The 139277-nt window shown below is 40.5% G+C and overlaps 17 protein-coding genes across 21 annotated transcripts; 6 read left to right on the top strand and 11 right to left on the bottom strand.

Annotated features, from left to right (window-relative positions):
- Positions 1–39242: 39242 nt before the first annotated feature.
- Positions 39243–43461, bottom strand: Prat2 (Phosphoribosylamidotransferase 2). Its single transcript, XM_017155165.3, has 3 exons — positions 42200–43461; positions 41968–42137; positions 39243–40777 (listed from the first exon to the last, which is right to left on the bottom strand). The coding sequence occupies exons 1-3, from the start codon at positions 42243–42245 to the stop codon at positions 39350–39352; spliced, it is 1644 nt and encodes a 547-aa protein (XP_017010654.2). The 5' UTR covers positions 42246–43461; the 3' UTR covers positions 39243–39349.
- A 16698-nt stretch (positions 43462–60159) lies between these two features.
- On the bottom strand, positions 60160–61037 carry LOC108066521 (uncharacterized). The gene has a single exon (XM_017155055.3). It carries the CDS (start codon positions 60949–60951, stop codon positions 60448–60450), a length of 504 nt encoding a protein of 167 aa, XP_017010544.3. The 5' UTR covers positions 60952–61037; the 3' UTR covers positions 60160–60447.
- A 961-nt stretch (positions 61038–61998) lies between these two features.
- Positions 61999–64068, top strand: LOC108066493 (zinc carboxypeptidase). Its single transcript, XM_017155027.3, has 5 exons — positions 61999–62342; positions 62624–63139; positions 63336–63429; positions 63520–63816; positions 63875–64068. Exons 1-5 carry the CDS (start codon positions 62193–62195, stop codon positions 64066–64068), a joined length of 1251 nt encoding a protein of 416 aa, XP_017010516.3. The 5' UTR covers positions 61999–62192.
- An 8519-nt stretch (positions 64069–72587) lies between these two features.
- tow (target of wingless) lies at positions 72588–80521 on the top strand. Of its 4 annotated transcripts, none has more exons than XM_017155106.3 (6): positions 72588–72837; positions 74386–74680; positions 76228–76411; positions 76464–76521; positions 77434–78375; positions 79374–80521. In XM_017155106.3, the coding sequence occupies exons 2-6, from the start codon at positions 74602–74604 to the stop codon at positions 79599–79601; spliced, it is 1491 nt and encodes a 496-aa protein (XP_017010595.3). In that variant the 5' UTR covers positions 72588–72837; positions 74386–74601; the 3' UTR covers positions 79602–80521. The 4 variants fall into 4 exon arrangements, with proteins under 4 accessions (XP_017010595.3, XP_017010592.3, XP_017010596.3 ...); XM_017155103.3 differs by having other exon boundaries at positions 74358–74680; XM_017155107.3 differs by lacking the exon at positions 72588–72837 and having other exon boundaries at positions 74133–74680; positions 76479–76521.
- LOC108066547 (uncharacterized) lies at positions 80498–87516 on the bottom strand. 2 transcript variants are annotated; one of them, XM_017155101.3, is made up of 4 exons: positions 87366–87516; positions 85731–87121; positions 82686–82864; positions 80498–82199 (listed from the first exon to the last, which is right to left on the bottom strand). In XM_017155101.3, exons 1-4 carry the CDS (start codon positions 87371–87373, stop codon positions 81339–81341), a joined length of 2439 nt encoding a protein of 812 aa, XP_017010590.3. In that variant the 5' UTR covers positions 87374–87516; the 3' UTR covers positions 80498–81338. The 2 variants fall into 2 exon arrangements, with proteins under 2 accessions (XP_017010590.3, XP_070071835.1); XM_070215734.1 differs by lacking the exon at positions 87366–87516 and having other exon boundaries at positions 85731–87282.
- A 364-nt stretch (positions 87517–87880) lies between these two features.
- On the top strand, positions 87881–88721 carry LOC108066573 (uncharacterized). The gene is made up of 2 exons (XM_017155146.3): positions 87881–88129; positions 88183–88721. The coding sequence occupies exons 1-2, from the start codon at positions 87967–87969 to the stop codon at positions 88677–88679; spliced, it is 660 nt and encodes a 219-aa protein (XP_017010635.3). The 5' UTR covers positions 87881–87966; the 3' UTR covers positions 88680–88721.
- Positions 88677–90390, bottom strand: Uqcc1 (Ubiquinol-cytochrome c reductase complex assembly factor 1). The gene is made up of 4 exons (XM_017155145.3): positions 90242–90390; positions 89938–90126; positions 89627–89878; positions 88677–89003 (listed from the first exon to the last, which is right to left on the bottom strand). The coding sequence occupies exons 1-4, from the start codon at positions 90296–90298 to the stop codon at positions 88722–88724; spliced, it is 780 nt and encodes a 259-aa protein (XP_017010634.2). The 5' UTR covers positions 90299–90390; the 3' UTR covers positions 88677–88721.
- Positions 90391–90598: 208 nt separating this feature from the next.
- Surf1 (surfeit locus protein 1) lies at positions 90599–92839 on the top strand. The gene is made up of 4 exons (XM_017155144.3): positions 90599–90908; positions 90967–91088; positions 91145–91339; positions 91402–92839. The coding sequence occupies exons 1-4, from the start codon at positions 90705–90707 to the stop codon at positions 91781–91783; spliced, it is 903 nt and encodes a 300-aa protein (XP_017010633.3). The 5' UTR covers positions 90599–90704; the 3' UTR covers positions 91784–92839.
- Positions 91805–97339, bottom strand: sgl (UDP-glucose 6-dehydrogenase sgl). Its single transcript, XM_017155143.3, has 3 exons — positions 97006–97339; positions 94270–94408; positions 91805–93580 (listed from the first exon to the last, which is right to left on the bottom strand). The coding sequence occupies exons 1-3, from the start codon at positions 97153–97155 to the stop codon at positions 92439–92441; spliced, it is 1431 nt and encodes a 476-aa protein (XP_017010632.3). The 5' UTR covers positions 97156–97339; the 3' UTR covers positions 91805–92438.
- A 1147-nt stretch (positions 97340–98486) lies between these two features.
- Positions 98487–101082, bottom strand: LOC108066605 (cilia- and flagella-associated protein 52). The gene is made up of 5 exons (XM_017155184.3): positions 100552–101082; positions 99788–100492; positions 99501–99730; positions 99225–99441; positions 98487–99163 (listed from the first exon to the last, which is right to left on the bottom strand). The coding sequence occupies exons 1-5, from the start codon at positions 100974–100976 to the stop codon at positions 98512–98514; spliced, it is 2229 nt and encodes a 742-aa protein (XP_017010673.3). The 5' UTR covers positions 100977–101082; the 3' UTR covers positions 98487–98511.
- A 121-nt stretch (positions 101083–101203) lies between these two features.
- Positions 101204–102190, bottom strand: Mis12. Its single transcript, XM_017155185.3, has 3 exons — positions 102039–102190; positions 101686–101978; positions 101204–101555 (listed from the first exon to the last, which is right to left on the bottom strand). Exons 1-3 carry the CDS (start codon positions 102106–102108, stop codon positions 101367–101369), a joined length of 552 nt encoding a protein of 183 aa, XP_017010674.3. The 5' UTR covers positions 102109–102190; the 3' UTR covers positions 101204–101366.
- Positions 102191–102440: 250 nt separating this feature from the next.
- On the top strand, positions 102441–104462 carry LOC108066565 (putative serine protease K12H4.7). Its single transcript, XM_017155133.3, has 4 exons — positions 102441–103418; positions 103475–103613; positions 103673–104144; positions 104208–104462. The coding sequence occupies exons 1-4, from the start codon at positions 102631–102633 to the stop codon at positions 104333–104335; spliced, it is 1527 nt and encodes a 508-aa protein (XP_017010622.3). The 5' UTR covers positions 102441–102630; the 3' UTR covers positions 104336–104462.
- On the bottom strand, positions 104454–105261 carry LOC108066567 (uncharacterized). Its single transcript, XM_017155136.3, has 2 exons — positions 105082–105261; positions 104454–105019 (listed from the first exon to the last, which is right to left on the bottom strand). Exons 1-2 carry the CDS (start codon positions 105146–105148, stop codon positions 104454–104456), a joined length of 633 nt encoding a protein of 210 aa, XP_017010625.3. The 5' UTR covers positions 105149–105261.
- Positions 105262–105513: 252 nt separating this feature from the next.
- Positions 105514–115676, bottom strand: Galphai (G protein alpha i subunit). The gene is made up of 5 exons (XM_017155135.3): positions 115123–115676; positions 107011–107482; positions 106855–106949; positions 106365–106553; positions 105514–106303 (listed from the first exon to the last, which is right to left on the bottom strand). The coding sequence occupies exons 1-5, from the start codon at positions 115241–115243 to the stop codon at positions 106113–106115; spliced, it is 1068 nt and encodes a 355-aa protein (XP_017010624.1). The 5' UTR covers positions 115244–115676; the 3' UTR covers positions 105514–106112.
- Positions 115677–119074: 3398 nt separating this feature from the next.
- LOC108066502 (uncharacterized) lies at positions 119075–119669 on the bottom strand. Its single transcript, XM_017155037.3, has 2 exons — positions 119505–119669; positions 119075–119436 (listed from the first exon to the last, which is right to left on the bottom strand). The coding sequence occupies exon 1, from the start codon at positions 119667–119669 to the stop codon at positions 119505–119507; it is 165 nt and encodes a 54-aa protein (XP_017010526.3). The 3' UTR covers positions 119075–119436.
- A 92-nt stretch (positions 119670–119761) lies between these two features.
- Positions 119762–120128, bottom strand: LOC123002342 (uncharacterized). The gene is made up of 2 exons (XM_017155036.3): positions 119960–120128; positions 119762–119903 (listed from the first exon to the last, which is right to left on the bottom strand). Exons 1-2 carry the CDS (start codon positions 120126–120128, stop codon positions 119821–119823), a joined length of 252 nt encoding a protein of 83 aa, XP_017010525.3. The 3' UTR covers positions 119762–119820.
- A 7149-nt stretch (positions 120129–127277) lies between these two features.
- bin (biniou) lies at positions 127278–131690 on the top strand. The gene is made up of 4 exons (XM_017155021.3): positions 127278–128491; positions 129704–129980; positions 130089–130479; positions 131170–131690. Exons 1-4 carry the CDS (start codon positions 127443–127445, stop codon positions 131472–131474), a joined length of 2022 nt encoding a protein of 673 aa, XP_017010510.3. The 5' UTR covers positions 127278–127442; the 3' UTR covers positions 131475–131690.
- Positions 131691–139277: the final 7587 nt, after the last annotated feature.

Below are 139277 nucleotides of genomic sequence, written 5' to 3'. Positions count from 1 at the left end.
CGAAACTCAAAACTCAAAACTCGAGACATGAGACACTTCTGGCTGCCGTTTTGGTTGTTTGGGCTGTTTGCTCAGCCACTACAGAACCGAAACCTGGAGCCAAAAGCCAAAGTCCCGAGATTGGGACCGCGAAGTGGCGCAGACAATTCCCGGCTCCACCGGCACTCAAGTGCAGCAAGATGACCAAGTTAATTTCGAGACGGGTACGGGTGAGGTTATCAATGGGGTCTGGAGCCGAGGAGCCCAACTGGTAGCCCTCTAATTGATATGGCTAAATGGCCGTCTATGTTGCAGGTTGCAGGTTGCTTGCTGTCGGTTGCAGCTTGTGCTCCATCGCATAAGACGGAGGTTGAGAATGAGAATGAGGCCTAGAGACATGTTTCATGTCGCCAGCGTGTACGTGGCAATGCGTAGAATTCCATATAAAATAATTAATGAATGTCACAGCAAAATGTTTCGAGCGAGTCTTCAGCTTCAGTTGCTGCTCCTACTGCTCCTGCTACTGGCCTCATCCTCGACTGATGCCGTTCTTGCTGATGACGATGATGAGGCCTCCATCTCCATCGCCTTCTGGTGGACGAAGGAGGCTCCTGCTCCTCCTCCCATTCTCGTATCGTTTTGCCAGCATTGCGCGCATATTTGGCGTCAATATTAAGTGAAACTGATGGATGCTTGAAGGCCCTACAGGCCTCCTAAATGCACTTAAAGAAAATATGGGTGAAAGTCGTTAAAAATTAAATTAATAATATGTCATGTCAAACGGTAGTCTTAGAAAACTAATTAAAAAATCTATTTGACATTCTTTTGAGCTTGGAATGATCTTTCACTATATCTTTTTTACATATTAGAAAAATAGGATTGGCACAGGATTTTAAAAGAGTTTAACATTCCTTTATGATTCTGAAATCTAATCAAAAAATCTCCATCCGATTCACAATCCATTCGGTTTATGTAAATATTTTGTTTATGGGAAAAAGTTTATAAAAAAGTTACTTTAAACGTATCTTACATTTGTAAAAGTTCTGTTATTTTTCTACAAAAAAGTTGTGCTTCGGAACAAATATAAAATGGACATTCATACATCAGCTTTTTATCAAAGTACCTACACATGGACAATTACCAATCTCCATCTAGTTTCACTCATTTCGATTTAGTATCCTTTGTTCGCACTGTATCGCGTCTGGCAGTCGTCCAGGTAGGGCCCATCCACGTCTGCTGGCCCCTGGTAAAATGCGAAAAAATAATTTTGAAGCACACTGTGGCATGCAGCAAATGACAGAGAATGAAATCGTGAAAATATTTGCGTGTGTGTCGTATGGTTACTGTGACACTTGCACACACAAAACCCGGACACGGAGCCACTCTACGTGGATGTGGCTCCTTGGCTGCTTGGCTCTTTCGATTTGAGTCAGTCAGAGTTGGCTGGTTGGTTCGCCGTCTACAGGTAACCCGGCCCATTCAACATGCCCTAAATGGATGCAAAGGAGGTTGGTTGCACCGACCGAGAGAGCTGGATGAAAAAAATGCTTTACACTGCTTGTTGTCTGTTGTCTGCGTAGCAAATTTGTAAAATTAAACAGTCAACAGAATGACGGAGAGTGGGGGAAGGTGGCTGGCTTTACAGGGGAGACAATCAAGTGAGGGCGAAAGACCGAGCCATACTTCAATTAAACCAACTTCATTAAATTTCAGCTAACAAAGGCGTTGGCCAAAAGGGGGTGGCAATGGGGCAACCTGGAGCTGGAATCTGGAATCTGCAGCCTGGCAGAACTCGTCATCATCAAGGCTGTTGTTGCACGTATATATGGCGTAGACTGAATTCGCTTAGATTGGAGCCAAGAGCTTGGGGAGAGAGTGCTTGGAAATTGTCAGTAAATTGGCTCAAGCAACAGCAATAACAACAACTACAACAGCAACAAAGATGCCATCAGCCACAACAACTAGAACAACATGGAGCCCAGGACAAAAGGGAAATTCTCGTAGCAACATTTTACTTCGATTTCTGCATGTTTTGTGTTTTGTCAGCAGAAATTTGCTTAGCCGAAGAATGGAAAGGGCAAGATGTTGGGGATGCTGGCTAAGGTGAACCAACAATAGAAACAACACAAGTTCAGGATAGGTGAACGCACAGTGAGAAAGCTAAATTAAGGAGGAGAATCGAGGAATATCAAGGAAGAAGAAAGGAAGATTTCCCGTAAACAAAAGTAGACCATTAGGGGAAAACATATATGAGCTTATTATGCGAAATATATTCATGAGTTCTTCTTATAAATAACAAACAAACATTTGTAATAAGTCAATAAGTTAATTATATTATTAAAATTTGTAGTCATTTAATTTAAATAATTCCAAGTTATGTACATAAAATCAAAAATTTATGGTTTAATACTATAATATTAATTTGTAAATATTTTATATAAATTACTTAAACATCTTTCTTTTCGTTTTCCGTACTACAATGTTGATGATTTCTTTTTATGGCCCTTAGACTTCCCTTGAGGTCATTTGTTTCTGGTCACTATTATCAATTGCCTGCGAATTCCCCTCGAAAACAACAAGCAAACCCAACAAATTATCCCAGTTACTGCCCCATATCACTCACTTAACACCTAACAGCTTCCAGCTATCAAATGCCGACCAATGCCAATCGAAGAGACAAATCACATAAACGGGAAGCTACCCAAAAGAACCAATTTTCCCTGAACTCTGATTTTGTGATTTCCCCAAGAAGAGAAAAGGAAACTTTTCCGTTCCAAATTATGCTGTTATCTTCATTAGGCCGACATAAGTGCAGCACAAATGCTCTACCCAAAGGAATTGGCCCCGAAAACCCCCTCACCCCCAGAAAAACCATCGATAGGACAGTGAAAATTGTTTATAGAGCACGGTAGGCGGACAATGGTCAAGATGGGGTCACTTTTGTGTTGTTTTTTCCGGCCTTGTTTTTTGTGTCTCGATGCCATTCCTAACGCCTAAAATATCAAGAGTGTCAACGTCTTTATGTGGGGGGCGTTTGTCCTTCGATTCGGAGAAAGAAAATCTATGAGGGGGGGTTAGAATTTTCCCCTCCTTACATACTTACATATGTGCAGTGTCAGCATTTTCGGGCTTTGTGTGTGTGTGTGTTGCTTTGTTGACTCAAAGGAAATCACAGCAATGTTTTATTGGCTTCTACTGTTGTTGCCGCCGCCTTTGCTGGTGCTTTTAGCTGTAATGCGTATTTGACAAATAAACAGTTGATTTGCCCGGGCAACGATAGCAATCGATAGAGGATATAGAAGCAGGAGCCACCGAGTAGTTAAGTTGTTTGATGCTGGTAAACAAGTAATCGCCAGGAGCGGCGAACAAATCGCAGTCCGAGATCCGATCCGATGGCTGCTTAACTCCGGTTAAGCTCTCCCCGATGTGCAAACAGGTCAAAGTTGAGTTGTCCATGCATAGTTTTCCCGCATTTCGAGGCGGGGGTGCTGCCTCCGTTCGGCATCTCGGGCATTTTAAATTTACAAATTCCAGGCGTGCACATAAAATCAACAGACAACACTCAGGAATTGCCAGGAGGGAGTAACCGAGTGGATGTGTAGGGAATCTGGGCACAGAGAAAAAAGAATAATTAATTCTTGGAATATTATTAAATCTAAAACACCGAAAATAACATATGTCAAAAAGAATCCCGTTAAAATAATAAAAGCTGATCAAATTTTTTTTAAATAAATATGTTTTCTTTCTCTCATTAAAGTTTAGAAAATTCTTAAAGCCTTAAGACTCCTCCTTTCGATGACACTATTTAAAAAAGTAATCATAATTTTTACAAGAAATTTAAATATTGAAATATTCATATTCGGAGGATCAAATATTGGTTTAATAAATATTTGTATAGTATTTAAATTTATCGAATATTTTTTTAACTGCGCAATATTAGTTATTATTATTGGCTTTTTTATTTTTACATTATTTTATCTTTTCATATAGAAATATTTTTCTAACCAAATGCTTAATATTAATTAATTAATATTTTGATATTTGCGGAATATTTTTTTTCAGTTTGCAAAACAATTTCTTTCATTAATATTAGTTTTATTATTTCGGGTTTTTATTTTCAGTGCGTTTTCGGGACATCCCTACACATGACATGTCTGACCTAACCTACAACAAAGGGCAGGAATCCCGCAAGATCTGGGGGCACGAGGACTTTCCTTTTTGTCCTGGTCCAATATCGATTGGCTGCTAGATGCCGGGAGCCCTCCGACTTGGCTGATGGCCATTAGCATGCAGGTCGCATCCCGGGGAACGCAGCAACTTATTGATTGACACAACTTCCAGTGCGCTGGCATTTCATTTCGGGGTCTTCACATTTTTTCGCCGAACGCCGGAAGCGCTGCTTAAGTTTTTTCCTCCTTTTTTATTCTTTTTGTTATTTTCCTCTCTTATTCTTACGTATTTGTTGTTGTGCTTTTGGAGGGTTTTCGGGGTCCAGTGACCGAAAATCTTTTTTCAACTTTGGTCTGTTTCGGTTCTCTGATTGCGGGGCCAAAAACAATGAAGCTGCTTTGTTGCAAATTTAATGAGCATAACGGTAAAGGCTTTTGATGAAACAATACCAACTGAAGGCTGGAAAGGCTGAAAGGCTGCATTTAACAAGCAGTCGTAGATCTTATCGTCCCGTCGTCATATTTGCGGCGACAGTTGAGCCTCAGAACCCCAGAACCTCTCAACTTTTTGGCGACGCAGCCAGAAGATGTCAGCGAAAAAGGTGCAGACATCGCTCGTCGAAAAGATTGAGGACCCGGAGACTTCGGATCGGGGAGGAGGAGTACCTCCTCGATATACCTCAAGCACACATCCCCGGCAGGCACATAAATCGTCAGCTGTCAAATGGCGAAAAATGTCTGATCGGGCAATTCGAATGGCGTGCTGGTCAAGATCGGAAGTGCGTAACATCAGCAATTCCAAAGAGGTGAATGGTATGGGGGTACATTGGGTCTTAATAGGGGGAGGGAACAGGGGAGCGGGGAAGGCGAAAACACTTATCTTGGTCATATAATGCTTACACTTAGTCTTTGGTTCATGTGAGTACTAGAGATGGCAGTGTGATTATTATTAACAAATGTACAGCTGTGAAAAAAATAATAGCACCACTAACCCAAAAAAAATTTAACTAGTCACCCTACTCACATTTTTTAACTTTTTTAACTTTTCAAAACGGGTTTTAAATAGTAAGACTAAACATAATTTGAATATGAAAAAAAATGTTAGCTTTATAAAAGGTTTCTGGACTTATTTAAGAAAATCTAAGCAAAACTGGAAAAACGTACGAAAAAAATAATAGCACCACTTCTCTAAAAATAGAATAAAAGGTAGAAAAATGACAAATGGGTAACTTAATCTTTAGTTGGCGGTAGCTAACAAGTAAATCTAAGTTTAAAGTGTAAAAATCTTTTGCGATTTTTGGATATAATGACTTACTATCGATTAAACAAGTCAGGACCCTACCTATAAAGGTTTGGGGCCCAAAAGTCATGATATATTTTCAAATTTTGTTCGGAAATGATTTAAGACGTTTTAGATTAACTGTATAAACTGTCTTTAAAAAAAAAACTCGAAGATTTTTGGTTGTGTTATGGTCAAGCGAGTACACAAGTCACTGTATATTGCTGACTGAGTACTTTCGAACTCTTTCTTTGCTATCCTGACCGTGATCCTGGCCGGATTTTATTGGTCAAAGATTCATTTAAGAAGTATTTTGTATTCAGTTTAAGCTACGAATTACTACCGTATTACTATTTACATCATAGGATGATTCATGAACGATGTATTCATCCGTATTGATCTTACTTCAAGAAGGAAAAACAAGCTTATGTTAATACTAGGTCCATGCTCAATAAATGGATGTTTTGGCACCATGTTTTTGGTCAATTTAGGTGTTTAGAAGACACATGACTTATAAAAAGGATTTCTTCTTACCCAATTTAACTTTGCCTTCACACATTCTCATAAGTTTGCGGGCATTCATTTGTAAGTTTTTTTGACGAGCCCTATGCCCTTGTAAATGTGTTTCGCATTTCGGATAGGATTTTTTTTTTAAGTGCATGTTTTATAAATTTGTTTATTGAAACATTATACAACTATTAAAATATTCGCTGATATTTTAAGCACGTGTTTTAGTTTATTTTTGGCCCTGATAAGATTCTTTGTGCTTTGTGATATAACATTTTTGAAGGAAAAATGGGCCAGGACTCGGTTTTTCTGTGTTATCCTTCAAAGTTTAAGCCATTCTTAATGAAGATGATCTAAAACCTAACCAATCCAACCGGTTTTCATGACCGTTTTCCATCCAATATGTTTCTTTTTTAAATATTTTTCTTTTCCGACTTGGAAAATTTTCAACATGTCCTTGTATTGCCAAATGGTAATCAATTTGATGTCTGGATATCAGGAGAAGTTAGTTTTAGTCAAATCTCATAAAATATATCCTTTATACATAAGAATATTAGCGCATCGTAACGTTTTATTTAAAGAAAACGGAAGTGGTGCTATTATTTTTTTCGGCCTTTGTTTTGACTTTTTTTCTTAAAATCTGAAAAAATTATATGTAGACAATATTTTCGATATCCGTATCAATTTTTTCAAATAGGTGGAATACTAATCAAGATAATAAAAAACACTTCTTATATAAAAATCCCCGTTTTCCACTTTTTTCTTCAATATTAAGAACCTGTGACGAAGTGGTGCTATTATTTTTTTCGCAACTGTATAGTCATCGGTGGAACCATCAGAAAAAATGTTTAGGTATAGTATTTGCTATTGTATTGTTTTCTTTTTTTTTTAATTAGTTTTAAATAAACAAGGAAATCACATTTTACAATTTGGAATTTAAATGAAATCGACAAAATTTAAAGGTTTTAATTTTACCAACAATTTCTTTTGTCAGAAAGACAGTATTCTGTTGTATTTATAAATTATTTAAATACTTATCAACTGAATTATATTTAAAGCATTGGATTTAATTCCCCTCTTTTGGGACCTATGAAATTTTAATTCAAAGTATACAATTTTTAGTTAATAGTTTAAAGCCTCTGTGATGCTTTTAAGTCTACTCGAATATTGTTTTTAATTTTCTCTTAAATATTTTGTACTTTAAGATCGTGCTGGCCGTGAGTCTTTTGCATCACGACCCCATCCCCGAACTCGATTTAGTGCGACTCGGCGGCTTGGTGTCAAGACATGCGCCGCCGCTGGGAGTACTGCGCGTGATTTAGTCGAATTCACGAACTTAATGAAGCCCTTTAAATCACGCAAACTTTTGCGCCACTTAGAAGGCTGGAAAGGCCGGGCAAAGCGAGTCGAGTGTCCCGATTGAGCCACAACAACTAGTCAGAGTGCAGAGGGGATTTGTGGCCAAGAAGGGGAAGGAGGAGGAGGAGGAGGCCAAGATCTCATTAACACCACGCGGGCATAATTAAAGCCGACGGGGTCCCACAAAAGCCCAATCGCGATTGCAGTGCCAGCAGCAGGCGGCATGCAAAAGCCCAAAACCAAAGCGTGCACAAGGCCCAAAGAATCCCCCGAAAAAAACTAAAAAAAATAAACAGAAAAAAGGCCAAGAAAAAATTTCAAAGGAGATGCAATCGAGCCAACGACCAAGTTTCCAGCAGGCCAACTGGCGCTAAGTGTTGGCCGGGCTTATAATGAGCAGGATATGCTCGCCTCCAAATAGTCGTTTTCCCTTGTTTCGCTGCAATCTTAATAGCTTATATCCATGTTTGCCGGTTGGCTTCTGGGTTCTGTTTTCAGCTGATGATGATCTCTCGACGGGGAGAAGAACAATGAGCCCCACGAACCTCAAAAATATCCGCTGCTAACTTTTCAAACTTGCCAAGCAACTGCAGTTTCGAAACGAAACAAAACGAATCGAATCGTTCGATCCGCATTTGTGGCTGACATTTCTTGCCAGTTGACGTACGCATTGATTGATCGATGACTGGAAGGATTGCCGAGTTGGGGGAATTGGGCAGAAAGATTCTCTCCTCCGAGCCACCTTTTGTTTCTGGTCTTTCCTCAGAAAAATCAGAAAAAACCAAGGACAACATTTATGTGCAGTGCCTACTGTTATAAAGTTTAACCTAAAGAAATACCAAAAATATCTTACATGTTTTTAAGGAAATTCTTTATATTAAACTATAAATATAATAGATAATACTATTATAATTAATTAGTTGCACTTTAATTCTTAGCCCTCAAGAGCTGGTAATTTCTTTCAATTTGATAAGAAGGTGAAACAGAGCTCGCCCCTTACTAAACTAGAATCCCTTTGAGAAATCGCCTCGATAAGACAGTCACATAAACAAGAAATCTGTATCTTCCGAGCAAACCCCCACTTCCCATTTACCCCCGATAACCTGGCCGCCCCGAAGCCAAAGATTGCTTAACCAAAGCCAACTACTCGTTGTATCAGTTGGCCATTAATTTCGATTACCACGTGGCAAGACACACGACCTGGCGGAAGTGCTGCTCATCGCCTGGCAAACACCGAAGTCTGGATCGCAAGGATTCGAAATAGCAATAGCTAGGACCAGCCAGGACCTACTAATAAACGGACATTTGTAGCGCAATCAATTGTTTCGAAATTGTTGTACACCATTATGCTCATTGTGCCCGGGCTGCTAAATGGTTATAGCCTGTCATAAGTTGGCCAGGGGTGTTCTCCGGACTTCGGGCGCAGGACCTCAGGACTCACCCCCTATTTCCAGGGCAATTCCCAAATGAATATGCAAAAGCCGAGCAGGATATCTCATGGCCGTTTCCGTTTGCACAATTATGTTTATTAAGAGAAAAGCAAGCGGGGGGAAACGGAAGGCCATGGAAGGCAGAAGGCGAAAGCAGCGCCGGCAATCGTCAAAGATGATTTAGTTACTTCCGTTGGACCCAGGAGCGTGGGCACAGGCAATAAAAATATATTAGTGCAATTACAGCCAGCCAACTGGGCCAAGCACACATACCAAGCGGTCTTATTTAGGCGCCCTTTTCGACTCCTGGACCAGATAAGATAAATAAAATAATGGTATAGAATATATAGCATATTCGCTAGGCACACGAAAATATATTACAGGAAAATATTAATTCAACTAAGTGGATGTATACTCAGTTTTACCTTTGAAGAAGCGCCTTTGTGTTTACCATTTTATGTGATAAGTAAGAGAAAAAAATATATATAAAAAATCAATTTTTAACAATAAACAAGAACAAAACAAGAGAGAACGCTATAGTCGGGTGCCCCGACTATCAGATACCCGTTACTCAGCTAAAGAAAGTGCGAAGGAGATGGAGATAAAAACTTTAATCCGCCGTAACTTTTTAACGAATGTTTCGATTTAAAAAATTTGTTCTACATTTCGATAGGTATTGATAAACACCATAAAACTGCATTTTTATTTTTCGGAAATATTGAAATTTTTAAAATCGTATATAAGCGATTGTGGGCGTTAGAGGGGGCGTGGCACCCTTTTGAAACAAACTTGCGCTGCGTAGGAACTCCTAGAATCTGCATGCAAAATGTCAATCTTCTAGCTTTTACAGTTTCCGAGATCTCAGCGTTCATACAGACAGACAGACGGACAGACGGACAGACAGACGGACAGACGGACATGGCTAGATCGACTGGGCTAGTGATCCTGATCAAGAATATATATAGTTTATAGGGTCGGAAACGCTTCCTTCTACCTGTTACATACTTTTGCACGAATCTAGTATACCCTTTTACTCTACGAGTAACGGGTATAACTATTGTATATTATAACTTATTTTAAATATAAAATAACAGAAAAACAATTTACTATCTATAAAAAATACTTTTCATGAAATAAGTAAGCGCGAAACATATTTTATGTATTATTTTTCTTTTATAAAATTTGATTCTAGGTCTCATCTTTTTCCTAGTTTAAATTCCTGTACCAAAAAGTGTTCAAGGAGTATCGCAATTACCATTTCTTTGTTAGTATGTTTCATTTGTTTTTAAGCATTTCAATTTCTCTATGGGGATTTGCGAGCTCTGTGAGCCGGCTTTTGGCCTACAAATGCCTATTTATGCCGGCTAGGCCTGATTAGGCCAGAAATTTGGCTGTCGATTTACGAGACGTGCTGCTTACTACTACTTACTTAGTTTAGTTTACAAGTTTCGCTGGAAACTCGACGCCACGAAGACAAAACAAACAAAAGGAGCTTAGGTTTCAGTTCGCAGATGCCCGATGATGGCTGCCAAAGATAGACGAAGGCAGCCGTTCAATTTGCCTAAATTGGCTCGTGTTAATCAGAATCTGTGGAAAGGACACACAGGCGGCAGGACCTTAAAGCGGCTGGGTTTTAAATTGCTTGGAGAATTGGAGTCGGAGGAGGCAGTGACGGGGCACGCAATAACCCCGCCGAACTGCAGACAATCAATCTTACTTTGCGCTTTAATTCAATTTCGATTGTGACATCTGCCTTTGGTCCTTACGCAGGAGAGAATCGGGCGAATCGGGTGAATCGGCAGCGGCAAGGACACTGCAGCCTTGTGTGCTCTGCACTTTCGGCAATGCGCTCCGCTCAGGCGTGCCACTTGCAGGATTAACGACTGCGGCTGCAATCCGTTTGCCTTGTCCTTTGCTGTCCTTTCGCCCCCACCCACGGCTATCGCTTCTCTTCTAAGGACACTCTAAAAAAATGCCCCGAAGAATACAAATTCTACTTAGAATATTACTTTTTACTTTTACTATTCTAAAATTTGTATTCAGTCGCGGATCCAACTGAATAATAATAGATTTATAATACATTTTTGTTGGATATTTTTTTAATACCAATTTTATTTTTCTTTTTCATGCGAGTGGGAGGATTTATCATTTATATTTCCCCCGTGGATCCGGGCTTGTACATATTTTAGTATATTTTTCCATATGCTAACATAAATTTAAAGTGTTCATTTTTTCCATTAAAATAAAATGTTTAAATAATTTTTAAAAATTTATAAAAAAAATGTAATTCTTCCAAAAATGAATTCTATTATGCAGCATATATAACTTGTAATTGTTTAGTAAATCTCATTAATATTTTCTCCCAGTGCACTCAACTCCTCCTTTCGGTGACATTTTTTGCGTTGTTTTGTCCTGGATGTCCTCGGAGTCCTCGGTGTCATGCGTGAGGGCAGCGACTGCTACTCAATTTCGGCGTAGTAGCGGAGGCAGCAAAAAATTGACAGTCGCCCAAAGGATATTGTGACAGGCATGCTCGGCATTGCTCCGGTGACAGGCGCAGAACAGGACAAAAGGCGGAAAGGCCCGCCGAAAAAAGGGGTGGCCGGCGAAAGGATTTCAGCTGCGGGGGAGCCGCACATACTGTGTGTGTGTGTGTCAGTTATTAGAAAGTCCACTAAACGATTTTGCCAATCGAATTTCACCAATCTCACCAAGCTGCCAACGGGGAAACGGGGCAAGGATATATGTACGTCTGAGTCCCAAAAGGGGTTCACTTGACCGGAGCCAAAGTTAATCGGAAGTTAATACGCCCTGACTTGCCAGATTTGTTTGTGCCGACTCACAATCGAAACTATTCCAGATGGAATTTTCATTAAAATCAGCTCATGACCGGGACACTTTTGGGGGATTCGCGTAGGTGGTTGGGCAGAAATGTTTCTCGACTCGTCGAACTAATGAGAAATTCATAAGTTGTCCGCCAGCCACCCCGAGAGAAATGTCCCTCTGGCCACCCTCATCCTATCATCTAGCGCGCTTTGTGATCGATCACAATTTCTGTGTACTTAATAAATAATTGCAAAATAATTATGCGTGTTGAAGGCGACAGAGAATAGCCAAAAAAAAAATATATTCTAGTCCAAATCGAACGGGCACAAACATCTGTCGCAAAAAAGTTGGAAGAAAAAAGGAGGAAAGTTGAGGTTAGTTTGGAAGTATTCGAAGTTTTTGTACTCTGAGGCGACCAATTTTATGTGGAAGGGATTAGTTCAACATGAAATAAATATACAATTTTTGGGCAACCTTGAAATATATCTTTAAGCCATTTAGGGGTTTTTAACTAATTAAAAAAAACCAAATAAGACTATTTGTAAGATTTATTATAATTGCAAATTATTTATTTATTTTTATTGACTTCCTCTTGATGTTGTAAATACCAAACTAATAAATCCTTGTTGACTTTAGGCTGTATCCAAACAGATTTATCTGCTTTCCGGATGATCCCATCTCATCTGGCCGTCATGCAATTAGGATTCCGTATCGACTGAGCCATCTATACCATCCAAACCAGTCCATTGTCATAGTTATCATACCCTCTGGGTAGGGCATAATGAGCCAGCTCCTGATGCCGCTCTCCACTCGAGCACACACTCGGTAAGTTGCGCAAATTTATTTGATAGCCCGAGGCGGGGAACTGAGGAGTACCCAGGAACGCAGGACCTCGAGAGCCCAGGATCAGAGCTAGCCACTCCTGGTAATTGCCACACACAGAGACACACAGTTTGGTATGGAGTGGTGGCAATTGTGAGAGGATTGCCTGCATCTTGCGACGATTGCCGCAGTAGTTTGACAAAATTACCAACACTTTTGGGTTGCGATGTCAATGGGATGGCGATTGCCGAATTTCGATTCTCGTCAAGAGAGAGCATCTGTGCGGGATTCTTGGCCCGCGGCTAAATACAGCCAATGAGCCGTGTGTCTCTCCTGTTGACAAAAGCCCTTGATGGATTCCGATTCCATATTCCATATCCATGGCTAGTGGCCGGCATTCTCGCAATTATGGTCGCAGAAGTTTGAGTACGCCTCTCATTTCGATTCTGATTATGAGCCCCGGATTTGGGGACCCACAATTGAATATTTATGAATGGCCATGGCAGCCAGGAGATGGAGCTACAGCTGGCGCTGATTCTGTTCCCTGATCAAACGGCAAGTGTAATCAGTCGTTTTCTCTTTTTTTCGCCAGCTGTGGAACGTTGACTATTCCCTCCACCGTCGCACATTTTATTTGCTGCGAAATTCGATTGTCGCTGATCAAAGGCGAACGCACTTAAAAATGCTAAATTGAATTTGCCGCTACGACGCCTCCCACAGCAGGTCCTGTCCAACAATCATCATGTCCTGCTTTTGGCCTGCTCCGGCCAACTTTGCTATGAAATTCGACGAACATTTTCAAATTGGCCGCTGGTTTTCCTGGTTTTTTGTTTCCGCCTTTTTTTGGTTGGTGTGAAAAACACATTAAGACTCATTTGGGCGTCAAAATGTGTGAGGATATCGGGCCAAATCCCGCAGGATTTTAAAATTGAAAGTGCACACAAAATTTGTGATGAGTGACGGGACTGCACTGTCGATAAAATGGTTTAAATATCATTAAAGTATTCGATGTGATACCAAAAAAAATGTTAAATCATTAGCTTATTCCAGAAAGTAAAAAAAATATTATCGTGTTAGTAATATATTTTCAAATTAACCCGTTGCAAATTTTAACTTGTTAACATGATGTTCTTACGAATTTAATACAAAAAAAATCCAATTGAAAACAATATATCAAACAAAACCTTTCGCTATTTTTTTAGATTTCAAAAAAGTGTTGGTATTACCAATCACCTTTTCTCTCAGTGTCTCAATTTTTTATTTGACATACCGCTGACAATGGTTGATTTTTTAGTGCACTCGCTGTTGTGCAATTTGTGCTTTTTGAAGTGCCGCACACAAAACTGCGTAACTTATAGCCCCGGGTCAAATTACACACTCTCACTTGCTTCGAGTGCCCATTAACAGGTACTTCAGATTCAGAGTCCTGCCATAATGCAACCCTCTGCCTACAATATATACCGTGCTATACACACTCTCTGTGGAAAACCCTTTGCTGGTCCATGAATGGCAAATACCAGCATTTGGCATGGAACATCTACAAGATTTAACGCCGCCGTTTTCATTATTAATGATTAATGATAAGCACACCCAGAGCCAGAGTCACCGGGTTTATATGGAGCGAGAGTGGGAAAAGCAACCCTTCTGCACGCGCTGAAGCTTTTGGCAAACACTAAGCGCCGCTTTTCGCGCCTTTCCACGTGATTAAAGGCAAACGAGGTACAAGGATGCCAGGATCAGGATACACAGGGGATAGCGGGATGTTGGCGACATCAGAGGAAAGGAGTAACCAGGAACCAGGAACCCACTGCAACAAATATCGGCACTTTCACACGCAAATGTACTTCGGGCACAAAAGGGTTAAAGTTAACTCGCTCGCAAAAGGCGTTGCCCAAAATATTTTGCCCTGGTGGGTGGTTTTGGGTGGGCTTTGGCTTTACATTCGTACATTTGGCTGAGTTTCGGGTGGTTGGTTTGTTTCGGCTGATGTTGCGCTGAACGGAGCGTGCGTTTGGTCCGGTTTGGTTCATTAGAGCGCGATGATTGCCCTCATTTGGGTTAATCAAGTGTTGATATTAGTTTTATTGTATTACTGCAATTGAAAATGAAATGGGAAGAAAGCGGAAGTGCCGGATGGGAAACAACAGCAGCCAGTTGCGATAATCAAGAGCTTTGCAACGAAAACATTTTTATCGAACCAAATGCATCTGGTTTCTAAGCTTACAAAAATTAAGTGCTTAAAATGTTTTAGTGGGAAAGGTTTATTTTTATCATCTCTTTTTTTGTATCACATTTAATATTTTAAAACAACAAACCTTAAACCAACCAACCATTTTGAGAAAAATTGATTATATGATAGTACTTTTTTTAATATGGTGAACAAAATTAAGATAAATTAAGAAATTGTCCGAATGTTGAATGTCATACCGCGTTGTGTTGTTAAAAAAAATCGTAAATATCATAATTCGGTCTTCTACCACCTATTTTAACAGAATTAAAACCGAAAAACGAAGTCAAAAATTTATATTCTTGCAATTTTAATAAATCAAAAATCAGTGTCAAAATCATGGATCCAATACATGTATGTACAATTGTATTTCCTTCGAATTCAAGCATTCCTTTATATATTTTGTTCTTCAGAAATCCTTTCCATTGAGCCGCCGACATCATCGACGTTTGCCATTTGTAGCGCTTTTTGCCACTTACGCAGTTTCCATGCCATTAAGACCACCTTGGGCTCCCTTACCCCGTTTAACGCCCTGCCCCTCGACCCTTTTGTGTACCTACACCCATCCCTGCTCCCTCCCCTACTGCTACCCCTCTTTCACAACCAGCACGCGCTCCCCTGGCAATGCGAACTGATAAAAATTGATGCAAAATACGCAAAAAGTCGCGAAAATCCTCGTGGAAAAATTTCAAAATTTTCACAGCTGATTTCGCTATAGTGACAGATAGGTAGCGAGTGTGGGAATGGAAAGAGGATTCAGGCGGGTTGCTGCCTCATGCTTTTGCATATGCCTTAAAACCCCTGCCCCCCGAATGGCACTCAATGTGCACGGCATTATGTCCTCCGCTTTGTTTCACTCACTCCTTGCCTCCTCACGCCTCCTTGTTTGTTTGCATTTGCGTATCATCGACGCATGTCGCGACGCCATCCTTGGTCCTGCAATGATGTCCTGGTGCTCGCTTTTCGGTGCCCGCGTGTCCTGGGCTCGAACTCAGGAACTGGCCATCGCCATTGCCATCGCCAGCCCATCCCGATGCCCCTGGTTTTCCCGTTTCTGGTTGCTGGTTGTTGCTGCCTGGCTGCTGACAACAATAATTCAGGCGAATTGCGTGCTGGATGGGAAATGCCTTTAATCTGTTGGAGTTGCCAACTGTCACGAAGCGAAATGAAATGGAAATCAAACGCACTAATGGCAGAGATGCCCTCGCCGGGAGGAAGAGAGTCAGAGTCCTGTGGGTCCACCGAACCACTCCAATCCACTCCAATCCACCCAATGGCCCCTTGGTCCCGCTGTTTTACCCTTGTTAATGGCGGATTTTTTCGTTCTTTTTTTTTGGCTGTTACTGGCAAAGATGGGTGGAAAAACAAAAGCAGATTCCAAATGAGCACTAAAGTATGTGACCGACATTGTATATATAAAATATTCTTAATGGTATTTTCTTAACAAGTTCCTAAACTAAATCTAGACCAAGCATTGAAAATTTTGGTTAAAAATTATTTTTTTTAAATATGCATGGTAAAATACCTTAAAAAAGGTTTTGATTATTTAAACAAATTACTAATACTTAATGGTATTTTCTTATCAAGTTACTAATGCTAATACATTATTTATTTAATTGAATTAAAAAAAATATTTGGTATTATAAATATAAATTATAAAAAACACTAACAAAAAAGTTTTTAAGTAATTCAAAAAAATTAGGAAATGTGACAAAATCTTTTCGTATCCTTTCCGATCAAAGAGCCCGCAACACGAGTCCTGAAAACCATCCCCAGCTGGGCATGACATCAACTTCCACGCGATGTCTAATTCGATTTGTTCTACGCCAACACTTTCATAATTCTGCTGTCTATTACGGATACTAGCTTTGCAGCTCGACCTCATCCTCGTCCTCATCCTTATCCTGGACCTCATCCCGTCCTGTTCGCTGTCTTATCTGCCATCTTTTTACGCTGCTGGTAACCTCAAGCGCTAGGCTCACCCTCTTTCCATCAGCGGAGTGTTCCTCTTTTTTTCATACACTTGCCTGTCCGGGCTTTTGGCCTTTATCAGTCGCAATCAATCTGGCCCGGGCCGTTCGTATCTCAACTTTTGCGTTTTTCAATCTGAGCATTTTTACAGGGGCTAAGTAAGTTCCAGCGTTGGTCGCCGCCCTCAACTCTCAGTTTTCTGCTGGATGTCTTTTTGGCGTCCCTGTCACTTTCGCTGGCAACGAGCTTTAAAGGTGGTACATTGTGGAAAAATGTACTTCCCTATATGGGTATTTTTTGAAAAATTTTTGTATCTCGCTATTAAAATAGTAACCTTAAAACTTAGGTTATTACTTAAGGTTCTGTATGGAAATTATAACAATTCAATACATTTTTTAACAATATCCTTTAAATATTTGCCTATCTTTGAAATTTTTATGCGTTTTAAATATATATACAGTAAACATATTATAATTCATTAATTTAAATTTTAATAGTATCGATACTTCACTTATTTAATAAAAAACCTACTTATACATAATGATAAAAATGTTACTGCAAATGTACTTCATTTAATTTGTGTTTGTTTGCTTCTTTTTCTTTTTAAACCTTTTTAACAGATTTTATAAATTTCTTATCAAATTATTTAAAATATATTTTTAATTTACATATTATTAATATTTAATCTCCTTTATTTCCAAGTATTCTATCTTATATATATATTTTTACTCTGAGCCGTGGATTTAGTCTTCTTATTTTATTTAATCTCGCTTTCAAAATCAAATATTTGTTTGCTAAACCCTTTATTTTTCTCTGTGCAATGGCATCAGAACTCTGAGGTGAAAATATAGAAAAGGAGAGAGAGGAGTGACCCCAGAGCTGGCCCAGCGGGAGGCCTTTTTTCCCGATGTCACAAAAGGATTCACTTGATATTCATCAACATCAGTGTCTGTCAAACAGTCAGTCAGAGAGCAGTCATTCAATACCCACCGAACCACCGAACTCAGGCCGAATCCCAGTCGAAACCCATGCCAAAACTTGAATCCGCAGCCCAAACTACAACGTCCGTTACATACCGAAGTGTGCATGTCAAGTTTGACTGTGGGCTGTGGCTTTTCTGCCAGCTTTTCCTTTTCCCCCAGCCCCTCGAGCCACCACCCCCTCTTTTTGCTGAGTGTATCCGTGTGGGTGGCTTGCAATTTGATGCAACAAGAATAGAGGTACGGAACACAAGAATTATACGAGTACGTATGCATAATGCCATTGGCGTTGGCGATACTAATCTGATTAGTGTCAGAACGGAAAAAAGAAAAAGGAGAAAACTAGCAGACGGAACAGGCATTGACAGGCTTAGGCCAGTCGGATATATATTTATGAGCGATAGAGTTGCTCTGGTAGCTGTCACTGAGTGCTGCATAAATTTGTAGAACTAGTTCGCAGGGATATTGTTATTGCGGATGCGAGGGCGAATCAAAATATAGAGAATGGAAATAAAATACAAGTGGGTATTGAAAAAATGCTGGATTTTTTGAGCGAGTTTTGAAAAGTTTTTCATAGTAAATTATGGTCATTTTAATACTCACTTTTCATACACTTTAATCCAAGTGGTTAAATTAAAGTTCAATGTTTTTTTCCTATACATTTTTTAAAGAAACCTTTTTAAAGGTTAATTAATTTTTTTATATTCTGCGGTTTATTATTGCCTTAATTAGATTTCAAATTTTTTCTGTTTTTTTTTTTAATTAGAATAGTAAAATTTTAATTTATAAATTTCAGAAAAAGGTTTCAAGTTTAGTTGACTGCAAGTTGTATTTGCGAATGATAAAAAGTCTCATGCTGAGTTCAATTAAAAGGCATTTAAATCGGCCATTGGTTCCACCTTGGCCGAACCGAACCGAACCGTACCACCCCCACCTCTTCCTCCAAGGCCGCCGCCCCCCGCTGAGCTGCGCCACCCCTGCGGCAATCGTCTGGCCAACTCCCACAACTCATTTCGCTTTGAGCGTCGTTTTAATTTAAAGGTATTTAAGGCGATCCATCATACGTATCAGTGAGAGACAAGCAGGGTACGGTTGCAACCTGATATGAGTGCGGCAATCTGTTGTGCAATCGCTGAGGCTCGCAGCACCCCACTACCACCCACTACGGCCACCCCCTCTTTTTGGACAACCCATCACCCCGTGGCGCATTATATTGGCCTGTCACAAGGGAGCAATTCGACGTCTCTGATGGTAAGGACGCTGCTCCTTCTACCGCCGCCGCTGATCCTTACACTGCACTGCGATTTCCAGGATGTAGCAGGCAAAGTGGGAGAGTAGCAAAGCAGCAAAGAAGCTGAAGCGGACGCATTAGTGGCGGGTCGGTTGCGTTTGACTTCCAACACTTTTGGGCAATTGTCTCGCCCAGACGAAAAACGGGAAGTGAAACAGGAACAGAAGGCGGAACAAACGCCGGAACATAAAAATGACAGAAGAGGAAAAAGGGATGTTTAAAAACGCCGGCAAGCCAAGAGGGTGGGAGAGCAGTGCACGGCGAAAAATAAAGGGGGGATTTAAAGAACAATAAAGAACCATAACTAGTAAACGATTATGACCGATTTAAAATATAGTAAATTTCAATTAACTTACGCAACAATATTTTATCTATAAATAGTATTTATAGTATATTAAATACAATAAAATACTTTTAAAAAAACTTAAAAAAATTATATCTCATGAAAAATATAAATAAATAATAATCAAAATTTTAGGTGGTTCATTAATCATTTATTTTATACCATAGAAAAATGCTTTTCTTGTTCTCAGCTATGTTATCTTTTTATTCAAAAATTTAACAATATTTCCCTCAGTGTAGCGTTGACAAAAAGGCCTTTGCGATTCATTTAGCAGCGATGCAGTGCAGCCACCCAAAAGTGCGGCAGGATATGCCACCCTCGTGATTCGAATCTCGTGTCGCCTTTTTCTCGCGGTCTTAAAACGATGATTAGGTTGTTATTTTAATTTGCCCATTGATATAGCCTGCCTGACTTTGCCCTTTGTGGGGTGGCTGGTGGCTGAGTTTGTTGTTGCCTTTGTCTTTTGCGAGGGTGAGGGTGCAGCATTGTCAGCGTATTTAGCAGTCACGCCAAACCCAAACTCAAACCCATACCGAAACCCGGGGATCCGCAACGAGCTCAACTCGTCTTGGGCTCAACTACGCGTAACGTGTCCGCAATTTGTCATCGATTTTGTATTGCCGCATTTTAGGCGTTTTACTTTTATTTTCTGCCACAGGGGGTTGCTTTTGTTATTTGAAGGACAGAAGGGAGAGGAATGTTTAAATTATACTAATTAATAAATTGACTTGCCAGTCAAATCATTTGGCACAAATGGTTAAATTTTTTTCAACAACTTTTTGGCCAGGAACCTTAGAAATGTACTGCTTTTTAGGGCAACTTTTTTGTTAATATTGTTTAACGTACTTATTTTTAATAAATAAAAATATAAATTTATTAATTTACTTATTTTATGATTAACTTTATATTTATTCTATTTAACCTAAAATTTAGATTAAAATAACCCATTTCCTGAAAAATACTTCATAATAGATGTTGAAGAAGAAAACTTTCCAATTATACTAGTTATCAAATTGAGTAGCCAGTCATATCGTTTAAACAAATGCCGCAATTGTTTCACCAACTTTTCCGCCAGCGACCTTGAAGAAGTCCTTTCGTGTTGTGCTGCTTAAGCAAAAGTTTCCCGGTTTATGGCACTTTCATAATCAGCGTAGTTTATTTAAATTTATTTTAATGAAGCAACAACGGGGCGAAAGGAGCGTCGAGTGCTCCTTTTTGTGTGGGGGCTACGCACGCGGAAATTTCATGCCCGAACGAATTAAACACGGCAAAGACACGAAAGGGTTGCAAGGACACGTGAATGGGATTCACCGGGAAAACGAAAGGAGCAGGAGAAGGACAGCGGTGTTAATGCTCTTGCCGACAAGTGCCCCCGGGAGCGGAAAGCGGAAAGTCCTGCGGCCGTGCAATGTCTGCGCCGTGAAAAGGAGTAAATTAAATGATTAATACGCTTCGACTGTTGCCGGGACTGTTTAATTACCCCGTCTCCGGATTTTCTGGCCGAGCATTCGTTACGGTTTTACGCTTATCAAGCACAACTGTCAGCGCTCAGCTCTCACCGCTCATTAGAAGATTAAGGGACCTTCAGGACTATTCAAAAATCAGCCCGGATCATCTTTTCTCCCGTAGGATATAGGCAAACAAAAGAGAATTTTCCTAACTGCAAATCAAGAGGCATACTGGTTGGCCTGCACAAAAAAAGAACACACAAACGGACACACACAGGAACCGGAAGCCAACCAAGCTGGCCATCGAGTGGGAGTTTTTTGCGGATGACCAATGCAAACGTTGGGGCTGCCCAGCTGAAAAGAGGACTTTGTGTGTAATTTAGTGGAACAAGTTGTTTCCATTGAAATGGCAAAGAATCTGGCATTTGCAGACTATTTAAGAGAGCTAGTTCGAGAAAAATAGGTTACTTTAAATTAACATCTAAGCGACTTTTGGCAAACCCATGTTATAAGATTAGGTAGTAACATTTTTAAAGATTTATCAACTTCTAATTTTTGAAAACTATTAATATCTTATTATTATTATTATTATTATCTTACGTCTTGAATCAAATGTTAAAAACTTCCAATAAATCCTCAGAAATTTCGACACAAATTCAAGAGGTTTAAAAACTTAGTAATTCTATTTTTTATACAGAGCTTTTAATAAAAATGTGGGGAAAAACAAGTAAATAATTATATTTTTAAGTTCTTAGATTAATGAATTTAAATTTAATCTGCTATAGAACTAGTTCCCTTACAATCCCGTCCCAGCAAAACCAGACACCAAAATCAGGCAGCACAAAAAGCCGAAACACGAGGCAGGCACGAGCAAAAACAAATACTAAAAATAAGCGAACTTTGTGTCCTGCCCGGCAGCCAATCCATGTATGTGTGTGTGTTTTTTGTGGAGAGAGCAGATGTGTGTGTATGTGTATTACAACACTGACTGTCAATGGCGGATGCTGTGGACTGACGACTGCCGGCTACCAAATACCGCTGATGATGACGAGAAACGAGAAACAGGACGAAAACGAGAACGAGAATGAGAATGAGAACGGCAACGAGGACGAAAGCGATCCTCATTTGTATTCCAGACGCGTGTTGCAATGCGAGCGCAGCACGGAATGCTAACGAATCCTGGACCGACCAACAAACCACCCCCACCGACCCCCCCTCGTTGATGATGAAAGTGGGTGTTCCTGAGAGTGGGTGTGTGCGTGTGTAGGTCGGATATATAGAGGACGATGCTCGGCAAAGTTTTGTTTTTGTATACAAAATTAAAGTCTTAGCTAAAAACAGCTTTAAGTGGCAGCTGGGGAAAAGATAGAAAGATGCACCGGGAAAAATTACAACAAACGGATAAATATAGATAATTTAATTCAGAGACCTTATTTATTAATTTTAAAATTAAATAAAGTAATAGAAAATTTAAATCTATATTAAAGATTTTATAATACATTAATATTTTATTTAATATAAATAAAAACTAAGAAATATACCTTTTTAAATAACCGAGAACCATTCAAAATAATATATTTGCTAAATATTCTATGTTAAAAAATGTGTAAATATTTTTAACTTTTATGATCTGGTTTATATAGCTTTGGTTTAGCTTATTTATGCCCAATATAATCCCCAAACTTTTTCTCTGTAGAATTTGGGTTAGGACAAGGGACCGAGAGCAAAAAAAGACAGCGAGTCCTGGCCCCGAAGGACCTCTAGCTAATTGAAAACAGTTATGTGCGTCATATTTCTTGAAAACCAAAGAGCTCGTTGCCTGCTTTTGACAGCCAAAAGACTTTCGCCAAGTTTCAGCGTTTCTTTCTCATTTTTCGTGCACCCATTCTGGTTATTTGCCTTTTCCTTTGTTTTGCTACTTTATGGCCAAGACGGCCATTTTGTGCGGCTCTTTCTTTTTCTGGCTTCCGCTTAAAGACTTCGAGTCTTGGAGTCTGCGCAGAGCGGACGAATTTTTATGAGCCTTATCTGGGCGAATAGATCTCCTGAAGCTCGCGCCAAAACAAAAGTCAGCTGTTTCGCACACACACACACACACTCAGGAGCTCGTAACTCACATTCAAATGCAAAACTCGTGCGAAAATTCTGTGCCACTCGCTCTCTCGCGTTGTCCTTGCTGCTGCACATCCTTGCCGGGGTGAGGTGACGTCATGTCGATGTCGATTTGTAATTCAAAATTTGTTTTCGAATAGATTTGCGACGCGGGGCTTGTGTCGTTGCCCGTCGCCCGGAATTTCAAATTTGCTTTTAACCCATCTCTGTTGCGCACGCGGCGGATACTTGATATGTTTATCTCGCTTTGCCATTTTTATGCAGCCAGCAGCAGCAGTAAAAATTCAACAGTGTGCTTGGAAGTAAAAAGAAAAAATAAGAATAAAAAAGTTTTCTTTATTTTTTTTGCGGCGGAAGGGCAAGGTTACGCGACACGCGATGACGCCGCTCCTCCGGCTCATAAACTAATTTATGATTATTACACGAGAGCTGATTTTTTATGCCCCAGCGACGTACAGTGAATCCTCCGGAAGTGGGAGAAAAAGAGTTGCCTTCGCATCTCCAAAGGGACTTTTATCCTGCGTTGAGGTAGATCACGAAAAAGTTTTTATTACAGCAAATTCTTATACATTTATTTTTGCCTCAGCTCATTTGTTACTTTTTGTTTTCACACAGACACACATATGGTCTTTGTTTATTGTGCAATTTTATGAGCTGGATGCCATAATTTGTTGTTAATATCGGAACATCGGCGGAGGCTCGTCTGCCGGCGCCGTCTCCCTCAGTCGAGAGCTCATCAGTGATGCAGACGAGCATGTGACCCAGTGATACTGAAAGTTTTTATGCATTTTGCTGAATGAGGATGGGGATGCCGATGGAGTGGCGGAGTGGAGAGGAGAAGCGGAGGATATGCAGCCTTGCTCTTGACCTTAGACATTTGCATGAGGAGGGGCTGGGGAAAGGAGGCCTGACTTTGATTGTGGGAAAATTCAGGGGGTATTTGAATTTATGAAAATAGCTGGATAGAAGAGAAATATTTTTGAGGTCAAAATGAACACTTTTGCTTAAAAGCAAAATTTTATGACTTTATTTAGAGAGTAAATATAATGCTCTAACTTTTTCAAAAAGACAGCAAAGTAACCTTCAAATAATTTCTTAAAAATGTTTAAAATAAATTAATTTTAAAATTAATTATTTATATTAGCTTAGTTCTTTTCGTAAGCACAGTTTATTACTCTATATTTTTCCCCCTTTTCATGCTGAACAAAAAAAAAACAAAACCAAAGCAATGCAATCAGCAAACTTAACAAATTTTCCAACAAACCAGCGCATAACTTTTGGCCAACTATGAAGCGACTGCTGCTCGCAGGACCTCATCGATCATAATTTCCAACTGGCTGTGATTTGTACCAAGTCCTTGAAGGAAGATGGAGAGACCGGAGCGAAGGAATCGCAGATAGAAAGAGAAGGAGAGAAAGCGTGAAAAAGGCGACAGCCGCGGCAGCAGCAAAGCGGAAAATGTTAAAATAACGCGCTAACTTGGTTACCAAGTTTGCGCATTTTTCACTCGGTTCGCTTTTCCTGCGCTTTTCCCCACCACCCCGCTTTTCCTGCGCTTTCCCCGCTCTTACACTTCAGTTTCAGTGCCAGCGATTCGACTCGCATCTCACAAGCTGGAAATGGGAGGAAAATCCAAGGGGCGGCTGAATGGTTGGTTTTTCCTTGCCCGCCTTTTCCTTCTTGTTTTCTTTTTTTTTTGCTGTGCAATGTGAGCAAAAGTTTGCCGCTGCTGCCAGAGCGTTTATGCAAATTAGGTGCAAACGCATGCACACTTCAGCGGGCGGAAAAGAGATGACGATAGACAAACGGGCAGACATTATCCTGGCATAACTTTCACTGCAGACAAGGTCTGCCAGAACAACTCCTTCGGCGTGATTTGTACCACTAACTGTGCAGAGATCAGAAGGCCTCTGCGAATGGGATCAACTGCTGTCAAATCGCTGGGTATATCAAAGGAATCTATTACCCGTTCCCTATTATTTTAAGCTATTTCAATCAAAGCTAACCGCAAATCAGACACCCACATTTATGCACTTGGGGTTAAAATAATAGTAGTAGAAATATGCAAAGTCATATTTTTAATGCCTTTGACAAATAAATAATATTTAGTAAATTTACTAAAATACACAACGTTAAAACAATCAAGATCTTTTTGATATTATTACAATTTTTAATACAACTTAAATTTTAAATTTAAATAAATACCTTGCTCCCTAAACTTAAACTCCAGAAACGTTGTTTCATTATTAAAGTGTACATGACTTGGAACTTGTGTAAATTCTTTGCTATAAATAACATTTACAAAATGACCTAAATAGAATAGACTTAAATATCCTATTAGTTTTGTGAATAATACTAAGAAAACATATATTTCATTTGATTTTTTAGATCTATATTTTTTACTACTCTTTTCTCTAAAATGTTAATTATAGTAAAATAATATTGATTTTCTTTTAAATACTCACTATTATTTTGATTACAATTGTAAATACTTCGCTGTTTTTGTGTGGGTGACTCGATTGCATTTCGCTCACTTTATGTCGCATATCAATTCATCATAAAATGAGATTTATGGCAAAAACAAAGGCCTTATCGCAGACAGTATTTATGTAGACAGGTTGCAATGACCCCACCGCACGCCCCCTTCCACGACAAAGGAGACATCCTGACAGACAGGCACGCCATTCACCCGAAATGACAGAACCCCAGAGCACACATACACGAATACACATGGTGACAAGCTTTAAAGTAGGCACAAATCGATGTGGGTTTAAATTTTGCCAGCTATTTTGCCTAGCCATCGAGCATATCAAGCATACGCCCCGTGGTCGTCCAAAAGCTTTAATTAACTAATAGAAGAAGAGGAGGCAAATTATCAAAAGAAAGGTGAGTGGTGGAAAGGTGGTAAGGGGGTGGCTTTACATACCTCTGCACCTCAATGCCAACTAGCAATTATTTATTATTTCGGCGTTGCTTTTGTTTCCACCAAAAACGAACGTGCCACGGAGATGATGTTGGCAAAGGGGGAGAGGGGCGGAAAATGGAAAGGGGGTTTAACACAAACAAGAAAGAAAGGAAAAACTGTGGCAGGGGGGCAAAAGGAGCAATACGCATGCGTCCGATTTCCTGTTGCTGTGGCAACCCCCACATGGACACACACTTTTATCTATATATACATATCTACACACATATATAAGTAGAAAGCACCCAACGCAATATTTGAATATTCACGCATACCATAAACTAAATAGAAAGCGGGGGATGGGGCTCAAATACGCGATGGGAGCTCCCTTTTCTCTGCCAGGACTTCGGTTTGTATTTGTTTGTTATTTGTCGCTACCTACCGCAGTGTGCGTGTATCTCTACGTGAGTGTGTGCGTCTGTGCGATGTCCTTTCAACCCCCAAGCAGCCAACGCACGTTCGTCTGGGCCCCACTTTCAGCCCCATTCCCCCTGCGCTCCTCGTCGAAAAGGTTTATTTAGAGTCCCGGCAAGGTGGCTCTGATGTTGCCATTTTGTGCCGGATTCCTTGGACATTGTCGCCAAATAGAAAAAGCCTGTGCGTGTGAAGGATACACAAATACAGGGACACTGATTATAAATACACGGAGATTGAATATTTAGTACTTTGTACTTTTATTCAATCAATAAAATATATCTTTTATTTTAAATATCATCTTAACAGTTATATCTATCTTAATTAAATATTTTACAACAAAAAGATAAGTAAATAGTTTTTCTATTCCTATGAACGTCACGAACATTGCCCACATAAATAACAAATTTTATGCTATTAAAAAAGTAAAAATACAAATATTTCACCCCACCACTTTAAGTATCGAAAGAATATTTTTCTAATTGTGATTGAAAAGTATAAGGGAAAGCATTTTAAGAATGGGCTTAGTACAAAAAAATATTTGAATTTATTTTACTTAGATGACTATTAAATGACCTTCACTCAAAACGATAGCCACTTATTTGTTTTAAATTTTATTGAAGGCAACTTCTTTCTCCCCGTGCTTATATTGCAGTGATATATTTTAATCTGCCCTTTCAATTTCCGTTTCCATATGCAATTTCTATTAATTGCCGCTACATTGATTAGAGTATTTGATTTCTTCTTGTTTGTTGCCCATCAATCTGGCAATTGTAAATCATTATTTTTTATTCCTCGCTCGCCACGCATTTTTATCGATTTGTGCAAAAAATGAATCAGAAAACATGTAAATAAGTCGATAGATAGGCCACTGGGGAGATGGGCGAAAGGGTTAGGATTGACGGCATTTCCACACACGGACGTGGACGCACAGACACACTGACAGCGAGCGACACATGCAAACACAGACGGACACGGATAGGCCGAAATGTGTGCAGATTTCTATCTGCATATGTATATTCATATGCAGAGTTTGTGTGTGGGTGAGTGGGAGAGAAATGTGTGTTGGTTGGCAGGACGCAAAGGAGCAGAGGCTGCTGGAAGGGGGGGATTTTTAGCAAGTGATAAGGGCATGAAATAGGAGAGTTTATTTCAAAGTAGCTTTAATAATGGTATGTGATTATAAACGGTTTAAACAAGTGATATTATTATTTAGCTATTAAAGACTGTGAAACATTTATTAGGTAGTACTTATATTTCCCCAATAAATTAACAAAGAAGAAAGTGAATAAAAATAAAGTGAATAAGAAATAATACTTTGTTGAACATAAAAAATTCCTATTATGTAAAAGTTTCTAAAGATAAATGAAATACTTACAAATTAAGGATACCATGCAAGCTCATTAATCCCAAGCCTTATAACATTCCAGTCTTATCAAACCCCTTTGTTATTTTATTACCCCCACTACTTAGCAATGTCCCCGCCGTTGACTTTAACCAATCGCTTATAAACTCGCATATTTCAAGTGCCGGGCATGCATAACCACATCAGCACACACGCAATCCATAACCGTTTGCCACTAGCACACCCCTGGGCGCCCCTGGAATCCCCCCTCCCCCCCTGGAAATCCCAGGACCCGCCGCCCTTCGTGCTACCTTGTATTTCGTTATCAATAAAGCGAAATTTAGTTTTGATTTCGTGTTTGTTGTTGTTATTGAAATTCATTGAACCAATTTTAATATTTTATTTGTTGCAGCACGCACACTGGAGGGGGTGGAGGTGGGGAAAAGGGGTGATGGCGGTGTAGAAGGACACCAACTAACGGCATGTGCAACCCTTTATGTGTGGGTAAGCAAGTATTTGCATGCGTATGTTCATTTATTCGTATGCGAGGATATGTATGTGTGACTATTTCCGGTGGACGCCATTGTCGTTGTTCTTGTTCTTTTTTTCGGGGCCTCCGTTTCCCTCCTTTTTTGCCAGAGTGTGTGTGTTGTTTCTTGTGGCTTTTGTTTTTGCCCACTGTTCGTTGTTGTTTTTGCGCATCGTAACCAAATTTGAATATCTTTTTTTTTGCACCCTGCAAATGGATTTTTTTCCACAGATTTTCGATGCCTTTTTCCCTTCTCTCTTTCGGCGTTCTTTATCTTTTTGTGTGTATCGCTTTGTTCGCCTCGCTTATGATACCGTTATGATGTATTTTATTGCCACAACAAAACCAAAGCAACGCCACCCCCTCCCCCCTGCCACGCCCCCTCTCCGAAACGGAAACCGGCGACATTGTAAATTTTCTGTTGCCTTTTTTTCCATTCCTTTGGCCGCACTCCTTTTTTTTCGCCCGGTTTCGCCGAGGACCATTATAGAAATTCTGTTATTCCTATTCGGTTTTTGTATTTTTTCGGGTCCGAGGTAGAGCCTTTTTGTAATTGTTGTTGTCTTTGTGATTTGATTTAATGTTGATAACAATAACAGCAACAGCAAGCAAACAAATACATGTATAAATAACCCGAAAACTTTGGAAAAAAAAAGCAAAGAAGAAAAAAATACGGGAAAAGAAAACGGAAAATGGAAATGGAAAGGAGGAAACGCAAAACTTTCTTTCCAGTTCATTGGGGAAAGTTGCGGGCAAGGGTTGACTTTTATAGTTCTGTCCTGATTCACTTTGATGGCCCTAATAACCGAAGCTTAATGAGCATAACAAGTGGCTTGTCGGCAAGGATTAAGCCACGCAGGACATTTTCCCACTGACGTTCTGTGTGTTTTTCCTTTTACATTTCTTCGTTTTTTTTTTGTGTTGTGTGGTGCGTGTTGTACATTTTTATTATTTATTATTTGACATTCAGCGTTTTTTGTGCGCCGAGCTTAGGTTTCCCTGCTTTCCCGTAAACACGCAAATAGTTTGATTTACAAAAGTAAACAAACCCCTTGTTATGGGGCTAAATATGGGAAAGCTGACTTAATGTCTAACACAATAATTAGAGTACTTAATCAATGCCAAAAAACTTTACTTGATTTATTTAAAACTTATGGGAAATTATTGTTAAATTTTTTCCTTAAGATACTTTCTTTCTACATCTAACTATGAATTATTTCTTTTAAGTCTGTTATGAAATTTAAATAAAAATAATGAATTTCCGTAAATTTTTTATATTAAAAAAAAAAAGCTTGGACTTCTTATAAAAAACGAATGTAATCAGTTTATTTAAATAATTAAAGTCGCTTTAAAGCAGCCATATCCCGCTGCATTCTGCCAGCGAAGAGAGCCTGCTACATATACATGTTTATGACTGTGTCCTTGTTTCTGTGTGTGCAACAAAGCAGTAGACAATGCGTAAGGATGCCCAAAAAGGATATGCGAGACTTGCACAGACAGCCGAGAGACAGACACCAACAACAACAGCAACAACACGCGCACACATACATTTAAAATTATGCAAATTTTATTACGCAAACTGCTGCGTCCGTTGCCGCCCCCTCATCCCATCAGCGCCCCCCGCCCTTTGTCCTTCGTCCTTGCAACAGGAAGCCTGTCTTACACTCGCAGTTGGACGGCGCACAAAAAAGGACCTTACACCCAGAGTCAGAATGCAATAAGCAATTGCAGGACACTACAGCACGGAGCCGAAAAGGACGTATTTGCAGGATCAAGGCTGGGGACGGTCGGTGGGTGGGAAATGGGGTAGCGGGAGGACAACAAAGCCTGGTCCCGTTTTTTCTTTGCCTTTAAATGAAGAGCAAAGCTTTCATTACGGGCAACAATGTTAAAATTATTGAGCACAAGCCAGGGAGAAGAAGTTGAAGTGGAACAAGACGATTTTCCATATAGTACATTGGAAAAAATTTTACTTTAACTTTTTTGAAACTCTAACTTCTTTGCCAAATTTTTAAGAATTATCAAAATGTTTGAAAAGTTGTAAGAGTTCTAAAATCTGGATTCTTATACATTTGTTATGCTTTCAATAACATTTAATTACAATTTAATCACTTTTTAAGATTTAACATTCAACCATTTCTGGGTAAAAACAAGGATCTTAGATATTTGCAATATAAGAAGGTGATATTTTAAAATTACTATTGAGTTTTTTTTCCAATGATTCTTTTCCGTGTACCAAACAAATGCACTTATTGGCCAAAAGCAACGCAGTCAGCGTGAAAATCGTCAAGGCGGCCTTTCCTTTCCTTTCGTTTCGTTCCGTTTAGTTTCTCCCCTGCACTCGACATCGTTGCTGTTGTTGTTGTTGTTTATTGTGTGTTCTTTGTTGTTTTTGCCGTGCTCTCGCAGTGAAAAATTACCAAACGGAAATGCGCCTACAAGGCCGGAGTGCCCAAGGAGTTTTTTCCGATTTTCCGACTGTTTTTGGGAAGAGCGAGTCCTGCGGAGCGGAGCTTCCGACAAACCGACTAACCCAAAAATCAAATCGTTTTGCAAAGCGCGCCAAACATTTTGCGGAAATCGAGAGAGCGGCTGAGAGAAAGAGCGCCAGGTGGAAGAGCGGCCCCTAAAGCCGGTGGAGCCCTGACTGGCGCCACCTATCGGCCAACGGTGCATGATAGCAGCCATTTTGTTTAGTGTCGTCTCGCTCTGGCCAACGTCGGTTGTATGGCCCCGTCTCGCTCCTTCCAGGCACCTGCTCTCTGCGACTGCGTTGCGCTCTGGCAACGCCCACTCTCTGAGAGACGAGCGTGCGCACTGGAAGTCGCTGAGCGAAGGCGTCGGGCTACGCCCACTGGACGGACGGCGGTGCGAGGGAGATGGCCATAGCCAGTGCCGGTGCTTCCAGTCCACTGGAAGTTCGGACTCTCACTCTCTCTCCTTTGCTCTCTCGCTTGCTCCACGATTTTCAACATTTTCAAAGCTTTTGCGAATGTGTTGGGGTTGTACGTTTAAATAAAGCGCCAACAAAATTTTGAATAGAAATTCTACCAAAAAATATAGTTCTATTAAATAAAACTTGAAAATATTGGAGCATTTTAAAGTTGTATTTCGAAATTAATGAAAGAATAAGTATAGATTCCACCTCAAAAAAGAAAATTAGTATTTATAACTATTTCATATTTAATTAGTATAGTAACTATTTTATTTTAAGTGGCCGTTACTTGAATGTAATAAATTATAACAACTTCAAACTACTAATATTTAATACTTTTAACTTTAACTCCAAATCCAAAAATGATTCGATGATGTTTTTTTAATCTCTGCTAAGAAGATTTCAATTTTGCTGTTGATACACCCACATAAATGGGTTAATCCGCGGGCATAACATAACCAACTCGATCTAATTAGCATGTGTCTGATTTAATGAGCACTTTGCATGCCATTGAAAAATTATCTAAGCATAACTCAAGACACAAATACTCGTAAAATAATCAGCTGGCAACGCTCTTTACTTTATAACGCTCAGCTGTCGATCGCAGTTATTCTCTTTTCGACCGAGAGAGTGCTTCTTATGCAAATTACGAGTATTTCACTCTCGACCACTGCTTATTATTCATTATTTGTTTGTTTTAATTTAATACATTTTTGCGCGCAATGTTTATGGGCGAAGAAAAGGAAAGAGGCCCGAAGAATTAACATAAAAATGCATTGAGCAACTTTTACTTTCAAGGTGATCATGTCTGGAGAAGAATAAAGACGGCGGAAAAAAAACAGCGCAGTCATTCTTTAATTACCAGAAACAGGAGCTGGGAAAATCGAGGGTCGACGAAACGAAAACGAGGGTTAAGGATCCTAGGCAGGTGCACTTTTTGTGGCCGTGTCCTTTGGCCGTGGCATATCAATAAACCACTTAGCGGCGCGGAGAGAGGAGGAGTGGAATGGGAGATACTGTATTAAGGGCGATCCTTATCGCGGATCCTGCCCCTGCGATCCGTTACATTTTCAATTTCGCCGACGTTACACGCTAATGAAACGCTGTGAACTTGACCGTGGCTATCGCAACCTGGAGATCTAAGAGTCATTTCGGTATCTCCCGCTCTAAGCGTGGACTCGTCCATTAATAAAAGGCCCCCTACGTCCCTTAAAACGCTCCAGTAAACCTGCACATTGCACTCGGGGGTTCACGATCTCCGCTCCAAAGCGATCCGGTTATGATACGCTCCTCTGCATATCCAATTCCCGACAACCGGCAACTCCAACTCTGGCTTCCAATCCCAGACCAACAGCTCTTCGGTGTTTCGGTGCTCAGTGCAGCGTGCATCCATGGATGCCACTCAAAATGGCCCAGAATACAAAGACAGACCCCGGCTAATGGATAGAGTTGTAGGCGACGGCAAGACCCCGCAGATAAGGAAAGTTATCCAATTAAAGCCGGGAGGGATTATTTGTGCCAATCTCCAGACATGCAAGGTGCTTGACCCGAAATTCCAAAAAAATATAACAATGGGGCTGTGAAATTAGTAGAATTTCTTCTTTTACCGATTTGTTTGCCAGTTACTAAAATATATTATAGACACAAATATGGTTAAATATATGTATTATAGAAGTCAAAATGTTATACCCACCACCGTTGACATAGTATTTTTCCAGCTATATTTCTGGCACACCTCTGAGAGAATGAAAGCACAATTTCCGAGGCCTAAAATCCATTCTATTTCCAATTTCACTTCCCAGGCAAACAAAAAAGTGGGGGCACAGAAAAAATCATAATGAATTCAGCAGACAAAATCTCATTTTCTAAGAATTATTCACTCAAATCCATTACTCATTTCCCATCCGCAATCTGTCGCCCGAGTGCAGCCAGCTGCAAGACGTGACGGCGGCTGCCAAAAAGCGGCAAACACACAAATCTCAAAACCCCAAACAGAAGACAGAAGACGACTCCTCCGAACCCAAAAACGCACCCACGACGAGCGAATAATGCAGGGAAACCCGCAAAAGGCCCGACCGAATGATACCAGTTCACATTATAATCCACAAGACATGTGTGAATTTGCCGCCCTATCAGACAGTTGAGATCTCTAGTCCGCCGCCGGAACCCCAAAGGCCCCCGATCACCCACAACACCCGACCAATTCAAAGCTCTCTCGCCAAGTTTTCCCACAGTCGATCAACATGAAATGAGATATGATGAGATATTTGACAGTTACGTGATTTCTTTCTCGGTTCACATTTTGGCATGTTCGCTGCCTGGTGCTACTTCACCTAAGTTTCTTATTTTATAAATTCATCAGTTGGGGCGGAACGAACTACAAACGGGCCGCTGGAGGGCGCCACCCAGTGGGTTAGTCAGTTCACAAACCCAAAAACAATTCAGAACGTGCTCCACTCGCCAAGGACATGCGTGAATTGGAGTCCTTTTTCGAGCTCATAAAAATCATCGAAGCTCTGGCGGAGTTTGCCGGAGTTTTTTGAATTTAGTCGGCTTCGATTGCTTTCCGGGGGCGGACACAGCAAATCGTTGATTTGAGGGATGAAGGGGACTGTACACTAATTTTTTTTATATTTAAAAAAGGTTTTTTAAACAATTTTAAAAAGGGTTTTTTAAACAATTTTTATAATGCCTGTTGAACTTGTCTAAAATTCTAGCCCCAATAATTCACACCATAAATTAGTTGTAGTCAATATGGTACAAAACAAGAGCTCGTTATTAAATTCCCAATCGATTTGCATTCAAAACTGAAACCCCTTATAAAAAATTCAAAAATTGGTAAAAAAAAATAATAATAATAAAAATGATTAGGAAAGTAGTGAAGATCATTAGTTTAGCTTATTAGCTGCTTAAAAAAGTAGGGTTTGTAGCTGTGAATTGTCCAAATTACGATTTTAAAACCACCAAAGAAATGGGTTCAATATAATTTAGATTTTCTCCAAGTATTTTTATTTATTTTACGATTCGTGGCTTTCATTTCCTTCCAGCTGATTTCCAAAAATGTATTTAAAATTTATATTAACATATAAATATACGGTAATTACTGTTTAGTACCATGCTTTTCTGTTTGTAAAATATTATTCAAAAATGATTACCTGCTCGACAAGCCCATTCGTTCAACCTGCTTATCGCAACATTTATTACCACTTCAATAAGTTTACATTAATTAATGAGCTGTAATTAAATTAACCACATCACTTGATAAGCCTTCGGGTGATGGATTAAAATAAATTAATTAAAATAATAAATAATCTGGCAGCAGGCAGCAGCAAGAGAAACAACAACAAATAAAAAGCAACGGGAAATTGCAATTTACAACAGGCAACCAAAAACAACAACACCATCAACAATGTGAATAAAAACAGAAGTATAAAAAATAAAACTGCACAAACAATTTTCAGTTGAGCGGCCATGTAGAAATTTGCAATGGTGGCCAGACAACTGCGACTGCGGATGTTGTTGTTGTTTGCTTGTGATAGTTGTTGCTTTTATTGTTTTCGCTGTTGTTGTTGGGCGTATCAGGCACACAATGAACAAGAGCAACAACAACAACTGTTGGGGCAACATAATGAACTTACACGCAATGGGAAGCACAACAGATGCAAGTCGCCCAGGTGCTCAATTGCCGCCCCACCACATCAACAAGGGGAAAATACAAAAATAAAAAAAAAAAAAGAATTACCTGCCTACACCCCAACAATCATCAGAAAAATCCATCCAGCCAATTGAACATTCCATGCAGAAAGGGAAAACAGGTGTAATGCATCAATTAAGAACTTTGTAGTTATGAAAATAAATCTGCAAGTGACACGCATAAAATCTGTTCATTAGTTAAACAAAGAAAGTATTTCAACAGAGCCCCAAACAATTTATGTTCATTTTTGATATAATATTAATATTAATATTAAAATAATTATTTAAATAGATCTGACCACTTAACAATTTACCTTGATTCAAATATACACCCCAAGTTTAATATAAAATTTATTCTTTATAAAATAATAAAATAACTTTTAGAAAAAATGTAAAAAATATTTATTCTGAAACTTAAACTTTTATAATCATTACATTTATTTGGTCCATTCAATTTTGTAATACATAGAATTTTAAGAACAAACCTTATTGTAACGAATTTCTTGAAAATCTAAACTTTTATAATCATTACATTTATTTGGTCCACGTTAAACTAATTTTATTAGTTTGAAATTAAATTTTAAGATCCCACCTATTTAATAAAAATTTGACTTATTTTTATCTAATATTAAAATATTTAAATGCTCCCATTTTTCTTGCAAAATTTCTCAAAGTGCATCCAAATCTCAGTCAGCTTTCATCATGCATTGTCGCACACTGTGACAATGATGGCCGGAAGTGTAACAGCCCCCAAAATGGCGGCTCCATTCTGGCTTACACACACACACGGAAACACACACTTTGACGCACTGGCTGTGAATTATTTTGTTGTTGCATGTCACTTAAATCAGAGATTTGGTTTGCCGCTTGCCTTAATTATCGTTATTATCTTTGCTGGCTCTTCAGAATTGGCCAATGCAGCGGGAAAATCGCCCCAAAGCACGCGATGTCAAATGAAGGCTCCACCCGCCCCCTTTTTTTTGTTCGTTTTTGATTCGAGGGAAATTGCATTCTTTGGTGCACAAACACAGGCTTCATACATATTTATTACCTCAACGCGCTTTTGTTGTATTTGCTGTTGTGCACAATAACCAACATTATTATATATATAAAGGTATAATGCACTTAATTTCCTGCCTGTGTCCCCGCCCAGAAAATCCCCACCAACCCCCTCTGGGTTTTCCATCATCGTCGGAGCTCTGCGTGCAAGCCACTAAAATTAAATTATATTAGTTCATAATTTTGAATTATAAAATTCAACTTGTTCGGTTGATGTTGTGGGTGGTGGGGATGAGTTTTTCTCTGCTGCTAAAATGAGCCGGAGCACGGCAACCTGGCTTCTTGGGATTGCCCTGCGGCATCTCCATTTCCATTTCCATCGTGGCTGCTCCAAATGCAATTTGGAAATTTTAGAAAATATTTAGAAAATTAACGCAAAGTTGTGGAAATGTTGTTCAGTCGTCGGATGGTCCGCTCGCAAAACTTTATTCCGGTGCGTCTAAAAATATTATGCTAATTCTTTTTGAAGCTAAGCCAAAGAAGGAAATGGAAGGGGCGGACATTTGATTAGATTCCATTTTTGGGAATGGAAAATTAGCTGGCCAAATGCTTTAAAAGGGACATTAAATCCTTGTTCCTAAAAACTTTTGGGAGGGTTTGCATTGTTTGCATTGTATTTGTATTTATTTAAATTATTAATTTAAATAATAGAAAAAATTCAGTTTAAATATGGACCCTAAATTAAATATAAAATTTATTATTAATAAAATAACACAATTAACCATCAACAAAAATGTAAAAATATTCAACTTTATTGCAAAATTGAAAACAAAAAAAAATTTGTCTAAAAAATATGTTTTAAATTTTTAGACTCACTATTTTGTATTTCATTTTAACAAATCCTTTAAGAAATTGATTTAATATAGGTACATTAAAATTAAGTGATAAATATTTACTACTCTAAATAATTACCAGACAATATGTTGCCAGTCCCTGCTGACCACTTATCTTCTTCCGTTTATCTGGTCAAGCCAAAGTCCTTAAATCAAATTACCAGCTGACAAGAAGTTTTCTAGTCCTCCTGAGCAAGGGTCAAGGAATGCAAATTTCAGTGGACAGGAATTTCGTGCCTTTTTGAGTCGGACACATGCCACAAATGTCTTGAGGCCGAAACGACGGAAGTTTGATTTGCTAATGAACTGGAGAAAGGATGTTCCTGGGATCCTGGGAGGCCACAAAGTGTTCTATTGGCCAGAAAATTACATTTGATACGTTGTCGTTTTGGCCATCGCATGTCTTGCATGCCGGGCACGTTTTGCGTGCCTATCGGTTGAAGGAAGGAAAAACGGGATAGGGAAATGCGAAGGACATCGAGCTGGAGCAAGGAGTCCTTTGTTTGCCTTTTGACGGCTCCTTGTGGTTCGTGTGGTTATCCCCCTGCCACTCACTCACTTGTTGCATGTGTCAAGTGGCAGAAGGATATGGCTTCGATGCCTCCGGCGCTGATGTTTAAATTAAATTTCTGCGGCGACAATTCCCATCAAGTGTTTGGATAATGGCTTCATAATCCTCATCTCCGGCCGTTACATTTGCATGCCATTGCCATAATTTTGGCTCATATATTTACTCAGCCATTTGACTCAATAATAAGCTTGATTGTTTATATTTCCCCCTCCCGGCCAAAGAAAAGCTTTTTATTAAATTGCAGAGCGGCTGCCAAATTTATTGCAATTTTTTTTCCAATCCCCCTAGCCATTTTTAGACCCGCTGTCTGCTTTTGTTTTTGAAGTAGGAAACATTGTGAAAGTGCAAGGCGAAAAAAGAAAGAAATAACATGGGGAACTTAAGTAAACATTAATTTACATAACTTCTGTGCAAATGACGACGGTGGGCGGAACGGGCGGAGGGGCGGGGCCGGCTGTCGTCATCGGGCACGAAAGCCAAGTCCGGATCCCAAGTCCGGACGTGGGCGTCAGCGCTCTTGTAGCCCGGCGTTATTAAAAAATTTAAAGCATGTTTTGCGGCGCAGAGTGGGGGGTTTCTCTGGTGGTTTCTCGGGCGTTTTAAGGGGGTGTATCTGGGTCCTGGCAATATGGCTCTGCTTAGTTGTCACTGTCTGCGGCAGTGGGCCCAGGATGTTTGTGTTTGTGATCGACGACGGCGCACATAAGCAAACGCTTCTCGCTATATATTTTTTTTCCACGGATATCTTGGTCCTTCTTGCCTTGTATCCTTGTAGCAGCAAACGGCGCTTGGTGTGTTGGAGAGAAGTGCCAGCGTCTGTTTTCAATGTTGCCAGGAGTCGTTTCTTTTATGTAGCCACTTGGTGAGTGCCCAGATGGAGTGGTGAAGGAGATCCGCCGTAAAAAGAAAGCTGACAGGACGAAGAGAATGCTCTATAACTTTGGCGAATAACAAAAGAAAATCCAGGAAAGAATTTTATTTAATTTTAAAATATTTTATTGCAATACTAAAAAGTAATTTGCATTTGCAAAACATTTTTTTTTTTAATTTTTACTATATTTAAAAACAAATATTTTTCTTTAAAAGAATAAATTGCAGTTTTGATTGTTTTATTTTAGTGCAAGCAATAAATATAAAGTGTTGGGCTGAATTGAAAAGTTTGTTAAACACGTTTAGATTTATATTTAATTAATATTGTTTTAGAAAAACCCAAAACCGAACTGCAAAGGATGGTTACCCTACACAAGAATTAATCAAGCGAGTTACAATGACAGTGCATATTATTTTCTTCTCTTATGTCCTCGCCACACTTCAGCCAGAGGACACCCGCTCCCACCCCCGTAAATCTGCCACCCCCTTTTCCGGCTTTGCCAATGCCGCGCAGCTTAGCGAAATTGTTTGCGAAAATACAACACAATATTCAAGAATAATGATGACATTGTTGACTCCAGTACCCGGCGCGAGTCATAAAAAGAAGAAAAAAAGTTATATACGATGAGAGAGGACACGAAGGATAGCCCCCTCTGCACAACCGCAAGGACATCTTCCGCAGGATTAAACGCCCTAAACGCCCCGCTTTAGACATTGCAACGCCCCAAATGGGGAGTCTCCGAGAGAAAGGGAGAGCCGGAAAGAGACAGAGCGAAAAAAGCAAACACGATTACCATATTGTATGATATGAGGCCATATCTGAGAGCTCGGCTATAACCGGAAGCGGGCGACTTTACTTCCTCCCCATGGATCCCTCGGCAAACAAAGCTTGGAAATATAAATTGAAATGAATTGAAGTTATGGCATTAGACAGTTTTGGAAATAATCAGACGTTGATGTGGCCCATTAGCATTTAGAGTATGTGTTTCTTACCCGCCAGAAAGCCATATAAAAGTCAGGAATTAAATTTTGCCAGTGAAAAGAAAATTGAAAAAATTGCTACACCTGAAAGCAGACCTATTTGATCTTTTGTTAAGAGCTTCAACTGATAACTTCTGTTATTAAAAAATATAAAATAAAAATAACCTAATTTTTAGTATTTTTAATTTAAATTTGTTTTTAGTATTCCCGTTTATTTGGAATATTCCTGACCCAATTTCAATTCATACGTATTTTTCCTTATCTCCACAAAAAATTCCCCCCCTGAATGTTTAATTAAAAACAATGCTTTTGTGCTGGGTCAAAGACCCGAAATTTAAATATATATTCTTTTATATACACACTCAAGCTACGAACTACGTTAAACCTAAAGAAGAGATATAAACGCCCGGGAGTCTACCAGCTGAGCTCCTCGGGCAATCCGCCAGGATATTCGCCAGTTAGGCAGGCGGTGCAATATCCCGCTTTCAGCGGATTCACATGGGCCTTGTTCATCTGGACGGCTTTCACCAGACCCTCAACACTCAAGTAGGCCAGGCTATCCGCCCCAACATGATCCGCCAGCTGATCGGCGTTCAATTTATTGGCTATCAGCTCCTCCCGGGTGGGAATGTTTATGCCCATATAGCAGGGATATTGCAGCGGTGGACTGGCAATCCGGATGTGCACCTCGGTGGCTCCGGCATCGCGCAGCAGCTTGATGATCGGTCCAATGGTATTACCTCTTACGATGGAATCATCCACGAGTACGATCCTCTTGCCCTCAACGTTTTGAGCCAGGGCACCAAACTTCTTGGCCACTCCGAGCTGCCTTAATCTTGTGGAGGGTTGAATGAAGGTGCGTCCCACATAGCGATTCTTGCACAGGACCTCACCGAAGGGCAAGCCGGATTCCCTGGCATAACCATGAGCAGCTGCTGTGCCCGATTCCGGCACCGAACTGACCAGATCCGCATCCAAAGGGAACTCCCTGGCCAACTGGCGACCGCATTGCAGGCGGGCCGAGTAAACCATCTGACCCTCGAACATGGAATCGCTGCGGGCAAAGTACACGTACTCGAAGATGCAGAAGGCCATGCGTTTGTAATCGGGTCGCTCCACAATATCCACCGTTCTATAGCCATTCCGCGACAACTCGATGATCTCGCCGGGCTCCACTTCGCGGACATATCGGGCTCCGATGGACAGGAAGCCGCAACTCTCGCTGCTAACCACCCAACCCTCAGCGAGTTGATCGTTGATATTCGCGTGTCCCGCATCCACGGGCACTATTTTTCCCAAGCACAAAGGTCGATTACCATAGGAATCCCTTACAGCGTAGATCTTGTCCTTGTGCATCACCACCAGGGAGTATGAGAGCGGAGCCAGGGTCATGAAATGCCTGATCCTGGCCGGCCAATTGGGTCCATCGTGCTCGGACACGTCCTCGGGGGCACAGCACAGGGATTGGGCAATCAGCTCGCTGTCACTGTGCGTGGATAGACCAACTCCTCGCTCCAGGACCTCCCTTCTGAGGGATTCGCAATTGACCAACTCTCCATTGTGGGCAATCGCCAGGGCTCCGTGGGCAGTGTGAACCACAAAGGGCTGACAGTTCACCACCTCCGAGGCTGCTGCCGTGGAATAACGAGTGTGTCCTATGCCCAGGTTGCCCTTTAACTTCTTGATCGCCTCGTCGTTGAACAGATTGTTGATCATGCCCATGCCCTTGTGCACACTAAAGTTCTTGGAGGATTTTCCCAGGCTCGTCACTATGCCCGCCGATTCCTGGCCGCGATGCTGCAGAGCCACCAGACCCAGGCAGATCATTTGTGCTATGTCCAGCTGAAAGCAGAAAAATCTCATTTAGCTAGGGCTTGATTTTTATTATATAAGTAAGTGGTAACTCGTTAACGAAACTTTTAAAATTAAGAATATAACGTAATTTTTTCCTACTTATTAACTGTAGGTATCTTAATAAATGTAATAAAAAATACAAATATAATATTTACAATGAATTTAAAGATTTAAAACTGTAAGAGTTGATGCCAGAAATATTTGTAATTTTTTTTTGAACAAGGGTAAATTCCCTAAGTTGATCTACCCCAAAACATTATCTAAAAATCCCTAAACAAAAATCCTTTTATAATAAGCTTAATAGGTGAGTTTAATTTGGCTGTTGACTTGCAGTCACATGAGAAGAAAAACCGATAACGGGATGTCATTTCCCGATCGAGAATGCGCCAGCAATTTCTGTTATTTTCCATTTCATTACAGCTGGCAATAAAAACATGAACAACAGAGATTACAACCGCAAACCAAACCGCGTGCATGGATTCGATTCAATTCGATTCGATCTCATTGACGTCACCACCACAGCCTCTGGGCATTGGCCACAGAAACACAGATACGGAATCGTTAGAGGATCGGCAGGGGGTAGATCCGATGGATCTAGTGGATTTGTGATACGAGGCCTACCATTGACCCACTTGCCAGCCGATTTGCATACGTCTGACGTACGACCATGCAGCATGGAATTTAGCTATGACAGGCTCAATGATCGTTTTCAGTTTTTGATCTCTCGTGATCGACATTTCATGGGGTAATCGTATACAAAGGTGGAGATCGTAGGCGGTGGCTTCGGTTATCTACTGTTAGACTGGTAATATTTATTATTTATTAGCTGCTTAGTGATTGTGATCTTTCTCAAGCTTGAATTATTTAACAAGATTATGTGGTAAATACTTTTCTGAGACGCACATTTCACATAATTTTTTTAAATGATTCTTATAAAAAAATGTAACTATCTAAATAAATAATATTTTGCCAAGTAATTGTTTTCACGATTTTTCATTTCAAAAATAATCAATTTAATCAATTTAAAAAATCTTTTTTAAAATAAAATGTGTGTCATTGCCAAACAAATTTTTTTAAATTATTTTGATGTTTTCTTTTGATTGTTTAACTTTAATTAATACTTATTTATTGTTATTCGATTGTTTTTGTTATTGTTCACATAATAACTTTCAGCTCACCTGAGTTGGATAATCCCCACAAGCGATGGCTCCAAAAACTCCGCATTCGCAGGTCATGCCAGTGGCATCTTCCCCTTTTGGCTGAACGGACTTGTAGATTTTGTCGGGAAACACTTTTGGCGATATGTCCTTTGGAGCCACATCCTTTGCCTGCTGGCAGCAGACCTCATCTATTCCAGAAATGCCACAATTAATTATTTCACTGCCTAGTTAACTAATTAATTATTCTTACCATTACTGAGCTTGGCACAGCAATTTCCCGAATCACTTTGCGCCATGATTTCCTCTGATTTTAATTACTTATATGCTTTGAGTATCGATTTTCTTGTGCGACCACCTTTTGTGGAAATTGTTATTGAGTGGGATTGAGACACTGCACACTTTGCACGAGATCGCTGGCTAAGTCGATCACTTGATCACTGGAATTGTTCACGTCTGCATTGATTGAATGCCAGCGGAATTATGAATGTTCATGTTACAGCCGCGCCTAATTAAACCTCCGATCATCATCATCATCGGCGATCGGCGATACATATATGGCGGGCAGCTGATATTCACTCGTACTTATCAGTTGGGCTGGGAATGCAATCTTGGAGCGACGCGACGAAGCGGGAAGGTTCCGGAGGCTCTGGCAACCGCATCGAGAAACGCAAGTCGGGCGAAATTTGAAACCCCCGTTCGATTTACGCCAAATATGCCAAATAAACATTGAATTCTGTTCTCACGTTTTGGCTTTGATCATCACGAAGATTCAATGACCGCATTATGTCCGTCTAGTCTTCAAAATCACACATCTCACTTCGGCATTGATCCCATCTCATGTGCGCCTTTGATTTTCTTGCTTATCAGCTTAATGCGCTGGCACATGCACATTTCAAGATCAAAGTTTAATTATTTTTTAAGGGCCCCCCTTGGAGACAGGGTTCTTTCTCTCGGTGCTTTTACATAATCCCCACTACCCCTATGTTGACACTTTGTTGCTTATCGGCATGAAGGAAAATGCGTTCATTGACGCATTTTAGAAGTGTTTTCCTTCCATACACTTTTGGCGTAAACAATAACAGATTAAATAATGTTTTTCTTTTGCAATTTAAATGGGCTGTGCTATCGCGAAAATACGCTTATTTACAGAGGCCCCCAGTGGAGCGCTATCACGCGAGGGTTGATCGATCCGATCCGATCTGCTCTCGATCGCACGATTGCCGATCGTAAACAATAAACAAATTCCACTCCAGTCGCCAACTAATCACTTGTGCTAATTATAGCCGCCAGTCCATCTATTTAATTACAAGCCACTTGTTTATAGGTTCGGAAAAACTTTGCCATGTGATCAACTGATTTTCGATTATTATTTTTATTTTTCCCTTTGGCACAGATTTCGATTGCGATTTCGCACCTCATCTGATGCAATCGAAGCGACCGCAGGCATAAGCGTCTGCTGCGGTTGTCTACCTGATAAGTTGGTTTCACTCGCCCTCCCCTACAAAACCGATTCGAATAAGTGCTGAGCCCAACTGAGGGATCCAGACAAAACACCGCCGTATTTATTAACATGTTGTATAAGGTCGCCGAGACCTGGAAAGTTTTAATTACTACTTGTCGCACAGCTTGAGTAAATATTTTGAATAATGGAAAAATTACAGAGTTTTGCAGTGAAAAATTAGAAATTAAAAATTTCGTTCCAAAACATGGTTTTAACACAAAGGATTATTTTTAATTTTAAATAAAGAGTATACAAAAAATACAATATTTGTAATTGTCTAATCTAAATTGAGAGTAATCTTTGAACAATCACAATTAGCATCCCCTTGACAATTGCTTTATCAAAACTTAAAGTTTCCATTTCCAATCCGACGATTCATTGCTGCCCTTTAACAAAGAGATAACCCATATAGGTAGGCCCCCCATCATTACCTTTTATTATCAGTATTTTTCGGCAAAAAAAAAACAAACAATCAGGCAAACAAACGAAATGTACAAAAGAAACTAGACAAACAAACAACACAAACGGAGATAATCAGATGCGGCATATAATGTGGAAATGAGCATGACTTGGAAAGAAGTCGGGGTTGCTGGAACTGCTATATAGGGGGTGTCCAAGAAAAATGACCAAACCGAAAATCGCTGCCCTGGGTTGGGGCGTTGGGTTGGGTGGCTGTGAGACATGTGTAACCACTTGAATTTCATTTGGCGAAAAGCTTTATCGAAAATTATGCGAATGTTGGTTGACTTTTGGCCAAGCGCCACCGAGCAGGCCGAACTTCTTTCTCCGCGGGACACTCCTAGCGCCACCGCCTCTGACGCTTCACCTCCGCCGAAGAAATAGAAGAGGAACTTGGTTTATGCACTGAAAAAAAAGTCTATTTAAGCAACGGTTATCGAACATTTGGCGAAAATTTAAAAACAAATATCCCTGATTTCTAAACACTAAGCACATAATTTATGATTCATAATACTAAGATACCAAAAACTTTCAAATTTTATTTCCACACCCTTTTTATTTTTATTTATTAACAACCAGAGTTATATTAATTATTAAGTTTTAATGATTTGTTAGCTCCAAAAGTTTTGTTTTATATAATTTAATTTCTTTTTATATATTTATTTGATCGTGAGAATTTTAGAAAAATATTTTAAGCTTCAATTTGCTTAACAATGAAAATAATTATTTATTTATTCGTGCAAACTGAGATTTGAAATCTCTGAAGAAAATTCTGTTATATTGCTATTTTTAAAAATGTATAAAGAACGAAAATGAATATTAGTATTTTCTCGCTGTGCCCAGCTAACTGCTTAGAAGGCTGATAAAAATCCAGCACACACTCACAGCTAAGCAAACAGATAATAAAGAGGAAAATGATGCTTCAGCGAGTGGGTTGGGGGCTGGGGTTTTCGGGAGGGGCTTTTCGCATATGTGAGTGCCACACCCCCTGCTGCTCCTTGGACTGCCCCCGCCTCTGGAGTGGCGTCCAGTTTGCTGCTCCTGGACGATGGACAGTGGACTGTGGACCAATGGACCACGGACCGTCTGCCTCATGCATAATTCAGCAGAATTCTGAATGATTATTCTTTATGGGACTGTTTATTTCTTTTGACCATTTATTTCAAGTTGCTTTCGTTGCCACGCTGCTGCGCTCTTCTCGCTCCCTTTTTCATTATTTTTATACAGTTTCCAGTTGCTTGCGCTCGAAATGATTTTGACCAACGGTGACGCAAAAATCATCAAATGGCCCCGGACCCCATGACCATGTATCTATTGAGCCAAAAACGTTATACCATCCCACTCCAGTCCACCCCGAATACCCCGGAATACGAATCATCCTTTGGCAACCACACATGGATTGGCGCCGCCCCCTTTTTTAGAGGAAAGTAGCCGAGGGCTCCCTGTTTGCTTTCAACGCATCATTTCATTTTATTTTATGCTCTCTTCCAAAAGTGACCACCAAAAGGAGAAAAATAAATTTTATTTGTTTTTCTACGCTGGCCGCAATTGAATAAAATGTTCCCTTAATGCCAGCTGAAGGGGAACAATTACTCTAGCCAAAGATATCGCCAGAAGTTGCAACTCGTTCTTTTTGGCAAACTGGAATAACTTAATCGAACTTAACTTAATCGAATATTTCAAAGTGCTATTAAAAAAAACTATTTAAACTTAAGCACAAATATTTTAATTTATCCAGCAAATTTGGAATATTTAAATTTAAAAAGTAGTTTTATTTGTACAATTACAAAAATGTATTTTATCAAGCCCCAACAGTATTATAACAAATAATAATATATTTTAACATATTTAATCCTTTATTTAATGGCCCTTTTTCAATAATCAACATAATCTCTTTATCTTAACTCTTGCCAACTCAATCGCAATCAGCATTGCTTCGAAAAACTTTAATTAAACGCAAAAGTCCAATTGCTTTTCTTCGGCCAAAAGGAATTGCAATTAAAACTAATTGAAAGCCGCATAAACTTGGTTTAAGTAAACAAAAACCAAAGCCAAGTCGGAGGAGAACTTTGATGATTTCTCCTTGCCACCGAAGTAAACTGGAAAATATCGAAAGGACAGGACTTCAGTTCGAGGACCTTCCTCTCGTTTTTCGGCCAGCGTTTTTAATTCGTTTACGTTTATTATTTATTCCGCAGAAGCGGGGAAAAAACAAAGATGGGAGCCAAAGAAATCCGTCGTTTAAATTTGTTGTCGTCCATCCATGTTATTTGTCTTTTCCGGCATTTCTTTATATACAATTTGCATTCGGTTTATATATAAAAGATATATATATTTACCATTATATAGCTCAAAATTTTCATTTCTGTCTTTTGTTTTCACGATGGTTTTCTGTATTTTTTTTCTGTTTTTAGCTCTGCGGGAAATTTGCATAACGAAGCAGTCACAACAACAAATAGTCCCCCTGAAAAAGTGGGCGTGTAGACCTGACTGCTGACTGGATGGACCAGCTCTGTCAGCTTTCAAGTTTGCTTAGTTGCCAATTTGAGGAGCGTTCGAAATTGTCCAGCGATGTGTACCAACCGCCGCCGCCTCCCCAAAATATTTCTCTAATTAGTTTTCCTTTACCAAAAAACACCTCTCATCTTTAAGAACTAGACCAAAGTCCGCTAGGCGCTTTCTTAAAGCCAACTTGTGCATTCGTAATGAGCCACTGATTGATGTCTGTCAAAGGGAACGTCGGAACGTGTTTACAGTTCTTTCAGGGGGCCTCGTAAAATCTTAATGACTTTCAATTTGTGGCACATTAGGCAGATCCCAAAACAACGGTGGAACATGTGTAACACCCAAAAATAAACCTTCTACTTCTTGGCCGGGTTAATTAGCATTTCGGAAACGTAAATTGAATTGCCAACGCAAACCGAAAACTGCTCCAGTTACGCGTGAGAATTTCAGGCCATTTCTCGACTGGTTTTATGGAAAGGGTCTTCTCTTCGGAGCTTGTGCGCATAAAATTTCAATTTTCACAATCGAAATGGAGTAAATGGTGGTAAAAATACGGGGAGACACATTCCCAAGGCAAGCTGCTCAATTGCCGGCCAATAATCATAAAATTTAATAAACACATTTTCTAGTCGCCGTTGGTCAACTGCTGACCACCGTTACCCACCGTAGTCAGAGTCACCCCCGGGGCACAGTGGGCACCACAGTGGGCAACAGTGGGTTAATGTATGCAAAACGCATTCAAATTTTATGTATCGCCCCGCAACGATCTTTGGGATAGTCAACTCAGCTCCTCCAACCCCTTTGAAAGCCCCCAGTACAACATAATTCGCTCGGGACTGGCTTTTTGGTGTATTTTTAGTGTGTCTAGTCGGTCGGTCGGTTCGGTTTGAGTTCCAGTTCCGCTGTTATCTTCCACGGTCTATTGGCCCTCGTGGGTTCTATCTCCGAGGGGCTTCTGTGCATGTAAATTGCATAGTTTCGGACACTTTGGGTCACCTAATGAGGCCGACTTGAAGTCGTCGTCGTTGTCGTCTGGGTTTTGTATCTGTATCCATGCCGTTTGGCATGGGAAATGAGCAGATCTCCCGGGAAGACAAACAACAGACCAACGTTTTGCAGTGACACAGTTCGGTTTGGAGAAGGGCGATCCGAAAGGTGATCTGATCTAGTTTAAACTGTCTTTGGGAACATAAAATTCCAACGCTTCTGTGTAGATAATAAAAAAGTTTCAGATATTTCTAAAACATTTTTAGACTTTTTTTCAATTTAATAAGATGATTTAACTATTAAACTTTTATTCTAAATTTTAATTTTAAAAATTGAAATTAACATAATTGAATTTATGTTTTTTCGTAGAGATTATAAAATATTTAATGATAATGATAATATAAAGATGATAAAATTACCCTGAATTTTTATTTTAAAAATTACATTTAAATAATGTTTATTTTAATTAAACTTGTTTGGTAAGAGCTAAAATCATCGGTTTCAATATGGGCTTGCAGGGGCATACAATAAAGAAATGATATTTCTACTATAAACTAAGTGAATGCCATTCTTGTGAGGCCACAAAAATATCCTCCCATGTGTGTTAGAGCATTTGTCTTGCCTGGCTTTTGTCACTTTACAGGCAATTGCACTTTATGAACCGCAAATCGCATCAATTATATGATGAACTCTCCTTCAAAAAACTTTACACAACTTTGCGAAGTTCTGCCAATAAATCAAATTTGCTGCAAGCCATAAAAACGCCAAACATTAGCACAACAAAAAGGACACCCGTGCCAAAGGACTAGGACAGGACCATCCCCAAAAAGTCGTAAATCTCGGAATCACTTGTCGCGATTGGAGTAGAGTGAAGTGAAGCTTGTTTGCCTAGCGAAACCTCGGGATGGTGCATTAAATTTTACGCATTATTAGGAGACCGCCATTCTCCGAAGGACAGACAAATCGAGGACAGCAGCAACAAAGGATAACAACGAAAAATTAGGCACATTTGCGGTTAGGGGTTGGGGGTCAATCCGAGGGAGGGTGGATCGGTGGACAGCGACGGGGGGAGGGGGTTTCGGGGTGGGAGTTTAACGCTCTACGCATCATTCCACTTCATTGGCGACTTTTGTAACATTTGTTTGTGACGTTAATTTATACAATAATTGTGACAAGGACCAAGTCGACTCAAAAAGGGACAACGAGTGCGACTGACAACGGCCAGAAAATATCAAATCCTGTCGAGGATCTCTTAGTACGACTATTTTTATCACTTACTAAGTTTTATATGGGCAAAATGGTCCTAATTGTTAAGCGTTTATATATAAAAACATTTGTACATTACTTATAAATATTATTTGAAAAAGATCTTTAAATAAATAATAATATTTATCACATATTTAATATTTTTAAAATAAATCTATGTTATCAACATGATGTTAAGGAAAAACTATTTTATAATCTTTCTATTTAATATTTCCTTATTAATGTATTTAAGCCATTTATATTTCCTTTCCGTTTTGTCACATACCATAAATGTGTGCGAATTTCTCGTACTTCCTTCTTTTTAATGGAATTTTAATATATTTGTGTTGCCTTTTTCTGGACACAGTGATGGCAGGGATTTCTTTTTTTATTTATTCTAAATTATATTCATACAAATGTTAAAAGTTTCACAGCCACATTTACATCCCACACTCACACACAGTGGCGCATGAATATTGAAAATGTTTCCCCGACTTTTCCCGCAGCCCAACTTTCATTACGAAACGCATCCTCGTGTGGAAAAAGTTTTCCCTCCCACTTTTTGGAATATGAGTGTTAAAAGCCAGGCCCTGCATATATTAATATCCGCAAAAGTGTGTGAGAATGTGAGTGAGGCCAGGTACGAACGGTGGTCCTAAGCGACACACGAAAAAAAGTAAAACACATTAAAATTTTCATGAAAAATGTCATCAACAAAAGTTTGAAATGCAAATAATTTGCAAGTTGCTGCCAGTGAGTGTGACTGAGCCTGCTCCTGTCCCAAGTGCTGAGTGCTCTCAAGGACCAGACAAAGACTTTCGCAGGACATGCAGGACACATGACACAGGACACATCATATGATATGCTCAGCAGACCCGGCTCACATATATGGAAGCATAGCTCACTTTTTTGGGCCGTCCCGCATTAGAATGCATTTAAAAAGGCATCCATCAGGACGACAAAGGATTTGCGGACAATCATCATCAGGCAAATCCCTGACTGATCGATTATGATTGATGTTAGTGTGCAGGATAAAAAAACCGATTTGGTGGGCAATTAAAATTCAAATAGAAATTTATTTGAAATATCAAAGGCATTGTGCGGAATATTTATTCAAGGCGTGGCCGAAATGGAATCTGGACGTGATTTCATTAGCAGGACGAAATCAAAGCAATGGCAGGATATCATGGAAATGGGACTCCTGCACTCGAGTGTCGCGGCGTTCGCCATTAAAACATTTGCCACGCTCACTTGGCATCATGGACAGAAAAGCCAGCAGAAAAGCAGCAGATTGCGAATCAGAAGTGGAATAAGAGTCCTTCGAGTGGCAGCAGAAACCAGCAAGGACAATTGCGATAAAAATGGCGTCTTAAGTCGAACCCCCAACAGAGTCTGGAAGTCATTAACTCAGCTCGAGGGCTTTTATCTCGCCACTTGAACGCATCTCGAGCTCTCAACTTCCCAGATTTCTTCCCATTTCCTTCGTTTTCATTTCTTCTTTCCCTTTTTCCCATTGGCAGCGCCATTTTCGCCCCCTGCTCTTGTTAATTTCTATACGACAATTACACACGCAACTGATAAGCAGCGCGAAATCCACTCACTCTCAGCTGGAGAAGATTAAAAAGCCAGGCGGCGAAAAAGTTTTATGGCTCCGACCGAGCGGAGCCAACATAAAACAGAAGCTCTTTGCTGGCCAGCAAAAATTATCTGAGATTTATCCAACCAGAAATGGCAAGATGGACTATCATCAAAAACTCTATGTGATTCATGGGATAATATTTTTGAAGAATAAATGTACCTATATCCTATTTCAGTCCTATAAAAGCCCGTTTAGAAGTGATAAACAAGTCTAAATGAATTAAAAAATGGGATATAATAGAATAGAATATATAAATAAGTTAATTTTAGGATATGTATTTTTAAGCCATGTATTTCCTGTTTTAATTTTAATGTTTTTATTTTGGCAATTATTTTTATTAATTTTTATATTTTTTAACAGACATTTTGATTGCTGATCCCTTCACTTTTGGTAAAACATTATTGTAAATTGTTCTTGTGGATCTTCTTTTTTTTAACAATATTCCCAATTTTTCAGTGCATTTATAAGTCGGCACTTGTTCACTTCACTTCATCCTGCGCATCAATGTAATTTCTCCAACTCCCCCAACTTACATCTCTTCTTTCTGTCATTAATCTCAAAATTAATTGCTGACTTGTCAACAAATTTGGCAAGCATTTTACGAGCGCCCATAAACTACAATAACTACCCCTGTATAAATTTTAGAGAAGCCCCCGCCCCCGCCCGAAAATAAAAAGAAAATCGAATCTATTAACTAATTAAGAGGGACAAACGGGGGAGCAATAAAATTAAATCACGCGCACACTTTTGTCCCATGGACAGCTATCAATTAGATTGGTGTAAAGGCGTTGTTCGAACAAGCGTATCAATTATTTTAATGACACGCATTTTGGGGTTCCACGGGGGTGATGAGATGGCTGATGGTCACTGGCCAGTGGTCACATTAGAATGCACCCTTCTCTCTGAGTCAGGGGTCAATTTCCGATCGGGGTGTGCGATGAGGCGTGGAGGTGGCAGCGATGCAATTTTAAACAATTTGTACCATTTGTTCGGCAATTTGCGGTTGATTTTCGGACACACGACAAATGAAAACAATAAATTTGTAGCTGACCGAGCCAATTAAATGGTGTTGGCCCTAATGACAGCCACATATGGTTGTGCGTCGATTTAAAGAGGGGATAGAACACAGAAGGCTACACTCCATCAGCGATCAAGTTTTAATTGCTTATTAAAACTGCACAGCGAGTTTCGAGAACATTCTGCATTTTGCTTAGCATATAAATTGAAAATTCCAGCAACAATGCAAATTTTCGTGTAGTTTTTCGGCCAAGGAAGAACTTTAAGTTGGAGGTGGTGAAAAGCAGCTTAAGACCTGGACAAAGCCTTTCAAAAAAAAATAATGCAGTTTTATCTCGCCAGCTCAAACGATTTGCATAATCGCTGTCAACTCGACAACAAAAATTGCGGAGTGAGTTGTAGTTGCCGTCGGAGGAAGCTAAAAAGGATGTGGGATACGAAATGCCGTGGCATTCATGCAATTGACACACATCATTTCACGCACTGACGCCTTTCAATAAACCAAATTCATCACCCGAGCCACACAAAGGAGCCAAAGGGAGTCAACCGACAATTTAAAATCCTTCATATCCTTCAGCATATTGAGCCCTGTACACAAAACAGATACAAGTGTAATCAGTCAAGCGTTTTGTCAGCCACCGAATGACATCATCATTGGTCCCCTTTCTATTTTTTTTCCTCTTCGGAATTTCAAAATCTGCATATCAAAAAATAAAAAAAATGCTGAGGGAAATAAAATAAAACCAACCCAATTTCGGGGCGAACGCTCGCACAAAAGGGTTGCTGATTAGAGAACGGTTCACGGTTTCGTGAACCATGAATGAATCTGCGGTCGTCGTTTATCAAGCCATCAGCACAAAGGTGTGACTGGGAATTTACCAACCACCCACTAACCCACTCGAAAACCGAAAAACCCGAACCCGTTTCCCAGCAAAGGAAACCATCATCATCTGAACTAATTCCAGCGGCCCAAGGAGAGACATTTGTAAATCTCGACGCGTTCTGTTGATGTTTTTAATTAATTTTTGTTTTCCAGGGGTTTGTGGCTCTCGCAACTCCGAGAGGGTTCACTTTCAGGGTCTTCTTTTTTCCCCACCCCGCTTTTCTGATATGATTAACATGTTGAGGTGTTGATTTGTGATCCGCATTAATTTGTCAATCACAAGTCGTGCGTTGCGGATAAAAAAGTGGCGTTATTTGTGGTTTTCCACAGGCAGATTTGATTTCGGAGATAAAAAGGTAAGGGAAATTATGAATATATTGAACGAATGGGAGTTTTAAAGAAGTTTAAATTATGTTTCCATATTTAATCAAATTATTACATATAACATATCTTGTGGTTATTACATATACCATATCTTAGTTATAAGTGTAGTAGTAACATTTTCAAAACATTTAAAATATCTAAATATTAAAAAACATTATTAAACAAACATTATAATATCAAGATAATATAGCTCAGGTTTAAACATAAAATAAAGAGACCAATGAAAATGTATTTATTTATACTCTGGCTAAGAGAAAAAAAAAAGCAAGCTTTATAATTCTAAAAATCCTGGCTGCTCGCAGTTTTATTATTAAAATAAGGACCTAAAAATTGTTTGCTTGTCATATTTTCAACCTAATCATTTTACACCAAAATATATTTTTAAAATGCCCCTAAAAATGTAAACAAAACTTTGCACTTGCTAACAAATTTAGTGATATTCTTTCGCGGACTTAGAAAAGAATTTCGAGGCATGACTGGCAGTCTGTCAGAGACTTGTTGCAATATGGCTAATAAGGGAAACACATTGGCAGCTGCTCTGGCTGCCGAAGAACCAGCTCGACTCAATCAACATTGCATTGATTCATAAGTCTCATTACAACACCCAACTGGAGATATTTATGCTCCGAGTCGTACTCGCAACTATGTATGTTCGCCGTCCGTCCTTCGCCTTCCGTCCTGGGATGTTTCCCTCGTGCGCTGGCATTGTTTTTGCCATTCTGCACATTCACAAAATTGATTTCATTCACAACATGCCACGTTTGCCTCATTAAATCATCACTCAGTAACTATCAATGTTCGATTGCCAGCGAGCTCATGTAAAAATCAGTCGGAGTGCTCAGAAAAATGCGGGCTGCTCGAGTAGAGAACAGATCGAATTAATTATGAATCAGAAAACAATGTAATTACATGAAATCCGATCGATGAACAGAGAAACAGAGACCAGAGACCCGGGAGCAAGCAGAGACGAAAAAAAAGCCAGGCTGAAAATGCAATTGACATTTTTACAACGTTTTGCAGGCCAGAACAGCAGGGAAAGTTTGGCCAGAGAAACATGACAAATATCTGTGACAATCGACTGATTGTTGTTGGGTGCTCCCAGCTTGCATTCATCCTGTTTTCCCTGATCGTATACCATATATATATATAACCCCCTATAACCCGTTTGCGCACGCGTGAATGCCGCTGAGCCAGCGGGAATTGTCTGATGGCGCTAAACGGCCTGTTGGGCCATCGATGCCATCGATACCTTGGAGTTCACTCACTTGGCTTCCAGACCTGACTTTTGTACTAATAGCCAGAGATATCTATCGCAGCGGGAGACCTGTCTGCCGAGGGTTTAACCCCAAAGGGGCGGCAAAACCCAAATGACAGGCAATGAGCTCCGCCTTTTCCGCATTAGTTGGAAAAGTAACAAAAAAAAGTTGGAAATTAAGGGAAGGGGATGAAAATCATGGTTGAAAGCTTTAAATAAGTTGGAAATTAGATTTAAAGGAAAATTACATTTACGGAAGGATTAAATAAGGTCTAACTCACTATACAACTAATAAAGCTGCGAATTTAAATTGTTAAAATATTAGGATGAGTTATATTTTCCTAAAATAACCTCTAAAAGTATTATGCCAAATTTTATAAAAATATAAAAAACATAAATGTATTATTTAGTTGACAAACAGTATACAAATTTATGTTTTCTATATTGAAGATAAAACATTAAAATTGCTTTAATTGCATACATACTTAAAATATTTTTCATTCAATTTAAAGTGAACTTGTTGAGAAAAGTCAACTTAAAATGCATGCCTTTTGAATTCGTAATTTATATTTCGCGTAAAATGCAAATTTTTTGCTTTCAGCCATTGAAAAGTTTCTCAAATAAGCTGCTAAAATTTCATAGAGTTTTGGCCAAGTAGTTTTTCGGTTATTTTCCAATATTTAAGCGCCTTTTTCCCGTTCATATTTCGTGGCTGGCACTTTGAACTGCGCATGGAAAGTTTTTCTCAGCTCCTCCTATTTTCAACGCGCGAATGGCGAATCGCACAGCACACATACACAGGCGTAGGAGCCTCTCACATACGGCAGCCGGGGGAAGAAGAAGCAGCAGCAGCAGCTTCGGATGTTTTCGTAGCATACTTTTAGGGGGTGGCTGCAAAAATTTCTTCTTCTTCAAAATACATGTCGCCTCGCCTTTTCCCCTATATACTCCTACTATATATATGTATATTTGTACATATTTATTTACCCAACTGTCACTGCAGCACCACGCCCACCGCCCACTGCCCACCGCCCCCTACGAGCGGCACCTGCTCCTTGCGTATATTTCAATTTGTCTGCAGCTCGAAATTGCTTTTTTGTGCATTTTGTCAAATGAATTTACCACGTCGCTCACAGGAATTATTTGGAATTTGTTTGCAGCTGCTGCTTCCCCTATTTCGTTGATTTATACGCATTACTCCCTATATCACGAATATATATATACGTATAATATTTTTATGTGGCAGAGCACTAAAATTCTTATCTCGTCGCCAACTAATTTTGTGATTGCATGCTGCGTCTGCCGAGCTGAAGAAGAGCAGAGCGAAGAGAAAATGCTCTGAATTTAAATTGGATTTTTGCGCACATTAAAATGCATTTTCCATCGGGTTAGTTATGAATGCATATGAGGTGACTTGGCCAGTTTGATGGGGAAGGGTGGGAAAACTGGGGATGGGATGGGCTTCTGCTTATAGAGTGGGCGAACCTACACCGACTACACTAAATGTTTACGTTTCCTGAGCGTCAGGCAAACATGGCAAACATTTAGCAATGTTTTTCCAGCATTTCGGAAATAATTGCTGACATTCCGGGCTCCGAATGGAGCCATAAAAAGTCGGCTTACTTGACGTGACGGTTAGCCACAAAACCGGCGAAAGCAACAAAGAAAAAAAAATAGGGGGAGAAACGGGTTAAAAATAAATATAAAATGTAACGAAATACTCGCGACGTGGCCAGAACATAGAACATGGCTAATTCTTGCATGACAATTTCACATTCATAACCCTTTTTGTCCGCGCTGTCCGTTCGGTCCGGTCGGCACGGTTTGCAGTCTTCCGTCTCATAATTATGCTCTATATGAAGCGGGAGCTTGATATAGGGTGTATCAACTATCAAAGATTTTAGGATAAGAAAAAAAAAAACTTAATCTAATTTCAATGTGTTTGTAAAACAATTTAAGGAAATTGTTATCTCAAAAATTATATTTTGAAAATCAAATCAAAATCATAAATTTACCTAATTTAATTTTATGTTAAGTTCTATTCATAAGCTTTTGCTTCCTAGGAATAAGGAGGACAAAACTTTTTTTCTTTATTGTTTTTTAAATTTTTTTTATACCAATATTGAACAGGTTATATTTAGATAAATATAGATAGCCTTAAAAAATACAAAATGTATTAAAAATTTAAAAATCTATTGAATGATAAAAATGTATGTTATATCATTTGTAGCTTCACCACAAAACCCCTTAACAATTATAGAGCATTCCGAAATTCACAACCTCTCATTTCCATAAGTTCCTCTACCCCATTTTCCCCCTCTGTGACACGCCATTTTTTCAATTTTATATCATGGCATTTCCACGGCTATTTTGTAAGCCGCGATTTGCGATTGTTCATTTCGAGCGCTCTGTTAATTGTTAATTTTTATGGTCTGGCAATTGCGGCAACAACAGCGAGCAGTGAGATAACAACCGACAGAACGGAAAAGACCGGACCAGAAAAAATACAGTGAAAATAAAGAAATTAAAGTGCCCCGGAAGAGGAGCTTCTGGCTGGTTTCGAAAGGCCTATAAAAACAATTTAGCAGGCAATACAAATTCCGAAAATAGCATCAAATTGAATTTCAGCTTGGCACACAACGTTTCTTGATAGATAGGCTAAGATAGAGCCTGGAAATCTATTGATGTGTGGACTTGGGGGAGTTGGCCAATTGCCTGCCAACACCCACGGCTCAGGAAACATCAAAAAGCGAGGCCATTAAAGGCTTCTTTTTCCCACAATTTTTTTTCGTTTTTTATCCTGCCAACCCTTTTACGCACTTACGCAGCTTGAGCAAACAGGGAAAAACTGCGAGCGGGTTGGAGGTTTCAATTTTAAAGTAAATATTTGCCTCCAGGGTGCTTTTGATATTTATTACCTTTTGCAGGGGGAGGTGGTCAGTAAATAGTGAGGACATTAGCCTCGAGTGCTGACCAGCCAAAAGCAATTTGCTACTTTTGTTAATGGCCGAGAGACCGGCAATAAATTTGGGTATTTTTCAAGTGGTGACTATTGGTCTTTGGAGGCCTGCCTGTCAATGGCTAGATCTCACTGGTTAATTCAAACAAATTACAATTATGCCTCCCACCCAAAGGGGAAAAACCTCCTGAAAAGTCACAACAGACAGCTGACAAATGACTCAAAAGCCCGAGGAGGAGGAGCGACATTAAGCGATTAACTCGTTGAGGCCGAGGTTGGAAATGTATCTGCATGGAGTTTCCGAGGCTGTCTTAGGCCAACTTAACATATTGTTAACGTGGGCAAACCGCTTGTACTGTAGCAATACCCGAATGTCTTAGGGGGATTTCAGTTTCAGTGTCCTTGCCCGATGATGCGATCCAGCGAGGTCCAATGACATGCAAATGTATGCAGATCTGCGCCTTTTGTCATGTCAACGCAGGCAAATCGACAAGCGAACCGAAAAATGTGTCTAACCGACTCAACTCCACAACTCTACTCTCAACTCGTTGCCTTTTGCTTTTCTGCCTGCGATTTTTGCTTAAATCTGCGCGCATGTTTTGTGCGGTAAATAAAAAATGCAAAATAAATGCGTAAATCTCTAACGGACAAGGGGGATGAGTTTCGGAATGGGACTGAGAACGGGACAAACGGCAAAGGGTCCAAATGTGTCTGCAAAGTTTTTTGCAGGTGCCATGTCTTTTGTGTGCGTCTGCCCGATTTTCAACCGAGGACAGCAACCGACAGTTCATCAACTTGACTTGTGATTTCCGGTTTGCGTTTTATTTTCTCTTCTTCTACTTTCTTACTTACTTTAAAAGCGGATTAGGCGGAGACAAACGCCCACGGTGGCATCAGCATATCCACATCCACATCCACATCGAGGTGAAGGGCTTAGTTAGCATGTCTGAGATCGCTGATGTGGGTTCTCAGCTACAAGTCGAAAGAATGTCAAGGTGGAATTAAGTCAATGATGTGAGCAGGAAGGAGCTTGGGCACCCCAGTTGCCTATGATAAATGTTCTGTGAAGGAAAACCATACAAAAAATGTCTGAAGGGTTGGATTTCAAAAATATAATACACTAAATATAATAAATAAAAGTTCTAAAGGGAAAAAGTTTATGAGAAGTTAGAGAGGTAGCCTTTTTGAGAAGCGCAGAGAAGGGCCCTAAAGAATTCCCTCCTCTGCACTTCTCGAAATTTAGTAAAATCCTTTACCACTTTATATTTCGCCACGAAAAAAACTGCAGAACAATTCCAACAATATTTTTTTTACTTCTCCATCTCTGCCTTGATGTTCAACAGCTGCCGCAGCTTGTTTGGAATTCACACATCGACAACGGCGCTTAGAATTCGCTCCAACCACTTACCGCTTAGCCCTCGCCCACCCGCATCCACTCACCCAAAGCCACCTGAGCCAACGACGATGTGCCAAAAAATCCCAACCACTTCAACCCGAGGCTATTGCTTCCATATCTACTGTTCCACCATCGTCACACACCCACTCTCCCAATTTTCTCGCTTTGCGGCCGTGCAAAAACAATTTTTCGAGAGTAGAAAAAATAAAGCGAAAATGTTTTAACGCATCGACGCATAATGACAACAAACAAATCGCTTCATTAAACAATAAATAGCTGCCAGCGACGACGTTAAAAAAAAAACACACGAAATGAAAACAATTCGCGCTGAAGAAATGCTCAACTGAAAAAATAATCGCTTACTGAACACGCGGCTTCACATCATCATCACATCGCATTGGCATGTGCCACGCCCCCAGCGAAAAGTCAAGGTGGCACTTGTTGCAGAGGTTGTCACGTCGCTATGGATGGGATGGGGGTTATAATATAGAGTATATATCCACAGAATGACTATGTATCGGGATCGGAAAACAGCGAGATGATCACACAAGCGTGCCCGTTCGGCAATTAGATTGCGATGCCTCAGCGTTAATTATTCCCAGGTAATTGCTGCTCCAGTTGGGCGTGTCAACGCATGGAACCACTTAGCCGCAATTGTTCCTGGTATTTTCCACCTGGAAATGAAGTCAAATTAACAATAGAGCGGCCTGCTCAAGGCAGAAAATTATAATTGCCATGATAACGATCAGCAGTTCATAGTCGTAGATGTTGCATTAATGGCCAAGGAACATGCAGAATAGATTTAGGTGAGAATGAGCTGTTTTATTTTAATAAAATAGATTTTCGTTTGCTTGACTGGATCAGAGAGTTGCTCAACTGAAAAAAACTTAATTAAACTCCCAATAAAACTAGATTATTTTATCAATTATTATTATCAATTAAATTCTTTCAGATTTAATTAAATTCTGCTTCCAAAAATTTCACATTAAGATTCCTTAAAGTGGGCAATTATTCACTTTAAATTGTCATACAAAGAAATCAAGATAAAGATTACTTAAAGTAGGCAATGCTTTTATTTTAATTAAATAAATTCAAGTTTATCTAAATTGTACTCCAAGAAATCCATCTTAAAATTTCATAAAATATGCCATGTTTTCATTTCAATTAAATTACTTAAAATATTGTTGTTAATTCATTCTTCAAATACATTCCATTTAATATTTTGCTGACATTTTTCATTAGATATTTATTTATGTGAGACTCAATTTTTTCCGAAATTCATATACCACATTTAATTTTATTTATTTATTTATTTTAAAGTATTTAATTTTTATTTTACCAAGCAGTAATAACTTCGGTTCACAACAGACCTGTCGTTAAGAAAAACAGTTTCTCAAGGAAAAACCAACAAATTATGATTCAAGTTCCCATCTCTCATCTGAATGTTTTCCTTAGCCGGTTTTTTCCCAACCTAAACCTTCGTTGGCTGTCCAAAAATGTGGCTAGAACCAGCAAATTGAACTTGAGGCCGAACATGCAACTTCCTTCCTTGGCCGGGAGGCCACTTCCTTGGCTTATCCTGACTGACCCTCCGCCGACTGAAAAGCGAGGACACATTGCCAGGTGGCATGCCAGGTTGCCATTTTCCGGGGACATTTTGAGGCTAATTAAATCCACGGCGAACAGAGAAAAAAGCGAATGCTAAACGCTTTCCGGCATTGACATTTTTTCGCGAGTTGAGTGAAAAATATTAAGCATACGACATGTTCTCCCGGCACTGAGCACTGAGATTTATGTTATGGCCGTCTTTTTTTCTTTCCTTTTATTTCCCCAACCGCGAGACAATTAAAAGTGCTGTAGGAAATGTTAACGCCGCGATATTTATGACACTTTAAAGGTTGCTTTAAGCGAGTCCTTTGAGTTGGCCTCAAGTCCCAAGGACTTTGGCAATTAAAAATGCGTCGCTGGCTTATCGCACGCGCCACGACAAGTGTTGTGTTCCTTGGTTGGTTAAAAAGTTTTCCGCAATTTCCACGCCGCCAAGAGGTGTCGAAAGTTTTGGGCGCAAGTTTTCGCCGCAGGACTTGTAATCCTGCGCCACCCAGTTGGCTTTAATCCCGCTTGGCTCGCCTTTATTGCAGCTGATAAGAAATAAGTGTTCACAAAATTTATTTGGTGCGGTGTTGAGAGGACAAGGCAATTAGCGTGCTAATCAAATAATCCGCTACTAATTGTTGAAAGGAGTTGGCTTGGCGGAAGGAAGGAGCTTTAATTCCTTCTTGGAGCTCCTGGTTTTTGCAGCCCCTCCTCTTCATTTTGCTTAATTTTTTTTGCCTCCTGGTGGGGTTCCTTTTTCAGGCTGTAGAATAAGACAAAGCCCATTTCTATCATTGCCAGGAGCTGCAGTCCGAGGATCAGAATCATTTTCAGGTGGGCTGGGACATAATTCTTGAGCACCAACATATCTGGTGAAGTGAGGAGCTCCTTGACATTTTGAACAGTGCCCCAGAAACAGCTGACGAACTGCAGCAAATAGGGAGTCACAAAGAGGCACTTGAAGTTTCGTCCCGTTTGGATGGTAAACATTTTCGAGGGCGTCAGTAGAATCAGCATCGTGAATAAAGTATAAAGATTGGCCGCCAAAAAAGCGCTTGCAATGTTGGAGATCTGCAGTCTAAGATCCAACTGGCCCGATGGAACATAGAGTCGAGGACAAAGCTGCATTCCCCAGGCGGCAGACATCAGCGTAAGGTAAGTAACGAAGGTTCCCATTATTCTTAAATATATCACAAATTGTATAGGTTTTACTTTGATTTTATGACAGCAAAATCCTGCCAACTTTAATTGTTTTAAATGTTACAAAATACATACCGATGAATGAATTTAAATAGCAATCCTAAAATTCTTATGTATATTGATCTATAACCACTGAATTATCCAGTGATCTAATGCTTCATCAATAAAGCTTAGGAGGTTTTGCAACATACGATTATAACTTGGACATAAAGTTAGTGTTTTTAAAATACTTATAAACACTTACATGTTTTTACACCAAACTTTCTTATCAAAACGAGTATTAAGCCATAAAAAAACATCTTGAGAGAACGATACCTTATGCCTGTTCTAAAGGCCTGTAAATGGTTGTTAAATCCCTGATTTAATGAAAAGGCCGTAAATTCTTTACCCTTCTCTGCCGGACAGTCAAAAGTTGCACAGATTGAATGCTGCTAAAAGTTTAGCATTTTCCACCGATATTTCACACAGCCATTAACATTTTTGCGAAATATTTTCGGAGCCACCCCTGTAGTTCTTGCCTTCCCGGTTTTCCCGGTTGGAAATCCACTTTGATGCGCCTTTCATGTCCAGGCAGGCCACTTAGGGAAACCTCACACCCATCCACCTTTCGGCACAGGACACACGTTGACGCACCTCATGCGGTGACAACGACCAAGTCGTGTTCCTCTAATACCCGCGCAAAATATGACCAAAGCCCAGGACGAAGTCCTTTAAGCACTCGCCACAGGACATAAAAAAGGAACTCGAACTGAAACTGAACCTGAAACTGGAAGAGGAAAGCAAACCTCAGCCGAGGCCTAAACAAAATGTTCGCACTAAGCGCCGCAAGTCAAACAGAAGACAGCGAACACAGAAAGCGGGCTGAAATCTCCTCGAGCCCGAGGGAAATTTATGTGCCTCGGGGCGGTAACTTCATTATGCAATGACCTACAATGAAATGGGCTGCCGTTGCACAAAATTTATGTGCAAAGTTGAGAGACAGCCTAAGTACCAAGTGCTCGCCTGCCCAGACAACTTGAAGTCTTCGCCCTTTTTTTACTGTGTTTTTTCCCGGCCCAAAATAGTTTTATTTTTATAGCTGATAAAAAAGCAAAACAGTTCCCGAGTTGGCCTTTTCAATGAGCTCTCAATGGGCAGTCGACGCGATAAGTTTAGCCTAATCAGGCGGCAATTCTTCGGGCTTCGACAGTTCCCCGTTGGCTTTCCCGTAGAGCGGTATGTCGGTTAAAATTCTCCTATTCGCAGGACTCTTCGGCCTCGTTTGGGGTGTAGACCAAGTCCGATATGATAATTACAAAGTCTACAATGTAAGGATCGATGATCTGGAGCAGTTCAAGATGCTCAATTCTCAGGAGAAGTCTTTAAAGGTAGGTTAAGCTTAAACTGATAGAAAATGGAATAGTAAAAATAAATGTCCGCAAATTGAACGTAAAGATTTAATACAAAATGTATTAAATTGCATGATTGAATTTGAAAATATTTTATAGATTTAGGTACTTTAAATATCATATTCTAATCAATATTTAAATAAACTATAATTATTAAGTTAAATATTTTTATATTTAAAATTTATGAAAACATAGCGAAAATTATTAAAATTGAATATAAAATCAATGGACTCACTAATTAAATTTCTCATTAACCACAGCTCAGCAGTTGGCGAGAGGCTCGTCACTTGGGTGAAGCCTCGGACATAATGCTACCTCCTCAATATCAGGAGACCTTCGAAAACCTCTTAGCCACACACAATTTCACCTACAACCTCAAGATCGATAATGTCCAGACTCACATCGATAACCAGAGACCCAAACAGCGAATCACTTCCATGGAGTGGACGCAGTTTCACACTCTTGAAGAGATCTACGCCTGGCTGGATGTGATCGAGGATCGTTATCCGGATATAGTCACACCCTTCTCTATAGGAAACTCCCACGAGGGCAGACCGATTAGAGGTGTTAAAATTTCCTACAAAGAGGGAAATCCCGTGGTTTTCATAGAGTCCAATATTCATGCCCGCGAATGGATTACCTCATCAACGATCACCTACTTCATCGATGAACTGCTAGTCCCCAGAAACCCGGCCGTTAGGGATATTGCTCAGAATGTCGATTGGTACATTATTCCCGTTCTGAACGTAGACGGGTTTACTTATTCGCACGAAGTGGTGAGTGTTAATTGTTTAAATATTTACGTAATAAACTAATGAATGGAAATGAAAGTGCCGCCGATGCATCGCGATAAGATTTCTGATCAAAAACGCGCCGATATTATTATAGCGCCGGCTATCTTATCGCCTACTACTAACTAGTAATCAATTAGCCGCATTATTGATTGATAATCTCTATTCCCATGACTTGTAGGAACGTCTGTGGCGAAAGTCCCGTCTGAACTCGGATCCCTCGGGCGAGTGCGTTGGAACCGATTTGAATCGCAACTTTGACTACCTATGGATGTGTAAGTTTTTTTGAAAGGATTTCAGGATACTCAAATAATAACATTATTATATTCAAAGCTGATTTTTATTTCATTATTTTTAATTTTTAGTGACTGGAGCCGATTCGGATCCTTGTTCAGAACTTTATGGTGGACCTTCGGCCGAATCCGATGTCGAGATCAGTCAGCTAACTTCCTATATAAACAACTCCATTCCTGATGGCAGCATTAAGATCTACATATCGCTGCATTCCTATGGCCAGTACGTTCTTTCGCCCTGGGGACATACCGCCCTCGAGTTCCCTGAACACTATCCCCAAATGATGCACGTAGCGAAGGGCTTTTCGGATGCTCTACTTAGGAGATACGGCACTGTGTTTACCTATGGGTCGAGTGCTACAACATTATGTGGGTTTTTGGAACTTATAGTTGGAATTTAAGTAACACATTATATTACATTTTGCAGATGAAGTATCTGGTTCGGGCAAGGAATGGGCCTATGCGGTGAAGGGTATCAAAATACCCTATACCATCGAGCTGCGGGACAAGGGCGCTCTAGGTTTCTTACTTCCTCCTGAGGACATTTTACCAGTGGCCCGCGAGGTTACCGAGGGATTTGTGGGCATGATAGCCGCTGCCAGGGAAATTGATATTTTGTAGGTGATAATTAAAATAAAATATATCAAAATTAAAAAGAAACAAAAATTTTCTTTAACATTTTAATAAAAGCATTTGAATATAAAATAGATTTAAAATACAAAAGATATTTTACAACATCTTCACATCAGTTATTATTTCTAGAAACGAACCCCCTTTGAATTGAAAATCTCGCCCCTTTTGGCGGCGCCACTGCGTCGAGAGCTTTTGCTCCGCCCCAAAAACGAGTCAGTTGCCGAAGCTTCCAATCAGCGACGTCGCCTCGTTTTTGGGGGAAAGCGGAAAAGTCGGGAAAGCGGGGGAAAGGCGAGTTCTGCCGAGCCGAGCCCCGTTCGATAAGGAAGAGGAGGTCCGGGCTGCATTCAGTGCTTTCTTTGGCTTTTTTTCCGGGCTGTGCTTCCGCTGTGCTCCTCGCAATTCCCCAAAGTGTTGTTTTATTTTTATTTTGTTCGCTTGGCCAAAGAGTCTCCGCCTCTTTTCAACGCGCGCGCAGCATCCTGTTGGAAAAGGACTTTGACTGCTCCACCGTTGGGCGCCACATTCACATCTATATGTGCTTTCCATTCCGCTCCTACATGTATGTGCGGGTGAAAAACAATCGCAACGAATGGCAAACGACCAGTGAAAATCTTCAGATTGTCCGCAATATGGCGTCAGTCTTCTTTTGGCACATAGGTTATATATAAAATACATATAGATGGGATATATGGGTAGCTCTCATCACATAGTCCTTGGTCCTCATGTTGTTGTGTACGCTTGCACTTATTTTTTTCAATTTGTCTAATGAAATTGCGTTTTCCACTTGCGTCGCCGGGCATCCAAAAATAAAATAAAAAGAAAATGACAGCAAGAAAGGGAAATAAAATGGCACGAAAAATCTTGAAAAATTCGAGAAAATATAACGTTGACACTTTTTTGCTCTGGCTCCTCGACTGCGAGTCCTGTGTGTGTGGAGTCCTCATCCTCTGGTGCCCCATGTCCCATGTCCTGTGTCCCGTGTCTGCCTTTTCACTCACTGTTCTCTCTGCATATAAATTGAAATTTACTAACCTCGCTGTCTCCTCTTCTGCTGTTGTCAGTTGCACCTTTATGACAATTTTCCTGCTGCCACTGCCACAGCCACTTCTTTTTTCCTCAGTTTTCTTCATTTTTTTGTGTGTGTTGCGCATATTGCGGTGATGAATTTTTCTCTTTGAGTTAAATAGAAAGAATGCTGCAAAGTTGAGGGAAATGGAAGCCTTAGCTGAAGCTGAACCGGTAGCAATAAAAACTCACTTAGCCAAATTGCAGTAAGCTAGGAGTTAGGGTCTTGAAAGGAGCTCTTCTAATTTGTATAATTGAAATGTCCAAGTAAGATTTACTACCTTAGAGAATTTACTAGATTTATGATTGTGACTTGAAGTATAAAATAATCATATTTACTACGTACAATACCTATGCATTTTATATCTTAGCTTACTAAATCTTTACCAATTATACTGTTTAAATTATTAGAAGCCTTCCAGCTTTATAAACATTTTTAATTGCTATAAAAGACATCCATAAATCTCTATAAAAAGTACTTCCGTTCTAAATATTCTAAGAAGCAATTAAAAACGCCTACAAATATGCCTATTTTTTGCTTTTGAAGTTTAATTGCATTTACAAACAATAAATTGAAACCAGTAACACCCAGTGACTCATTCAGACCACAAACTCCCCGCTGAATAACAATTATTTATCCAAACACCAACTCTAATTTGATAATTCAATTATGCATTTCAATTCCCCCGACAGCCAATCAAGAAATCAAATCAAAGTGGATTGATTTTGGTCACATTGAACCGAGCCGAACCCCACCGAACCCCAAAAAAATGGCTTTAATTGCTGCCAAGGCAATAAACTTCAACGGCAATTGACGCTTGACACTTTGAGCGCTTGAGAACCAGCTGGCAACTTGGATATCTGCGGAAAAGAAAGGAAATATATATGGTCTGTAGACTGGGTCTTTGGGCAGGGAAAGTATGACCATGGTGCTTGGATATTCCCAACGCGCGTCATGAAGCTGCGGCGTCTGCGCCTTTTTTGGACGTTTGGCAATGTGATGATGGGATGGTAAAGGAATCGTTTCTTCCGAGATGATCGCATAGTACTGCGCTCATGGCGCTCGAATGGAGATCCCCAGGAGTTATGACAGTCCGGCGAGCTGCGATCCTTAAATGGTAAAAGCGGCAAAGGCTCCGTTTATGGACCGACGACACAGAGACGACGACGCTGGCGTGTTGACAATGATGTTGGATGATTGGTGTTTTGTGCCCGTTTCGCAGGAAAGCCAAGGGTTCCCGTTCCCGTTCTTGTACCCGTTTTCCTGAGAATCATCATCAAACGGAGGAGACAAGAAGGCTCTCTGCATCGCAACGCATCGGTTCTCCAGTCTCCAGTCGCCGCTGCCTTATATGCAACGTCTAGACAGGCTGGAAAAAATCACAGCACAGCAGAGGACAGTCCAGCAGAATCTGAATCAGAATCATTCAGGTAATGCCAAGTTTGGCGCAGAGGCCTTCCTTCAATGATTGCCCCCATGAATGAATGAAGCCAAGAGACTGCAACTCCGCAGTCGCCGGGCTGAGACTGAAACTGAGCAATTAGTATGCGCAGATTGCGATCACTCGGAAGTAATGCTAATTTCTGTTGTCTACCCGGTTACCCAAATGGGTACAAGGAAGGGTACGAGTCGGAGGTGTGGGTATATCGGTTGCTAGTGGGGCATATATGATCGCTTCGTACTCTTTTATATATTTGGAAGATTCTTAGAGTTACGAAGCTTCATTTAAAAATACAAAACAAATAAAGGAATTCATAGATCTATCACTTAAGATATCGACAAGCTCTTAGGATTTATTTAAATGTGAAATGATCATAAGAGGAATTTGAACACACAAAATTACTTTTGAATATTTTTAGATGGAAATATAAATTGAATTTGATCTAAGCTTAATTTAAATAAAATAAATAAATTCAAAGAAATATCACTTGGAATATCAAATTATAAATGATCATAAAGGAATTCAAAAACAGTGAATACTAATATTTGAATACTTCTAGGTCGAATTATAAATTGATTTAAAAGTACAAAATAAATCAAGAAATTCAAAGAAATATCACTTGGGTATTAAATTAAAATTCTTACATGTATTCTAGGTTTAAAGTAGTATCCCTATAATTTATTTTACATTTTATTTGTAATCTTTGATATTGTTATTTTATTTTTTGTATCGAAGAAAGCGTATTCACAGGTCGTTATCCCTGAAGTCTAGAATCCCTTCTAGGTTTACCTTTCCCATTCCTAGGCCAGCTTCCTTCTCGCATCCTTTGTCATCGACTGGCCGCTGAGCTAGTTTTTCTAAGGTCTCCGGCACTCACTCAAAAAGGACTGATGCATTGGCCCAGGAGATGTCATTAACATTAGACGGAGCAGGTGAATGAATGCAGCTGACAGATGAAGACAGTTGTGGGTTGGACAAAAAAACAGGAGGGATGAGGACCTGCAGGAGGGGAGGACTCCATTATGCAGGCAGCTTGTCTGTGCCATTAAGAGCGTTAACAGGAGGACATTAGTATCCTGTAGGCAACACCTGACGCAGCGGCAACTTCAACAAGACGAGGTCAACTTCAGACAAAGACATGCAAATGCGATTTAGCCGGGGGAAATGCGGGGAGCAGGGAGCCGGGGAAAACTGGAGCCACTTGGGTCGCCTTGGAAAATAAGAAAACAACTTTTTGCGCTAAGCAGATGAAGGACATTTGCATATACGACTTGGATGGGACGGTGGACCTCACGCAGGCAGGCAGGCAGTGAAATCAAAAGCTTTTTAAAGGATATTCTCTATAATTTCACGCTTAAAAGGCGCAGTCCGCAGTCCGAGTATCCTGGAACCAGGATGTTTGCTTAGCGGCCCGGGGAAATGGAAAAAAAAACTTAAAGAAGAAGGTACACCCCATTGCGAAAGCAGCCGCTGTTTTACCCACGTGCCAAGCGGCTTAAAACTTGGAGAACGGCACTCGGCTCGTCCTTCGTCCTTAAGGGACATTTGCATGCGACTTTTAAATCAATTATTGTTAAATATTTATCTCTTGGCAGTCCATTTCGACGGCAGGCTGTCTGTTGGTGGGCATATTATGCTAACATAAATTACATGATTGATTTCATTCGAAGGGCAACAATGGAACGAACGCAACTCACACACTTTTGGCCTGGCAAAACAATAGGGAAAAAAGTAAACAAAATGCAAATTCACTGCGGGTTTTGGCTTGATTAAAAAGCTTAGAAATTAGCATATCATTTGTGCAGCTATTTGTTGGCATTTATAAAAATATTGATTGGCTGAAAGGGGATGTTTTATATAAGGCATTTATTGGGAGATCAAAATGGGAATAGATTTTTTAAAAGTTTAAATAAATGATTTTATTCAGGAGTTTTAGAAAATTGTATGATTTTTGTTTGCAGGATAAGCCTTAAATATTATGTTTTTAAGAGTTCAAAGAAATACCTATTTTTTACAGAAGTTTTAGATTTCTTGTTTATTTGAGTTAAAAGGATAAACCTTCAAAAAAATTTAAAATGTTGTAAATGGAAGGCTTTAATTTATATTAATTTACCTACTATTCATTTTATGTTATTTTATTTTGCCAGTAATTTATGTATTTTTTTATTGACGGAATCTTACTTTCTGCACTTCCTTAGAAAGTTACTGTTTGCGCCACACTCATTTGGGACCTTCAACTTTTGAAGTGCCTCATGCCTCAACTTTTACCCAACTATATATTTAGCTACCTTGGGGTCCGTATTTATTTTTATTTCTTTTCGTATTTTATTTTTTACGCTCCTTGAACGCTGAACGCTCCTCTGCGAGGCAGTAGCATCGTGTGTTTTGCTCACTGGCGCGTTGACATCGCCATCAAAATGCTTTGACGTGGTTTTTGATTGACAGGAAACTCATAAATAATTCATGTCATTAAATCATGTTACATTTTTTCTTCTCTCTGGGACAGAGGAGCTCCTCTGCTTTCGGTCCTCTTATTCTGCAGCATCTTCAGGACCGGCCATTGAAACGAGTTTCTCCAAGTGGAGTGGCGGACATTTGGGCGCAGCTCTTCTCCGTTTCTCAGTTCTCAGTTTCTGCCCCACCAGTCGCCAGCGACTCTTCTCCACTGCAGTTCTCTAGCAATTAAATGTCAAAAACTGTTTCTCTTCTCGCCATCTTCTGCGATGTAACTCAATTCAGCTCTCGGATTTCTTTTGCCCGCGATTTTCCCTCTTTTTTTAATATTTTCCTGCTGCGGAAAACTTGAAGAAAATAAGTTTTCAATGAATATAATTATGCAAAGCAGCCGGCAAGTCGCACTCCACTTGGCTGGACCTTAAGAGGCTCTGGAAAAAGGACATTAAAATTATATAAAAGCAGCTTGGCGAAATTTAAATATTTCACCCACTTCTCCCTCATTTCCGCGCTGTCATAATATTTTATTATTGCTTGTTTTAATTCCTTGTTTCATCATTTCACAATTTCTGATGTTTTATTTTCGTTTCGTTACGTTTCTCCTCTCATCTTTTTTTCCGCCTTGTCAATTGTCCTTCAGCGAAAAGTTTTTAATTTTTATCAAAAGATTTCTTGTGCTGCTGCTGTTTTTAATGAAATTTTGTCGCTGTCCTGTAAAGGATTGGTCCTCGAATTTGCATAATTTTTTGTCAGCCATTTTTAATTTGTGATTTGCGGCAGTCGAGTGAGGGTCCTTATAAACTTTTCTTGGGAATTTTTCCCGTTCGGGATCCTTATTAATTAAAGACTTGTAGGTGGGTCTGTTCTAGTCCTTTAAAAATATTGAAAACATTAAATCATTGACTTAAGTTAAGGTTTTCATAGTAGTATTTTCATTGACACTCGAATAATTTCTGGAAATTGATTTCCCCTTATTTTAATTAAAGTGATTTATGACTTTGCAGTTTCCAAGTATTTATTTTATCTATTTTAATGTTTAATACATAAAATCATAATTGGTCATTCTCATTACCACTAAGTGCTTATATAAAATATCATCATATCTATCTAGAACCAATTTATTTCCTTCAGAATAGATTCCCATCCATTAACAAGTCGTAGGATCTTCTGGCTGGTTTCAATCTGCCAAATCATTTTAATTGCTTTGCCGCACTTTCGAGCTTGGGATGTCCTCCCCAAGAGCCCCCGGAATATCGAGGGCTTAGCCTTTGTTGTTGGCGATTGTGTGCGGCGATAATAATTACACGTCACGCTGCCACGCAATCAAAACATTATTTGTGCAAAATCACGGAACTGAACTGAAGCGGAAGTGATGAAGGACTTATTGGCTGCACGCGTTCGCCGCCAAGGCAAAAAGTTTAAAAAATATTTTCGGCTGGGATGGCACCCCATTTGCATTGCACCCAAGAGTCTCCGGATCGGAAGGACTCCGTCCCGTGTTAAATTCAACACAACGCGTGCGGTCACGTGGCTGGCGGACACGCCCACTTTCATGATAGTCACAATCGACGGAAGGACGAGATTTAAACAAAACGCTGCCACCGCACATCAAACGTCATTCACTGCCTTTTCCCTTCATCGAAAATCATCAACACCACCATCACTCCAAAAAGACAGTGGGAAATGAGGAAAGAGCTGCGGAAAATCGCTGAAAATTATGTAAATTGTTTTTTGGGGGCCGGAGATCGAAAGGAGTGCGAAAATTTGCCTAAATGCTGGCAGGACTCCCCAGCAGGCTCACAATGTTGCAGACAGCGGGAGAAATGCCAAACAATGTGACAGAAACATATGTTGCCATTATCAGCAGTTAACCAAAAGGACAATCCTTTCACAGGGATTCCCGTAATTCGGGGAAGTCTGTGTGGATAAAGCTGCTTTTGGGTTGAAATGGGGCTTCAGTTAGACGGAGAATAACTATATTGTTAGTTATTCATATTTAGCAAATACAATCAAACAATTTTATGTATTAATTTTTTTTTCTCTGCCTAAAATGTTTAAAAAATTTCATAAATGTAAAATGTAAAGTAATTTTAGAGCGTTCGTATGTTAACAAGAATTTTAAGCAAATAAAAACAAAATGAGTAATTTTATAAATTTACCATTCTCCATTGAATTCAGATCCTTAGCGAAAGCGTTTCCTTTAATTCCACCTAAAACCATTAATAAAAGACTGCAAATCCCACCACGTTTCGGTTCAATCGTAAGATCAATGGGAAGATATCATTTCGCATTTGTTGTATATTACTTCCTGTCCGCCATGGCCATATACATTTCATATTTTTCCCACCAGTCCGAGATGTCCTAGATGTCCACCCCTTGAGAACGACATAGTCGCAATTCCTGCCCCCTGACGACACACGTCCGTGGCAATAAAAGCGCAAACGTTTCAATTCCGTTGCGGCTGACAAATGCATGGAAGAAATGCCAGCGATTCTGCCCCAAAAATATATTAGAATGATAAAAAAAAATCGAGTGAATGGAAACGAACCAAAGTTTATCTCGATGCTGTCGAGTGTTTTGATTTGTAACGTTTCTCACTTCATTATTATGCAATAAATAATGCCATCTACATGTCCCATCTAATGTAATGCAGAAGGGCGGGTTTGCAGGGGGTTGTTGACTGGTCCTGGTTTTTCTGCCCAGCGGAAGTGGAGCGGAGCGGTGGTCAGAAAATCACTGCTGTGGAAATTAATGAGGCCTAACTTGACGGGGCGCGACTTTTTTGCAAATATCTTTTTGCTAAATGGGAACAAACTTTTGAATCTTGAACCAAAAATAAATGATGAGAAGCTATCCATCAAACAAGCATATTTATTTCGGTTTAAAATGGAAAATATTAAAAAGCTCAGATCAGAATGTATATTTTTTATGAAAATAACTACATTTAAAATTTTATTATTGCAATTCATTGGACTTTTTGCAAAATCAAATGGTTTGATTAAAATTATAATCCTTACGCATTTTTTTAAATTTCTGAATTGTTTTTTTCATCGGATTGTAATGCCAAATATATAAGATCGGCTTATAATTGTAATGCCAAATATATAAGATCGGCTTATAATTGGAATGCGTAAATTATGTATAATTTACCCACATATTCAAAACATACGATAGCTCTATAAACTAGTTAATTTAAATGAGGATAGCTTTAGGTATAACACACTGTTACGAAAGGTTATTAAGCTCTAAACTTTTAATAAGGGTTGCTGTATAACACTCTGCGAAGTGGCTGACCTCTGCAGGGGGTTTTTGGAGATTCTGGACCAGCTTTCGCGTTGCCAATTAATTGGAAAAGTTCATAGCGCCAAACTTAAAGCTTACTCCACCACCCCCAGAGGGGTAACTTTGGGGAGCTTAAATCGAAATCGCCTGCCTTGCCGAAAGCTCCAGCGGTAGCATTGAACCCCTGTGCGAAAGCTCCGCCGGAAAACCCACCCCCATTTCACTGAGCACTCGCCATCGTCATGGTGTGTGTTGGCATGCCGCTCTCCCCAAAGGCACAGCACAAAACTCGCTCTTCTCTTCGTTTTTTTGTGACACAAAGAGGAGTGTCAGGCAGCATAAATTTCAGCATACAAAATTCCACACACTCGCAACGCGTCGCAGATACTTTTCGGCAAAGTTTTCCGCAGGAAAAGCCAGTGTAAATAATTTGAAAACCCCGAGAAAAATGGCAAACAGTTCCTCTTAGTTTTTAGCGGATTGGTGTAAATAGATTGCTGTTCGTCTAGCGGTAAATAGTGTATTTGTAACTGTGCGTTGGTTCTCAATGGGCCAAATGCGCCCAAGTGGTCAAATGAGATAAATCAAACAAGTTTCTTTTGGGGCGAAATAAAACGGCGGCCACCCGAGAATCGCCACGGGAATGGAAATTAAATGAAAATCCGGCAATCATAAATAAAACATAAATTATGTTTCGCTGCCAGTTGGCGGCAACAAAAATAAAATGATCAAAAAAAAAGAAGATGTGAACCAAGCGGATATATTTTGATTTTTTTTTATAAATAGAAAAATCAATTTCGCACGCGAAGAGAGAGCCGAAACTCTCACCAGCACACACACACACCTTTGCTCTCCATCTCTCTGGCGCGCGCCTGTCTGTGTCTGTCTTCCCCCAAAGGTGGAGCATGTGTGTGTGTGCGTCCCCCGTCTCCCGTGTCGGTGTCTATTATAATATCCAGTGAGCGAAAGAGCGAGCCAGCGAGCAGCCGAGTGCTCTCGCTCTTTCTGCGAATAATTGAATATAATTCAAGTGTTTTTGTTGCACACTATTTGTTGTGCTTATTATTGTTATTATTTGTTTAAATTAGCAACAACAACATAAACAACAAGACGCGCGCGATTGTAACTAACTCGGGCCACCTTCAAAGACCAAAAACAACATCAACAACACACACAAAGGTTCTCCTTGAGAGCGAACTGAGAATTGTGCTGCAGCCCTGGTCAAAAACCCTTTTATGGGTTTGTCCTGTTTACAAATTGACGCTGCAAATTGAATTTATAGCACGACTGAAACAAGTGGTTGAGTGCCAGCCAGGGACCCACTTAATTTCCGTTACAGTCCCCAAAATACGAAATACAGAAGACAAATAAATACGGGAAATGATAGTACAGTGAAGCATGTACTAGTGAACTTTTGAATTTTTGCAAACTCAATATAATCAAGGCCCAATTCTCTAGAAAAAGAACTAAAAAAAGTCCTTAGGAGAATGAGTGTTCTTTGATGTTCCATAATGCCAAAGCTGGAACCCCTTAAGCATAACAAGTTTTTACAATCCTATAAGAAAAACTTTTTCTTAATGTCATAAGTGCCATACAACAAAACTTTTTCTTTGATTAAAAAAAAATAAAATTGCCTACTTCTAGGAACTTTACCAGAACTTAAAAAAAATCAATAAACTGTGCGGAAAAAACTTTTTAATTACAACTAACTTTTTAAATTAATCCTAACTCATCATAGCATTTCCAAAAATATTTAAAATCTTAAAACACCTTGACATTAGTCTTATTTGATCACCGTCTTATTTTACTTCAGCTAGCCAAGTTGGCCTGTACTTGGTTTGAACTGGAAATAGGTGGCTGGTTGAGTGGGTGGCTTGGGTGGTATATTCCCTGAGAAAAACTCACGCACAAATGTATTTCCCCCGAGGAGCATTTGCTGCCGCTGCCGCTGAATCTTTCGAAATTGACAACGGCAGCAGCGACAGCAACAGCAACAACAGCAAATCAAATAAATTAAATTTACACACATAGTTAAATTAGTGAAAATTGAATAAAACAGAAGAAAGAATAGACGACAAACGTAAATAAAAGACAGCCCGAACGAGAGGTGGAGAGTGACGAGCGACAGTCAGAGCGCGGAGAGCAACGTGTCGAGCAACAAATTAATAATAAAAAAATACAAAAATAACAAAAAAAGAAACACAAATTGAAAACAACAACAAACGCAGAAGCGGCAGCGATTCTGGATTTCTAGAGGCAGCGGCACATTCAAAAGATGGGCTGTGGACAGAGCAAGATACATTTGTATCCCAGGAAATCGAAGAGTAAAGCAAACGGCAAGAAAGGAGGACATGGTGAGTACACAGAAAGAGAGTATATCCTTTGGGGCCTGACATTATGAGATCCATATATTGTGCACTGGGAAAAAGTCATTCCAAGATTCCAATTAATAGAAAAAAAATAAATCCAAAATTACAAAATTTTCCATTCAAATCAAATTAACATATTTTTACCAATAATCAATGGATCTTTAAGAAGTCTATATTTATTAGAGAACAGTTCAGTTTTTATTTCGATTTCTCAACCTATATTTCATGGCGTTCTATTTTGCGTATTAAGAATTGATATTGTTTTGATACTTTTTAATATCCCCATCGTTTGAAAGGAAAAATATGGTAACGATCTACAAAATATCAACATTTTCTTCTCTGTAGAGAAAGGGAAATGGGGGAAATGGCGAGGAAAAAGTATTGCCTCGCACAACAAAAGCTTACACGCATGACGACATCAATTTGCCTCCAGCTGTGTGTGTGTGTGTGTTCGTGTTCCTGTGAATATATATGTGTATGTGTAAGCCACCTGTTTCCACACAATGAGGACATCATTGATTAATATGTCACCAGCAGTGGAAAATAGAGGTGGAGGAGGGGGATGTGAAAGGAGAAGCCCAGTTTTAAGGCCATGCATTCACCAAAGTAATAATAAAGGCCTACATTTTAAAGCCCAGAGAATTGTCTATATATAAACCAAAAACACACACACACAATAGCGTGTGTTTGCTCTTAAGTTTATAAAAATGTAAAACCTAGCCTACATGGAGAACTTTTGACTATGCCCGACCCCTATCTGTGTGTGCGTGTTTCTTGTTTTTTTTTTGTATTTTTGTGTGTGTATAATTAACTGCTAAAAAGGCAACTTGTTGTTGCACTGGGCGCCGCTTCAAGGGGTGTGGCCAGCCCCCAGGCCCCCTATATTTGTGTGTGTGTGTGTGCCAAAGGGTTAAAGCTAAAAAAGTATAGCATACACAAAGGCGCCATTGTGCCATAAACGACCCAAATTTTTCGGAGGCGCCTTTAGTCTCGGTCCCAGATTAATTATTCATAATACTCGTCGGCTCGCTCTCTTTGAATTTGCATTAAAATGCATAACGGTTTTTAATTAAATTTATGGGTAGCAGGGCCACTTCAAAGAAAGGCCCAAGGAAATATTAAGTATACGCAGGTCAAGCCGAACGTTGCGGATGATGGATTAGCAAAGGAAGGACGAAGATGTAAATAAAGGATGTAGAGAGCTAGGAAGCAAGAAACTGAGTTTATTTTTTTATTTTGAAATAAATATATTTTTGTTTATCTTTATTTAATTTATATTAATTATTTTTACTGCTAAAATAATGTAATATAGAACCCTTAGTTTTTCTGAGTGTTTATACCTACATATGTCCTAGCATAATTTCTACAAGTGTTTTCTAAGCATTTTTCTCGACTTCCCTCCCCTCTCGAAGAAGTTGCCCCACTTGGTTTATTGCAAAACTTTTGCCACTTTCTGTGGCACTCGCGAAATTGCCCACTCATCTTGACTAATGCTCGAAACTCTTCTTTGGCATTATCCATTTGTTTGGCAGCCGACTCAGATGCCGAAACGGACGAGGACGAAGGCCACATCGAGGATGCCGAGAAGGCACAGCAGCGCGACCGCGAGAAGCACGACGAGAGCGAGGAGCTAAGCAATAAGGACATCCAGGACAGCGACGAGGACGTGGCCGTCTCCCTGCTGCGCGCCAAGAACCTATCGCTGCTCCAAAGCCAGTAAGTCGTCCCTCTGACCGCCAAACCGAAAATAAACACCTCACTATTCCAGGGAAATATCATCTAGCCAACAGAACTTCTTCCGCATGCTGGACAAGAAGATCGACGAGGTGAGAGACCACTTGAAAATAAAGAACACCTGGGGCTTTGTTATATAAGTGTTGAGGGGATCCCCAATATTTTCCTTAGATGCTTTAAACACTTTGAAGTGTTTCCAGCGCTTTGGTTTATAGAATAGAAAAAATATATGTTTAGCCATAAACACGGTATAAGAAAATTCATTGACCCAAAATATGTACTCGAAATAAAATTTAAATCTTGAAAGCACGCATGCTATAAAATAACACAATTTATTGATTCAAACATGAAAATATATATTTATAAAACCTATTAAAATGAATAGAATCTCAATATAATCTTATCCAAAGCCTTTGTTGATTTTAAAAATAGAATAACACCCCATTAGTCTTATGTTGAACAAGTAAATTGGCTTAAATAGTCATAATATTGATATGTAATAGGCTGTTCCGTGAGAATAAACAAATGGCTCGCTGCCCAATGTTCAAAATATAAATGTACTAAGTATTTGGTTCCGCCAAATTGGAATAGGAAAACAATTGGTTTTATGGCCTCTAATTTGTATTTTTTCGGACAACATGTAGAGGAACCATTAAAATTCGCTTGTTACCTGAAAATCAGACTTCAAAGAGATGAGAAAACATGCACAGAAAGGAAATATATAGGGTTTTAAATTAAAAAAAAAAAAAACTTTTAATGATTAATCAATGATTTTGATAGACTAAAATAACTTCTGCAAATTATAAATTTAAATAATTAATATTTCTCAACGATAACCTATCAATTAAAAATCTGATATATTTAAGAAATCTTAGTAAGATTATCTAACATACTTAAAATTAATAAACAAATTTTTTTTCTGTGTGATGGAATATTTTTTGTATAACAACACTTATAATTTTTTCTTGTTTGTGAATCTGGCTAAACTCATTCGTACTTTCCAGGGGCCCGACTACGACTCGGCCAGCGAGACGGAGATCGCTTTGGAGGAGGCCCGGCTGAACGCCCTGCGTCAACACTGGGAATCCGCCAGCATCACGGCCTCCATCTGCTCCTCGGCCAGCCGATCGCTGCAGACGACGCCCATCCGCCAAGTGCAGGTGCCGCTGAAGCAGCCGCCCCGTGGAGCTGGCCTGCTGCTCCAGCCTTCAAGTGCGGCGACGGTCACCGCCTCCTCCTCGACGATAGTCACGCTGCCCACGACGGAGTATCTACCTCAGCATGTGATGGCGGGGCGGCAGCAGCAGCAACAGCAACAACAGGCGGCAGTGCTCTACCAGCAGCAAGAGCAGCAGCAGCAACTAATCCTGCTGCCCCAGTTGGATCCTAATGTTGTTGTCAACACGTCCACGGCGGCAGCAGCGGCACAGCTCGTCCAGTTGCAGCAGCAACATCAACTCAGTCAGCAGCAACATCAGCAGCAACAGCAACTCAGTCAGCAGCAACAGCAACTGTACCAGCAGCAACAGCAATATCTGTTGTCCCTTCCCGCCGGAGCCAAACCGCAGAGCGTGAGTCCCAAGCGTCTGATTTACGGCAGTACCGCTGGTCCAACAGGTCCACCGGGCAGTAGTACCTCTGTCTGTCCGCCGCCGGCACCGCCTCCTTCCGTTCAGTATATTGCCACCGGGCCATCGAGCGGTGGCTTCCTCAATGGCGCCGGCGCCATTTCCGGTATCGCAGCGGGACGAGGACCCCTGCAGCTGGCCTACTACGGTGCCGCCCCTCCGAGCACTGCCCCTCCGACGGCGACGTCCATCCTAACCAACGCCCCCGAAACGTACGATCCGCCAACCGCTCCACACAGCCAAATTCAGCAGCAGCAGCAACAGCCACCACCTCCTCCGCCAGGCGCCTACTATGGCGAGATGATGCACGGCGTACAGGTGAGTGATCCAAGAATAACATTCATCCCGTGAGAATGTCACTCGTGACATCCGTCATTCATCACCGTTCTGAAATAAATTCTTCAAGAATGAATGGAATTCTATCTCTCTTTAACTTAATATGTTTTTTTAATGCAATTCCACTTTTGATTTTAATTTTTGAGTTGAAAGTGCCCTACTAATCTTTAACAATCTTTAGTTTAATTAAAATGTCACTCGTGACATCCGTCATTCATCACCGTTCTGAAATAAATTCTTCAAGAATGAAAGGAATTCTATCTCTCTTTAACTTAATATGTTTTTTTAATGCAATTCCATTTTTGATTTTAATTTTTCAGTTGAAAGTGCCCTACTAATCTTTAACAATCTTTAGTTTAATTAAAATGTCACTCGTGACATCCGTCATTCATCACCGTTCTGAAATAAATTCTTCAAGAAATAAAGGAATTCTATCTCTCTTTAACTTAATATGTTTTTTTTAATGCAATTCCATTTTTGATTTTAGTTTTTGAGTTGAAAGTGCCTTTACCAATCTTAAACAATCTTTAGTTTAATTAATTTAATTTAATTCTCCACATGAGAATGTCACTCGTGACATCCGTCATTCATCACCGTTCTGAAACAAAAAAAGCGCGAATTCTTCAGGAATGAAAGAAATTCTATCTCTCTTTAACTTTTTAATGTAATTTTCTTTTTGATTTTAATTTTTCAGTTGAAAGTGTCTTACCAATCTTTAAAAATCTTTAGTTTAATTTAATTACGCCGAAATGAAAACTCTCATTGTTACTGATTCTATTTATTCTACAACCAATCTAGCTATACAAATTTTAAATTCGTTAAAAAAGTCATTTTCATTTACATAGAAGAATTTCAAGTAAGATATAGTGTAAGTTCTACTCTCTTGGGTTTTATTAGTGTAACTGTAAAAAACAAAACTAAATTTTCTTGAAATTAAATATTTTCTTTGATCTAATATATTTCTTCCCCCTTTTTTTTAGCCCGCTCCAACGGCGGAATATAAGTTCCCGCCTGCCATCAGCGTTCAGCGACTGGCACCGCAAGTGCAGCGGCAACTGCGTGAGACGCAGGAACTCATAAAAGACTCGTGCCCTCAGCTGTATGCAGCAGGATATGGCAGCCCAGGACCACCGATACGCAATCCCAGCAGGAACCCCTCTAGAACTAGACCCACCCTGGAGACCCAGTTCTCGCAGGAACTCTCGTGATATCTATATATGTAAACAGCCAGCAGACGGAGGATGCACCCACGTTCAGACACACACACAGTTGGAATAAAAACTGCAGCCAAAGATGAAAGCTAAAATTAACCAAAATTATAAATCGAACCCCATGACAAAAATCCAAGAAAAGCCAAAAAAAAAAAGAAAACGAAAAATCGAAGAAAATCAATTAAGAAATTGTAAAACTGCACTCAATGTTTCAGACCCTCAGAACAACCCCCGGTGGGCAGATCGAGCCCCCTATATGCGTACTACTTACAACAAACAAGATGAGCAACTACTAAACCTATGCGGAGCAACAAATAAAGCATTAAACTACAAGAATATTCAAGAGGCAGCCAAAGAACCGAGCAGATAGGATAGGGATGTAGCCAGTTGGATCAGAAAGCGCAAGGTACATAGATTTAGGAATCGAGGAGTATAGCGTTATAAAGCGATATATATGCAAATGCCACAAAGAGGATGCGGAGTAGGAGGAGGATAGAGGATAGAGCCCGAACAAAGCAAACACAAATCATACAAAGTAAATAATATAAAGTGTAACAAACAAATGACTTCTACATTCTCACGCAATTTTGTTAGTCATAAATCTCATGGTGTAATTTTTTAACAAATATTTTCCGTCAAATTCTCGAAATGGTGTAACGTTGAGGATGGAGACGATAGAATATGTTCGTTGGATATGCAATTAACGGATGAAGCTGTCTAGTAATATTTGTATAATTTAGTTCTATTTATTATTATGATAATTTTGGATGTATGATAGTTTTTCTTATATGGAAATATATATATATATATTTAAAATGGAAAATAAAAGCAAATCAATTAAGTTTAAGCACCCATCGTCTTGATTTCCAGCGGGAATAAATAATAACAGTAGGTTGAACTTCTAATTAATTCCTTTATTTATATCTTGTTATCAATTCATACTTATGGGCTCACATAAAATGGAATTACATTTTATTTTCTGAAAGTATTTAGACGATTCGTTTTGTTATGTTGTTTGTTTATTTTGTTATTGTGTGAAAAGTATCCAGCTAAGCAATTCATTAGACTAGTCACATAATATGGTTTAAGATGACATAATAATACGCATTTGATTCTAAGAAATTGACATTGTTTCTTATGTGTACGTGTACGTGTGTGTCCGATAGTGTGAAAGGTGTGCGGGAGTGTTTTCCCTTCTAGTGTTTCCTAGTAATCCGATTGTATCTAATCTCTTTTGGCTTGGGTTTGGTTGGAGCATTGCAAACATTTCTTTTGCAGTGTATGAATAGATAGGTACAATATTCGAGAATTGTATAAGGAAATCAAATACGCCCAGGGCTGTGGAAAGATAAATGCCAACAACATCGATGATCGGCACTCGAATGCCCTAACAATTTGACTAAACCAAAAGCTTATCAACTAAATTGGGTTTTTTGGGGAAACAAAGAGAGATTTATCAAATGAAAAGCGTATTTGATTCCAGATTAAACCATATTATATAGCTATGATGTGGGCGGAGGAGATCTACACGAAACGTACATTGACGACGCTCATCTCAAACATCTTCCCTCTGAAGTCTGAAGTTTGAAGTCCCTGGACTTGTTTTGTAATCGTGACCTGTGTACATTTATACTGGGTGGGTGTACGGATGTGCGTGTAATGTTCGTGTGGGGAAAGGAAATTACAGTAGAGCAGGATCTACAATTTGGTAGCCTCTTTTCAACTATAGAGCCTCTAGTTCTGCACGGGCAGCGGGGGCGGCGGATAGGCAAAGATATCGCCACCGTTCGCCATCATATAGGGAGCCGCCTGCGTGGGAACTGCATACTGAGCGCGGTACGAATTGGCCACCGCCGTTGCTCCTCCGTTCAGCGACACGGTTGCCATGCTGGAGGACATCGACGAGTACTGGCCATACGCCTGTGGTGTCTGTTGCTGGGGTGTCTGCTGCTGCTGCTGCAACTGTTGCTGCTGGGCGGCAGCCGCGGCCGCCTGTTGCTGGTTCATCGGTGGCGGGGGCATGTTGGCGAAGTTCATGTTGTATGGCGAGAAGCGGGAGCGCTTCTGATCGACCCCGTAATTCGCGGCTGCCATCGCTGCCTGAACAGATGCATCGGGCAGCAGGTGTTGCTGCTGGGCAGCCTGTGCCTGCTGCTGCTGTTGTTGCTGCTGATGCTGCGCCTGTGGCGGCACCGATCCCGGAGCACTCTGTGCCTTGTTGGGCTCAAAGCAAGCGGCATTCGGATTGAAGCGCGAGAAGGGCACTCCACCGCCCTGCTGCTGCTGACCCTGGTAGCCACCGCCTCCCTGGCCACCACGGTAGCCTCCCTGGCCGCCCTGGTTTGGCGGCGAGGTGCGTGGCTTCTGGTCGAAGCGCGGTGGTCCACCAGCACCGCCACCGTTGAAGGCATTGCGATTCATGTTGCCTCCGGGACCGTTGTTGTTGCGGTAGTTGTTGCCGCCGTTGTAGCCGCCACCCATCTGCTGGTTGCGACCCTGGTAGCCGTTGCCTCCGCGGTAGCCACCACCCATGCCGCCACCGCGCTTGTTGTAGCCGCCGCTCATGGCCATGTTCATCAGTTTGGGGTTGATGGTCTGTTGGGGGAGGAAAGAGAAAAGCGTAAGTACTTGGATCTGCTTAAAAAGTTACAAAAAAAAAGGATTGGATTCAGGGGAGTTTGTTAATTTTAATAAAGCTTTAAAACTATCGATGTTTTTTCGATATTCTTACAAAATTTTTTCGATCATATCGATGATTTTAATGGGAAAAATATCGAAATTTTGTTATTTTTATCAGGAGCTTGTTGTTTTAATAGAGCTAGAAGAAATTATAGATTTTTTCGATATTTTCACAATATTTTTTCGAAAATATCGATGATTTCGGTGTAAAAATATCGAAATTTCGATATTTATTTTTTCAGGAGCTTGTTATTTCAACAGAGCTTAAAAAATATATACATTTTTTCGATATTTTTACAATGTTGCTTCGATAAAATCGATGATTTCAATGGAAAAAATATTGAAATTTGTTATTTTTTCAAGCTCTATGTCTATAGCTCCCAGGATCACGATCAAACTCACCTGGTTGGCCTCGCGCAGCACCTGGATCAGATCATTGGCCTTGTTGGCGTTGGAGTGCGTGAACAAGGTGTAGGCCGTGCCGGTGTTATTGGATCGTCCGGTACGTCCAATGCGATGCACGTAGTCCTCCGAGTTCGAAGGATAATCATAGTTGATCACAAACTTGACATCGTCAACGTCTGTTTGAGTTCAATTACATTTTTTCATTTCGAATTTGAAAATTGAAGAAGTGTGAAAAGAAGCGTTAAAAATGTCGAATCGAATCAATGCGTCGAAAATAGGAATCTTTCTCAATACTCAAGAAACTATTCAACAAAAACGAAAAACTTATTTGTGTGTGTATGTTAGGTGTATGTTAGGTGTATGTTAGTGTGTCCGTGTTTTCTGTCTTGGTGTGAGTGTTCGATTCGGTGCGATCATTTGTTTTGGTTAAGTTTGTTAATAGAACTTAAAATATACTTGATCGAATCGTTGAATGGAATTTGTCGGTTGGTAATTCAGTTTGGATTTTTCTTTTTTTTTTGGTATGTTTTGTACTTTGAACAAAAATTTCGCCATCAATACTATTAGCGTATATTAATAACTATACATCTTTGGCAAATAGATATATGTTTTTTCTATACTGCAGAAATGTGGACCTCGACCTTTTCTTCTCATCATACTTTTATATCTTTCTTTTTTTTTCAATACACAAATCGTAATATAAATGTTTAAGCTTAATGCATACAAGAGACGGCTTGATTAAAATTAATATTATAATTAGGTAATATAAAGTAAAACAAGAGAGAACGCTATAGTCGGGTGCCCCGACTATCAGATACCAGTTACTCAGCTAAAGGGAGGAGATGAAGATAAAAACTTTGATCCGCCGTAACTTTTTAACGAATGGTCCGATTTGAAAAATTTCTTCTACATTTCGATAGGTATTCATAAACACAATAATACTGCATTTTTACTTTTCCAAAATATTGACATTTTTAAAATCGTATATAAGCGATTGTGGGCGTTAGAGGGGGCGTGGCACCCTTTTGAAACAAACTTGCGCTGCGTAGGAACTCCTAGAATCTGCATGCAAAATGTCAATCTTCTAGCTTTTATAGTTTCCGAGATCTCAGCGTTCATACAGACAGACAGACGGACAGACAGACGGACAGACGGACAGACGGACAGACGGACAGACGGACATGGCTAGATCGACTCGGCTAGTGATCCTGATCAAGAATATATATAGTTTATAGGGTCGGAAACGCTTCCTTCTACCTGTTACATACTTTTGCACGAATCTAGTATACCCTTTTACTCTACGAGTAACGGGTATAATGAATGATCAAAGCTTATGATAGAGGGTGCGCTGGTCTTTCGAAGGAGGGACAAGATGGTTAGATACTTCGATGGGAAGATGGGAGGGAGAAAGGGGTGCGGACATATTGCTATGATTAGGAAGAAGTAAATTAGCCTAGTACTTACCCCCTGGCGATCTAGGGTTAGAATGGATTAGAGTTAGGCTTACGCGCAAAAGTCCCTGGAGATCCGGTCCTCGCAACGGGGTCGTGATGAGGGAGATCCCACGGATCTCAGCAATGCTAGAAACTTATAACTCAACCCTCAACTTGTATATATAGCTTTTTTCTTTAACTGCTTTGTGTATATAACTTTTTAACTTTAAACTTTTTTTTTCTTTTCTTGTTTTGCCATTTGAAAAATCGAAGTCCATTTCATAAGGTGCTGATGATATTTTTGTTCACACACAAATTTAGGTTTTATACATAGAGTAAGGAGCGACGTAATATATAGTATAAGATACTTTATGATACATAAATAAGCTACAGAAAATTATCATCAGTCAAAAAATTCTTGGGCCGCAAAATATTGCAATTACTCAATACCATTAGTTAATTCATATTGTTCTATAAACTAAAAAAAAAATAAAAAAAATATACATATACTTTTAAGGCACTGTTTAATTGGTTCGCCTTGGATTATAGGGTTATTTTTTTAGGGTGCACTGAGATTATTTACTTTTGATCTTTTCTTTTAGATTATTTTGCTGGGCCATTGACTCCTTGACTGACAGTAAGTTGCTTTATACGATAAGGTTACGCAAAATGTGATTGACGAGACACAACTAAAAACTATGAGCAAGAGAGCAACAAACGAACTAAAAGTATACAACATCATATAACCAGCAATGCATGGAGAACAAACACATTCCCCTCATTATTTGAGCCCACACCATTTCTTCGTATTCGTATTCGGAGAAGAATTCAGCAGAAACTAAAGGGATCGAGAGGAACTTAGCGGTCCACCAGGAATCGAACCACTCGAAAAATATCGAACTAAAGCCCAAACGTTCCCGAAAAATAATTATAATTAGCAGATCTTCGGCTGTTAAGAATTCGAACATGCAAAAAAAAATGAACAATCGGTCTTCTTCCGGTTTTCACTTTCACTAAATTACACAGTTCGCTAGATAGTCAGTTGGCCAGTGAAAAGCTTAGTAAATTTCGCTTAGCTGCCCGCCTTTGAAATATCATAATTTTCAACTGAATATCCTGGAATTAAAGAAACGTTTAGAATATTTAAGAAAAATCACAGTCAAGCGGAAATGCAGCTAGGCGAAATGTACTGATGGAGCTTTTTTACAAAAACATATTTTGGATAGCTAACTTTATAAATTAATCAAAAACAAAATATGAATATTTACACGCTGAAATGTGAAACCCCCTGAATCATTCCGCTACCAGGGAATAGTTCGATTTCGTTTTGAGCTCAAATCGAGAATATGACATGTGAAATCCGGAACAGACTCGAACTCGAAAGACCTCCAAAGTTCTGGAAACAGAGGGCGGAACGGAAGAGCGAAGAGGCTGGGCGGTGTTGGCCGATTCATCGCTGACGGATCGCTGAGACGTCGTCGACGACGAATCACAAAATAATGAATGAAACCCCACGGGATGCTGATTGATCCACAGGCAACAATTGCTTGGTTACGGAGAGAAAAAACGGAAGGAGGAGCCCCAGGCAAAGGCTACTACGTTTACTCACCGAGTCCGCGGGCAGCCACATCGGTGGCCACCAGGATCGAGTGCCGGCCATTGCGGAAGCTCGAGAGCACAAAGTCGCGCTCCTGCTGCGACTTGTCGCCGTGAATGGCGCAAGCACGCCAGCCCTGCCGCGAGATATTGCGCGTGATCTCGTCCACACGCTTCTTGGTCTCCACAAAGATGATCGTCTTGGTCTCGTTCTCCGCGGAGATGTCCGTGAGCAGCTTGATCAGCTTCATCAGCTTCTCGTTCTCATCGCACACGTCCACGATCTGCAGGATGTTGTGGTTGGCGCTCAGCGACAGCGACCCAATGTTCACCTGTATGTAATTGTTGAGGAACTCCTCGGCCAGCTGGCGCACCTCCTTCGGCCAGGTGGCCGACCACATGAGCACCTGGCGGTCCGGGCGAATCTGCTGCATGATCTTCCTGATCTGCGGCTCGAAGCCCATGTCCAGCATCCGGTCGGCCTCGTCTAGAACCAGATAGGTGCAGCGCTTCAGCGAGGTGGTTCCCCGTTCGAGGAAATCAATCAATCGACCAGGTGTGGCAATCACTATCTCCACGCCACGCTCCAAATCCCTGGCCTGCTGGCCCTTCGGGGCTCCGCCAAAGATGCAGGTGTTGCGCACATGCGTATTGCTGCCGAATTCGATGGCCACCTGCTGGATTTGCTGGGCAAGCTCGCGAGTAGGAGCCAAAACTAAGGCGATGGGTCCATCGCCACGCTCCAGGCGCGGCTGGTTATTGATGTGCACCACCGCCGGCAGAACGTAGGCCAAGGTCTTGCCCGATCCCGTCTGGGCCACGCCCACCAGGTCGCGTCCACTCAGGGCGATGGGCCAGCCCTGTGCTTGAATGGCCGTGGGCTTGGCGAAGCCCTGCTTGCGGATCTCATTCATCACATAGTCGGGGAAGCCGCCCTCCTCAAACTCAATGCTGGGCGTGGGCACCTGGTCGCCCTTGATGGTGATCTCGTTGCTGGTGAGGAAGGTCTCCGTTTCGCCGGGAGTGCGAGCCAGCACCGATTCGCAGGGTTTGTAGAAGTTCTTGCGGAACGGCGTGAGATTCACCTCGGACCAGACGATCTTGGGCAGGTGGGCGCCGTGATTGGAGGAGCGCTGACCGCCGCCGTTGAAGCCATCCTGGCCGCGGGGTGGTCCGCCACCGCCCATGCCCATTCCCGGTCCGCCGTTCATGCGACGCTGTCCGCCATTCACGGGTCCATGACCATTGAAACCGGGATAGGGAGCCGAGCGATTGCGCTGGAACATGCCCGCTCCGCCGGGCGGAGCTCCGCCGCCCATGCGATTTGGCACCATGCCATTGGCACCTCCGGCGCCTCCACCGCCGCCACCGCCGCCGCCGTAGGCGTTCACCTGTCCGTTGTACCTGCAACGAGCGTTTTGGGCCATGAAATTAGAATTTTGAGCCGATGCTTTTGTCGATGCTTTAGCCGAAAATACAAAATGTTGCAATTTACACAGAGAGCGTTCTTTTTTTATGTAATTTTTTCGTTTTTTACTGCCATTTTGAATTTATTGATTTTCGACACTCGTCGCCAGGCCGCATGGTTACCTGGTTTTTTCTGGGTAAAAGGTGTGCTTTTCGTTGGGGGAAGTGACTCCCGACTTACATGTTCATTTCTGGTGTGCTGAAAGTGGTAAGATAGCGGGCCAAATTATGGTTTTTCGGACACTTTTGCAATTTTTCACACTTTTTACAATTTTTTCAGCTCTACGTCGTCAGTAAAAGTAGTGATGTGAAAAATACAAAATATCAAAGTATCGATATTATTGGAATTGACATTTTAGCCGATGCACTAACCAACTGTCAGCTCACTTCCCTTTTCCGCCGCAATGGCGCTGTCAAATGTTAGATTCTTAACAGAAATATTAAGGTACAACAGAGGATAACAGTTCTGCCAATGTAATGCATCTTAACATTTCTGTTAAATTGAGAGGAGAGAGAGAGAAAGAGAGAATCTCTGAGAGATGGGAAAAATATATAAATATATCGATATACGCAGTGCTAGCCGAGACGCGAACCGTACCCTGCGTATATTTTGGGGTGACCATATTTCCATGGTTTGTGTCTCCGCTAACACTGAGTACATTTTAGTGAGACCATGACTAATTTATCCGTGGTTCATTCCGTCGACAGTTTACTGTACATTGTAAAGTAAACAAACATGGCTTAATTTAAACTACTTAAACGGAATAAAATATCTAAAAACAATGCGCACCAGCTACAAGAAAAACAGACCCTTCGACTTCAAGCTGATAGATCTGGTGGAACCGAATCCAGTGCTCTACAAAAGATCCGGACTCTCGAATTACGATGCAATGAAAACCAAAACCGATCTCTGGGCTCGAATAGCCCAGATGATGAATTGTGATGGTAAGTAATTACAGATATTATATACCTATTATATACTTAAATACTATCCACAGTGGACTTTTGTTTGATGCGCTGGAACAACCTGCACTATCAGTTTCGCAAGGAATATCGCCGTGCGGACACCAGCGGCTCCACCTGGCCATATTTGGAACGCCTGCGGTTTCTGGCCGAGAACCAGCCGCCTTTGAAGACGAAAAGCAAGCCCAAGGCCAGGGATTCCCCAGGAAAAAGTCAGGAAGAGTCACCCATGCAGTTTCTTTGGGGAACCTACGGTGAAAGCGGGGAAGTTCCCCAACAGCCCAGCACCTTCATCATCGAGGAGGTCATCGAGGAGCCCGGCGAGCAGATCATTCAGGAGGAGATCATCTACGAGGAGCAGGAACCAGCGGAGATACTCTCGCCGCGCAGCAGCTTCCTCCAGATGGACCAAGTGCTGGCCCAACTGAAGGAACCGCAGCGCAAACGAGCGGAGCGCAGGATCACGGCCTTCCTGCTCAAGTGCCAACTGCGTGCGTTGAGTAATCAGTCCGCAGAAGACCTAGTCATATAGCTCTCTACTCTCAACTTTATTAAAAAACAGAAGAAACTAAGATTACACCTTGCACTTGTCCAGATCCAACCAGGCCACCTTGGGCTTAATGATGAACTGATCGCGCGGCAAGCTGTCCAGCATGGCGGCCTGCTGGCGAACGTACTTCACCAGTCGCTCGATGTGCGCGTAATCGTCGCAGTTCATCTCGAAGAAGCGGCGCCACAGGGCGCAGGCCAGGACGCGATCGTCGGACATAATGCCCTCGTCGTAGGCGATGAGGGCCGCTTGGAACTGCTCGGATAGCGTCTCGATCTGCTGACGGGTGCGCGACGGATTGTGGGCCTGTTGGGGAGGAGAAAGGTGGGGATGTAAGTATTATTTTAGGGTAAAGTTTTAAACAAACGAACTATTAACAATTAAGAAATAAGGAAATAAGTATCTAAATTTATAATATTAAGTAGTTAATATAGAAAATAATCATTAGGGGTTTAGAGCAATTAAGAAAGGGTATTTGAACTTAGGTTCCAGATATGAAAGAGGTTCTGGATTATATAGTTAATATAGAAAATAATTATTAGGCATTTACAGCAGTTAGGAAAAGGTATTAGAACTTAGGTTTCAGATATGACAGAGATTCTAGAGATTCTATAAATTAAGAAATAAGGAATTCAGTATCTAGTTCTATAATATTAAATAGTTAACATAGAAAATAATTATTAGGGACTTAAAGGAATTAGGAATAGGTATGTGAACTTAGGTTTCAGATATGAAAGATGTTCTAGAGATTGACCTGTTTAAGAATTAAGAAACTAATTCCCTTACAAAAACTTCAATTAGAGGTTTCGACTTCAAGCCTGAGATACTGAATTTAAGCAATTAACTAATGGTTAGTAGGTAGACCCATTAAAGTTCGAGGAATGAAAGTTCGACTGAAGAATAAGATTAAGATCCAAGATTAAACCTACTCCCAACTTCTTGGCTCGCGTGTTGACATCTCCCCACATGGCCTCCACGATGCAGTTCCTCAGGAAGCGTCCATCCTCGCCCGTTTCGGAGCCCTCGGCCATGGAGCGCATCAGCAGGAGCCAAACGTGCAGTTCGGTGACCAAAAACCAAGAGTTGAACGTATTGGGCAGATTGAAGTCGCGGAAAAAGGCCACATAGTTGATCTTATCGGCCACGCTTTCGTACAGCAGATGACTGGTAACCTTGAGGCGCTGAAAATGGATAATTCTAGTAAATAAAAAGTAAATTAAGTTAAAAATCCATCACTTACCGCCTTTGTGTTCGGTGTGAAGCCCACTTTGTTAAGCACTCTCTTCAGGATTCCATCTTCTGTGGGTGCTGCGGTGCCGGGTTTGGTTTTATTGGGACTATCCACAACGCCGGTGGATGAACACAAGCGGCAGGATTGCTCGAATACACCTAATATCGCTGGCGTCTGTTTGTAGGGCTGTTGGGTCACCTAAAATAAGAGTAAATTGGAAAAATTGTACACCCGTTTATATAAGAGTTGCAGGCGGTGCATTCAGGGGGCTGTTTTGTAAGTAAATAGAGGGTTTCTCTTGGTTCAATCCTACCCATTGGGTTCTCACAATGCCGCTGGCCAGTCTTGCAACTGCACGAGTGCACTGCATTTTTAAAAGTTATCTAAATTCACTAAAACAAAATCGTTTAAAAAAATCCAATTGCACGCGACAACAGCCCCGAACAGCTGATCCCAACAGGGCTGCCAACTCGGTTGTTTACAGATTAACATTTATATAGCAGCTGTAATAAAAAGTTACTGTTAAGGCAGTTTTATAACTGAAATTGTTATTTTCTAGTAAACATTTTTCATTTAATTAAAGATTAGGGATTACCGCCTCATCCTTATTTATTTTTAATTTATAAAATTAACAAAAGGAGAATCCCAGAGTGACCACATCTAATGCTTAGCAGTAACAGTAACAAACGGTCATACCAGCGCCCACAACTTACAATCCAATTGGAAATGTAAATAAATAAATAATTATTAAAAATTAGGCTAAAATCACACAAGACATGCTGCGTTTTGGCACTCAAATGTGCCGCCAAGTGGCCTTTAATATGCAGACAGTAACCCGCTTGCCAAGTGAAAGGAACACCCAAAAATTGATCACTAGGAAGATGACACAACAGCGATCGCCGGTGGATTGGACCACAAGTATTCCAACTAAGGCGGCGAAGGACAAGGAAAAGATTGCTCCTTTGGGATGGTTTCTCCTGGTAAGTTTGAAAAAAATTTATATAAATATATATTTAATATTTACCTAATCTTTTCCAGCTCATACCAGCCACCACTTTTGGTCTGGGCTGCTGGCAAGTGAAGCGAAAGATTTGGAAGGAGCAGCTGATCAAGGATCTTAGCAAGCAGCTTAGCGCGGCTCCAGTGGATCTACCAGAGGAGTAGGTTTCGCCACCTAAATACTACTTCCTATAAATATAACCTGTACTTTCTTTAGTCTCAGTGACCTAAGCCAAATGGAGTACCGCCTGGTCAAAATCCGTGGACGATTCCTTCACGAGAAGGAGATGAGAATGGGTCCCAGGTCGCTCATACGTCCGGATGGCGTGGAGACCCAAGGAGGACTCTTCTCGCAGCGGGACTCGGGCAATGGCTATCTGATAGTCACCCCCTTTCAGTTGGCCGATAGGGAGTAAGTTCATCTTAGGGGTGAAACCAATAGGATTTCCTTTTAAAAACTACTAATTCCTCCAGCGACATAGTGCTCGTCAATCGGGGATGGGTGTCCCGCAAGCAAGTGGAGCCGGAAACGCGTCCCTTGAGTCAACAGCCTGCGGAAGTGGAGCTAACAGCCGTGGTGCGGAAAGGAGAAGCTCGTCCTCAGTTTACACCTGACCACAAGGGCAATATCTACCTTTATCGCGATCTGCCACGCATGTGCGCCGCCTCAGGAGCTGCTCCTGTCTTCCTGGATGCCATCTACGATGTCCAGGCGGCCAAGAGTGGGCCCATTGGAGGCCAGACCCGCGTCACCCTGCGCAACGATCATCTCTCGTACCTGGTCACCTGGTTTAGCTTGTCCGCGGCCACTTCCTTCCTTTGGTACAGGCAAATAGTCAAGCGGATACCCTTCTAAATGGCCATTCAAAACACTCTGTTGTTATTATTTATATAAAATTTACATGCTCTCGTGTAAATGCTGGTTTTTTATTGACTCGCCGCAGGAGAGGATTAGCTTATATTGCAACTGCCGATCCTCGAGTGGCGGATCGGCACGGGAATAGGAATATGAATACAAATACGGTTCGGGTTTTCCGCTACGGGCGTGCCTAGCTGAATACTTTAACTATTTAAAAACATATTTGTTAGACTGGGTCGATGTGGGGAGAACTTTAAAAGCGTAGGATACAAAATTAATCTTAAAGTTCTAAATGTAAAGTTGGACCTTACTAATTTTCAGTTTGCCTTCTAATTATGTACAGAAAGAATAGTAGTTAAACGTGTCAGATTAAGTTGGAAATTCATATAAAATAATTATTTAATTCATGTTTTAAACTTTTATCATTTTTACTTCAAAGGAAATGACCAAATGAATTGATAGTTAATTTTTTTAGGGTCAAAGATTTTATGTCAGATTACTTTCCGTCCCACCTTCTCTTAATCCTCTAAATCGACCCACTCTAACGCACAGATACAAAAACAGATACGGTTATTTACAGTTTAGTCTCGCAAATACTGGAAATTTCGCCAACTTTAAGTGTAAATGCCACCACCTCCGCCGCCCTTCGCACCTAAAGCTGCGGCACAATGCCCCAGGAGCGCAGCAGACCGGCTCGCTGGTACTTCTTGCCGATGGTCTGAACGTGGAAGCCAATCTGCTGCAGTCGCTCGTGGTCGAGGATCTTGCGGCCATCGAAGATGTAAGCCGGCTTCATCATTGACTGGTAAATGCGCTTAAAGTCCAGGTCCACGAACTCATCCCACTCCGTGCAGATGACCAACGCATGGGTGGCTCGAACGGCACTGTAGGGATCGCTGTGGATCTGCACCGCCTTCTTCACCTTCTCCGGGGATTCCGTGACACTTGGATGCGTGAGGTCGTCGATGATTTGTTCGGGCTCCACTTTCGGATCGTAGATATCCAGGGCGGCGCCTTCCTCCAGCAGAGTTTGGCACACCGTAATGGCGGCCGTTTCGCGGGTATCGCCCGTGTTCTTCTTGAACGCAAAGCCCAAGATGGCTATCCTCTTGTCCGACACCGTGTTGAACAGACTCTCGATGATCTTCTGCGAGAACCGCCGCTTCTGGTACTCGTTCATGTCGATCACCTGCTGCCAATAGGCGGCCACCTCCGGCAGATTGAGGTTCTCGCAGATGTAGATCAGATTGAGGATGTCCTTCTGGAAGCAGCTGCCGCCGAAGCCCACGGAGGCCTGCAGGAACTTGGAACCGATGCGGGAATCGAGACCGACGGCCCTCGCCACCTCGGAGACATCTGCTCCCGTGGCTTCGCAGACAGCAGACAGCGAATTGATGCTCGAAATGCGCTGGGCCAGAAAGGCATTCGCCGCCAGCTTGGACAGTTCACTGCTCCACGTGTTGGTCGTGAGGATGTTCTGCTTGGGTATCCAGTGCTCGTAGATCCACGACAGCTTCTCCACCGCCTGATGACCCTCGGGCGTCTCCTCGCCACCGATCAGCACGCGATCCGCATTCAGTAGGTCATTAATGGCAGTGCCCTCGGCCAGGAACTCTGGATTCGACAGAATGTCGTAGTGGATGCCGGGTTTTTGGTTCGCCCGCAGAATGTGCATGATGCTCTCCGCCGCCCTCACGGGCACCGTGCTCTTCTCCACCACAATCTTGTTGGACTGCGCGATCTCGGCGATCATTCGGGCTGCACTCTCCACGTACTTGAGGTCCGCCGCTCGACCTGGGGATTTGAAGAGGGGATTTATTACATGATTTCTCTTTTAAAGTATTACAATGCACTACCAAAATAATAAGATCGCTTTATTTAAACAAAGCCTAAAAATAGTAATTTAATAGTATTTTTAAGAATTCAACTTGAAAACAAAATGTCATGGTTTTTAGTAATACAATTAACTGGAAGTCTTTATTAGTTGAACTAGTTTTAATGGTTATCATAAATTCACGAGAAATTTAGTATATATATAGAAGATAGATAGATATGATAGTATGTCTCTAATTGCTATTTTAATTAATTTAATTCCAAGTCATCTGAGATTATGTTTATCAAGCCGATTTCTGATTATTTTCCCACTTTACAATATTTTTCCTAGAAATAACGATTACCTTCTATGCCATTTAACTCCTTTTTTGTTTTAAGCAAAGCATAAGTATTAATACAATGAGTAATAATATAATAATATAAATTCCAATGGAATTCTTATGTACAAAAATAAAAGATCCACACTTAAAAGATTTATGTTTCACTCCCGAATATAAAAAATATTCCATACTTTTAATTTGAATAAGCTAATTCAATACATTTAAGTAATAACAAACAGATGTTAACTATGGTTTTATGGACAACAATTCAAAAACAATTTTATTGCAACACCTAGACATTGAAATATTTCTGACTCAATTATCACTTACCCTTGCCATTGCCGCAGGTTTTTGTGGGCGTGTTCACCGAGATGAAGATGAGGTCCGCCTCCTTGATGGCCGTTTCGATGTCCGTGGAGAAGAAGAGGTTCACATTGCGGCACTTCTTGACCACCTCATCCAGACCAGGCTGAAAGAAACGCAGACATTCCTCATTAAAATATTTTACAAATTATACCACAAGTTGTTGGCCTAGTTTTCTCTCCATTTTTTTGTTTGTAATGCCAATCACGACCCACTCCCAAAGTCGAGCGTTTGGTGACGTTCCTACTTCGTCTGCCGATAAGATTATACCCCTTCTATATAGTATGTACATGTTTTTTTACGCGGACCTTATCCGATTCCGTTTCCTACGAAAGCTATCTCTCAATTAACCCCGCTATGGTTCTGTTTACGTGCTGAAATAACACTTTGAGTGGTCCACTTTCATAAGCGTTTTGTGATTAATTTAATAATTATTGGATAGGGTCTTCCCATGACTACCCATGCTTATGCAATACTCACACGAATTCTTTATTCCCCCACCATTCAACGCTTTCAGCCAGACTTATTTCCGTTTCTGATACGATTTGAATGTTCATTGAACTCGTTTTGTGAACACCGTCGAATTTGCATACGTATTTATATGGATTTCTCGGAGGCAGGTGTTAATAACTGTCTTTCTTTTTGGGTTTTTGTTAAAGATAAGATCTACCTATGTTTCTTTGAATTTGATTAATCAACAGAGACAAGGGAAAATCAAAGAAAGAGAGGTTACTTGGGAACAGTTTCTAAAAATACACGACCTGTGGTGCTATCGAGTCTATGACTGATAAGTTTCTGCGATGTACAGGAAAATGAAGAAAACGTTAATGTGTACACCGAGTAGGAAATGTTAGCAAAAAAAAGTTGGCAAAAAAAATGTGTCAATAGCCAATTGTGCACTTGCTAAACAAGAGGATGTTGTTTACAAGGCCGCATTGACATTTCCAGCAAATTGCATTTGAGAAAAACAAATTATGACCATGATGTTTGCTGGCGGTGATGCAATCTTGGTAAGTGAATATCAATAATAAGAATGGAATGCTGGCCTAGACAGCCTCTGTGGGTACAAGTGCACTCAATGCCGTGTTTTTGCCCATCGTATTAGTGTGCACATTAGTAGTATCTATTACTGTGGAACGTCTTTGGGTGAAACGTATCTTGAAAATTTTTTTTTAACTATCTGTTTTCAAGTTTCAAGACATTCTAGATCTATTCTTGTAATATAAATAAATTCACCAATATTTTAATGGCGTAGGAAAAAAGATTTAATAATAATCCAAAAATAGACTGTTCAAAAAAGCTAAATTCTTACAGATAGTGCTGGTTCTACTGTGTTTGGGTGATTGCATATATTTTTTTCGCGTTATTTCCCCAGAGATACTGCTTTGTTTGACGAGAACGTGGGTAATTGGACAATTTCCAACTAATGTGCGCCCGCTAAAACCCAAATCACCCTGCCCAGCGAGCTTATCTCGACTCGAGAGACTCTCTTTTGGCGCAGACCCGCGATAAGAAGAGCGGGGAGCTATTCTCGAATAGTAAAGTAAATGGGGGCAGGCGGAAGCCAGGACGGAAATGCGACAGTGGAAGAGGAGAAATACTGTGTGACGTGCTGAAATCTGCCTGTGCCGGCAATCCGCTTACACCTTATGGCTTCGTGGCGCATTTAATATCTGGAATCGAGAATCGAGGCCTGGCTGGCATTATGGTCACGCAGTCTGGAAAGTAAAATCGATTCCCACGCTTGTTTTCCGTCCCGAATCATATTTCAGCAATCATTCGGCTCTACGGGCCTTTATAGTTTGTTTTGAATGACTAATGGCCGTAACACGAGGACTGACCATTGACCTTGTTGTGGGCCAAGTGCGTTAAACACCTGAGAGTCTAGTAAAATGCCAAACACGCACCGATGTTCAAGTGAAGACTGACTACAGAGAGAGAAATGATTGTTTAGATTAAATTTTGAAGAATTTTTTTAAAGGTTCCGCTTTAAGTACTCATTTAGCAACCTTTAACTTGAAATAGTTTGATCATATTTAAAAATTATATTCTTAAATTTTTGTGATTTATATGTGTACAAAAAAGTTACTACTAAAAGGTTTTATCTTAATGGTTCTTAAAAATGTTTTAATAAGCTATATTTTCTGTTAAATGAGTCATAGCATAGCGCGATAACACATTTATATGGAAAGAATACATTATAACACAAATATTGCCATATTCTGATGTGTTTCTTTCTAACATAAAGTGATAATAGAGATAAAAACCTTAATGGCTTTAAGAGCAATGTCCTAATGTCCTAAGATTCTTTAACTAAAGTTCTAAAAACTGTGCAATATATCCAAAACTTTAAGGTATCCCATGATATGTTATCCAAAATAATCTCCTAATAGATCTCTTATTTTCTGTGTGCATGGGAACTGGTTTATTTTCGAGAAGGGTGAGGGGTTTTCACCGACTTGGGCATGAGCGGTCAACGACGTTTCGAGTTCTTCTCGATGGATCTCGGGATTGATTGATGTTTTGTTTGTTTAGGATTAGTGGAAACCCCGAAAATAAAAGAATTGCAAGGCTAAGGCGTGAGCACACACACACTACCATGCCAATCGCTCCCTCTCCCTCCCACGGGTGCACACACAAAACACATACATTCCAAGGGAAGCACTTTCTATGTACATACAAACGCGAGTCGAAAAAACCAACCTCGTAAATGGGCAATTTATCCGAATTCCACTGGGCAATCCGCTCGACGCTCTTGTCCACCAGGGTTATCACGATATCGGGGCACTTGAGCGCCATAACCGCGCAGGTCGGACCCCCGACATATCCAGCGCCAATGCAGCAGACCTTCATTATTGCACCGCGTTTCGTTTGGTTTGTTTTGGTTTGCTTTCCTTCCGTTCCCTTTCTCTCCGAGTTTCCCTTTTTTCCGGCTAGTGTCGAGTCGCGTGCTTTTCCACCGAGCGGTCCGCGGAATCTGACTTTACGGGGGCGGAAAAAAAACAATAACTACTACTACGAACGGTCTTAAGTTTACGAGCAAAATCAACAGAAAAAGCCAGCCAATGGTAATGCCGTGTGACCGCCGCGCGACTGGCGGCAATATACCATTTCCCGAAACGGTCATACTACTGCGAGTACCGTTGTGAATTTGAAAGTTAAAAAACCCATTTCTTTATAGAGATTCTTAACTCACTAAATTAAATAACACTGTGCAACATTTTTAGGGTTATAAAATGTAACCGCAATTCTGATTTCATTGGCGGAAAGAACTCATCGAAATAAGCTTAAACCCATTTGGGTTTCTTTGGCTTAGCTCGCGTTTACCTATTATAGCGAGTTAAAGTTTTACATACAAAATTTATTTGTAACGGCCATATCTTGTGAACCGATTAAAATTTTACTATCAAGTCTTCAGTGATTATGTAGCTATGAACCCAAGAAACAAAATTGACAAATGACTCTTGCGAAGACGTACACCTAGCGCGTTAAAAATCGAAAAATTAGGCAAATTTGTTTTTTAACGCGCTAGGTGCACTAGGTGCTAAGTGCGCAAGAGTCATTTGTCAATTTAGTTCCTTGGGTTCATAGCTACATAATCACTGAAGACTTGATAGTGAAATTTTAATCGGTTCACAAGATATGGCCGTTACAAATAAATTTTGTATGTAAAACTTTAACTCGCTATAAAAGGTAAACGCGAGCTAAGCCAGAGAAACCCAAATGGGTTTTAGCTTATTTCGATGAGTTCTTTCCGCCCATCAAATCAGAATTGCGGTTACATTTTTCATGTTGCACTGTGTAATTATATACAACTTATATACGTTTGTATAAATTAAAAAAAAAATAAGACAGCAAACTATTTTCTTGAACTTTTTTTAGGAACCGGGGAGACGGTTTAGTTCTAGGTATTAAGAGAACAAATTTAATTTATATTTTAAGCTAGCACACAATTTTGTTTACTTGTCTTTGAAGAAAAAATTAAGACTTAATATTATTAAAATCAATATCTTAACTAGGATAATAAAATGTTTAAAATGTTTTTTAAATTTTAGGAGTTACGATTTCTTTCTTGATTAAATTACCGAAAAAAATTTAAATCATTCTAAATCATTCTTAAAAAAATCATTAAAAAAACACTTCAATCCAGCTGACAGAAAGGAAACTGAATTTATTTCACGACTTAAAGCAAACTCAAACGAATAATGCTCAGCACTTCCTCACGTCTGGAACGATTCCGCACTCGGCGTAGGGATCGACGGCCTTGGCCTCCTTTTTGGCGCAGGGAGGACACTCCACGCAGCACAAATCGTCCTTCGGAGTGGCCTTCAGCAGCCCGTCAATGTTCTCGCCCTTTGGAGCCTTTAGATTTGTGCCTGAATTTACCCTAGCCGGCACCTCACTCAATCTGCTTTTTGAAGTGGTTTTGGGCAGCGAGTATTTAGTGGCATCCGGCGGATTGGGTCTGCCCCAAAAGTCTCGCGGCACATCCCAAATGATGAGCGATCCGTCGGTGCTGCCGGTGACAAACATGGTCATACAGGGACTATAAGCACAACTGATCACGGAGGAGGCGTGCTCCGAGCCCAAGCCCACCACGGCTCCACTGTTGTAGTCCCAGAGTTTAACCTGCAGATCGCTGCCCACGCTGATGAAGTAATCGCCCGTTTCGTTGATGGCCAGGCAGTTCACCGAGGATTTCTTGGAGGCAGTTAGCTCCCTGATTAATGCCCCATTGTACACCATCCAGTAGATTATCCTGCCGTCTGATCCACAGGTGATCACTTGGACTCCAGTGGGGAAATAGGAAGCGGACATGAACTGCGTGTTGGCAGTCACCACTTGCTTGCGGGTCATGCGTCTGTGGAGAATGGGTTATAATATGATGATTGGATAAAATAAACATAGTTTTCCTAACTTACTTTATATCCCAGATGACACAGGAGCCATCTGTGCATGCCGAGATCACTTCAGTGTCCAGATAATTGATGTCCAACGAGGTAATGGGTCCTGAGTGATCCTTCAGAACGCCCAGCAGATCCTGACGGTAAGGATCGATCTTCCACACCCTCACTTGTCCCTCGATGCCGCCAGTAACAATTAGACGACCCGTGGAGGCTACGGCCAAAGCACTGCAGCCTGGTTTTAAATATAGAAATTCCTTAAGTACAAGTTATAACCAATTCCTAGATCCTCACCCTTATTGTGCGCATTGGGAATAGCATAGATGAGTCTTCCTGTGATGGGAGTAAAGGCCCGAATGATACCATCGTTCCAAACAGAGACAATACTGGTGCCATCATGGGTAAATCGAACACAGGCGCAGTTAAAGTTATAAACCATGATGCGGAGCAGCTCCTGTTTGCGTCCAGAGGACCAGATGCGGATGCACTCCTTGCCAGAGGTGGCAAAAACACCAGAGTAGTTTCTTAAATAAGAAAAATTAAAAATTATTTTCAGAATTTTAAGTATCTAAGCTACTCACTTGGGAAACGTGATGCAGTAGACCGACTTGGTGTGACATGTTCTCAGCAACTTAAGCACCCAGGTCTTGATATTTAGACCATAAATCTCATTGGTGTCCGTGCAGATGTAAAACATTTCTGGTTTGGAGCGAACAAAAGATGAGATCCTTCCCGAAACATGAGTCTTCTTGAGGGTGCGCAGATATGGCCACGTGGGACCCGGATAATCCCTAAAGTTTATAAGCGGTACATCGGTGCGCTCCTCCACCAACTCTATATCACCATTTCCAGCTCCAATTAGCAGGCGTCCTCCTTCGAGGACATACAAAGCACGTACTCCATTCACATAGCGATTACAGTCCCTGCCAGTTGGCTTGCGAGGATTGTGGGTGCCAAAGGCTCCCAGGATGCAGCTGGTGGATCCCTGCTTGCTCACATGATCGCGATCGCAACAGTTGAGTACGATCTTTACGATATCACCCGTTCCAGTGCCCAAATAGGCAAACTCATCGGTCTTATCGATGCGCGCGCAGTAGAAAACCCTTGTTTTGCTGGCCATAAGGACATCCTGAACGTACAGTTTCTTCTCCTCGCGCAGGATGCTCCACAGACGCAGGTGGCGATCCCCGGCGGTCACAAAGAAGTAAGGATTATTGTGCATCGGTCGGACTGTCAAGGCATTTCCAGAAATAGCCCTCGAAGCGGGTGTTTGGCAGATGGGGGAGCTAAAACAGCAAAATTAATTAGTTTAGGTAAATTAATTATCAACAATATAGTCACCCACAATGCCTCCATATCAAAGACAATGACGGAGCCATCATCCACGCCTCCAATGGACACCACGCAGCGATCCTGGGCCGTGAAGCAGATGGCCTGAACGGATACCTTGTGGAGATCATGACGGGAGATCTCCTTGCGCTGTTCGTAGTCCCAGATGATCACATATCCGCGGAATCCCATGTGGTTTATCTGACCCGATGCCATGTACTTGCCGCTCTTGCTGAGATCCAGACATGATATGGTATTCGTGTGCCCGGCCACAAACTCCTGGGTGTTCTTCTTGTAGTCAGCGATGCCTATTTTGTTGCCCAGTGCGAATATAATCGATCCAGTTACCGGATGCTGGCGCACTCCGTTCTCCACCTTGCCGTTGATCCCGAAGATCGCGCGCGGAAGAAGCTGCCTGCAGGCGTCCTGGGAGTCTCCCATTGTTACAGGATTATAGCAAAATATACGACTGGATATGTAACATATATAGGGGAGTTTGTGTTGGTTTTTATAATAGGTGCCTTTGAAGGTTTTAAGCCGGCTTGTTTTCTGTTTGAAAACAAGGCATTTGGAAATTTTAAACAGCGACCGTTGCTTGGCTGCCGTTGCTAGCGAAGATCAAGTTGTATGTTTCGGTTAACTTTATTTGTACTTCATAATTTTATTATGATTTTATTTTTAAGATTATTAAATTAAAAATTAATTTAACAGCAGGGTTAGTTGGATAATTTTTTTAGCTTTGAAGTGAACCCTTTTAAACTTGGATTATTTTAAGGTGACAGATTTACTATAAACCTTAATAAATTATTTATAAATAATGTAGTATTATTTTTAATTGGCCAAGTCTTTGTTTGGCTGTTTTAGATTAACTTGGGTGCAATATTGTTTCAGCTTGGCCGCATTGAGGGCGGAGCAGTTCTTTTGTACACGATCCTGCATTTCGATCTCTTTTTGGATGAGATCCTCCATGGCGGCGTATTTTTCCTCTTCAATTTTTAGGTGGGCCAGCATGGTCATGTTCTAAAAAATGTTGTTTCAAGTTCGATTAGTAGACTAATTAATGAAAAAATGGAAATTGCAGGAGACTTTTTTTTTAGAAACTAGTTGAAAATTAATGATTGTCTTTAAATTAAGAGTTATAGTTGATTACCTCTCTGTATTTAGCCTTCAGCTCCTCCAGTTTGGCTACCTTCTGCTCCTCCTGCCCTTTGGTAAACTGATTTTCGAGGAACATGTGTTCCGGCAGCAGTACGTGCGATGGAACATGGAAGACCTTGCTGTCCAATTCTCGCAGGGCTTTCAAACCCTTGGTTGCGGAAGCCAGAAAACGACGCTCTACATTTTCCTTTTGGGCTTCCAATAAATCCGCTGTTGCGGGGGTCTTGATCTTATTAATTATGCGTGCTGCACCCTGCTTTATAATATCCTGCACAATGTGTTCGCCTTAAAAAAAAAAATGGGTTTATAGGATGCTATCCATAATATTAAAGAAATATCACTTACGCTCGGCTGAAAGCTGTGCTGCCGTGAAGTTGAAGTACTTCTGATCGTAGGTACTGCTATTAAAGTCCATGGCAAAGGATCGTTGCAATATTAATTAGCAATAACTAAATTAAAATTGGACAGAAAGATAAACAAAAAATCGCGCAATTTCAAATTAGTAGTACCGTTTGTGGAAAGCAAAATGAAGCTACCTCTTGAACAGTGCTGGCAAATCTAGCTAATAAATATAGCTACGAAACAAATTAAATTGAAAAAACGGCTATAAATAAATTATATTTTTCCATTATCTGACAGAAATTACATAAACAATTTAAACTAATGAACTTATTATGATAATTAGCATACCTATGTTAATATCAAGAATACCCCTAATATTTTGTTGTTTTGCTTCAGCCGGCTTTGCGAATATAATGTAGCGAGAACTGAATAATCAGAAAAGTCGGACACACATAACGGTGCCTATATAAATAGCTCACACCACTCTTCAGTCGCTATTTACAGTTGGACTGCCTTGGAGGCATTCGATCTAATTAAAAAGTGCACTGCAATTACTGGAACTTCCACTCGACCCGAGCAAACAAAGGCGACAAATATGCTTTTCATTGGGGGCGTTTCCTGGAGGCCCCTGGGATTGGGTCTCTTGCTCCTGGGACTGATAGCGCCCATCTCTGGAGGCTTCCGTCGCGGGCGTCTCGATAACGGATTCCTTGGGGAGCCCAGCAAGATGCCAACACTCCAGAGATCCCTGGACTCCAAGGATCTGTGGTTTGAGCAGAAATTGGACCACTTCAAATCCAGCGATACGCGCACCTGGCAGCAGCGATACTTTGTGAACGCCGATTACTACCGGAATGATAGCTCCGCACCTGTATTCCTGATGATCGGCGGCGAGGGAGAAGCCTCGGCCAAGTGGATGCGGGAGGGCGCCTGGGTGCATTACGCAGAGCACTTTGGAGCCCTCTGCCTGCAGCTGGAGCACCGATTCTACGGCAAAAGCCACCCCACCGCCGATCTGTCCACCGAAAATCTGCACTATCTGACTTCCGAGCAGGCTCTCGAGGATTTGGCCAGCTTTGTGACCGCCATGAAGGTGAAATTCCAGCTGGCCGATGGCCAAAAGTGGATCGCTTTCGGTGGCTCCTATCCGGGCTCTCTGGCTGCCTGGGCCAGGGAAAAGTATCCCGACCTCATCTTCGGATCGATCAGCTCCAGTGGTCCCCTGCTGGCCGAGGTGGACTTCAAGGAGTACTTCGAGGTGGTCAAAGCCTCGCTGGCGGCCTATAAACCCGAGTGCGTGGAGGCCGTGACCCGCAGCTTTGCCCAGGTGGAGATCCTACTCAAGCACATGATTGGCCAGCGTAGTTTGGATGAGAAATTCAAGTGAGTAAACTGAGAAGATCAAGGAAATTATATATATTTATATATATATTTATTAGGACTTGCACTCCCATCAAGGACTCCATTGAGAACGACCTGGACATGGCCAGTTTCTTTGAGAATCTGGCTGGAAACTTTGCAGGAGTGGTGCAATACAACAAGGATAACAGCCCCCATGCCACCGTAACCATTGACGATGTGCGTCAAGCCCTCTTTATGATTTTTTTCAAGTAGATTAACATATAAAATCACTGCAGCTCTGCGATGTTATGCTAAATACCACCGCAGGACCACCTGTGACCCGTTTGGGCCTGGTAAACGACATGCTATTGAAGGAAGCGAACACCAGCTGCCTGGACTACAAATACGAGAAGATGGTAGCGGATATGAAGAACATATCCTGGGAATCGGACGCGGCCAAGGGATCGCGGCAGTGGACTTATCAGACCTGCCATGAGTTTGGCTTCTATCAGACCTCCGAGAACCAGGCAGACACCTTTGGAAATCGCTTCGGAATCGACTACTTTATTCGCCAGTGCATGGATGTGTTTTCCAAAAATATGGACGCCAAGTTCCTGGACTTGGTGGTGTCTGGTACCAATGACAATTACGGAGCTCTCAAGCCAAAGACCACAAATGTTCTGTATGTGCATGGTTCTATTGATCCCTGGCATGCTTTGGGATTGGTGAAGTCTTCGGATCCTAAACTTCCCACTATTTATATAGAAGGTATGTTGGGTTTGTGATTTGCTTACTCTACATTTTATAAATAATATTATTTTCAACCTTTAGGAACTGCTCACTGCGCCAATATGTACGAGCCGGCGAAAACCGATCCGCCGCAACTGGTGACCGCTCGTAATAAGATCACCAAATTCTTGGCCAAACTTCTGGAAGGCTACACCTCAACCCTAATCTGATTACCAAATGCAGCGCAAATTAGCCAAGTCAAATTTTAGATTCGTCAGCGATTTGTTTTAATTTTTTATGAATTCGCTTGAGTTGTATAATATATATATATTTTTGCTCCGCTGGGAGTTAATCCTTCTTGGCCTGTTCCATTTTCTCGTGGAATCTCTTCCAGTAGTGCTGCACCGAGGCATTTCGGACCACATTGTGCTCGATAAAGTTCAATAGCCAGGTGCCGGTGAGGTAGCTCAGGTCATAAATGAAAGCTACCACGCGAAAGAAGTACTTCTCCGTCTGCTGCTTGCTGGGCATGTTGGCCATGATGTCCTGCAACTGCTTGGCAGCCGCCTCCTTGGCCTTCTTCTGGGCCTCGGTCTTCTTATCCTCGTTCGAGGATCCCTTCTCGCAACCCTTGCTGCGGACAATGGCGTTGGAGTCCAGGGGCTCGGCTCTGCCCAGGTTTCCGCCGGAGGTTACTATCGAAACCGGTGGCGAATGTACCTCAGAAATGGGCACATCCTTTCGAGTGGTATTCTCCGAGCTATTTCTCAAGGAGGAGGGGCGCTCAGGGGCCACAAAGCCAGGCGGTAAGTTCTTCGGTTTGTCCTCATTGCCACCGCCAACAGAGAAGCAGCGAGCTGGGTTCAGGATCTCAGCACGTGAATGGCCATTCAGTAGCTTCAAGGTCGAGTTATCTGCTCGGCAGAAAAGGCTAATTTGTTCAAAGTTCTTAGAAATCCACGTGCTGCACTCTTACCCCAGGTATTCACCAGTGATCCTGCCACCGACCGATTCCATTTGGCCAATAAAGTTGTGCGAATCATGTTCCTAGTATTTGCGGCGAATGCAGATCTAAAATTCCTCACAGAAGCAAGTGAAAATTTCAACAAACGAATCAATTCCAAAATGCCTGACAGCTTTGAAGCAAAAAAAACGGAAAGGCCAACTTTTTTCTATCGACAGCCAGAGTTGCAACTCTTTTTGAAGATAATCCCTTTTTTAAAGAAAAGAAATATACTAGACCAGGGGAGTATGAATAAAATATCTCTTTTTCCAATTGGATATTCTAATAATAATACAATTTAGAAAAAACTAAATAATATTTCGATTTCCCTGAATTTATTAAGGACTGTTTAATTTATTTGAATTAGTTGTCAGCCCTGCAAGTTTTCAGTTATTAAACATAATATACTTGTTTTATATAAATTGTCTTTTATTTAGGCTATTACTAAACATATTAGTAAGTTTACTAGTTACATTTTAGGGCTTACAACTCCAGGCCTAGTTTCACCTTAAATAATGCTGTCAAGCTCTTGGCGAAAAATAAACGTCCGGCAAATGACAGGGCCCAAAAGGGCACCTCTACACGATACGATCCCGAGGTGTTCCCATTGGAGACCGCCATTAGCGAAACTTAACTAAATCCCAAGGAGAGCCGATCGGGCTCAGAGGTTAGGATGTACAAAACCCATCGGCTGTCCCTTGGCGAACTTTACATTTTGTTAGACTAATTGATTAAATTAGTTAACTTACAGGTGCAATTTAATGGACACGGTTAACTAAATTGCAGTTGGTTATTTGTTCCGCGACTACTGGCAACCAAATCGGTTATTAAAATTACGTGTGTCAAGCATGTAACGCATTTAAAACATATATGGAGCATACGGTTACGTGTATGCAGAGCGTAAATGTATCGAGTTCTTAGCGTTTAATGGAAATGTTGATGCGCGTTTTCCTTTAATACTACGACGCAAGCTAAATAATGATGATCTTGTGATCCGCCGCCCCTTAGAATAAGCCAATTTGTTTCAGATTGTTCTTGATGATCACATCGGTGACGGCATCGAAGACGAACTTGACGTTATTCGTGTCCGTGGCGCAGGTGAGATGCGTGTAGATCTCCTTTTGGTCTTTCCGCTTGTTGAGATTTTCAAACTTCATGCGAATGTAGTTGGCCGCCTCCTCAAAGGTGTTGGTTCCTATAAAGGATTGGGGTTTTGGTTAAAAATATTATAAGAAATGTAAATATTTGTATCTTACCTGTGTACTCCGGGAAGCATATCGTCAGGGGAGATCGCTTAATCTTCTCTTCGAACAGATCCTTCTTGTTGAGGAAAAGTATTATGGAGGTTTCCACGAACCACTTGGAGTTGCAGATGGAGTCAAACAGCTTGAGGGATTCGATCATGCGGTTCATCTCTTCGTCCTCGGCCAAGACCAAATCGTAACCTATAAAATTGAATAGTAAATTAGGTATATTTATAAAATATTCCTTAGCTTCTTGTTATATCAGAACCCTCACAAATCATAAAATGCCTTTGTTTTTGACATTTTGTTGAAGTAGAATTAATAGACAAATTTAATTGTTTCCATTTAATGGTCATAAATATAATTTTCTAAATTCTTATCAAAAATATTATATTTTTAGATTGTGAAGAACACAATTCGGAATTTAAATATGAACGAACTACAAAAAAACCTGCTATGTTCTTAAACATTTTTAGTACTTAGAAGTCGTAGTAATTCTTACCTGAAAGTGCTACGCAGAAAATGATGGCCGTAACGCCCTCAAAGCAATGGATCCACTTCTTGCGCTCCGATCGCTGGCCGCCCACGTCAAAAAGCCTGTAAATATTGTAAATATTATATTATTTTGACCAGAAACGGCTTAGTAATCCCAACTCACTTGAAGTGCAGCTGTTTGCAGGAGAAGTGTGTCTCGATGATGCCAGTGGTCTTGACTCGGGTGCGGAGCACATCCTGCTGGGTGGGAATGTAGTTCGGCTGCGCAATGCGATCCAGCGAGTTGAGGTAGTAACCCGCCGAGTCGTTCAGCTGATATTCGCGGGATCGGGCAAAACTTTGCTGTACGCCTCCGTCCGCCCATAGTTTCTTCATCAGAAGGACTATCTCCGGCAGCAGGATTCCCTCATCCGCCGCGGAGGCATGTGTGAAGAACTGACGGGCAATGTCCGTCCTGCCGGGATCGGCAAACTCTATCTTCAGACGTCCCATGGCCCGGATGATCACCATGAGGCTCTGCACCGTGTTGCTGAAGACCACGCGGCGGTACTCCTCGCACTCCTCCTGCGAGTAGCCCGTGTCGTGGATGATCTTCATCTGTTTCACTATCGTCGACTTGCCCGACTCTCCAGCTCCTGGAAAATAAATTAATAAATATTAATTAGTAAGTTATTCCTTTAAAAAGCTTTTTATTTATAGCACTACTGGGATTTATGACCACAACAATTTTATTTCTTATTTTCTGAAATAACAAAAATACATTCATAAATCTTAGAAATTATTCATTTGTTTCAATAGAAGCTGAGTAAATTCATGCGAATTTTTGGGCAGTGGGCGTGAGGTGATCTTTATAAATACCAAGTTCAGGGCGTAAAATTGAATGAATCAATGAGTTTACGACATTCCGAATTGAAAGGGGAATGGAACCTCAAGTGGAGAACGGAAGAGGAATTTATGAATGAATGATCAAGAAAAGTTGCTCAATTGCGGGTTCAAAAGGCCAAAAAGCTGCCGGTTTACGCTTAATTGCGCTGGTCATGTTGAGAAATGAATGAACATCGTATGTTCTATATGATCTCAATAATAAAACAAATATAAAACGCCAAGTGGGGATCAATAAATTTGTATATGGTTTTTAGAAGAGCTTAAAAGGTATAATGTATTGATATATTTTATTTTGCTTCAAACTGCAAACTTTATCTCAGTTCCCAAGCCCTTATGAATCGACAAGCCAAGCCCTTAGGTTCAATGAACCACCCAGCGGTTCTCAAAAGTTATCAAAAGCCGGAGAAAATTAACTCGGCATAATTTTATTTGCCGAGAGCTTTCAATTGTAAAATGAGACCTGACCCGCGAGCGTTAATAAACAAACACAATCGTCTGGGACTGACCACACGAGTTTATTATCTGTTTCGTATGATAAAAAATAAAAAATATAATCACATTACGTGCTCGCCAGTTTCCCTTTTCGATGAAGGCACAAATGGAATAATAGAGAAAATGGGCAAATAAAAAATTGGCAACTCTTGCCGCCGAGCTACCGGTCTAAGTTTTATTTGTATTTTCATTTCAGTTATCAAGCGCTATACGAAAGATGTCGGGGTATTGCAACAATGGCGCATTAAGCCGACTTTTTGCTGCAGTTGGGCTTGGGTCCATTCCCAGCCCCCGGATGATTAGGTAATTGCCGAACCGAAGCCAAAACTGCGACTATACTTTCACTTTTTACTCCTCTCAGGGCCTGGTACTTGCACTGTGACTATGATTGTTTTTACTTTTCATAAGTAAATCACCTACGGTTAAAACTCCCTTGGGCTAAAGGTTTCCTGAAGGGGAAATTTTAATGATTTACTATTTAGCTACGAAAGCGATTTATGTGAACTCATCATTTTTCATTAAAATGTTTTTTATAACATGTTCATAATAAAATTCTAATATTTTTAAGATCGATATGCAATTTAAGAATTTTTCTTTAGGTTAAAAATCAAATTATCAAGGTATAATAAAGGGTTTTAAGTTTAAAATTTGGTGTATTTGCACTTAGTTACCATTGTTTAATATTTTCGTATTTTATTGTCTTTTCAATTCCAGCCAATCCTAACAATGCGTACTAATTTTGCAATAAAAAATGTCGTTATTGTGGATCACGGGAAGGAGCGAAAGAGACGCGTAGAGATAATGGCCAAACCAACGGTCGCCACATAATGATGAAATTTACAGATCTGAATACGAATATGGACATTAGGCGATGTTTAAACTTGCCACCGTGTGGAAAAAAACGAACAACAAAATTCACAAATGAACGGCAGAAAAAAAGGTCAATTTAATAATAATAATAATAACAAAATGGGTGCGAGTGTGTGTGAGTGTCTGGGCATTCATTTATCAATGCACCGTTAGCTGTGCCATAACAAGGGAGAAAGACCGCGAGTGCGAGCGAGAGGCGAACAAAAGGGATAAGCGAGACGGGCTTAGAACAACGGCGGTACGCACAAAGCGATCCAAAGCCGCGCTTACAAGCTCATTATCATCGCGATCGTCATGACCATCGTCGCGCTGGAAACGGTATTCTAATTAACATCATTAAACAGTGGATATCGGCGAAAAGAGAATTTTTGGAGAGTCTTCCCAGACAGAAAGTAAGTTCTTCTCGCAAAGAGCTTATATTAAACCATTCGTAAAACACAAAACCATAGGCATATTGAAAAACTATTATACATAAATTACTCAAATTTCAGTAATTTGACATTACTGATTACAACTTTTCTCATAAATATATAACACGTTACTTAAGAAGTATCTTTGTTTTCTGAGTGTTAATCTCGCAGACTTTAAACTTTAAAAAAAATCTATATTTTAAAATATTTTTTTTAAATAAAGATATTTTAAAGAAAGATACATTCTGTCGTCATCTTTTAATACAAAGTTGTAATGACTTTCAATATTTTAAAGGTAAAAAAAAATCAATATATAGTTGGAACATAAGCATTTTCTACAGTATTACCCTTTGGGTGGGGGAACTTTCCAAGGAGCGTGCAACGTAGTGCACCAACTAATTGGCTGGTTGATTATTGAGCGGCAGTAGAATCATCATTAGAAATGGTGACTAAAGCCCCTCCAGACACATACAGCCATGCGATGAGTTAAAAAAATAACAATAGCTAAAGACAGCGAGAGGAGAATCGTAAGAAAGTGTTTGCGCCATGAGTAATCAACTTAAATGGCGCCTGAACTCGGTTATCGAAGTGGGAAATGTGTTAATCAGCGGGGAGTGTGAAATTGTGCGGACCCACTAAAAAGTAAACAATTAAATCAGATGAAATGACGCCCTAAAACGGAAACCCCCACCCATCCATCCATCCATCGATTGAACCCCCAATGACTTTCACGCAAATCTTGATTATCATTTAATTTCCATCGCTTTCTTATATAAAATACGATTCCATCAATTATTTAACCGAATATATGGAGCGTAGCGCTGTTCGAAATTGATGTGTAAGGTCACTTAGCGATAATTTTGATAAGCCAGCCAAATGATACTTTCGATGTGCTCAAGTGTGTTTGTATGTGAATTCTTAACAAAAAATTCTAGATTAAGTCGCTGTGTTGACAGTCTGGGTTTCGATTTTGATATTGGTGCGGCGCAGGCATGACATTATTTTGTTTATATATTATTTTTTAAACAGATATACGAGAGCCGCTTACTCATGCCCCAAATGCGACATTGGAACTCTCTTGCTCTCCCTGGTTCTTCTCCCCATGCAAATATCGTAAAAACAATACTACATTTCACATTCTTTTCCCTTAAACACGAAATGTTTGTGCTTGTAGATGGGTAAAAAAAAAGAAATTCATCTGAAAGTTGTACTTTTCAATTGAATGGCGTGCAGAAAAGGGAAAAGAGGGGCATAGTGATAGTAATATAAATTGAGTGTCAGCCGAGGAGCTTTATTAAATCTACACAATAAGCCCAGCGTTGGGGGCTGACAATTCCGATTCCAATTTGAGTGAGGTCTGCAGTACACATAGAGAAATAATGATTTCTAGTAAATCTGAGAGAAATTTACCTTGCATCTATGACAACTATTTTATTCGATTTTTAAAATTTTTTAATGAATTTTTTAATAATGTTATTAAATTCTTTTTTAAGGTTTTTTTATAATTTATAATGTTCCTATAATTCAAGAAAAGCCATTTCACATACATATCCCAAAAGTATCTCTAGATATTAAAAAAAATATCGTTCTTGCAGAATTGTGCAATTTTATATATATACATTATATAATATAATATAAATTCGTTGGAACTTCTTATTGTTGTTTTAGAAACCTTTTTTTTTCTCCGTGTAGCAATAGCAGCTGCATTTGGTGGCGGGGCCATTTATTTGCGCTAATATCGTTCACCCCACTTGAAATGTCAGCGAACAAATAACAAAGCAGCAACAAAAACACGGCCAATTACTCAGCTGGAAGATTGAAGAGAGTTGTTGGAGCAACGAGAGAGGAGAGAGATCAGAGATCGGTTTTCATTATGGTCCAGAAATGACAGAAATTACGGCACACAAAGTGCAAACACAGCCAACAACAATGGCAGCAATTAAATCAAGTGCAGTAGCAGCGGAAAAAGTTAGCCTGAAATTCTGAAATCCAACTGGTGCAAGGTGTTTTCTTGTCTAAGTAAACCTGAAACATTTACACTGGTCAACCCGGGGGTTTTAGCCGAAAACAGCTGGGAAATTGTGAGATAATAGGGGATCAGGAAGTTTACAATGAGGGGATGAAAACTCTAGATCTTTCCCGCTCCTTTCTTCTGATATTTTCAAAACCGGTTTTGAAGCGTTTTTTAAGATGTGAAAACAATTTTCTTTTTCATGTTTGAGCCTATAAATACAGTAGTTATTTGGAATACAGAAAGGTGAACTAGGACTGTCAGTTTTAGAATTCAGAAAACAATAAACCAAAAAGGCAAAAAAAAACTTTCTTTCAGAAACCCAGCTATTTACTTGAATAATATTTTTTTAATGCAACAATCCTACTTTATTTTTCTTTTTTAAATTTTAGACAATATGTAAATATTAAAGTTAAATTATACATTTAGGAAGGAACAACTTCAATGTAAGCCCTTTTATATATTTTATGAATTATGGTCTTGAAATCTGGTGTGGTAATTAGCCAATCTTCACTGTAACTGCTCAGCCTGCCACTTGTTGCCTTAGTCATCTTAGGCCGCTTCATTAGCAAATCAGCCGTGCTGCCAGCGAAAAGCTGGAGAAAAACCTCAACCTGCATTGTTTTCAAAAATGAATGGCAATGAAAATGAAAAGTACACACGCAGACAGTGAAATACGATCGTTCCCATATCGTACAGTGCAACTTGTGTACATGGGTGTGTGGAAATTTAATTGCAGAAGGTTGCAACGCGGCGCGGCATTTAATTTCACTGCATTTGCCGCAGAGGTCGGGTCACCATAAAATGCGATACGATGGCGCCTCGTCGATTGAATGGTTTTTCCTACCAACTCGAAACCGCTGCGTTATCGGAACCAACAACGAACTACATATCAAACATGTTTCCATTGCGGCGATCCACTTGTTGGGATCGCGAGATCGATCCAAAAGATCTGAAAAGTGCGTGCCAGAAGACGAGAACCGAGAACCGAGAATTGAGAACCGACATTTGGTTTCAATTTACGTTCAATTCCCTTATCGCCAACGAATTATTGGACACAGTCATTGCATAATGCACTCCACAAACAGACGGACTTGTTTAGCTTGAACCAACCATATCAACAGCGTTATTTTAGGATACATACATATGAACAGTAAACATATGAGATAAAATGGGTTCATGGAATTAATTGCAAATATTAAAAATAAATTTGATTTGAAATAAATTAAAATGTAATCAAATTGAACCATTCTTAACAATTTTTCTCTTAAATTATTCAGAAATTCGCTAAATTAACAATAAATTGGATCTGAAAATTTTAAAAACTTTTCTACTTTTAAAAAGTAGTCATATTTATACCCGTTACTCGTAGAGTAAAAGGGTATATTAGATTCGTGCAAAAGTATGTAACAGGTAGAAGGAAGCGTTTCCGACCCTATAAACTATATATATTCTTGATCGGGATCACTAGCCGTTTGTCTGTCTGTCTGTCTGTCTGTCTGTCTGTCTGTCTGTCTGTCTGTCTGTCTGTCTGTCTGTCTGTCTGTCTGTCTGTCTGTCTGTCTGTCTGTCTGTCTGTCTGTCTGTCTGTCTGTCTGTCTGTCTGTCTGTCTGTCTGTCTGTCTGTCTGTCTGTCTGTCTGTCTGTCTGTCGGTCTGTCTGTCTGTCTGTCTGTCTGTCTGTCTTTCTGTCTGTCTGTCTGTCTGTCTGTCTGTCTGTCTGTCTGTCTGTCTGTCTGTCTGTCTGTCTGTCTGTCTGTCTGTCTGTCTGTCTGTCTGTCTGTCTGTCTGTCTGTCTGTCTGTCTGTCTGTCTGTCTGTCTGTCTGTCTGTCTGTCTGTCTGTCTGTCTGTCTGTCTGTCTGTCTGTCTGTCTGTCTGTCTGTCTGTCTGTCTGTCTGTCTGTCTGTCTGTCTGTCTGTCTGTCTGTCTGTCTGTCTGTCTGTCTGTCTGTCTGTCTGTCTGTCTGTCTGTCTGTCTGTCTGTCTGTCTGTCTGTCTGTCTGTCTGTCTGTCTGTCTGTCTGTCTGTCTGTCTGTCTGTCTGTCTGTCTGTCTGTCTGTCTGTCTGTCTGTCTGTCTGTCTGTCTGTCTGTCTGTCTGTCTGTCTGTCTGTCTGTCTGTCTGTCTGTCTGTCTGTCTGTCTGTCTGTCTGTCTGTCTGTCTGTCTGTCTGTCTGTCTGTCTGTCTGTCTGTCTGTCTGTCTGTCTGTCTGTCTGTCTGTCTGTCTGTCTGTCTGTCTGTCTGTCTGTCTGTCTGTCTGTCTGTCTGTCTGTCTGTCTGTCTGTCTGTCTGTCTGTCTGTCTGTCTGTCTGTCTGTCTGTCTGTCTGTCTGTCTGTCTGTCTGTCTGTCTGTCTGTCTGTCTGTCTGTCTGTCTGTCTGTCTGTCTGTCTGTCTGTCTGTCTGTCTGTCTGTCTGTCTGTCTGTCTGTCTGTCTGTCTGTCTGTCTGTCTGTCTGTCTGTCTGTCTGTCTGTCTGTCTGTCTGTCTGTCTGTCTGTCTGTCTGTCTGTCTGTCTGTCTGTCTGTCTGTCTGTCTGTCTGTCTGTCTGTCTGTCTGTCTGTCTGTCTGTCTGTCTGTCTGTCTGTCTGTCTGTCTGTCTGTCTGTCTGTCTGTCTGTCTGTCTGTCTGTCTGTCTGTCTGTCTGTCTGTCTGTCTGTCTGTCTGTCTGTCTGTCTGTCTGTCTGTCTGTCTGTCTGTCTGTCTGTCTGTCTGTCTGTCTGTCTGTCTGTCTGTCTGTCTGTCTGTCTGTCTGTCTGTCTGTCTGTCTGTCTGTCTGTCTGTCTGTCTGTCTGTCTGTCTGTCTGTCTGTCTGTCTGTCTGTCTGTCTGTCTGTCTGTCTGTCTGTCTGTCTGTCTGTCTGTCTGTCTGTCTGTCTGTCTGTCTGTCTGTCTGTCTGTCTGTCTGTCTGTCTGTATGAACGCTGAGATCTCGGAAACTATAAAAGCTAGAAGATTGACATTTTGCATGCAGGTTCTAGGAGTTCCTACGCAGCGCAAGTTTGTTTCAAAAGGGTGCCACGCCCCCTCTAACGCCCACAATCGCTTATATACGATTTTAAAAATTTCAATATTTTGGAAAAGTAAAAATGCAGTTTTATTGTGTTTATCAATACCTATCGAAATGTAGAAGAAATTTTTTAAATCGGACCATTCGTTAAAAAGTTACGGCGGATCAAAGTTTTTCTCCATCTCTTTCGCACTCCCTTTAGCTGAGTAACGGGTATCTGATAGTCGGGGCACCCGACTATAGCGTTCTCTCTTGTTTTTGCTCAACTTAATGAGAAAAAGATTAGAATTAATTGGTTTCAAATAAAAAGTAAACTTCCAGTGTTTCACAAAGAAATTATATTTTGCTAGATCGTCAGCATGGGGATTTCCCTAGGGAAAAGCCGGCAAAAATCCTGTGCAAAACTCACCACAGTCGAAAAAAAACGGAACCCAAGTACGAAACCCACCCCGCCCAAGCAAATAAATGAGGTCAGAGCGCTGAAATGCTTGCACATTTCTCTCCCAAAAAAAATAAAGGGGATTCGCAATGGGGGAATACCGGAAAACGGGACTGGTAAATATGAGATATAGGAAGGTAAAAGCAAGGAAGAGGAAGACGCACCCAGTAGCAGCAGTTTCACCTCCGAGGCGGCTCTTTCGCCCTCCGCCCGCAAGGCGCGATCGATGTTCTTGGACCGTTCGATGGCCTCTTTATCGCGTGCTGTACTCACGGCACAACCCATATTCGCTTTATGTCTTTATCGCGTTTCGGTACCGGGGTCTTGGCAACAGGGCTTTTCCGCTTTTCCGCCGATTTCCGCACTTTTCACTCGCGATTTTCGACGATATTCGAGATGCGTCTGCGCGTCGGCTGTACACTTTTTTCGACTCTTTTTTTTTGTTTCCACCTCTCCTCCTTTCACACAAACACACCACACATGCGCAGGGCACGCACACACACACACGCACGTAAGGGATCTGCAGTCTCGTAGGGGTTTTTTGCAATCAATTAATCTGAATGCGCGCTATTTTAGGGTATATTTTATAGCGGCAAAGCCGATTTAATTCCTTTTGTCGTTTAATTTCCGCCGATTTACTATGCGCAATATGAATCACTTTTGATCGTTTTTGTTTCGTTCGGCGTTTAGTATGACCGCGCAACCAGCGATCAGTAATACCGTTCGGAAATATACTTTTAATACCAAACTTTTGGAATATACCAAAAATATTTAAAATTGTCCCTGGTTTTACGTAAGTTGTATCGATATTCAATCCAGTTTTTGCACAAAACTCACTTAAATGGTATTTTAACAGCCTGTTCAGAGACTGAACTTCAGCCCGAGGAAGTTTTAAAAGTTATGAAATAGTCCCCTCAGAAAAAGCCATTGTTGATCATTAAAAATGTTTAGGAAATTTAAAAACCGATAACGCTTATCGAAAACTGCGGTAGCCCTGGCATAGGTGGTGAACTTGGCTAGTTTTGCTAAGGGCAACTGTGACGTCATTGGACGGTTACTTTAAGCTGCCAACTCGTTTTATGTACCCTATTCTTGGGCGGTAAATTTCAAATTAATTCCATTGGACGACAAACATTTTAATTGCCCTTACTTTGTATGCTTCCCACAATAATGCCAGTAAAACGATCTTGTTCGCCTGGTCAGCCATCAGGCATAATTTCATTATGCCCAACTTGCCCTTTGCCATTCGGCTCTTGTTTGTTGTTATAGCGCTTTAAGTGTAAATAAACATAGCCGAAAATATGATGTTGCTCGGAAATGCAGGCGATCGTTCGTTCCTCCGCAATGTGCACGCAAGCCGGAGGGAAAAAGTTCTCAGGGCCCGGGCATAAATAATATTTGCCTTTGGGACAATACAATTTCGATTTGGATTCCAAATGTTTGCAGATGCATTTGGTGGTGCTACAGTCGCTCTTCTTTAAAGTGAAATATACATATCTCAAAATAATTAATTTAAAATTTTGGATTAAGATATACTTTTTGGTATATATTTAATTATGAAAATCAAAAATGTTTCTTGAAACATAGTACATATTTAGTAAACAAAATATTACGCAGCCAAACTTTAGTTAATCATTTTTAGTACTTACAATGCTTATTTTCTTTTTTTTAGGTTTTTGATTACATATTTTTTTAAATAGAAAACTAAATATTAAATAAGGAATAGTAATGATATTAAATTGTTTATTAAAGTTAAATAATAATATTAATTTATTTTAAAAAATTGTTTCCAATTTAAATTCGATTTGTGGAAGTTCTCCTGCCTTCCCAAATCGAAGATATTAAAAGAAATTTGTGAATCGGGGAGGGCTTTCCGCAGCTAATTTATCTAAACAAAAAGATACAAAGGCAGGAAGACGAGGAGGATGAAGATGGGGTCGCAGTGCAAAAGTTTCGCCGCCGCCGGAGGACGTCACATGTGGCCCCCTGAATAACCTCCCCCTCCCGCGTGCGCCCCTGTAAATAAAGGCCATCAACGGGTCATGATTTACACATGTTTACACGAAACGTGCGGCATTTGTCGAGGGGCGTAGAAAAGGGGGGGTGGTGGGAATAAAGGGGATCTCGGGGTCGGAATCGGAATCGTGATCCCGCTGCCTTATGAATGAATATGAATGATCGTTTGTGTGCTACCCTACTTCCCTTCCCCCCCTGTAAATTATCGTAAAAAGCGCAGGCTAGAGAAATATGGATTTCTGCGGTTCTCCATGGGTGTGCGAGGGAGAGGGTGCAGTACTGCACTTTGGGTGGTCCCTCATTCCATCTCGGTCGCACTCATTGGCTGCAAACGAGGCGCATGCTGCCCGCATCGGAATCCCGAACTGTTTGCTGATGCCAACAGATTTGACGAATGTCGGCACATTTCATCCAAAACTTCAATCGCCATCGGGCCGAAGAAGAGGAAGACTAGGCAGCAAAATCCAAAAACAACAAGCTGCCAAGAAAACAGCAGCTAGAAGAAGAAGATGAAGGAGCAATTACAAGGATGGGCAAGGCCTTGAAATAGATATACCGTTAGCTAACCCGCACATACCATGCACAGGGAGAAATTTTGAAATCTGGTTTATTTTTAAAATTTTCATCCGATTTGTAAGAAGTTTGGGATGTGGGTGGGAATTTCAAAAACAAAGTTATGGTCTTCAGTTCAGAGACCATAAACTATTAGTTTTATTTAAATTTCAATTTTAAATTCATACTTTTAAAAATTCAAAAAATATTTGCATTTATAAATGCAATATCAAAATGTTTTTTCCAGTGTCTAACACAGAGTTTGGCACATGTGTTGTGGCACTGGGCAAACTCAAGATTGAGAAGATTAATTTCCCCGATAATTCGGGAAGCTGAAAAATGTAGTTTCGGATGAATTCTTTTGCTGGCCGTTGAAAGGTGAAACAGACAGGCGGGAAAACCCCTCATTTCCCCCCATAATCACCCAGTTGCCGCTCCCCTTTCAATCTGCAGTCGCAGTCAAGTGAAGTTGCAGTCTGCAGACGCGAAGCGTTTAAAAAGTATTGATGGATTCGATCGTCGGATGATCCAATTGATTTTCGGCACTTTTTCAAAAGGCGTCAAGAGGCCGACAAGTAGAGAAAATAAATTTATAGAGAAAGTGGGGAGGTCTATTACCGTTATATCAGTATTGTACAAATAATTAAAATTATAATCCTGATGATAAACTAGTTTTGTTAGTCAAAATTTTCCTTAAATTTTGTTTTCAAAAAATTCACAAAAGTTTACAATGATCGGAAATCTTTTGTCCGGTTTCTTTCCACTAAAAGATCCGATCCATACATTGTCCTGTGAAAAATAGACTATTAAAATTGATTTATGTTTCATAGATGTTTCCTTTGCCAAGCCAACATTAAAGATACCCCAGACCCCGAGTAACCCCATTAATCCAATAAATTCCAACGATTTGCCAACGAAATGAGGCCGCAGAATCGTAAAGGCAGAGCGAATAATCTCTTTAACTAAAATTAGCCGTTTCGATTTGTTTACACTGCGATAAAGTAATAATTACCCCAAAAAACAGCAGAGAAACGAGAATATATTACACCGAACCATTCGATCAATCGCCCGCCAAGGCAACAAAAAATATAAAAATAAAAAGAGAATGGAGCTGGGAAAAAAGTATTGTCTTGGGCCGACAAGTGTGACGATGGTTGGGGGTTTTCCATAGATATTTTTTGTTTACATCTCGCAAAGGAAAACCCGAAAATATAGATCTTACATGGCCATACGGTTGCAACCTGCGTGGTGGAGAAAAAAGAGGAAAATCGGTACGCGGCAGGAAACAAAAGTCGCTGGCAATGCAATTGAATTGCCGTAAAAATGGGAAGAACCGAAAAGTGGGGGAGTGAGTAGGAACCATTTACTAGCCACCCACCCACATTTCGGATGTGGAATTTATTAGTTTCCCGCGGGCTTCTGGATTTCGAGTAATCTTTGTCATGCATCTGGGATCTGCGAAAATCGCAGTTCAAAGACTGCAACTATAGTTTTAAGCACCTGCCAGCTGATATTCTGCAGTTTCCAACCGAATAACAATGCCCATAGTTCATCCAAAACGATCGCTTTTATCTATCAATTGTATTCGCTTAAAATTTTGATACGTTTCCCTGGTCAATCTCGCCTTTCTTCACCATCCCATCCTCCGTCTGGAATCTTAGACATCGTAAACGGCCCATGGAAATGATGTTATATCACTTGTCTAAGTCTGGGCATTGCCTGTTTTTCCTAAGCTATTTTTGCCAGATTTTAGTTGATGCTTTATGGCTTTATAATGTCTGTGCACGTTCCGTTTTATGATCTGCCCGTAAAATGGACCCGATTCATGTTGGGCCCCCGGCAACAATATGGTAATTTGTTGGCCATTATATGATCTTATATGAACGGGAAGGGGTGACTTCTGGTGTAGCCTATGAGGGTTTTGGGAAAGAAGATGATAAAAATGTTACAGTACTGAGATAAAACTTGGATTCCTTACCTAAGACCTCTTTGGTTCCTCTTCCTCGGCCACCTCCTTTTCCTCCTTCCGAAAGGATTGGCATTTCTCCACGAGCTTGCTAAAGAGTCCTTTCTCACTTTCCACGGCCGTCTGATGGCGAAGGATCAGCAAAGTGCTGCGGCACTGTAACAAAAGTCGGGACATTTTTGAACTGCTCTCTAGATGGAAGTGTGAAAAACTAAAAAGTGATTGAGGAAGATTCCAATAAAGATGAACTTTTCTTCAGGGCAATCTATGATTTCACAAAGTTCGTGATTGGAATTTATAAAAAATACTTCTGGAAGTGTCAAGAACTTTAATTTTTCTTGCAATCATCTCCGGATTTGCCATCTGAACCTTTGGGTTTGTTTTTGCAGCGAGGAGCTGTGGGAAATACAGCTATATGCGAAAAGATTTTATTAGTTTTGTCAGCTATATAAAAGTGGTTAACTTACGTCTTCCACATAGATCAACTTTTTTCTTCTTCTTGTCACTTTTTTTGGCTCCATCGTCCTTACAAGAATCCTTACCCGAATCGCCTTTATTTGCCGAACCCGAAAAGAGGCGCGGGCTCATTAAACCTTTTCTTAGTTTCATAAGCCCCATATTTCGCATTCTATGCATGTTTTAAATGGTTTACCGAAGGATTACTTTTGAAATTTTGATTTTAGACAACCGAATAGATTACACAAAAAATTTTAAATGTTAAATTCAAAAGTTCCTGTGATTGTAGGTATTCGAAAGATTTTTTTTTAATATTTTATTTTTCTGCTATTCTATCTTAAACTCTTCCTACCAAAACTCCTTAGCCAAAGCGAATTCTTAGCCAGAATTCCATGAGTAGAGTGACATGTGGCCGATCCGCTTCTCAATTGCCGCTTGGCTTGCGTTTTCTGAGCTCGGTTTTCGGTTTCAGTTGCAATTACAAGCCGAGTTTCCAGTTCCCCGTGGCTACCGCTTCCCAAATCCATCTCAAGTGGCGACCACACATTAACCACGACCAGGGATTTAGGGAAAGGGAGCTGGAAAAGCGGGGAAAACGTCGTGGCGGCGCCACGTCAAAATATTTGTCGTCAGCGCCTCAATTGGTTCGATTTATGGTGCGGATAATTAGTCGACTGCTGCGTCAGGATGTCGCCGTTGATTAAACCAAAAAACAAAAATTTACTTTTATTTTTGGGCTAGATCCACTTGAACGCGATATTGGTCTACATTTCTGATGTTTGACTTTTTACTAATGATCTGGTGATGATAGGTTGTCAAGAAATTGGGACTATATATGCTTCTAAAAATAAAAAGGTATTAAAGGATTGGAAAATTGAGCGATATTTTCAAGTAAGGCGTGGTAAAGAATAGTTGAATGATCTCTGATTTTTAAACCAAATATTATTTTCTGAAGCTAAAAATTAATTTGATTAATTTCATTTTTGATTAAATAATATTTTGCAAATGAAAAAAATCAGTTAGAAAATCTAAAAAATACATTAAAGTTTATTTTCCATTTATTATCTGAAACTAGAACTAAACTGTCAAATTAAAGCTGAAAATCCTTGAACTGTTTAAACTGTTCCTTCGATTCCGTAATCTTGCAAATTTTTAAGGCTGTTTTTACCTTCAGATTTTTAAAAACCATTTAGGCTAATAGTTCCAGCACTCGACTGTCAAGCTATGGAACACCACCCATGACATTTCAATGTTGAGCAAGCGTGTTTTTTCCCCGGATCCGCTTATTTTTAGGCCTCACAGGTGCGCTGCCCTCGAAGGCCAGAGACTGAGACCCGTAAAAAACGCGTCTACAAAAGCCCTGGAAGAACAAAGCGAACGACACGGAAGAATTGGTGGCAATGGGAAGAGAAGAGATGGGCGGAGGACCAATGACGACAATGAGCGTCAAATGAAACGAAACAGATGCCATTCCAGCCATTGGAGGCGATCGGAGATACAAGATCGAGATCATCGATTGCGGAATTGCAGGAGAAAGAAGACCGAAGACCGAGAGATGTGTGATCACTGATCAGCCATTTTGGCAAGGGTGCTTAAGCGGGAAGATTAATTACTGCCAACGTTGCGGAATCGGTCGGCCGATGAAAAGCGAGTAAATCCCCAGCGATCAGCGATCAGATGCTCAATTTCAGTTTCCTGTTCCTCGGTTCGCCTGTGAGTCAACGCATTTTAAGTACCGGCCATTAAACTAAAAGCTAAACAATAACGGCCAAAGTGGAGAATCGGATGCGATCGGGTATTGTGTTTTTCGGGCATCCGAAGTGCCCAGCGTTTCTTTTTATTTTTTGGGTCTTTTCCAAAGTAATTTGTAGAACGCCCTCATCGATTCTGACCCGTTTCTTTTTTTTTTTTTTTTGTTCTCTTAATTTTTGTACATTTGGCGCAATTATTGCGCACCAAATGGATCGCAAGTCTATAAATTGTTCGATTTTATTGCGCCAGCTTCGACAGTTGAATGGCGCAAAGCGCCAAATGGGGTGGGGGCTTTTTCTGGTTTCTGAAGGCGTCTCTGGACTTTTACTGCGTCTGCCCATAGTTTGCATAGTTTGGCAATGGCATCGACAAGCCAGCGGCAGATTCTCTTGGCCATCTTGCGCAAGGCGCCCATCTTGGATTTGGATTTGGATTCACATTCATACACTCGTACATTTCACAGCGGCCAAGGTGTTTATGGCCAAGAGAAGTGCCAAAGTGTGGCAATCGTTGGTCACAACAGGAGGCGAGATCGAAAATGCAATTAACCGAATTTCCAAGGCACAATTTTGTGCTAAAAGAACAAAGGAATTTTCATTTTTATGTTCGGCAAAACTAATTCAATTCGGTTCGAGCGTATTATTTATTCTTTTGAAATAGATGAAAATATTTGACGATTCTTAAATAAAATATAGATTCCATGCATGTGAGGATTTTTGAATTTTTATAAATATTTAACTAAAAACAACCAAGGAAATAAATAAAATTTAGTCAATTTAATAACCAGATATTATATTAACGAAATAAAGGTTATATTTCTCAAAAAAAATATTGAAGTAGAATACTAACTTTTTAGATATATTCTCTATCAAATAATGTAATATTTAATTTAATTTGTTTTTTTGTTTATATCCTAATGCTCCAATAAATACTTATGTTTAAAGCGTTAGACACATACATTTATTAACTTTATAAATTATTACAATTATTAAAAAAATAATTATCTTAATAAATAAGAAAAAAATTCAATTTATTATCAATATCTATTTAAAAAAAACATGATTACCTAACCATTTAATTTTAAACCCCTAGAAGGCGCTAAAAGTTTCTTCCATTTATCTAGCTTTTCTTGAACTCATTAAGCCATTTTCCGTTTCCGTTTACTTCGGACCAGATAAAATTTACCAACACACTCTGTTTAATATCCTGTGTCGTTCCTATATTTATAAATCGTTGCAAAAATGCCCCCTTCCCCATGAATTTACCTTTTTGAACTTTAAGCAATCATTTCGGTGTTTATACCACTCAAGTTTGTCAACCGCATTCGCCCAAACAAGATCGAATCCACTTAACCAGAAATGCTCGCATTTAATGGGAAATAAATCGTGGAAATTCATAAATATTTACAAACACATAATTACAGTCGTGGGAAAGAACAATAACAACTTAAACGGTGGCTGGTTTAAAAAATAGCAAATAGAGCGGTGTTTGTGTATTTCATTTTGGGTTTTTTTGGCCACCGCACAACACGTGATCCTAATCAAGACTGTGATAAACAAAAATGGGATCAGATCGGAATAGGAATCGTTGGGAGTGAGAGATCTAAGCAACAAATTGCACACGGCCGAATGTAAATATTTAAACAAAGTCTTGGCCAACCGAAAAGATGGGCGAGGGGCAGCGAAGTTTAACTAGACGGCATAATTTTCGGTTCGAAAACTCTATGTAAATATTTTGATATTTTTTTCGTGTTCAGATTTTCCCTCTATCTCCCTGGTTTTTTTGATTATTTATTGGAAGACTGTTTAATAAGCCCGGAGGCGGGGGCGTTGGCGGGGGGCGTGGCTATCGAGGATCGGTTTAGGTGCAATTGTTTGCTTTCACCCGTTGTTGTAGGTCAGTGTGCAAAAACAAATCCGAATGCGGCTTCTTCTTGTATACAAAAGTTGTGTTGGTGGTTGATGGTTGCTGGTTGCCCGATCTGTTTAGAGTACAGCGTTTAATTGTTAAATGTTTATTAAAACTACAGTTTAAACAATGCCTGGGATGCGATGGCGAGGCCCATTATCCATTATCCAGGAGCAGCCAACGGGCATCAATGGGATCGCCTGGGATAGAATCGAAGATCGGCCGGCTCAACGCGTCGTATACATAATTTTGTTTACAAACAGCCATAATAGTAAACAATTTTCGGCCATTTAATAACATTAACATTAAAATTAAAAGCAAAACAAGAAGAGAAGCGCGCCTTCCGTCTATGCCAACTTATCTTTATTATGATTATCTGAACTTGAAAACGGAACAACAATGTGAACTGATGACGACTTTTGTTTGGGAATTCCCTAGCCAGTGTTTATGGATCATCTGTGTTATGACCGCAAGAAGAGCTCATCCACAGGTTATGGCGGATAGATTTGCTTCGTGGTCTATTGACCAAGTCTATCGGAGTAAATACAAGATGGCCGAAAGTGCACAGGCGGAACTTTTGACCCAGTTAAGATGACGCATACGCTGGCTGGGTGGTCGGTGCATTTTGGTCGGACACTGGCTATAAATAATCGGCTATAAAGACAAGATGTCGTACCGGGAAATGCAAAAATAAAATCATCGGAGGGAAACCATATTGGAAATTTCTTGGCAAACATTTTTCTGAAACGGAAACTGTCAAAATATGGTCTTTGGAATCTTTGATCAATTTTGCAGTAAATATTCTGTGGGCAGTAAATGTAATCCCAATCCCCACTCTATAAATCATATTGTACAGGGAAAATGTGTAGGGATTTTACTATTTAAAGCGATTGTACGTGGAACTTAAAAATATAAATGCACAAAAAAATGTTTCTAACTAAAAAATGTTCTAACTAAATATATAAAACAAAATATGATCATTAACATTACATAAACTTAACAAATCCTTACAGATTTCTGGGAATTTTTGTAAATTTCTGCCTGGCCTAATCGAACATAATTTTCCCGATTCCAGGAATCCATCGCCGAGCAGAGCAATTAATTAATTTCCCGCCATTTCAGGGTCTGTGAGCTATTGGTGGGGCCTGCTTAATTTATTCCTCACTCGCAGCGAAAATTCCTGAATGTGCACAAAACAAAAACAGCGGGCAAAACAAAAAAAAGAGAAAAAAACGAATAAGGAGAAGTAATAATAATCAAAGTAAAATTAATTTATGGCCTCCAAACCGCAGAAGCCACAAGAAAAATGGCAAAAGTGAAAAATATCTGAATGCCCGATGGAAATTACTAAAATGCGGAGGTATGCTGAAATTCGGAAAAATTCGAATGGGGTTCTGGGAAATTCGCAGAAAATGGCGAGTGCGAGTAGCTTGATGTACGGGCGGGAAAAAAAGTGGCGGATGGAATTAAAATATCTTTCAGGCCGCCATGTCCGCGGGACAGCCAGAAAATAAAAGTAGCCAAGCGAACGGAATTTTCTCTCCTTCGATTTTCTCAATCAATGCCCGACGCCGTCGACAAATAGAATTTCGTGAAATGTAAACAAAACTCCGCCCCCGTGTGTCCCTCCACAGAATGTATCTGTATCTTTGTGCGCGCCCCTGTGTATCTCGTTTCTCTTCTTTTGGGGAACGGAACCGAGCCGAATTGAATCGTTGCCCCGGCGACACCGCAGGCGAGAGCGGGCCAGCAACACCGCCAGAGGGAGAGGGAGCATTGGATAGCGGCGTCGCCATCGTCTCCATTCAGGGGTGTAGTTAAAGGGGGGTCCGTTTTCTTCTGGGTCTTAGATTTATAATTGTTAAGAAATTTCAATATATCTTTTTAACATTTTATCTTTAGAATGTTAAAAAAATTATAGAACATAAAGTTATTATTCTTACCTCGTCAAGTAAGAAAAAATAATATTGATACGAAATTATTGTATAAATTTCATTATTTTAAAATATTGTCTCCTTTACTTTTTGAAATTTTTTTAGATATAAAACCTTAGGAAAATATTTTCAAATATCTTTAAAAATAAAACCACTTTCCCTAAAAAAATTAAATAAAAATTAAATGAGTTTAGAAATGTATTTTTTTACTGATTAAAATGGATTTTAATTTAATTTAAATTGTTAATACATTTTTTTATATGGAGAACCCCCTTTCTACCTTCATGTCTCCATCTCCGTCACGGTCGTCTTGCTGCCAACGAGTCGGCGTAGTGCTGACAGCAATGGCGGCACTCAGGGGTGCTGCTCTCCGGCGGTATATCGCTTCCCCCCCTTAATCCCCCGGGCTTCCAGTACCGCTCCCCTTTCCAGTCCCATTCCCGATCTCGGTCCGGATCCGTGCCAGGCAACGACTAAATCAATTAACAGCTCGTTTCGAAATTCGAATGCCGCCTCCAGCAAACGGCAGTTTCCTTTTTCCACCGAATCCGCTGGCACCGCTAAACGTTAATTCATTCGGGCTAATTGCGGGGTTCGATCTTCGAGGATCTCTTTCTGCTTTTCGACTATTTATTAACTGTTGACTGGCAGAAGGGGGGGTGGAGAAAAGAGGCCTCCTGGCGGGGATGTCGATGCACAAAGGTTGTGCCAATGGTTTGACTCAATCTCAATCCGATTTCGCGTCGGAAATAATAACCATAATGAGTCAGTAATGAGTGGGTTCCGATCTCAATCCTTGGGGTCATGGGGGTCTAAATGCAGGATAGATTTAAAAACTCTTTGAACCGATTATTGCAATTATACACAGATGCCATGTTTACAAAATAATCAGTTCAGAGTGCAAAATATTGTTGTGTAAATACTGCCTAAAATTAATTATTGCAGGTATTCTGTTAATCGCAAATTGTAATTAAATGGCTTAATTGAAGATAAATATTAGGAAAAGTTTTTGTAAATTTGCTTAATTTTCTTTCTGATAATGAAGTAAATGATAAATTAAAAGGGTTAATATTTTATTTTTAAATCAGCTCTTTAAAGCATTAAGATTACCAACAATATTTATTTATTTTATGCAAGCTTAGAAAGCTCTTAAATGGATTCTTAAAGACTTCTTCACATTCTTCACATTTTTGTTATTCAGTAAGGATAAATAGAAAACGTTTAACATATTGTTTTAAAATCAACTTTTTAGAGCACTAAGTTTACCAATAATATTTCTATTTATGTCAGCTTAGACTTGTTTAATTTGAGTCTTAAGGAATGCTTAAAGCTATTTTTTTTCCCCCCAAGTAATAGTAATCCCCCCGGCACTCGACTTTCTCTCGATTCCCATTTAAGTTTTCGCGATACCTGGCATACCGAAGTCTTCCAATAACCGCAGTTCCCAAGTCACAGACCTTCTCCAGGGGAGAATCCTACATATATATTTTGCTTTTTCTCTGAGTGAAAAACCCTGTGACGACGATCCAATTGGCGGCGTCCGCAAAGAGAGCAACCCAAACATATACATATGCTGGAAAACCAAGAGAAAGAGAGAATATCGAGCGATTTGCGTAAGGCGTGGGCGTACTAAAAAAAGAATTCCGTCCGATGGCAACTCAAGTGGATCGCATCGGTTGGGATCGTGGTGGTATCGGCTTCGCTCCAGGACCGATCTGCCATCAGTCGAGTGAGAATAGCCAAGCGGAGCGGTCTTCCAGCGGTTAGAAAATATAGTATTCCGCCGGAAAAAACGCGCGTGTTTTAGAAAAAGATTGTTCGAAGAAAGAGATTTGAAAAATAAATATTTAAAAAATATTTTCAACCTTGTGTTGTAAAAAATAAAAAAACTAAAGTGAAAATGATCAAGAGTGAGGAGGTGTCGGATCGCTCGGTTATGACGATGGATCAGCTGGGCTACTACCATGATCCCCGCGCCCACTCGCCCTTTAGCCATCACACCCATACCCCGCATACCCACACCCACCCACACAGTCATCCCCATTCGGGGCATTTATACCGCTCGGGGAATCTGTTACCTGGTGGCAATTACCAGACCATGGGTGGCGGTGGAGAATCACCCACGGAGTTGGTGGATGAGAAACCTAACATAGGGTACATGGAACTCAAGCATTATATGGAAGTCACGCCCACTGCCACGCCCGTTTCGGCAGCCCAGCATTATAGTTTGAGTGCCCTGCACAGCATGGGCACGCCGCCGGCCTCCTCGAGTCCCATACCACCGTATGGCGTTCTGATGACGGCCCATTCGGCGGGTTCCGCCTCCCCGCAATCGAATTCAAAGACGCCCACCGATTTGCCGCAGGATCTGCAGTACGTGAGCTCCACGTCGAAGGCTCCGCAGCCCCTGCAGGTGCAGCTGCATCCGATGAACCACCAGTACACCTCCACCATCAAGTACTGCTCGAACAACACCATTCTCAGTGCGAATGACTACCAACTGCTGACCAGTCACGAGGTGGAGCAGCAGCAGCCACAGCCACAGCCTCCCCAGCAGGTGCAGTCCCAGCAGCTCCAGCACTCGCCAGGCGGTGCCTACCTGCCGCGGATCTCCAGCTCACCCTCGCAGGTGATCAGCAATGCCCACGGGATGCCGGCCCTAAACTACTCCAGTTCGAGTTCCTCGCCTGCCAAATCTTTGAACGGCTGCGACTCCTCGCCTCCCAGTCAGAATGCCCCAGGAGGCAAGGGATCATCGGGAGGAGGCGGCGGTGGATCATCCAGTAACCAGGATAACACGCCCAGCACTCCGGACACCACCAAGAAGTCCGGCACCCGGCGGCCCGAGAAACCTGCCCTCAGCTACATCAATATGATCGGACATGCGATCAAGGAATCGCCGACTGGAAAGCTAACTCTCTCCGAGATCTATGCCTATTTGCAGAAGAGGTTAGTAATAAATATGGAAAAGGGATATCAGTTCTGAAAAGGTCCTTAAAATGCATTCCTAATAAGATTCTAATAAAGGTTAGAATTTGAATTTTTTGGGAATATTCTAATCAGTGATTTTCGATAGGGCAATAGTCTTTATTCGGAAAGATATTTACAAAGTTACGGCTATGTTAATATAATTATTAAAAGAATACTTTTAATATAAATATTGGAGGTTGCAACTTTTTCTATGAATTTGACTGTAAATCTTTTACTGTGTTTTGTAAATTTTTAACCATTTTGGAACCTTTGACTATATTTTTTTTTATTCACTAGTTTTGTTTAATTTTTATATTTATTTTGTAGATTTTTTGCATTCCTTTGTCTACAATTTTTTTTAATGGTATTATATGTTTTATAAGAATGATTTCATTCTGCCCAAATTTAATGTAATCATTTTTATAAAACCTTCAATTTCTGATCGCTTTTCCCCGTTGACTAACCCGGTCTATGGAATGGTGGCGGCATCTCAGACGGAGCCAATTGGCGATATCGAGACTCCGGCAGATACGGTTATTAATACCAATACCGTTCCATGTCGGGCCACAACAAAAATGCGTCGCTTGGGTTTATTTACTTGCGTCCGATTTTATTTAGCCAACTCGATTCGCCGCATGCGCATCCTTCAGATAGCTCATATTTCGCGACTCTTGTTTGGATTTCGATTTCGGCGACGAGACGGAGATCCACTTGAGCTTTAAAAGGGCAAAGTCGTGAAAAGGGGAAAGGGTTGATTCCTTCACATGCGTGAGAGGCTTTTAAGCTGACATCGTTTGTTTTTTTATTTTTGACGCCGAGCTCCCATCGTCCTAAAAAAGTTTTAATTGGGTTTCGCAAGCGCAGTAAAATAAATAAACCCTCGATTATCAATTCTCGTCTTTTGTCGCTTGTCTTCCAGCACAAAGAGAAGAAAAAACATAATGTTAGGCCCATAATGGCCTCTCAAATTCTTGATATGGACTCATAATTATTATGATTTTATTTCAAGTCACAACAATATCAAGTATACGCATATTGGTTCAAGGATCTATACTACAGTTTATAATATTCTTAAAATATAGCCAGTATTTTAGGACCTTTAGAAACAGTTCATAATATTAAACATTTATAAATTTTAAAAAATTATAAAAATTGGATTAGACTAATTGGTTTCTTTATTCCTTCTCACAGCTATGAATTCTTTCGAGGACCGTATGTGGGCTGGAAAAACTCGGTGCGTCATAATCTCAGTCTGAACGAGTGCTTCAAGAAGTTGCCAAAAGGCATGGGCGTGGGAAAGCCGGGAAAGGGGAACTACTGGACGATCGACGAGAACTCGGCGCATCTGTTCGAGGATGAGGGCAGCTTGAGGCGGCGACCAAGGGGCTACCGCTCCAAGATCAAGGTCAAGCCGTATGCCGGTCATGCCAATGGATACTACACTGGCAGTTACGGCGATGCCGGAATGGTAGGTCTTTAAAAGTTTTTAAAAATATTTGAATAAACTTTATTTTTTAAATTAATCTTAAAAAAAATTGTATATCTTTTACTAATCAAATTTGGTTTTTTCCACCAGGACAATGCCAATTTTTATGCCTCGCCCGCCTTCGCCAGCTACGATTACAGCTCAGCCGGAGCTAATGTTGTTTCACCGGCTGGAGGTCAAGGATTTGGGGATCCCTGGAACGCCCATGCCGCCCACAGCGGCTCCTCGTCGGTGGGAATGGGAGTTGGTCCACTGCCGCAGTACTCGAATATATCCTGTCTGGCGGCGGGGGGAAATCTCAATGGTTCTGCCTCGACGCCACCGCTGGCCCACTCCTCCCTGGGAAGCCTGACCCCCTCGGCACCCCCCTCAAGTTCGCCCCTGGGATCGGCGGCGGCACTACAAAGCGATTATGCGCCAACCGCGAGTCTCGTGGCCGCGGGCTATTCCTATGCAACAAGTGCCAGCAGCCTGGACAACGGTAAGTGAACAGCTCCAGAAAGCGACGAGGGTCGAGCTACACAGCGAGAAATAGTCGGTCGAGGTATAGTTTGTCTTAGAAAAAAAGAAAAAAAACGTTCTAAAAATATTAATCAGAGAAATATGGTTAAATACCAAGTTCATTTTTGTCTTGACTTACATTCAGAAATAATAATTTATAATTGGTAGTTGTATAATAAATGCTAACTTGTAATAGGTATCTTATATACTTTTATTTATATCAGTAATTATATACATTTTCATCGTTTAAAACAAATGTTTTATTTTTGGCTGTATTAGGAAATATACTTATTAAACTCAGAAAACCCTAGGTAAATTATTGTAAAACTTAAACCATATTCGAAAATAGTTTAAGGTTTTTAAAGTTTGAGTGTATTGACCAGAATTGTTCCCAGTGCATCCACTTGAAGGGCAGCTCTGTGAAGGGGGCTCGGATTGTTCCTGGGTGTTCGCGTCAATCAGGGTAATTTAATTGCTGACGGTTCACATCTCGAATTACGCAGAACAGGGGAAGGGAGGGGGCACCAACATATGGTAATCTATGCCGCACTCGATCGACTCCCTTTCTTTTTTTTATAGTTGCCGCCGACGTAGCGGCGCAGTGTGAATTTTAGCGCTTGTCCATAAAAAGAGAACTGCAAGTTTAATCCGTTTACATTTTATTTTTTAGGTCTCCGGTCGATTTCGCTGCAGCAGTTGCCCGGACTATCCAGCATTCAACAGGCGCAGGCTCAGGCGCAGGCGCACCATCATCACCACCATCAGCAGCACCATCCGAACCACGGATCCATCCACCAAAACCAAAACCACCCATCCATGACACCGCCGCCATCGCAGTCCGGTGGCAACCATGTGATCGACCATTCGCCCATTGATCGTAAACCGGTTTACCTGCCGCCCATCACTCCGCCCCCCACTTCGGTCGCTCTGAATGGAGGCGGCGGATATTACGAGGCGCTCAAGTACTCCAATTAGCCATCCCAGATGGGACAGCCATTCAATTCATCATTATTACCTCAAAGGATACAATAATCACGTTTAATTAGGCTCTAATGTAGTTGCATAGTGCTTAGAAGGAAAACTATTCATAAATAAATATATTATACGCCTAGCAATAGAAAACAACTATTTATAAACAAGACATGCATCGCAGCGGAATTTAACCCAAAATAATATATATTTTTAAAATTACTGACGTTTCTTGTGTAATTTATTTTTGGATGTGCTGATTAATCGATTGGTTACGAGCTCAACGAAGTAGAACGTTCCCGGTTTGGACTACTTTTTAATTTGTTTCTACCAAAATACGGATTCTTATTGGTAGAAAACCAGAATCTTGGTTTTCGGTTAAAATGTTTCGCTGTAATTTACCCAACAATTTTAACAAATCTAAAATACGCCGTGCTTCGAACAGCTATTAAACTAATAAATTAATTTTTGCTACTTTCTGGCTGATTTAGAAAAATTATTATTTGTTCTCACTATGGCCTACATCACGATTATTTCTGGAAAGTATAATATCCAGGTTTAAGTGTGTTTAAGTTTAGGCGATTGGGAATTTAGTCAGAACCAAAATTCCGATTTTTTTGTTGGAAAGATATAGTTTAGATTTTTGGAAAAATGTTTAACTTGGCAAACAAACAGTCGAGTGCCTCGACTATCAGATACCCGTTACTCAGCTAATGGGAAAGCAAGTAAGATGTACAGATGAAGTATTTTATGGGCAGCATTGCTCGTCGGATGTCATTTTTGGCATCATTGGCTTGCGTTCATGTAAATTTTATGTAATTTCGTGTAAAATTACATGTACGTTAGCGCCACCTATAGTTGTCATTAGTAGAAGTATGCTACAAAATATATTAGTTTCAGATTGTATCAGAATACACCTAGGAAAAAACCTAGTCTACATTTAAGAACAAAGTTCCATATTGGTTTTTATATTTTGTACTTAAAAACTAATTTCACAAAACTTTAAATCAATTTCGGACCACAGCGGGGTCTTTCGGGTAGAGGCACCGCAACTTCGAATTTAAAATATTATCTTAAGAGAATATTAACTGCGTATTAGAAGGCCAGCTGGCCCAGTGGTTAATGTGTTTGCCTCAAAAGTTGGCGGTCATGACATATATGTATGAGACTAAAAAGGTAATAAATAGGAAACATGGTTTATATACATAAAAAACGGTCCTTAAAGCTGTCTCAAGAACATTGTGTCTAAATTTAAAAACATTTGAATAATTTCTGATCTAACGTTTTTAATTTAAGAATGCTTATCATTATCCTGATTTTTCTCTCTGTGTATGTAGTCTGCCTTGTTTTATATAGAAGTTACAAATATCAACTAAAATAAATAATATCCTGTAATATTCTCAATATTTTAATTCGATTACTTATTGATATGGATCTCTTCATATTACATTTTAGGAACCAGGATTCCTTCCCTTTCAAATATTTTTGAGATAACCAGATAACAACAAGTTAATTGAGCCACAGCCATGGATAACTATGCAGCACCATTGACGAACTAATCAGCTTAAAGTGTCTCAAATTTCGTACACAAGCCCCGTTCGCATTGTCCGCAAGATGAACAATCCAATTATTCTGTTAATTGTCTCACCTTTATGAGCAAATTAAAATCCAGCCCAGAGTCAAATGGACCCGGGTCCAAGTCGCTGGGCAGGACGAGGCCGATGGCCATTGTCCTGCGAGGCGAAAAGGCAGCAGCAATCGCATCAAGAAGTCGTCGCCGCTGATCATTATCTCGCAGGACGAGACGCAGGACAATCCAGGGATATACGTATGCGTATATGAAGGGACAAAGCTGGCCAGGGGAAAAAAAGGGAATGGGATTGCTGCGACTGCGGCTGAGACTCAGCCGAAAAGCCAAAGACAAACACAAGGCTGGAAATGCGGAGAAGTTTTGAGTGAAAAATTTCACAGTCAAAGGATAATCGGGATTAAATCTTCTTGAAAAGTTAATGTTTACACACGCACCTACCGTTGGCGATGAGCGAAAAAAAGATGCAAAAATTATGAAAATATTGTCACAAGTGCACAGCAGCCAGCCAGCAAACCAGCAATCCAGCAAACCGGCGAACAGGACCGCAAGGATCGGCAGGACGAGGCGGAGGCTGGACCGGAGCGAACAGGACAATTGCAGGCGGCAATCAAAACATGCAATTGTCCGTTTCGTTCCGCCTCGAATCGAACTGCAAACGAACCCAAAAACCACAAAAAGGACGAAGGACACAGAACGCAGGACACTGGAGTCCGTCGTAAGAGGATTTGCGCGTCAAGTAAACACACGAATTCGAATGGTAGGAGCCCGATTGGCAGTCCCAGCCAAAAAGGATACGTATGCGATTGAGCAGAGCCTGCAGGACCAGGACGAACGAAACGAAAAACCAAATCGAAGATGCACAGCCTGCATAAATAAATAAATAAATAAAATGATTTGAACATTTTTATTTTCGCACACACACACATACAAAGAGTTTCTCACTGAGAGAGCAGCAGAAACATTTTTCTTTGCGTTAAAACAAACAATTTTTTAAAAACCGTTTGTTGCACTCGTATTTACTTTAAATTTATGCGAAAATTAAAAACGTTTTTCGCAAGGATTTTCCAGCTGCCCGAATGTTTTCATAGACGAGCCATACCAAATTGTCCGGACGACGGAGCGAAGCGAACAAAAATATAGATTTCCCCATAAACAGGGGCCGTTTCAAAGAGTTTTCCCATTGCAAATTTACCGATTCCTCTCTGAAATCCAACCACCTCCCCCGTTGAATCCCGCCAACGTCTCGAGTATGTCGCGTATTTCTCTTACAAATAAACAAAAGTCTCGTTGCAATAACATGGCATGGAATATTTATTAAATAAACATTAGACCAGCAGCCCGAGCAACAGATACGACAGGCAGTTACAACTTTGAATGGGCAAGACGATGGAGGCAAGGTGTTTTATGAATGAATTCAATCGCTGCCTGCGAAGGCAAATGTTAGATGCTAAATGGTAAAGGGCTTTGGCCAAATCAGGTAAGAAACATATGAAGGCTGCGATTTCTTGGCCCAGAATGGTGGGTGTATCGAGTTCATTGAGGGAGATATTTCAGATAACTGATTGAGCTCAATTGATTGTTTTAATTCGCAAAAAGCTTAGTTTAATTTTAGCTTTGTAGGTAAGTTTACTTTGCTCTTTGGAGTTTTTAAAAGACATTGAATAAAAGTCCAATAAAATTAGGAAACTTATTTTAAGCACCTAAAAAACAAAAACTTCTTAAAAGTTGTACGAGGTGTTCCAAATTAAAAAAACTCTTTTTTTATAATCCTTGAATTCAAACTAATTTGATTATTGAAAGAAGATACATTTTAAAATTAGTCTGTAATTTTAATTCTAATAGCTAACCACTAACACTAAACTTGTATCTCCTTTATAAGCATAAATTACAACTTACATAAAGATGCCCAAAATAATCATGTTTACAATTAAAACTGTCTCGAATTCTTAAGACTTAACTAATTAAAAAGTTTTTGTTGCATTTATAATATTTAATACAACATAACCGACATTAAAATGTTGTTAATTCAATTCTAACTAAATTGAATATTAAATGCTAAATGTTAGACTCAGCCTGATATTATATCTTACCAATAAACTAAAACATTAACACTAAACTGGCACCTCCTTCATTAGCATTCCCCACAAGACACTTCCTGGAAGACTCAGCGAGCAGCTCATTACTTAGGCAAAAGATCCACACCTCGGACACGCTCCCAACTCATCTCGCAGACCATCCCAATCCCATCGAGAGCCCAGCAGCATGGGTAGCCAGAAACACCCACTTCCCAGCGGGTTGCGGCTTGTAAGCCATAAAAATGAAAACCACAAAATAGCCACAGAAACCGCAGGACACGCGTGGAAGTGGAATCATCATCATCATAATCATCATTACGGGAACGAGGGGGGAAAACCGGACACATTGAGCGGCAGAGGTCAGGTAGTCCGTAAATCTTAAGCATCTGGGGGAAAACCCGGGTGAAAACTCGAGATTTCATTAAGAATTCCCGCGGCGCGCATTAAAGTCTAAACATGCCTAAAAAGTTTCCCCTCTTTTGGCCGATGATCAATGCCTAAGCATCGATGATTAGCCCTTGGCATCCGGTGTGTCGGCCAGGTAGGAATTATGGATTCTAGATTCTAAATTCCAGATTCTCGATTCCAAATTCCAAATGCCTTATTCCGGACTTAGCGCCGTCTGCTGAATTTCCGCTGCTTATGACCGGAAGATTTTCGCCATGATTACGCTTATGATTAGGCTAATGGCGGATATTTCCCAACCCCTTCCCGGGAATGCGTGTGTGTTTGTCTGCAACTAATCTGCTAAATTGTCTGGCCAAAAAGAGCAGACGATCTAAAAAAAAAGGCGAAAACTTTGTGAATATATGCATAATAAGCCCGCAACCATATACAAATCATAAATTTTAATGAGTGGCCAATATAGAGACCATAACTCCGGAACCACCCCGAAAAACTCTCCGTTGAAAGCCCACAAAAAAAAAACTTAAATTCAGGGAAGGGGGGTTAAAGTATCTACGAACTTTGTGGGTACAGGAAACTGCAGTGTGCGAGGGAGAGAGGCTAATGGCCAACGCCATCGCTGCATCTCTTTCGCCAGTTGGCCACGCCCCCTTCTCAATGCTGCGCAGTCGTTTCTTGCAGTGTATGTGTGAGTCCCCCCTTTCATATTGGCAGAGGCAGAGAAAATGTTGCATATTCATGAGAGAGCAGTCGAGCGTGCGCTTGTATGCGTGTATCTGTGTTTTCCGCGCGTATCTGTGTGAGTTAATTCAGTGTGGTATGGGTGCGAGTGCGCATATTTCAAAGATTGAAACCGCTTTATCAGCATTTCCTTTCGTTTCCCTTTCCCAAAAACCCAAAAAAAAATCGTATTTTTTTTGGCTGCTTAAGTCCTTGGTTCAAGTGTCTGATTAGGTGCACTCCCCTGCACTTTAAAATCAATATTATTCTTGGATTACTCGGCCGAAAAAAAAGTATTATGCCCAAAAAGGGCATTGCTAAAATTTAATAATGGGCCATGGCAATGAGCAGAACCACATGTTCGGACTCATCGTTTTTCCGCCATGTGCCGGTTATGTTGGATGGCTTTCTCCAACTCAGCTCATCTCCTCACTTTTCAATCCCCCTTCATCTCTAACGAAACGATGTCAACGTTCCGCTGACTGCATCAAATTGAGCGTGGCAAATGGGCGAGACAGCTATCCCCAACTCGGTTTACCACTTCCCAAAATTATTGCGGGGATGTCACTTGAATATGGCGAATATGTTTGCCAAATTGACAAGTTGTGTGCGGCGAGAATTCGTCTCAAATTGGCGCCCCATCAAGGCCCAAAGTTCAAAGAACTCTAATTTACTTAATGACATTTTTGATTGGGTAGTTTTGGGTTTTTAATATTAATAACTTAATAATAAAGTATACGAGCCGAATTATTTTTGGATGGAGAGGAGATAGGAGGTTTGCATCAAATGTTAAAATAACCAGGCTTTTAATTGTTTTATAAAAATTGTAATTTAAAATTTAAATTTTAATAAGCATTATCCCAATAAAGAAATGTAAGGTTTTTGTTGTTATTAGATTATTTAAATATAAACTCCTAAATTTTCAAAAACTTTCTTTTATGAAGTTATTTTTTGACATCTAGAAAACAAATATGAATTGCAAACTGATGAAATAAAATATAATCTAATAAAAAAATTTAGTCTCATTAACTATACTTCTTGTTAAATAAATATTTAAATTTTTTTATAAATATTACATTTTGATTTGACAAGCAGTTACCATTTTCCCAAAAACGGTATCATCACCGAAACATGGTAAACTCTCTTGATTCCATTTCCGATCCAAGCAGCTTTCAACTTTCGCTGCATTCGAGGAGAAAATGTTAAGTTGCAGTTTTGGGAAACTAAAACAATATTTGGATAGGTCGAATGCAGTGGGATGGCGGCAGATATAGACACAGATACAGATACGAATGCGAATGGTCAGATCCGATAGAGTGGTAGAGTCGACTAGTAGAGCAGCAGGGATGTGTGGGATGGGGGAGATCGGACAGACAGGCAATGGCAACTACGTAAGAATAACATGAACTGTGCAAAAATGCACAGTCGTAGCCAGACAGTTACTCACAAAAAACAGCTCACACCCACAAAGTAACCCATACAATCGCAATCACGGCGCCGATGTCGAAGACGAAAATTTGTTAAATCAGCAGCAGCAATCCTGAAACTCGAAAAAAAGAAAATAGAAAGAACGAAAAGAAGCCGGTAGGAAGCCAAATAAAATGCGTAAAATGGAGCAGATGGAGTCGCAGTCGCCTCATTCGAATTTCAAATGCAGGACTCCTCCTGCAAAAGGACATGGGATAACTGGACACACACATGTCGATTCGATGATTCATTGCCCATCTCCTCAGACAGATCGCATGCGAAAAATTATGTTAAAACAATACAAATATTTGTCAAAATAATGCGATTGCGTTAATAGAGCCAAATATTATTCTTGTATCAATTACCCAGACGAGTGGGGTTCTAAAGTGCGAACGAGATGGACAGCACTCAAATGCAAAGCGTTCTGCGTTTTTTTTGCAGACCGCCAAAGGAAAATAGAAATATAAAAAAATAGCCAGCATACTTTTAAATTATCCAAATATAAAACATACATTTGTTTGTTTTCCCTGTGTCTAATAACCAGACAAACACGCAGACCATCTCATTCCGCCGCTCACGCACATACCCACACACGCACACTTGCCCTTGCCCAAATAAACATATAAAATTTACTTTAAAGCTGACAAAGTCAATAAAAAATATTGTTTCAATAAGCAGAAAAAAAGAAATGAAGTCGGCGAAAAAACGGGAATGCAAGAACAACAAGGAGAGCGGGGTAAAGCGGGAAGGACGAGGGCAAAGGACTTTTTATACAAGCCTGCTTTCTTATTTGTTTTGTATATGGGCCAGCAAACCCAGCAAATGTTTGGGCAAAAGGTGTGAATGAGTACCAAGTCAAAAAGGGATATTTTTGTATTGATCAAAAATGTAAATTAAATATTTTGATAAAGCTTATCTAGTCCCCAGTTATCAGCGGCATTAAAAAATAAACAAAATATAATTTATAAGCTTTTAGAAATTCATCAGAAGTAAAAACTAGATTTTTAAATTAAATAATACTATTAGCAAAAATATTAAAATATTATAGAGTTCGGAAAACTTACAAAAAAAATTTTTACAAAACATTAAAGTATTAATAAATTGAGAGCTTTCGACAACTTTATTATATCCAACTATAAGTAGCTATAGGAAAAAAAAATCACAACGTCTTAAAACTAAACTTTTTCAGTTCTTAATTATAATCATTTGATAAAAATGTTTAGAAACACCTATAAACCAAATTTATTTTAAAGAGCAGCCTGTATAATTTCTTCTTTTTCTACCCCAACGAAGGGTCGCTCCTAATTTAAGCGCCCGAAGAGGGAAAATGATAAAATACTTAATGCCCGGTCCTCAACGAAAACAAGCTTCAAACGTGGCCCTTAACTTGGGCATCTTGGCGCAAAACCTATCAAACTGCAAATTAGCAGGCAACTTTTTGGTCTCTGGCCCCCGAGAAGCCGAACTTTAAGCTGAGATCGAAAAAACTTTGGGCACTAATTTATGCCGAAGTCGGAGGTGGGGAGTTAAGTGGGTTGTTTGGGGGTTTTC

The sequence above is a fragment of the Drosophila takahashii genome, chromosome 3L (genome assembly GCF_030179915.1).
Source record: "Drosophila takahashii strain IR98-3 E-12201 chromosome 3L, DtakHiC1v2, whole genome shotgun sequence".
NCBI lineage: Eukaryota > Metazoa > Arthropoda > Insecta > Diptera > Drosophilidae > Drosophila > Drosophila takahashii.
This window is presented reverse-complemented; position numbering and strand designations above follow the sequence as displayed.

Bases quoted from the DNA above. Each gene is read 5' to 3' on its own strand.
- Uqcc1 (XM_017155145.3), bottom strand. From the start codon at position 90,298: ATGCAGTGCACTCGTGCAGTTGCAAGACTGGCCAGCGGCATTGTGAGA. The intron at 89,879-89,937 runs GTAAGTGATGGA...ATCCATTTTCAG, and splicing joins TCACACCGAACACAAAGGCG to CGCCTCAAGGTTACCAGTCA. The intron at 89,004-89,626 runs GTAGGTTTAATC...CCTCCCCAACAG, and splicing joins CGCGAGCCAAGAAGTTGGGA to GCCCACAATCCGTCGCGCAC.
- LOC108066565 (XM_017155133.3), top strand. From the start codon at position 102,631: ATGCTTTTCATTGGGGGCGTTTCCTGGAGGCCCCTGGGATTGGGTCTC. The intron at 103,419-103,474 runs GTGAGTAAACTG...TATATTTATTAG, and splicing joins AGTTTGGATGAGAAATTCAA to GACTTGCACTCCCATCAAGG. The intron at 103,614-103,672 runs GTGCGTCAAGCC...AAATCACTGCAG, and splicing joins CCACCGTAACCATTGACGAT to CTCTGCGATGTTATGCTAAA.
- LOC108066567 (XM_017155136.3), bottom strand. From the start codon at position 105,148: ATGATTCGCACAACTTTATTGGCCAAATGGAATCGGTCGGTGGCAGGA. The intron at 105,020-105,081 runs GTAAGAGTGCAG...TCTGCCGAGCAG, and splicing joins ATCACTGGTGAATACCTGGG to ATAACTCGACCTTGAAGCTA.
- Surf1 (XM_017155144.3), top strand. From the start codon at position 90,705: ATGCTGCGTTTTGGCACTCAAATGTGCCGCCAAGTGGCCTTTAATATG. The intron at 91,089-91,144 runs GTAGGTTTCGCC...TACTTTCTTTAG, and splicing joins CCAGTGGATCTACCAGAGGA to TCTCAGTGACCTAAGCCAAA. The intron at 91,340-91,401 runs GTAAGTTCATCT...TAATTCCTCCAG, and splicing joins TTTCAGTTGGCCGATAGGGA to CGACATAGTGCTCGTCAATC.
- LOC108066521 (XM_017155055.3), bottom strand. From the start codon at position 60,951: ATGGGAACCTTCGTTACTTACCTTACGCTGATGTCTGCCGCCTGGGGA.
- LOC108066573 (XM_017155146.3), top strand. From the start codon at position 87,967: ATGCGCACCAGCTACAAGAAAAACAGACCCTTCGACTTCAAGCTGATA. The intron at 88,130-88,182 runs GTAAGTAATTAC...TACTATCCACAG, and splicing joins CCAGATGATGAATTGTGATG to TGGACTTTTGTTTGATGCGC.
- LOC123002342 (XM_017155036.3), bottom strand. From the start codon at position 120,128: ATGCATAGAATGCGAAATATGGGGCTTATGAAACTAAGAAAAGGTTTA. The intron at 119,904-119,959 runs GTAAGTTAACCA...TTTCGCATATAG, and splicing joins AGTTGATCTATGTGGAAGAC to CTGTATTTCCCACAGCTCCT.
- LOC108066502 (XM_017155037.3), bottom strand. From the start codon at position 119,669: ATGTCCCGACTTTTGTTACAGTGCCGCAGCACTTTGCTGATCCTTCGC.
- sgl (XM_017155143.3), bottom strand. From the start codon at position 97,155: ATGAAGGTCTGCTGCATTGGCGCTGGATATGTCGGGGGTCCGACCTGC. The intron at 94,409-97,005 runs GTTGGTTTTTTC...CGTTTCTTTCAG, and splicing joins ATAAATTGCCCATTTACGAG to CCTGGTCTGGATGAGGTGGT. The intron at 93,581-94,269 runs GTAAGTGATAAT...TCAAATCCCCAG, and splicing joins AACCTGCGGCAATGGCAAGG to GTCGAGCGGCGGACCTCAAG.
- LOC108066547 (XM_070215734.1), bottom strand. From the start codon at position 87,144: ATGGCCCAAAACGCTCGTTGCAGGTACAACGGACAGGTGAACGCCTAC. The intron at 82,865-85,730 runs GTGAGTAAACGT...GAACTCAAACAG, and splicing joins TGTGGCTGCCCGCGGACTCG to ACGTTGACGATGTCAAGTTT. The intron at 82,200-82,685 runs GTGAGTTTGATC...CTCCCCCAACAG, and splicing joins TGCTGCGCGAGGCCAACCAG to ACCATCAACCCCAAACTGAT.
- LOC108066605 (XM_017155184.3), bottom strand. From the start codon at position 100,976: ATGGGAGACTCCCAGGACGCCTGCAGGCAGCTTCTTCCGCGCGCGATC. The intron at 100,493-100,551 runs GTGGGTGACTAT...TTGCTGTTTTAG, and splicing joins GTCTTTGATATGGAGGCATT to CTCCCCCATCTGCCAAACAC. The intron at 99,731-99,787 runs GTGAGTAGCTTA...TTCTTATTTAAG, and splicing joins TACTGCATCACGTTTCCCAA to AAACTACTCTGGTGTTTTTG.
- Mis12 (XM_017155185.3), bottom strand. From the start codon at position 102,108: ATGGACTTTAATAGCAGTACCTACGATCAGAAGTACTTCAACTTCACG. The intron at 101,979-102,038 runs GTAAGTGATATT...TTTTTTTTTAAG, and splicing joins AGCACAGCTTTCAGCCGAGC to GCGAACACATTGTGCAGGAT. The intron at 101,556-101,685 runs GTAATCAACTAT...AACATTTTTTAG, and splicing joins TGAAGGCTAAATACAGAGAG to AACATGACCATGCTGGCCCA.
- tow (XM_017155106.3), top strand. From the start codon at position 74,602: ATGGGCTGTGGACAGAGCAAGATACATTTGTATCCCAGGAAATCGAAG. The intron at 76,522-77,433 runs GTGAGAGACCAC...CGTACTTTCCAG, and splicing joins TGGACAAGAAGATCGACGAG to GGGCCCGACTACGACTCGGC. The intron at 78,376-79,373 runs GTGAGTGATCCA...CCTTTTTTTTAG, and splicing joins AGATGATGCACGGCGTACAG to CCCGCTCCAACGGCGGAATA.
- bin (XM_017155021.3), top strand. From the start codon at position 127,443: ATGATCAAGAGTGAGGAGGTGTCGGATCGCTCGGTTATGACGATGGAT. The intron at 129,981-130,088 runs GTAGGTCTTTAA...TTTTTCCACCAG, and splicing joins GTTACGGCGATGCCGGAATG to GACAATGCCAATTTTTATGC. The intron at 130,480-131,169 runs GTAAGTGAACAG...TTTATTTTTTAG, and splicing joins TGCCAGCAGCCTGGACAACG to GTCTCCGGTCGATTTCGCTG.
- Prat2 (XM_017155165.3), bottom strand. From the start codon at position 42,245: ATGGCGCAAAGTGATTCGGGAAATTGCTGTGCCAAGCTCAGTAATG. The intron at 42,138-42,199 runs GTAAGAATAATT...TTTCTGGAATAG, and splicing joins CTGTGCCAAGCTCAGTAATG to ATGAGGTCTGCTGCCAGCAG. The intron at 40,778-41,967 runs GTGAGCTGAAAG...TTCTGCTTTCAG, and splicing joins GTGGGGATTATCCAACTCAG to CTGGACATAGCACAAATGAT.
- Galphai (XM_017155135.3), bottom strand. From the start codon at position 115,243: ATGGGTTGTGCCGTGAGTACAGCACGCGATAAAGAGGCCATCGAACGG. The intron at 107,483-115,122 runs GTGCGTCTTCCT...TTTATTTTCCAG, and splicing joins GGTGAAACTGCTGCTACTGG to GAGCTGGAGAGTCGGGCAAG. The intron at 106,950-107,010 runs GTGAGTTGGGAT...CAATATTTACAG, and splicing joins TGCAAACAGCTGCACTTCAA to GCTTTTTGACGTGGGCGGCC.
- LOC108066493 (XM_017155027.3), top strand. From the start codon at position 62,193: ATGTCGGTTAAAATTCTCCTATTCGCAGGACTCTTCGGCCTCGTTTGG. The intron at 63,430-63,519 runs GTAAGTTTTTTT...TTTAATTTTTAG, and splicing joins CTTTGACTACCTATGGATGT to TGACTGGAGCCGATTCGGAT. The intron at 63,817-63,874 runs GTGGGTTTTTGG...TACATTTTGCAG, and splicing joins GTCGAGTGCTACAACATTAT to ATGAAGTATCTGGTTCGGGC.